The sequence below is a fragment of the Apus apus genome, chromosome 3 (genome assembly GCF_020740795.1).
Source record: "Apus apus isolate bApuApu2 chromosome 3, bApuApu2.pri.cur, whole genome shotgun sequence".
In the NCBI taxonomy this organism is placed as follows: domain Eukaryota; kingdom Metazoa; phylum Chordata; class Aves; order Apodiformes; family Apodidae; genus Apus; species Apus apus.
In genome coordinates this window covers 98026913-98168062 of record NC_067284.1, presented here as the reverse complement: position 1 = coordinate 98168062, position 141150 = coordinate 98026913, and the positions used below count along the sequence as shown (strand labels likewise).

Below are 141150 nucleotides of genomic sequence, written 5' to 3'. Positions count from 1 at the left end.
TCTCAGCCTTTCCTCATAGAAGAGATGCTTCAGTCCCTTCATCTTGGTGCCCCTTCATTGGACTCTCTACAGTATGTCCATGTCTCTCTTATACTGGACAGCCCAGATTTGGACATAGCACCACAGGTGTGGCCCCTCACCGTTGCTGAGTAAGAGGGAAAGGAGCAGCCCTCTCATTGTGCTGGCAACACTTCATCTAGTGCAGCTGAGTTTCCACTGTATGTTAGCCAAGATCATTGAAAACAGTAATGTGTGGTTTCTCAATCAAATAGTCAAAAAGTATCATTTGTTTGGGTTTTTTTCCTTCTTGAGCTTTATCCATTGTTGCTGATGGACTTCTGACCATTGGAGTGTATGTATGCAGAATAAATGTAGCAGAACGTGAGATACCTGGTTTTGTTGCAAAAGCCACATCCTTAATACTATGAATTTATCATGTGCTCTAGTAAGTTGCCTTGACTTCTTGATACTTATATCTGCAAGTACTGCTTACTGGAAACTTTTGTATAATGTATGGTAAGTAGGAGTCTTTCTCTGGGAAGTTAGTGCTTTATTGGCCTTGGCAGAGGTTTGTTGGTTCGTTTTGTGTCAGGTTTTTGTTTGTTTGTTTCCTATTGGATTACCAAATGGAAAAGCTCCAATATCTGGGTTGCAGAATTAATTGTAGATACTGGATGCATGCACTCATTCTCCACCTCTCTACCTCCCAGGACTTTTTAATGCAGTGACTTCATGTATTAGGAACAAGCAGTCTAACACATTGACCAAAAATTTGGCCATATCTCTGTGGTTTTGAAACATGAGATTAATACAGCTGAAAGGCTTAAGAGAGTAGTCTCTATTCTGTCTAGTATGTATAAGCTGGAGCCTTTTTCCTTCCTATGCTGCTAACACTGATTACCAAAAAGCAAATACATCAAGACAACTTAAAAGAACAAGCATATAGAGAGCTGTAAGTTTAAGCACTTGATAAGGTGCATTAAACACTAGACCACTTTTTCCTTTGCCTATGTAGCTCTCTAACATAAGTAACTCTACCTTTTTTCAAATGTCTGCATCTGTATAAAGACCTGATCTGATACTGCTACATAGAGGCAGCTCTTAAGATATTGGCTGCAAGATTCTGCTTTGATAGAAGTTTTATCAACTGTTGTTGGGTGTTACAGTTATGTAGTCATCATTCACTCTAGAAATCTTGATTCAAAGTGAAAAGGAGTTCTTATTGACCCATTTTTTCCCTTTTCCTGAGAGAAAGAAGGGAGAATAAGGGAATGTCTATGGGAGACACATGTTTATAAATCATGTTGAGTTCAAGGAGAAATAAGTTCCCTCTCTTCATTTAGGGAGAGGGCAGGATGTCTGAAGAACTTGGGAAAGGTTTTACATCCATAGCCACCTGCAGCTCAAGTATTTCAACAGAGGACCACTGCCCTATAGCCCTCCTCTGATCAAGATTATTCTTAACCAGGATGGCCAACCCTATCAGAAAGCACCTCACCTCTTCAAGCACTTTCTGGTAGCTGCTTTACCTATGCATATGTCACACTAAAGCTTCTCTCCTCCAAACAGTGGAGCCTCTTACTATGTGCAGTGGTTGTATGTGGCTTTGAGAGATGACTACTAAGCAAGGGTTTTTCTTGGCTTAGGTACATACAATTATATATATATATTTTTAACCAAACAAGGAAGTGTGTAGCTCCTATTTCCTTTTCTTCATGTTTTTATTACAAAATGTTAATAATACTAGAAAGGTCTTTCCAAGGGAACTGATGTCTATCCATGGAAGGGTCAAGCTCTGATCTGGAGATTGGCACAGCATTGTGTAGAGAGCACCTGTGCTGTTGCCACTGGATGACAATGCAACTGGTTGAATAAGCTGCTGCAGATGTGTAGCAACAGCTAATAAAGTCCTTTATTTTGTTTCCAAGAAACAGTGAAGTCCCTCATTGCTTGAACAGTAAATGAAGGGGAAACAGAAGTACCAGTGTGGGAAGAGAAATAAATGGGTGTTGCAAGGAACTGGTAGAAAGCAGATAATTTTAGATCAGGTTTTACACTGTTCTATGAAAAGTGCTCAGATGGTTTGCTTCCCTATAGGACCTCTCTTCCCTAGCAAAGAATAGAGATTAAAAACCCAGTCTTCTCTATGTCTGTGCACATTATGCAATATTAACTAGCTGATGTTTAGCAAATAATAATGTGGCACAGCTCATTTGCCACTGTTGTTACTACTTGGGAAAAATAATAGAATCACAGAATAGTTTGGGTTGGATGGGACCTTAAAGATCATCTAGTTCCAGCCCCCCTGCTTGGGCAGGGACACCTCCCACTACTAGATCAGGTTGCTCAGAGCCCCATCCAACCTGGCTTTGAACAATTCCAGGGAGGGGACATCCACAACTCCTCTGGGCAACCTTCTTCCAGTCTCTCACCATGCTCACTGTGAGGAATTTCTTCCTAATATCTATTCTAAATCTACTCTCTTTGAGTTTGAAACCATTCCCCCTTATCCTATTGCTACATGCTCTTGTAAAAAGCCCCTCCCCAGCTTTCTTGTAGGCCGCCTTCTGGCACTGGAAAGCTGCTATAAGGTCTCCACAGAGCCTTCTCTTCTCCAACCTGAACAACCGTGAATCTCAGCCTGTCTTCATAGGAGAGGTGCTCTAGCCCTCTGGTCATTTCCATGGCCCTCCTCTGGACTCTCTCCAAGAGCTCTGTGTCCTTCCTGTCTTGGGGACTCCTGAACCGGACACAATACTCGAGGTGGGGTCTCGTTTCACTCGTAACACTTCTTTTGATGCAGCCCAGGATGCAGTTGCCTTTCTGATTGCTGGCTAATGCTGCCGTTGGTTTGAAAGAATGGCTTAAAGTGAAGAACTGTAGTGGTGCATGTCATGATATTCCAGAATATGGTTATTTTACTTTACAGTACTGTTAGAATTTCTAGTGTATGAATAAGTGCTTAAAAATAAGCTTTTTCAGGTTACTCCTTTTGCATTTTAATCTCATTTGGGGAAGGTGAAATCTGTCCTGTGTTTGTGGAATAATTTCTCATACCCACCACTTCTGTTCTTCCTCTTTGTACTGTATTAATTGAAAAACAAGGGTAAATATCTGAAAATCTGAACTCCCAAAGGATAATGCACTTTCTTTGTCTAAGGGATTAAATTTGAAATATATTTGTCACCTAAGTTCTTATGATGTGTAGTGAATATAAAGGGTGCTCTCTAGTTTAGTGAGGAAAAAAAGAATTACAGACCTAGGAATAAATCACAGGTAATATTTTTGTGGCTTAACCTCAGAAAAATGTAGGTAACAAGTCAGAAAATGCTATTATGCAAAGACTTGGCTTGTCTCTTGGTATTGAAGGTACATGTAGCTGTTATAACAAAAACTATGCCTAGGTTGACTTCCCTAATGAGTACAACATATGTCTCCAGATATCCTGCAGCAGCACAGCATTCTGCAGTGCTCTGAATACTCTGTCGTGGTGGCAAAACAACATGGTTAATTGGAAAAGATTACAACACACAAAAATTTAAAGTATTATTTGGTACTTTTGCATATATCTGTAGTGAGGTTCCAGGAATGTGCATTTCAGAAATTTTTAGCAGGCTTCTCTTCCAGTTTGTATTTGCAAGCCAATACCTTGGGTGTTCCCTTACATAACCATTGCAAGAAAATATTATTCTAGATGGCAATTTGCAAGAGACATGATATAAAAATGAATACTAGTGACTTACAGAGACATAGTTCAGGGCAATTCAAGTAATGTGTTTCCTCTAATATTATGGATAATTAAATGAATTAGTGTTTGAATCCTGGACGACCAACAGAGGTGGACAGAGTACTGTGAACTGATTATTAGTACTGTATACTAATAATGATGTGATAATCTTTTCTTTCCCGTAAGCAGGACTTGTTTTAAAAACAGCATACTCCATAAGCTGGGTGCTTGTTTAATAGAAAAAGGAGAAAAAATTATCTAAAACTTAGCAAAACCAGGAAACAGATGGTGAAGATGAGCTTTATAGTTGGAGAGTATAAAGGATTTTCTTTTTACAAAAGCATATTCATTTCCAAATCTTATTACACTGCCATCAGGCAATCTTCACAAAGTGCTCTATCCTTGCAGCTACCTCCTGAATAGACCTTGGATCTTGATGGTAAATTCAGTTCAGACTTTTTCTGCAAGTTTTCTTTCCTCATGATCTTTTCTGCATTCCTTAGTCAATTTTTGGATACTCTTATGCGTGATCAGGACAGCAAGACTCTTGTGTGCATGCATTCCCAGAACTGCCTTTGCTATCAGGATTGGTCCCTTGGGGAAGGGTGGGTACTGGCTTATGCTTGTGGTTTCTGAACTTAGGTAAGTCATTAGGTAAGGAATTGGTGGGATAGTTTTAAGCTGAAAGAGGGTAGATTTACACTAGATATTAGGAAGAAATTCTTTAGTGTGAGGGTGGTGAGACACTGGCACAGATTGCCCAGGAAAGTTGTGGAAGCCCCATCCCTGGAAGTGTTCAAGGCCAGGCTGGGTGAGGTCTGAGCAACCTGATGTAGTGGGAGATGTCCCTGCCCATGCAGAGGGGTTCACAACTAGATGATTGTTAAGGTCTCTTCCAACTCAAACAGATTCTATGATTCTGTGATTCTTCTCTTGGCTTCCACTCTTTTGCCCTGGTGCACCATCTCGGATCATGACTGAGAAATGCTTGTGCCCAATTGGTAAGAAGCATTGGGTCCTTTGGACTAAAATCTTTTTCCTTCTGTACAGCTGTGGCTTCTTTCCTCTTTGTAGTTTGTGTTTTCCTTTGCACGTGCTGTGCTTATGGAACACATGCTCTTTGTGGCCATCAAATAGAAAAGCTTTTGTCATCCTGCAGACTGTAAGGTTTTATAGTGGATAAGAGGTCTCAAGAAAGCTATGGATTCAAACTAAAATGTAGAAAGACTCAGTCTGGAGAATGAAGAAGGTGGGGCCAGGCTAAGTTGAATGTATGGGTCTGTGCTGCGTTGAACACACTTTCAGCAGTGCAGCAGTAACTCTGCAGAGAAAACAACCCACACAAGTGCTCCAGGCCCATTTGTTTTTACTGCTACTGTGCTGCTGGAATATGAAACTAGGGCCATCACTCAAAGTAGTTATATATAGTTCTAGGCACAGCACTTGAGCTGTAAGATGCATGACAAAAGCAGTCAAGAGCTGCTGTCAATATATAATTTCACCAAATTCCACTGCCTACACTGCTGCTTTATCAGCTTAGAATAGTAACCCCTTTTTATCCTGTTGCCTACACAATGCAAACCCAGCTCTCTGGCAAGTGTGTAATCATCAGTTTTGCCTTTCTTTGTGATAGTCAATAGCTGCTGATGAGATTGTATCCTTCCCACAGGGCCTCACCCAGGGATCCAAAAGGTCCGTGAGTTTGGGTTTCTCTGGACACAATCCAAAAATGGAAAGTCAAATTTAAAAACAGTATTGTTGGGCCAATATCACTTGGAGTTGGGATTTTTTTTTTTTTTTAATACATACTGAATATGTAGCAGGCAGGAGTTGTCTGTTGCACATACTTTCCTAATAAGAAGAAAAATGACGATTACATATTTGGTGGAGGAAAAAAAATCCCAGACCTTTGGGTGTCCTCCAGTTCCTGCCACTGGGAGAAATGTGTTTATTTTAGCATAACACAGAATATATGTAAATGTTTCTCTTTAAACCTCCCTGTGTGGTCACCTCAGTTGTTCAGGATGATACAAGCCACTGACTTTCCCCCTTAAGTGGTTATTCAGTTAACCCTAGTATGGAGTATATTTCTGAGGGAGAGAGCAAAGGTATCTTTTCTTAGGTAATTACAGTATTTTTAAATTGTTACAGAGATCTAGAATTAACTATAAAACAGATGCTGGACAGTGCTGATTTGCAGGGAAAATCCTTGGGGTCACTTCATGATTGTGATTTCTGTTTCTTCCATGGACTCTGTTGAGGAGGAAGGAGACCCTGCACCTTCCATGGGTGAGCAAGGAGCTCCTGAAAAAAGTCACATGGAAGAAAGAAGTTCACGGTTTGTGGAACGAAGGGACTTGTCACTTGGGAGAACTACAGTAACGTTTTCAGGGTATGTAGGAAGGCAACAGGGAAGGCCAAAGCCCTCTTAGAACTAAACCTGGCCAAGGAAATAAAAGAGAACAAAGAGGACTTCTTTAATACATGAATGGTAAAAGGAAAAATAGGGAAAATGTGGGACCACTGCTGAATGAGGTGGGAGCCCTAGTAACAGAGGATGCAGAGAAGGCAGTTACTGAATACCTTCTTTGCTTCAGTCTTTACTCTGAAGACCAGCCCTTGAGAATCCCAGACCCTGTAAGAGGGAAAGCCCAGAGGATGACTCTCCACTGGTCAATGAGGATTTGGTTAGAGATCAGTTAGATAAACTGAATATACACAAACCCATGAGTCCTTATGGGATGCACCCACGAGTTCTTGAGAGAGTTGTTGTTGCTCTGCCACTCTTCATAATTTTTGAAAGATCTTGGAAAACAGGAGAGGTGACTGAGGACTGGAGAAAAGCCAATGTTACTCCAGTCTTCAAAAAGGGCAAGAAGGATGATCCAGGAAACTACAGACTAGTCAGCCTCACCTCCATTCCTGGAAGAATGATGGAGCAGCTCATTCTGGAGGTCATCTATAAGCACATGGAAGAAACAAAGGTTATCAGGAGTGGCCAGCATGGATTCACAAAGAGGAAATAATGTTTGACTAATCTGATAGCCTTCTATGATGGTGTGACTGAATGCGTAAAGGCAAGGAGAGCAGTGGATGTAGTCTACCTTGACCTCAGCAAGGCTTTTGATGCCATCTCCCATAGCATCCTCTTGAGCAAGCTCAAGAAGTGTGGGTTAGAAGAGTGGACAGTGAGATGGATTGAGAACTGGCTAAACGATAGAGCCCAGAGGGTTGTGATCAATGATTCAGGGTCCAACTGGAGAGCTGTAACTAGTGGAGCTCCCCAGGGGTCAGTACTGGGTCCCTTCCTGTTCAACATCTTCATCAGTGACCTGGATGAGGGGGCAGAGTGTATCCGCAGCAAGTTTGATGATTATATGAAACTGGGAGAATTGGCTGATTCACCTGAAGGCTGTACAGCCATTCAGCAAGATTTGGACAGACTGGAGAGCTGGGCAAAGAGGAACCTAATGAGGTTTAACAAGAATAAGCGTAGAGTCTTGCACCTGACAAGGAATAATAACATGTACCAGAACAGATCAGGAGCTGACCTGCTAAGAAGCAGCTCTTTGGAGTCCTGGTGGGCAACAAGTTATCTATGGAGCAGCAATATGCTCTTGTGGCCAAGAAGGCCAATCGTATCCTGGGGTTCATTAAGAAGCATGTGTCTAGCAGGTCGAGGGAGGTTCTCCTCCCCCTTTATTCTGCTGTCATGAGACCATATCTCGAGTATTGTGTACAGTTCAAGAGGGATAGGGACTTACTTGAGAGAGTCCAACAGAGGGGAACAAGGATGATTAAGGGACTGGAACACCTGTCTTATGAGGAAAGGCTGAGAGACTTGAGGCTGTTTAGTCTAGGGAAGAGAAGACTGAGAAGGGATCATATTAATGTATACAAATATTTGAAAGGTGGATGTCAGGAAGGAGGGGCCAGTCTCTCTTCAGTTGTGCCCTGTGATAGGAAAAGGGGCAATGGATGTAAACTAGAACACAGGAAGTTCCATCTCAACATGAGAAAAAACTTCTTTACTGTGAGGGTGACAGAGCACTGGAACAGGCTGCCCAGAGAGATTGCGGAATCTCCTTCTCTGGAGACTTTCAAGACCTGTCCAGATGCGTTTCTGTGTGACCTGCCCTAGGTGGTCCTGCTCTGGCAGATGGGTTGGATTCGATGGTTTCCAAAGGTCCCTTTCAATCCCTAACATTCTATGATTCTATGAGGATGAGTGTTCACCATGCATGGTGGCAGTTTGGCAGCAGCCAAAGAATCAGAAGACAACCAGGTCCCATTTACAGTGCCACTTTCAGCAGAATAACTGATCTCCAAAATGAATTATTTCCCTTTCCCTACTTCCTTCTTCCTCTCTGACCTTCTGTTCCCTACATCAAGGCCAATGGACTTTCCAGGAATTTCTTGCATAAACAAACAGATATAAAGCTTTTAATATTTATAGCATAATCTAGTTTGTTTTGTTGTCCGAGATAGTTTTGGCCAGAGCTTTCCAGTAAAAATAGCGCTGCCGGCAAGACAGTATTTCCAAGCTCTTTATTCACATAAGAATTCCTCTCTGCTTAGTAAGCTGTCAGCTTGGCCTTGATTTCAAGCTGCTTAGACCACCCCAAGCAGTCCTTGGCCCTTTAGCTCCGAGAACATCAGTTTTTTATCACTGGTGAGTTAGAGAGGTCTGCTTTTTCTCCTTCCTCTGAGTTTTATAACTCTGTATTTGCAGGCCCTGTTGGAGACAAGGGTGCAGACCTAGTTCACAGGCCTCCTCTTCTTTCCTGCCCCTCTTCTGCTGTCAGTGCTTTTACTTGACAGGCAGAAGGGAGGAGAAGGCTGAAACAGCAGTTCCTCTCTCATCTTCTTTCTCCTCCTGCCCAGGAGCTAAGTAGTGTGCCTCTGGTTCAGCTCTCAAAAAATGCATTTAGAAAGTTTTTGGTTGCAGAAGAGATAGTAATTGTTCAGGTATTTTTTAGAAGGAATAATGACAGGAAGCACAAACATTTAGGAATTTAGGATCAAGTGCAGCTAATTGTTTCCCAGTCGGAAGTTTTGCCTCGGATGCTGCCGATGTGGCCTGGCATTAACCCTTGACACAGCAGTCAGCTGGTGAGCTCTTCGGCCCTCTCTCCTGCTGTCGTGCAGGGACAGCTCTGAGGCTTTCTTTTTTATTTTCTAGTATGGGCTGAGTTTTTACTAGTAGCATCTGCACTGACAGCTTCCTGCTGCCCTGTAGTCAAGTAGAGATTTTTTTCCTTCTGCTTTTTAATGAGCTAGGAAACAGGTGAGACTTGCTGCAGGGAGTGAGGAGAGAGGCTGGCATGATGTGCTGGGTCATACACCTGTCCACATTGGTGGTGCCATATCCTGTGGTGAATAACCTGCATTTGGTTTTTGTGACAGTGGGCTCAATGAGCTGTAGGTCAGAACTAGGTTATGAGTATGCTTATATAGTAAATGAATCTGGGACAGGAAAATTAAAAACCAGATTGAAAGGCTAATATGATAAGATACATGAGTTGTTGTTCTTCAACTTGAAAAGTTTGTTTTCCAGTTTGGAGGGATGATGCATCTCCCAGAATCATGTTAATGCACAAGTAATGTGAGGGAGCAATTATTAAAAAAATATTTTAAAAAATAGTAATAAATAAATCTGGCAGCATAGGAGCTCCCTGCATGGTATAAGCATGATTCACCTAGTACTGCACAGAAAGGCCTTTATTAAAGTGGGCAAATAACCAGGGGTTGCCTAGGACAGACTGCAAAGCAAGGCACTGAGGCAGACACCCAGTTGTGCTCAAGTGAGCCCAGCCACAAGGAATGCATTTGACTTGCTACTGGTTGGAGTTTGCTGTTGTGCTTGGGATGGGTATGGTCTGTGTGTGGAGAGTGAGGCCTCTAGCAGGATGTGGAAGATGCTCAGGTTTCAGTATTGTGACTCATTTTCCCAGTGGCTGACCAAAGAGGAGGAGTGTGATGGGAAGCCGTGATGAGAAGTACTCCTGTTGCTATCAAAAAATGGCAGGGAATGGAAAAACGATCACCAGAAATTTGAAGTTCAGAAAACTTGAGCCACCTCCGGTAACTAAAGCAAATAGCATCTCCCATAGCTCGCTCCAGCAAATGTGGATTTTTAATCTAGTTTTGAATGAGGTATTTAACGTGTTTTAAAAATGCAGAATGTATTTGGGCACCCTCTGGTGACACACAGTGTTTGCTACTCACATAGCTGGATGCCATTGGAGATATCTTGGAGAGGGTGGGGGGGGTCTGACAGCGTTGACTTGGGTCAGGAGTTACGAGGTGAGAGTTGCATCAGCCTAGTTTGAGACAAGCTGTTTGGGTTGCACATACAATAACATGCCTACACATTAAATTAAGTGAAAGTCAATGATAAAAATCCAAAAGCCATTAGTGGAAGAAGAAATGCTGCCAAAGCAAGGGTCTCTGGTTGCTTTCTGATACTCACCTAGCTTGTACCCCTATGACAAAATCCTGTACAGTCCCTTAATGGAAGGGGGCACATTAGGTGACCCTCAAGCATTCCTTCTGTTGATAAAAGCACCAGGCCAACAATTCTGTTATTTTTAGGTCTTGACTAACTTCCAGTGATAACCAGTCCATTCAATTGGTTGCTGCCTTCTCCTTGTACTTGGGTGAGGCATCTTGTGGTAGCATGGATGCTGCATGTGCTCTTGGGCAACAGTTGTGTTCCTCTAGATGGCTTCAGTTTGGCTGCCCTTGCTGAGCACTTTGGGCAGGTTCTGCATTGTCACACTTGTGCACCTCCAGAAGGCAGTGTTGTGTTCAGCGTGCTTGAGCTGCTTTTGTTGTTTAAGATAAATAAACAGTTCTCCTGCTAAGTACACTGAGCTTGTCTGGCAAGAGGTTCTGTGGTTCTGTCCAAGTCTGATTCTTCTAATTTTGTGTCAGATTTGTCTGATTTACTAGAGTTGTCCTTGATTGGTGGCTGCAGAGGTGAAATGAAAATAGGATCTTGTTGATGAAGAGGATTCAAGTGAACATTTGAACAAATTAAAAAACATCAAGGAAATTGGAGAAGTAAAACCAGGCACTGTTCCTTCGTCTTTCAGCAGTGCTAAACCAAAAATACACCAAGTACATGTGTATGTGTTTTGCATACGTGTATGTGTTTTGCATTTGTGTGTTTTTTTTGCTCTCAGCCTACTGTGGAAACTTTTAATATTACTTTCCTTGAAGTTTCTAGGCAGTGAGAGTATCTTGAACTTTCAAAAAGAACCTGACACAATTTTGTGGGACGTTTACCATCAAGATGCTGCTTACTGTGTTTTTTTATCTGGGAGAGTGGACTGCTTGCGACATCTGGCTTTTCTGTTCCTTTCCAGCCCTCCCACTCTACAACCAATGCACATCACATCAGGTGGCTTTCAAAATGATGAGCTCATCACTAGATCCTCTTTTCACTGCTTTGGTTGATGCAACTTGGGAGAAAATATAAAATGGATTTTTGAAAGCTAGAGATACTGCAGGATGTGAGCACAGGTAGATGTACTTATTAATAGGTTAGACGGAGCTATTGCAAGGTAGTGGATACACTGCTTCATTTTTATATAAAAGTTATTCTTCAAATAGAAATTGTGTTAATATGTACTTAGACTATTAATTATGCAATTGATTCAGAAAAACACGTGCAGCTTCAGTAAAGTTCATGTGGAAAAGCTGATTTGTCCAAGACTTCTGAATGATGCACACTGTTCAGTGGTCGTTTTCTTCAGCAGGCAGCTGGTGGTCTCTCTGTACTTAGGGGGAAGGAGGGGAGAAAAGGAAGATAGGAAGAAGTCACTGTAGGGGGGGAGCCCTCTTTGTTCATATGTGCAAACTTTACAATTCCTGAGAGATCTCTAGGTTTGTGGTAAGCTAAAACTGTGTTCAGAGGATTGAAGAAGTGTGATATATTTTACAATAAGGTTATAAAGTGTTTTATATTTTAAATAATAATGCTTTATACATGTTTCAAGCTTGATTTGCTTAATGTAAGCTATATTTCAAGGAGACCTTCATGTGGAGGACATAGGGCTTGTGCTAGAGCTGGGAATGCTTTGGGTGGTCTCTGTCTCGTCTCAAAATTAGGAGGTCAACTGGGAGATTTGATGCTTCTCCATCCAGAAAATGGTAATTCAACTTACCTCTTGTGCTGTCTATGTTGTAAGCTTAATACTTAATTTATGTGTTTACCGATGTAAGCTCAATGGTAGGGGAGGGCTGTTTAATGCTGGAGAAACTTCTAGCTAAGGACTGAGACATACAAGCTTTAGGGTTGGGAGGGGAGTAATTTTGCAGACATCCTCCACACACTCCCTACAACTATAACATCTTTAGTTTTCCACATATAGCATATCGAGTTTTCTCTGGGATGTTTTGTTTGCATTGACTTTGGCAAACAGGTTAACTGGTTTTTATGTTCTATTCCTTTATTACCATCTGCTTATCTATTTAGATTGGTTTTTTTGTAGCAAGTCGTATCTTCAAGTTGCCACTTCCTGAGCACACAGAGTTGGTGATTTAAGTAGCTCTTAGACACTTTCATGCTAAATAGTGATAATACAGTTAAAAAGGTCTAAAGAGCAGCAGCAAGAGCCTGGGTTTGGAATGGAAAAAGCAACACAGAGGATCTTTGCTCAGAGATCATCTTGTTGGCTGAATTTTTCTTTCTTTTTTTTTTTTTTTTTTTTTTCCTTTCCCCAAGCTGAAGAAGAACACAACCACCAGGCATTCAGGTCTTTTTTTTTTTTTTAGTCCATACCAACCACTGTGACTATGTCAGTATGAATAATAACCTACCTGAGAAATCATGGTAAAATTCTTGTCTCTATAACCAACACAGAACAGAATAAAGGTTCAGGGATCTCATTTTAGGCAGATTTCTTCAAGAGTATCTCATTGACTGTGCTAGGGGAGCACTTCCTCTCCTTTTAGTGAATCATTTTCAGACTGGCATTGTAGTCAAATAACCTGGAGTACTCACCGCAGCAAGTATTTCTAATGAGGGGGGAACAGCACCCTTAGGAATATTTGCTTAGAAAACACTGGTCTTGAGGAAATATTAAATAAAATTATATTGCGTAGTCTTAAGAAAAGGTTGACTGAATTGCTGTCATAAGAACAAGCATGTTAAAGATTTATGTGAAAAATTTAGAGGACAAGAGACAGCAGGCTTAAATTACAGCATGAAACTTGAAGTTGGTGTAACAATGTAAAGACAAGGAGAATTAAGCACTGATTTAGGCTACTGAAGGAAACTGGAACCTTTATTACTTGATGTCTGTAAGAACGAGTTAGGCAGCCTGTCAGAAATAGCCCAAGTATAATTGATCCTGCTGGGAGGGACATATTTAATGATCTCTTGATGTCTCTTTCCAACCTTATGAATCTCCAGAGATGTGAGTAAGTCCTATATAATTGCACCCTGGTAGAGTTCATGAAGTAGTTTCAGGTTGTTCTGGATAAAAGCCACCAAATGTACTTCAGATGTCTATAACCATAGTGAAGTTTTGAGGTTTAAAGGAGCCTGAGGCAATTGAGTGACTGTGTGAGAAGATTCAATTCAGTGGAAAAAAAAAACAGTCAGTACAGTGGAAATCAATACTTATGCAAATTTGCACTTGTCTAAAATAAAATAATAATTTTCAGCAAATACTATTTTCACTCCTTCAGTCAAGGCAACTGCAGAACATTGGAAAAACATAGTAATTTAATTTGAGGAGCTGTGGTTTTTTGCCTCCTCAACTAAAAGAAAGTATTAGAGATGGATCTAACACTTTTGAGTCTTCAAGAGAGAGCATCTTGGTAGCTCTAAAAGGTATTTTAATCTTTGAAAACCAAAACAACAGATCTACAAAATCTACTCTTTTATATTGCTTCCCTTGATGCATTAGAGTTGAAAGACTTTTTTTTTCTTCCCCCCAAAATCCTGTTGTAATCCTTAATTTTTACAACAGAATATAACTTGCAGGCAGGGCAGCTCAGTGCTTATGGAAACAACTTGTTAGTGTATACAAGACTTTTGTTAAAAAAAACCTGTAAAGCAAAGAAAGTATCCACCCTCATCTGCGTGCAACCAACGGGTGGCCCAGGGATAAGAGCTCTGTGGGGAGACACAGTGATGGCATTATACTGAGAAACTGATTTCTCTCACAGCACAAGTCAACAATGGCCAGTCTCCAGAAAGCAGCACAGGATGCCTTGAATATTTTGACACACAAGTCTGTAGAAAGCTCCAAAGAGGAGGAAGTGAAAGAATGGTGGCAAGTTTCTTGCAAACAAGTTTAGAGATGTGGAACTTCATTTGCACATGAGTCAGCACAGCTCTCTTCAGCAAAAAGCATGGTGAGAAAGGGGATAGGCTGTGTCTTTTCTACTACTCAAAGGACTGAGCCATCTGATTTTCCATGTCATCACTGAGCATGGTCTGGTCTGCTGTCTTATCTCTTCTATGGGCTTATCCATTCTTCCCATAGGTAACACATAAGCTTCTTCAGGCCTGTCACAATACCCCGACTGGGATTCAATGCACATGTGAAAGGCAGTAGTTATTTTAGGAAGCATTAGCTGAGGCTGTGCATAAGATTCCAAGATAGATTCTTGGGAAGTCTTTCAGATGATCCATTTATATGCAGTTAAAGTGCTTTGAAGATGTGAAATGCCATGTTACTGATAAATACTGATTAGTCATGCAAACAAATGGAAATATTTTAATTAGGGTAATTTCAACATGACTCGTACTATAGGGAGAGCCTATATAAACATTCTAAACAGGTAATTTATTAGTGGGAACAACTTATGATAAAGGGAGTTGTGTTTTAATTTTTGGGTAAGGGGGGGAATAGTATGCATAGCGAATGGCAATGCAAGAGAATATTAATCTGATAAATTACAAAACAATAACTAATAATCTCCATTTTTCAAAGTATGCAGAAAGCTACAAATGAGGTGTTTGTGTCTTTTCATCTTTGTTCAAGTCAGTCTACAACTTGGAGCAGGATAGGGATGCTCAGATGTGTACTACCTGAAATGTGGCAATTTTGCCAGCTGGTCACCTTGTGAGCCTACCTACATGTCCTGTAGTGCTATGGTAGTTCTGTTTTAGCACTTGCCACCACTTTTCTGCCAGGACTCTTCTTTCTTTCAACCTTGTGGTGTTACATAGGAGGTATGGGTCAAATGTTGCAAGCTCATTTTATATCTATTTCACAGTCACTTTTGCGTGTGTGTACAAATATATGCAATGTGACTAGGAATGGAGGGTCAGGATCAAGGTATTGTGTCATGCTATAAATGATCAGGAAGACTTTGAAGAGTTAGAGCCAGATCTTTCATGTTCTTGCATGTGGTTGCACCTTAGGCTTTTGCTTCCCTTGAAAAGCAGGATCAAGTACCTCTGTGATGGGGAATGGAGAAGGATATCAGACTAATTTTATTGATATGTGTGTATTTATCACCTCTGACAGTGTATCTGGGTGATGTAAGTGATGAGTGCTAGATGGACTATGGAGAACATATTAGTGGAATTATGCCTTGTTTTAATTGTTTTAGTGCCAGGATTTGTTTATAGTGAAGTGTGCCAAAATTCAATTAACCTCCAATTAAAAATCAGGAGAAGCAAAAGTTAACCTCATGGTAAACAGTGTGTAATGCCTCAATTTACCATCTCACAGTGAGTCACAATGCTCACAGTCTGTTTAATTTATGAATAAAATGCAAAGGCTTAATCTAAAGTGAATTTTCCAGTCTGACTTCCTAGGTTCAGTGGAATTTGCCAGAGCTTTAAATAAGTGCATTTACGTGTTTATAGGCATACGTATATATAAGCATGTATTTTTGAATCCTGTCTGAATTTAAACTACTTACCTATGATATTTTTTGGGGATGAAATTGCAGGAGTTGTCAGCTCAGTGTTTCAGGGTCACTTTTACCTTTGCTACAACCCTCTCCAAAGAGCTTAGACTTACAAACTATAGTTAAGGCACACAACAGCTAGTTGCCACATTGCCTTGTCCCCACAGCAAGTCCTCTTACCTAAAAAGGGGATAAAACCAGGCTCAGGTGAAAACTTGAATGATGCAGCTCATGTGTAACCTGCAACTTTATGCCTGTAGGAGAGGCATATTTCTGTCACCTTTTTTTTCTTTAAACTGAGAACGTACAGCAATAAATTTTCAGTCATTGAGGTTGTGATGCCTACTGAGTTGGTATTTAAGAGTTCTTTTATGGCTTTCTACACAAAGTTCAGTGTAAAACATCTTGTTAATTTCTATTCTCTTCCTAGTGTAAGGTTGCATTCCAAGTGCAGCTATGTCTGTCTCTGCCTTCTAAAGAGGTCAAATTGACATTCAGAGTTGTGCTTTGAAAAAACTGCTGTGACTTCATGACCTTTCTAAAACTGGTATTCTCTTCCTTTTAAATAGGAACTTTCACTTGAGGAATTGATGACAGATTCTCCTCTCAATCCTTCACACTTGGATCCTGGCTTCGTTCCAGGTTGTAGAAACGACATTTGTAATTGCCTTATTTACAAGGCCGAGTTTCTCCCTCCTTGTTTGCTTAACTTAACAGATTGTAGACTATCAGGCGCCACTTAACCTTTCTCAAAAAAAGTTGTATTTTGGTTCTTTTTGTCATAAAGTTCTGTTTATTGCATTGAGAAACCCTCATAAGAATGAATAGAAAATGTGGATTATTCTGGATTAAATTTGTAATACCAGAAACTATGTCAAATTGTGGGTTTACCAGAATGGGAGAAACTAGATTAAAGTTGTGGTCAGTTTTATTAGTAGAGAACTTGACTTAAAATTCCTGTTTTTATTTTTCCCATGAATTTGCAGATTTGGATAAAATTTGGACAAAATAATGGTCTGAATTTCCATTCCAAGCTTAAAACAGGACTCAAAAGTGGTAGATATTTCAGGGAACAAAACCCTTGCCCCAGATGGCTTCTGGCTTGGGACTTAATTTTTATCTTGAATATCTGCCTCTTTGCTACTAGGGGTTTGAGGCACAGCTGGGAGGGAAACACAGCCAGCACAGGGACACCTGTAGGGAAGACCTGTGTGCCTTCAGGGCATGCTCTAGCCTTTCTATCCCAAACATGCCACCATATGCCCTCTGCCTCCTCACTGCCCAAAACAGCTCCTCATCAGTACCTTCCTCTTCCCAATGACCCTACCAGCAGGTCCTGGGCCCAGCATTTTCTTTAGGAAGTCATAGATGATGTGTGAGAGAGGATGGAGTCTAGAGTTAGAGAACAACAGGTTATAAGAGAGCTCCCAGGTGAGCTGGTACTCCTCCCAGTGTCTGTGGTTTTCCACTGGACTCCTCCCACTGTAGGAAAGGGCTGCCAGGTCCAGCCCATGAGGGTGGAGGAATGGTGCCTACACTTTGTCATGGTAGAGACTGAACCATGGCTGGAGGAGCCAGGGTGTCTGATTATCTTGTTGTGCCAGGAGCACTGGGTGTTGCTGAAGATCCCTGGGGAAGATTGTAGATTAGAGCAACGAGGAAGATACTGCACCAAAGCATGTCTGATGTCTGCAGAGTCCATCCAGACATCACTGTCATTGTGTGAGGTGAAAGCAAGCACAGTGGTAACACCGCTGAACATCACGCCTCCTCACTCCTCTGAGATTGGCACCAAATGACTTCCCAGCATCGGTGCTCTGACACATGTGTGCCTGTGGTGCTGGTTAGAACATCTATGTCTGAGCAAGGTCTTTCTCTTGGATACAGAACTCTATAGCTTGCCTGCTGGAGCCTTCTCACCCTGCCCCCTTCACAAAGCATATGAGGATGTTAGAGGTACAGCTGGAGAGGTTTCATGCTTTTCTGGAAACTGCAGCATCTTGAGCTGGTAACCCTGGCAGATTCTAGATAAATCCTTGGTGCTTTTCACCAAGATGAGAACTTTTATGTGAGTGTGCAGACCGTGACTGCCAAAATGCGTATTCCTTATACATCATATTGTCATATAACTTTCAACAGATTTATTTCAAAAGGATCCATGCAAAAGGCTAGCTCTCATCTGGAATTTCTGACAATGTTTTTTTGCTGTATTATTTGTTGTTTTTCCAAATACCACTGTGTGAGCAGATGGCGCTTGCAGTCTGACTGGTTGGGCAGGCAGGCTTTCCTCTGTATGACTCTGCTGTAGGAAAACACAACGATATTCAGCTAGTTGGGCTACTGAGGAGTTGCAGTGGTGACTAGCAGTGCTTGGATTTTCTGGTCTACTCAGCCCTCTCTTTTCTTGTATCAAATAGGTAGCAAAAGGATTCTGAATTGTAGAAATTGACTTGTCTGTAACAGCTCGTGACAAGCAGCCTGATGTACAATCCTTTGGAAACTGCTTCCATGGTTTTCTGTTTATTATTTGTGGCATTTGACTGCCTGGCTGAGCCATGTGGGCCTCTCTCTAACAAACTTTTTCAGTGGGAAAAAGATGATTTCTTGTCCTCTGTGGATGAATACGGGTATTCATACAAAGCACAGGCCATCCAGTCATGCACATAAATAAAAATCCATTTAAGGTAATGATGATGAAAAAGGAACATACATAAGTTGAAGAAATCATAGTCTGTAAATCTACATAATAGTGAGGTCTGTAAAATCTGTTTTATTTAGGCCCTGGTCCTGTAAGCATTTATCAGAATGTGAATACATTTATGTAGCACTGTTGACTTTTAGAGGACTGCTGAGTTTACAAGAAAAATCCAAAGAAGAAGGAATACCCAGAGTAATTTTGTTACATCTCATTTATTTTAATGTGTTAGTGCCTTCAGGCCGTGGTCATATGTATTTGTATTTCATAGGCAGGGGAAGGCCTTCCAGAGGTGAATAGCTTTTAACTGGTAAGTTGCAAGTTGTAAGTTCATGTACAGAGGCTGCTGCAGCGAGGCTGCTGCAGCCTGTCTGCTGTCCTGTGTCTTGGCAGTAGGAAAAGGAAGGTCACAGTAGAGAAAGTAACATTTAACTCTTACGTTACAAAGTCTTGTAACAGTGAATACTTTCAAAACTGTGAGGCAATCAAGAACTAGCTGTGATTCTTTGTATTTCCTATTTGTAGTCAACAGGGTGACTGACTTTTGGTAGTGCACGTCACTTATCGCAAGACTTGGATATGAAACTGCTTACAAAGAAATACCTTCATGTTTGACATCAGGAAAAAAACCTTAGAATTACTTATTTAGTCTCATGCACAGACTAAAACAATTGAAGAAAAAGGGCTTTGGGGCTAAATGACTTTTTAAAACCGCTCATGTAGACAAGATTGAATTTATTAGAATATTTTTTTAAAAAAATATTTAAAACATGTATATGATGGTAATGAATGTTGACAGTGACTTATAATTATTCTCCTTTTTCATGTATTGAAGACCTGTCAGCTGTGTTCTCTCAGTAAATACAGCAGTAGATTGATGCTCATTCCTGCACCACTGTTGCTGTTGAACTGACTGACATGTGAAAGTCCAGATGTCTCTTTAGGTGACAGTCTCATGCTTTGTCATGTACCTGTGTATTATCAGAATACACATTTGAATATATTCCATGCCAGTGAAAATAACATACAGCTAAGTCATAGTGGAAACCTGGATGCAATGAATAACAAGAGAAGAATTTGAGGACCAAGTCTCATCTTCAGATTTTCCATATATAGAAAACACCTCAAGGGTAAGCACATACTGTTTTGTAGAAATACATTTAAAATGTGTTTTGTAGGCACATATTTTCAATATGTTGTCATGATCAGAAACACATGTAGACTGAAAAATTATGTGAAGCATGCAGAGCCCTTGCCCATGCAAGTAAGTAAAAGCTGTACATGGTGTATACATGTGTAAATATTTAGCTGGAGGAACAGCCACATGAGGACTACTTCAGAACAATTCCCGAGTCAGGAAGCCACAAATTATAGGTCTGAAATTTACCACACTGCCGTGTCTACATAAATAAAACCAACTGGAAAGATAGGAGGGAGGAAAAATGTATTTACAAATAGCATAAGATTAGAGAAGAGGAAAAATGCTAAACCCTTTTCTTGGCTCTAATCAGATGGCAGTAGGATTATTACAGGCAGGAGCTAGCAGACTTCAGCCAAACAACCTCCCAGCTCTGAGTCTGAGTTTTCATTTTTATTTACGTGTATGCATGCAATCAGGGCTTTGCACATAATCATTATTTTGACAGAGGCAAAGAGGAGGTATGGCTGGATTTGTTCTTTCCCTCTCCAGGAACATTGCCATCATTTTACTCCCTCTTTATCTTTGCCAGGTCTTTGGGATGGGATGATGTAATCTTCTTTATCTACCTAGTATCTCTCATGATGAGGCCTTGATCTGGACCAAGGGTGTTGGCTGTTTCATGAATGTTGAATGGGGAAGCAGCCATAGGAAACCTGAATTTCTATTGCAGACAACACTTCAGTTAGAGTAAATACAACTGATACTTGTAAAACCACTGAGGCAACTGCTAATTGTCCCAAGGCATCGGTACGTCAGTCCTCATCCAGTCCTCCCACCTTTAATCTACGCCTCTCTCAGAGCTTCTCTCCCCACTTAGTTGTCACACTTGCAACTCAGGTGCAGCTGGGGTGCTGGAGGCTTGGAAAAAGTAGCTGCCCGGAACAATCGGTCATTTGTCAGATCCTGGTGTTCCTGGAGCTGGAGGAAGGACAGCAGGTAAAATACAATCCTTTGAAGAGCAGAAAAAGGGGATATCACTAGGTCTGAAGAGAGAAAGCAAAGCAACCATGTATGTTTGTCTGGAGTTGCCTTTTCCTTTTGTCTCTCTGGAAAGAATCGCTGAGCAGAGTTGCAATTGTCTCTGATGTGAAGCATCTCCACGTGGTAGAGAAAGTCCAGCGCTCATCTTGGCTCCTGGTTGGGTCTGGGAAGTCTGTAGCACAACTGCAAGAATGTAGCAAGGATTGCTGCTCTTCTTCATGCAGACTTCTTGGGGCTTTGTCCATGTACTCTGCTTTGTCAGCTTGGAGGATGTAAGTGAAGAGGAGAAGGGAAAGCATTGTGTAAGTTGGTGAAACTCCCTTATTATCTAGCAATGTCTGAAAACTTTAAAGGAGTGTGGGGTGCAGCGTATATGTGGGGGTGGCAAGAAAGTATTTTCTTGGAACAGTCTGTTATGAAACTAGAATTGAACACACAGGTTCAGCTCAATCACCTGCCTCCTCTGGAAAGGAGATACAGGAGTTTTTCTTTAAATGCCTGGAAGCTAAAGGCTTGGTGTAGGGAACAGTCTTGCTCCAGAAGCAGGTTTTGTAGGTTTAGAAAATTTAGTTCTATCCTTAAGCTCTGCTGTCAGACATCATAAGCAGATGGTGCATATAACCCCTAAGGAAAATTACTGTCAAGAATGTATTGGCCTTGACACTGTTATGTGGCAGCTCCTGGAAACTGGAATGCAGATAGCACCTGGACAGGGGTGACTCTGCGAGAGGGTACCTCCTGTTCTCACACCAAGAGCTGACTTCTGTGTCACTGTATCTATGGCATTGTCATCAGCTTTATTAACTTAAAATCATGCAAGTTTGGTCAGCAATTAATGGTCTTTGCACCTTTTTAGTTCCTCTGGTTGAAAGGTTAAGGCTATTGTTGAGGTAGATTGATCTCATTTGGTATCTAATAACATACACTTGCTTTGGGTGGTACCTGGGGGCTGCAGTCCCCACAGTGGAGCAGCCAAAGTTCCCTGTAGTATTTATTGGATTTATATGTGCTCTTCACAATGGTTCCATCAGTGGGAGAGAACAGCTGTTGCTTTCCTTGAGTGGTTTGGAGAACTGAGACAGAGGTAAGCCAAGTTTACTCAGCACTGCAAAGCATATGTGGGAATTGAAACCCCTTGAATTGTAAACTAGTGCTCTTTTACAGCTGGACTGTCTTCCCTACAGGCAATCTCTTAACTATTCAGTGTCTGTGGATCATTCAATAGTACATGCTAGTGGTGCCTACCAGTTACTTAGTCCTTGGAATGACCTCTGCTTGATGGGGTTCCTGTGGCTGCAGGGAATTCATTGGGTATGTCTCTGTCCAGAAAGACTTCTATTTTTTCTATTAAGGTTTTTAAATCATCAGTTTGATCTGTTTGGAGTGATTCCACTATGGTACAGAAAAGTTGTGTAAAGAAAAACTCCAGGTTTGTAGTTTGCAATGTTTCCACTGTCTGCTTCACTGGGCCACATACAGAGTGTGATCTCCTTAGGGACAATATATGCATACTGTTGTCACCTTCTGCAGCAGAAGGCTGAGTAGGCAGTTGCAGGATGAGGAGTCTCTGCTGGGTCATAATAATTGAAACAAAGCTGTTAACTTCTACAGATCTTGGTAGGGTCTCTGACTTACTTGTGGCACTTCTTTCAAAATACCTTCCTACATATTTCTCCAAAGTTTTTAGCTGCCTTTAATATTCTTTTTGGATTTTCCTGCATGTAACAGGGCAGGATTGGGAAAGGACATTTAAGTATTTAGTATGGGTGCCATTCATGGGATTAAAAATTTGGTATGACTAGTGTATAACTGTAATATCTAACATTTTATGCAACTGGATGCTGTTCCAGCATAACCAGCTTCTGCCATCCTTTGATTAGATGGAGCTGTTGGAGTCATGCAGAGAAACAAGATGTCTTTTTAGATTCCTTCTCTCAGAGCGTAAGAGGTCCAAGGGAGCCTCCCCCTTAAACCTGAGCTCTCTAAAGGGTAAGCCCTGCATACAAGCTGCGTCTCTGCTTCCCTCTCTTCTGCAGCAGGTCACTCCACCAGCTGTCACATGCTGCTCTTTAAGCTGGTGCTTCCAGCTGTAATACAGTGGCTGGACCAGGAAGTTTGTTGCTGATGCAAATCTTCCATGGTCCAACGAATAGTTAACAGTTAAATACTCTGCTTGGTGGAGGCCGGGTCATATGCTGGTTCAAATTTTTTATGTGGGGTGAGGCTATAGAGAAATCTTGAGCTGCTGCAGTTGTTTCTGGCAGACGGCCTAAGGGATGGGATAGAAAGGTTTTTGTAAATACACTGCTGTACAGATGCATACTTAATGTGTGCATGCATATGCAGTATTAACCAAAGAGAGGCGAGCAGCTGTTCTACTTATGGCCGGGCTTTGTGCTGTTTCCCAAGAGAACCTGGCCCCTGCCCCTTCCAGCCAGGTGTCACCATGTCCTGCCCTCTCCTGCCATGTGTCACAAGCCCCAGAGCAGGCAGCACCAGGACCTTGTGCTGCCTGCTGCAGCCTCCCTGGCTCTCTGTGGCTGTGCTGGAGCTGCAGGGGGAGCAGCGCCCCAAGCCCTGGCTTTGGAGTGCAGTTGTTTTCATTATTATTATTATTATTATTATTATTATTATTATTATTATTATTATTATTATTATTATTATTATTATTATTATTATTATTATTATTATTACTATTATTATTATTATTATTATTATTTACTATTATTATTATTATTTAGTATAGAAGCTCAGAATTTCTGAGAAAGCTGACATCAGCACTACATCTATAGAGATTTTCCTTCTGAGGGCAGACAAGAGTCCTCAAAAATAAAGATTGTTTAGTAGGAAGCTTTTAATGAGAAGAAATAAACACCCTGGATAAAATTTTAATTCCAGATATCTGTAACAAAAAATAAGGTGGTCAGAGGGAATGCCAAGGAAAGCGTTACATCTCTTATTTCCATTAGGTTAAATAAGTGCAACTCCATTACTGTTGACACCATAAGTTACTCCTTCCTGAAAAGATTAACAAGACCTGTAGGTGGGCCTGCGCAATGCACAGCAGCCTGGTATAAAATGTAAGAACCACTTTTCAGTGGGAACCATAGTGACTTTAAATTCAGCCTCAGTCAAGAAACAAAATAAGGTAACTTCAAAAAGTGGGCCTAAATGATACAAGGATGTGTTGAGAGAAAAATAAGAGAAGCAGCTAGAAAGATAAACAGTTTGAAATGGCATTAAGACTATTTGAATGTGCCATTACCAGAAAATATGAGTTTATGACAGGTTTATCACCTGTCAAGAATGGTTTAAAAAGTACCAATGATAAAATGAAAAAAAAACAAAACCAAAAAACATATATAATCAGGGAATTACAAGAGTCTATCAGAAATAAAGACTTCTTCAAATTAAATGGAAGTTGCATCCAACAGAGTAAAATGGAAAAGACCGTAAGTTCTGGTAAACAGTTGTTAGTCTTTTTGTTTTATTTGCTAAAGTCATAAAAATGGGGACACACTTAAATCCTTCCAGATCATTAGAAACAGAAAGGAGGCAAAGATTTTGATAGTAAAAAAAGTGGGAAAAGATGAGGAGACTATAATGAACAGTGTTAAATGAGCCCTTTTACTAAATGTTTCTAGAGGAGAGCCTTTTTGTGTGAAAGATCTAAGGAACTGTCTCAAACTGAAATACTACAAGGATATCTTTAAAAAACCGTAAGTAATAAAGGCTGATCATCAGCCTTTGGTAACTGGAGGCATTGATGCAGAATTTAAAAGCAACTGGGAAAAGGTGATGCTAAATTATATACTATGGTATGTAATTAGTTTGGCTGAATTAGTTACAAGGTACCAAAGGAACAGTAAATGGCAAAATAATAACCGGATGAATTCACAAGTATCAAGTGAGAGTAAGCCTAACTTTGGGGTTTTTTGGGGTAAAGCTGAGGTTATTCACAAACCCAGTTTTTTTCAATTAATTAGCAAACCCAAATTGAAGACACATGCAGTGATAGAGGATGTGTTGCTGTAGGTGGGTTAATTCAGATCAAGAGTACACTTTTGAAGCAGATTTTCTGATTATCCCCACTTATCTTGCTGTGGTTCACACAATAGCCTGGTGGGAGGGGGAGGGGATCAAGAGCATTGTTGTCTATGGTTTAATTGCTGATCCTAAGTCAAACAGTGACACTCATATTGTAAGAAATCACTTGCAATACTTGCACGTGTGTTGGATCCTTGGCACCACATATTTTGTTCTACAAATCCATTTTTGTTGGCCTATTGCATTTACTTGGCCACGTACGTGTCAGTGCAGTGGACCTGGATTTCCAGAAATCTTTAGCAGGGCTGCTGTCAAAGGCTTGTGACAGCTAGGCAACTACAGGTCTTTTGTGGGTTAACAGCTAATTAAAAGATAGGAAGTGAAGGTCAGAACCAATGTACAGGAAAGGAGAACTAGGATTTCAGTATATTGGAGCTTCTCAGCTTGAAAAAGAGGATTTAGAGGTGATGTGATAAAGATCTTGCAGAGAATTTTTTATGACTGGCACTGAGATGGTTGTAGGGCAGCAATGAATACTCATTTTTTCACAGGAAAATCAATATGTACCTGTTATTCTAAAAAAAACTTGGAAAGCCCAAATCAAACAAACCCAACAAACCTAACAGTAAATTCAGGCAAAAAAAAGAAGTACTTTTTCACATAACACGTAATTAAATTGTGGGAGTTGGTGAGGACTTTGTTTTGCTGAATGTACAGATGGTTTCAAAATACAAGGAGAAAAGTTTATGGAAGGAAGCTGTTGCATACATCCAAGTTACAAAAATCTTCGTTCAGACTCTGGAATGGTAAAGGTCCCTGTGAAGGCCTCACTTGACATTGTGTCCGGTGTCCTGATTTTGGTATCTGCTTTTGGCCATTGTCAGAGACAGGGTCTGGGACTACCTTGACTCTGAGCCAGTCTAGAACATTAACTGAACTTCCATTTTTATTTCCTTTTCAAGACTGCCATGTATGTAATTCAGAAAAAAATCTGAGATCAATATTCTTCAGCTTGTTATCAAAGATACAGGTACTTCACGTCTGCATCCCTGTGACGAATAGCCATGGGAAAAGAAAAAAGGCCTCCTCTGTCTGTAAAGAAGTAGATAAAACAGTATGAGACCAGCTAAGGGCCAGGGCTTGCTGTGAGCAGCACTATTATGTTGACAAAAATCAGAACACTGTTTATGGTGTATTGGTGTGTGATTGGCTAAATCCTGGGAACCCAAGGTCTGTGTGTGTGCCAAGGAGCAGGTGTGAGTGCTGTTTACAGTCTGTGTACTCTGATTGCTTATTCTCAGTTCCCACTGTAAAAGTTTATAAGGGAGCATTTTCTCATAGTAAACTATTCCATTGCTTCTCACCCTGGAGTCCATGTCTTAACTGCCACACATCCCCTTGGGACACTCATATCACCCATACTTCTTTTTATGTAGTAGCCTTGGGCCAAGCACTCTAGAAAGTGTCAGAGATGAAATCTTCGTGAGTTTGTTCTTGAATAACATTGTATTGCCTTGTGATGGCCAAGGAAGCTTGTTCTAATTCTGGAGATTCTGCTGGTGCTGTGAAGACTCACACAGGGCCTTTTAGCCTTCTGCCCCACCTGTAACCTCACTTGCAGTGTCCTGCTGTACTATCTAGCTGTGGGAAGTGTCTTGCTCATACTGTGTCAGTGTTGGTAGTAATGTTGCACTGGGTATTTGGGCCAAAATTCAGTGGTAGCAGGGAGGTGGCTGGTGCGGCACAGGGGCAGGCAGAGGTGCTTTGTTAAGGACTAAGACAAGAACACTCATAGGGTACCTTATTAGTTTAACTGTGGGAAGCATCAGGGATGTCACAGATGTGGTTACAACTGTGGTAGCAGATTGTTCCACAGGAAGGGGATGACGCTGAGCAAAACCTGTAGAGGTCCTTAGAGACCTGAAATTGGAAGACTGGGTGGGTGTCCTGACAAGCAGAAGCTACCCGGGGAGCTGCAGAGAGTTTCTCACAAGATACAGTGCTCTTCTAAGTTTCAAAGATCCTTTGAACTCTTCAGAAAAGAACTGGTGCATGCTTTTGGAGAGAGCAGGAATCTGAACCACTGGCTTACAAAATTACATCTTCTCTCTTGCCTTTCCACTTCCCTTTTTTCACTCTTTCCATAATCATTCACCTTTGTTCCCCTTCCAATCCTTTTTGAATAGAAAATGAATTCCTATATAACAGGAACTGTTAGAACTAAAAATATAGTACGTGAGCTTGAAGTGTTTGTTGAAGTCCTGTTATGCCCAAAGCCTTGTATGATGAGTTGTTTGTATCTTGGTAGCTCTTTATAGTGGTGGAACTACTCTGTAGGAGTAGCAGCACTGTGGAGGAGCTCTCAGCCCTGCTCTTGAAGTGTCAGGGGATGGCATGTGGCAATACCACTGAGTCATGCTGGCTGTGGGGTGGTGAGCAGTAGAAGGGTTCTGTCTGCTTCATTTACAATAGCTTGAACTTTGCTGCTTTCAGGGGAGCTTACCTAGAGACCAGTCAGCTCCAGCATAAAAGAAAACAAATTACTGCTAGTTGGTGATGAGCCTGAAAGTTAGATTTGACAATACCAAGGATATCACTGTCTTTTTAATCAAGGAATATTTGGAAGGCTTTTCTGAGAGCTGGTTGATCTCTTATGACAAAGCAGAAACCAGTGGGATATCCTCAGTGTGTCTGCACGGGAAGTTTTCAATAAAGAATTGCTGTCATTAGCAATGTAAAACTGTTGATAGAAGTGTCTCACAAGTTCTTACAGTTTTGTTTGGTTTGTACTGAAGAATCTAGTACAATCTAGTCCTAAAGTTTTCACGTTCCTCTTCTATGCAATGGGCTTAAGTGAGCTGTCTTCTGTAAGATGTTTGTAGATCTCCAGCCCTCACAGAGGTGAAGTGTCTTGCTGAGGCATATGTGAACCTAGAAGAAAAATTACTTGATAAAAAAGGAACAGCAAGTCTCAGTGACATTTCTTGAAGCCTAGTGCTTAAGTACTAGCATAGCTAGCATAGGAGCCTATTCAAATTTCTCTCTCAAAGAGAGATTTTAATCATTAGACCACAACAACTCAAATGTTTACTGAGCTGTATCACAAAAGGCTTTTATTTTCTTCTCTCACCTTGTTATGACTGACTGTTGAAGATAAAAAAAAAGGCAAATAATCTGGGAGAATGGAGGAAGGGAAAAAAACATAGCTGGGCAGCAAGAGTGACTGGTGAGCATCCTTTACCCTCCTCATCCTGGTAGTACTGTTGTTGTGCTGAGGATGAACACTATGGGGGAGGAAGAAAGAAAGAGGAAGTAGCAATCATGAAGGCTTTGCAACCTCAGCAGAAAATGTTGATGAGAAAAGACAAACAAGCAGCCAAGGCTGGTGCGCTTCCTGGTGAACGTATTGGTATTGCTACATGATCCCCTTTGCTTCTTGGAGGGGTGAGGGCTCAGCAGTCAGCTTCCCTCAGCACAAAGGAAATAAACTGGGAGGGAATTTGATTTAGGGAAACTAAATTAATCCAAATGAATACAGATTATGTGTATATGCCTAATGATAGTATCATTTAAAAAGCCATGACTTGATGAATAGATGGTGGAAACAAAAGGATCACAGTTTTTCGACCTTTTCTTACCAATGTTTCAAATAATGGCCTTTTGCAAGTTAAAGATTTTTTAAGACAGTGATTAAGCTCTGCATTTCAGGTGGCTGTATCATGACAGTATTTGAATTAAATGTAGAACACATGACCATAAAGTATGATTGAGCCACTTTCAGCTTACGAAGTGATGGAAATTTATTGATGAATTATTGAACTTGATGACACAAGTCAATGGCTGCACTGGTGTTTTTGCCTACTTATCTTACAGCTGGAATGGGACATCCCTTTTTTGTGTTCTTAACAAGTAAGCAGGTGGGCTACCCTTAGCAAGCTTAGAGCAGGACTCTAGAGTTGTTTGAAAAAAAACTTTTGAGATGTGCGAAAAACTTTTTTTTTTTTTTTCCCGGAAGACTTTCAAACACTTTTAAATATTTCCATTTTGAACCAATATACTAGTGGGGTTTTTTCCTTTTTAGCTTTTTTTCCTTTTTTAGTTTTTTTTTTTTTTCCATTTTAGCTTTTTTTCTTTTTAGCCTTTTTTTTTTTCTTTTTAGCTCTTTTTTTACTTTTTGACATCTGCTTTGGCAAAATGACCTCGTGTTTGGGATAGCATAAAAAAAACATACTTTAAAAATAAGCTGGATCACTTGTCAGAACAGCTGAAATGTATGAATGAAATAGAACAATGTGTTGACTTAGTGAGAAAAGAAAACTCCTGGCAAGATCATGGAGCAGATCCTGCTGAAGATTTTGCTAAGGCTCATGGAAAACAAGGGTATGACTGGTGATAGCCAACACAGCTTCACCAAGGGCAAATCCTGCCTGATTAATGTGGTGGCCTTCTACAATGGAGTCACAGCATTGGTGGGCAAAAGAAGAGCAAGTAATGTCATCTACCTGGACCTGTGCAAAGCCTTCAACACTGTTCTACATGACATCCTGGTATCAAAACTGGAACGATACAGATTCAATGGATGGACCACTCATTGGGGAAGAAACTAGCTGGATGGTTGCACTCCAAGAGTGGTGATCAACGGCTTGATGTCCAGATGGAGACCAGTGATGAGTGGTGTTTCCCCAGGGTCAGTACTCAGACTGGTCCTATTTAACATCTCTGTCGGTGACATGGACAGTGGCATTGAGGGCAACCTCTGCAAGTTTGCTGATGACTGAGGTCTGATGCAAACTGCATGAAGTCCAACCAGGCCAAGTATATGGTTCTGCACCTGGTTCAGGGCAATCCCAAGCACAAATGCAGTTTGGGTACAGAATGGTTTGAAAACAGTTCAGATGAGAAGAACTTGAGGGTGATGGGGGACAATGAGCCATCAACGTGTGCTTGCAGCCCAGAAAACCAACCTTGTCCCAGGCTGCATCAAAGGAAGCGTGGCCAGCAGGTCAAGGAAGGTGATTCTGTCTCTTTACTCAGCTCTTGTGGGACCCCACCTGGGGTACTGTGACTGGTTCTGGAGCACCCAACATAAGAAGTACATGGAGTTCCTGGGGAAAGTCCAGAAGAGGGCCATGAAGATGTTCCAAGACCTGGAGCACTTCTCCTATGAAGACAGGCTGAGAGAGTTGGTGTTGTTCAGCCTGGAGAAGAGAAGGCTTCCTGGAGACCTCATAGCAGCCTTCCAGTACCTAAAGGGGCCTACAGGAAAGCTGGGGAGGGACTTTTTACAAGGGTTTGTATTGATAGTATGAGGGATAATAGTTTTAAGCTGAAATAGGGTAGATTTACACTAGATATTAGGAAGAAATTCTTTAGTGTGAGGGTGGTGAGACACTGGCACAGGTTGCCCAGGGAAGCTGTGGAAGCCCCATCCCTGGAAGTGTTCAAGGCCAGGTTGGATGCAGCTCTGAGCAACCTGATGTAGTGGGAGGTGTCTCTGCCTAAGCATGAGGGCCAAAGCTAGATGAACTTTAAGGTCCCTTCCAACTCAAATCATTCTGTGTTTGTATGTTTCTATGATATTTTTGAAGGTGTGGAATGTCAGATTATTATTTTGTGGCTGGATTTTAGCATAGATTTTTTGCAAATGTGAGCAAGTACACAGGTTCTGCTAAACTTGACTTTGTATTTATACATATCCCACTTTTTAAAAATATATGCATCTTTCTGCTTTTGGGAAGACCTTTTAATATCTTTGCTACAGGTTTTTGGATGGCTAGTCAGAGGTAGTTTTGGATCTAACAGGTAATAACAGACTTATTGCACCACCCAGTCTGGAGAGGAGTGCAGGATGTCTCAGTCCAACCTCCTGCTCACAGCAGGCTCAGCTGTGACCTTAGACCATCTTGCTCAGGGCTTTATCCTGTCAAGTCTTGAAAACCTTCCAAGGACAGAGATTGCACAACCACTCTGGGCCACTGGTTCCAGTGTCCTGATGGGGAAAGAGGTTTTCTTTATATCTAGTTAGAACTCTGCTTGTTGTGTCTCATCCTTTTGCCGTGATCCACTTGGAAGAGCTGATCTCCATCACCTTGCTGACCCCCTTCATAAATGGTAGAGAGCTGCTGTTAGATGGCCCCTGAAGCTGTCCCTTCTCCAAGGTGGAAATGTTTTAGTCCCTCAGCTTCTCCTTGCAGCATGAGTGCTCTAGCTTCAGTCATGATGCTGTTCCCTGCTGAGATTGTTTCCAGTCTGTAACCATCCCTCCTATAAAGGAGGGGTTCTGAACTGCATACAGGATTTGGATGTGGTTCAGACCAAGCAAAATGGGATAATTGTGTCCCTTGATCACCAGGCTATGCTCAAATCAATATATGCCAGGATGCTGCTGGCCTTCTTGCAAGCCCACCACACTCCCAGTATATCTGGAACACTCACTTTCTGTCACAGGATTAGTGATGAAATTGTCCACGTGTCTATTTACAGTGGGAATGTGTTGTGGGCTCCCTGGCAGATTCATGCATTTTGAACGCATACAGCCACAGCAAGCAGCAGTGGGCTTAATATGACTGGAAATGCTGCTGGTTTGATTTTTCTTCAGAGATGAAAGGAAAATAGTGACATAAAGTTGTGCAAGAAATATCTTTGAAGTAAAGAGTAGGATATAGAGCTCTGTATACATGTTAAACTCCTTGATTAGTGTAGTGCTGCAATAAAACTAGTGTCTAATATTAAACTTTGGCAACTATTTGTTTTCTGATAATGCTAATTCTGATTAGATAGCTAATATACTGCTGTCCGGCTAAACATTTAATCTCAGGAACTCCAAATGTTTAGAGGTATCAATTAGCAGCTTTTTGTAGCATTCCTCTATTACCATGTACCTCCTTTAGAAGTGTAGAGGTTAAGCTATGGAAGTGGTCAGTTCAAAGCCAAGTGTGAATTACAGCTGTAACCTCCAAACCTCATTCCCTGCCCAAAGGCTGCCAGGCTGATGTTGTGTCTCAGCACCTTATTCTCAAAGTCTCACACTGGGATTTAGCCAAGTGGTAGAGGTAAAAGCACGGCTGATTTCCTCTCCTTTGATTTTGCAAATAATGGTCCTGTGAGGTTGGCTTCATGTGAGAGGCAGAGAAATACAAAACTGAAGTGATGCATATAAAACCCCACTGGTCTCTCAACATTGGAGTGTTCAAGGGCTGGTTACTGCTTTCAGTTTCAAGCTCAATTCATTCTGTGAAACAACTTAAAATAGAAAAGAAACCTCACACAGGAAGCTGGAACATCTTTACTGCTTAGAAGGAAAATTTTATGGTAGTGGGAGTTTGTAACTTTCAATCATAAATGCTAAGTGCCAGTGGTAACTGGTTTGCATGTAACAGATGGGCACGGCAAATGTGAATCATACTGGTTGACAGAGACTCATCTCATCCCACTTGTGGTCTCTGCAGCCTGTGGCAGAAGTCATGCAACCAATAGGGTTTCTATGTAAGTTGCATATGTAAGCTGCTTTCAGTGGCTTTCCCATACCTTTTGGTACATTCATTGGTTACTCTGTTAGCTGAACAGGGAAAGAAAGGCTCAAATGGTACCTTACTTTCTTGTCTGGCAAGGAACGTACACAGAAAATTTTTGAATAAAAAAGGTGCAGTGTCTAATGGGATTCCATTGCAAATAAGCTGCCAAATTAGTCATTTTTTTACTGATGCCCATGGTGACTGCTGCTCAGTGAGAATATAGAAGCTATGTCATGAATTTTCAACCAGACAGATGTATATTCCCCTGCACAATACCCAAATCCAATGGATTTGAAATCTGATGTAGGAGCACAATGGAAAAGTAATTTAACCTGCCTGCTTTCACCAAGCTTTACTCTTCGCATCTCTCTGAGCTGCCTTCATGTTCCTGGTACATACAATTTTGGTTATTCTGCTTCCTCAATCTTTTTCATTCCTCTTAGGAGCTTGCTAGATAAATTGGAATTGTGAATTCCTTTTTTTTTTTTTTTTTCCCCCACCTCAAGTTTTCTTGTTTCATTGTAGCTGTGTTGGCAAGCTGTCAAGGACTTCTGAAGTCTCTTCAGAAATCTCTCTTCTGCTCCAGCCTCCTCTGCTTCCCTGGATAGAAGCCTAGTGATTTCTACAGCATATATTTGCACAATTTTATGCATTTTTTTTTAACTCTTTGTATCACTTATCCTATTGAAATTTTTATCCCTGTGATGTGCAGCACCTACCTCAAAAGTTAGTGAAGGTCTCTTACTCTTTTCACTGTTGTGGCCTTAAGAAGCTAGTAAAGCTCAGATAATAATTTTCTTATGCTGTGAAATCTACCATGTATATTTCAACCTAATTTTCCTGGAAATTACCTCATTTACTGCTCTCTTTGCACAGTGAATCACTATTTGCTCAGCTTCACAGAGTAATATATTCAATTCTGCACCAACTTCCAGACTTAGTTCACTGCAGCAGCGAGTTCCAAATACTGTGCTTAAGCTCACTTCCTTCTGTCCATTTTGTTTACCATCTTCAGTTGTTTGTTCCTTCCCCTTTAGCTTTATATAGCTGAGAAAGAGTTGTGTTTTCCCTATATTATTCATAATTTTAAATATTTATGTTGAATCCCTTATCAGTTATGCCACATTACAAAGCATTGTTTTCATTAAAATCCATCTTCCTACAAGAGCTTTCTTTTCCTGGCAATTCTTGATCATTCTTTTCACTCTTTCCTATTTAGTCTTACAGAATTCTTTATATTGTTTGTTGATTGGTTATTTTACATAATATTCTGCAAAAGCCATTGATTTAAACCAAAACGTACTTAAAGCCATTATATTATTCCCTTCCTCATTTGTCTGAACATTTTGTTTTTTTTCTGACTGCAGCTGAACATTAAGCAGAAGCTGCCATTGAACATGTTTTATACCTCCACTTTTAAGTTTGTTTGCATCAGCAGACCTATTAAGGTAATCAGTTGAGTATTTTGCACCTCAAATGTTATTAATGGAAACTTAACAACAAAGGTGCGTATACATAGCTTTTCCTTACAGTGTATCTTCAAATGATACATTGGAGAGAATTTTTTACAGATGTCACCTTAGCTATAGGTTGGCAAAGTGGAAAGCTACTCTGCTGGTCAGGGGGTGGGGAGGAAGAGAAAACAATATGAAGTAAGTTTATTAGTATATTCTGAAGGACATATGAGCATATGGGTGCTTCCCAACAATGATGCAAAGTACCACATGCATGCAGTACAAATACCAGTCACTGAAGAGTGATGCATTGAGTTGCATAGTCAACAGGTTAACAAGTTAATTTTAAAAGAAAAAAAAAGGGCATCCTTATGGAAATCTTTCTTCAGATTCATCTGTTTGAGGATGATCTTTGTCTTGGATAGAAGCAGCTGAGGATGTGACAGTTCTACCCCACCTTAAAGTACCAACTTTGAGGTGTATGGGCTATAAGTACATTGCAATGGTATATCCCCCTGCCACAAAAGATGAATTTTCATAGCAAAATACCTTCTGGGTGCATTGAGATACTTAAAACAATGTATGTAGCTCAGTATGAACAAGGCTTTCAAGTCACTTGCCATAGGCTGATGTGAGTCATCTGTTTTCTGTGTCCTTATGCTTCTGCCAAGACTACTAGAAAGCCTTGTAATTATAACAATTGGCATTCGTGGCATTAGCAAGGCTCAAATTAAACTTCTTCTGGGTGTCCTACAGGTGGCACTGTAATTTCAGTATCATGAATAGTAAAACATTCAGATCTATGGATGTCTCCTTTACCTGCCTTTGAACCTTGCAATTTCCCTGTCACAAGGGGGAGAGGTCTGAGGAGACAGAGCAGATCCCTAGACAGCAGCAAGCCTCCTCTGTCCTGCTGTGAAGAAGCTGGTCTGTAATATTCCAGAGAGTCAAACGGGAAACATTTTCTCCCAAGTAAGCAACGATCTACCTTATTTTTAGCAATGTTTATCACTTTGAAGAAGGATGAGATTTGACAGAGCACATGCTCTGTCTTTTCAGGGCTAATGTGATATGTGAAATAAGCAGAGAGGTGTGAAGCAAGAAATAGAAATTATTTAGGTATTTGTGCTAGAGTTAGATTTTTATTTGTTCTTGAAGTCCACATAGCTGTGGCTGAAACTGTTGGATACACAAACCAGGAAAGTACCCAAATCTACAAGTTCCTGATTTTTATTTCTTGTTCTTCTCTAAGCCTATTGAAAATGTAAATTATAAAAGTGTCTGTCTCATTTTTAATGGGGCTATTAGTTCTGGCTTGCCATTGCATCTTGTAGTAATAGAAGAAAAAATGAGAAATAAAGATTGTTGATTTGAAACTACTAGACGCATGTGCTCTTCTGCTGACCTTGCTGTTAGCCCTGTCCTTGCCTGGATGGTGTTTCCTGGGACACACCTTGCAAGTGACCCAGAAAAAACAAACCCATAGCTTGTCATGTCCCATACTTCCTTTTGTCCTGAGGGCTTCCCAGCCTCAGCATGGCTGGGGTCAGGGTTGCCCTCAGCTCTCCCACACCTCGGGGTTGGAGTTGGACCCTGGAAGACTTCTGGGAAACTGAGGCTGAAGGGGTGCTGTGGGGAATGAGTTAGCAACAGGGACTATGCCGAGGCTTGGATAGTGAGATTTGTTACAGGGCACCTAGAATATTCATCTTATTTCTCCAAGGATGCACTCCAAGCCTTTTCTCAGAAGTATTTGATAACATAACTTTTAAACTAATTTCCATTTGTGAAATAAAAAAAAAATAAAGAACTACCTATCTGGGAAAATTTGTTCTGTCCCCTACCCCATTTCCACCTACCTTGGTCCTAGAATTAATAGTTCTGGCAGGCATGGCTTTTAGCACTTGTTTTGATGCCTGGTTTATGGTTTGCATGGTAATGACTTGTAAAAGAGTCATCAGTTTCCTCTTGGGCAATTTCAGCATTGCAACTAATTTCTGCAAGAGTTTCCTCTCTGCTTTGTAAGATGAGGGAGTTGACAGGACAAGTGTGGCTCTTCATCAGAATTCCTTGCTGGTAAGAATTGTGGCTTCTTTCTTTCCCCTTAAGTGACAAATGTTAGTTGTGTCTGTCTAATAACATAGATTATTTTTTTTTATAAATGTTTTTAGTTGGTGAGAAATTACTGTTATTTGGTACAATTAAGGAAATGCACGCTGGCCTGTAGTTAACCTTTTTTAAAGGGCTGTATAAAAAAAATTTATTATTCTTTTTTCCCCCTTCCCTATTTTGCTTAAAAATGCAAATGGATTATGTAAAAATAACAAAAACATTAGAAATAATGGGGTTTGTGGAGTGAGGACAAGTGGCAGTATGTATGTGAATGATTCCTATTTTGTGCAAGTTTCATTCAGTTACGATGTGTGAAATGACAGGGTGACAGTTTAGTCATGACTGTTTCGTGTAAATCAGATATTTGTGAAGATTTTTGTGTGATATGGAAATGGAAGGAATTAATTTATTGATCTTAGATTCATAGAGAAAAATGTAAAGAGTATTTAAGCTACAATATGCGGGTAGAATGTAATGTGTTGTGGTGACAACACTGAGTAGATTGATTTGGTTTTAATGTGAAAAAAATTTTAGAACTCATTAATTTTAGTATTTTCCTCATAGACAAGAGAAGGTGTGATTCAAGACATAGCAAAACTACTGTGTGAATAGGCTTACCCATACCATGAACAAAAGGACAGCTGGAAATAAAATCTGCTGTCCTTTGCGCTGAAGCAGAAAACTCAAAGCTATGATGGCATCTCTGGCCTCAAGTTTTCCTCAGCAAAATGTGCCTCTGGAGAAAGCTGAGATTAACAGCTTGTTTAATCATTCAGTTACCCAGTTGCTTCCCACAGGTCCTTTTTTTTGGATTGCAGGGTAATACATATATTTATTGGGGTCAATTATAATAATTGGAGTTCTTGGAAGGTTTACTATCCCTGCTCATGAACCGTAGTTCAGTTCAGCAGGATTTCCCTGGTTACCAGTTATGCCAGCGTTTAACAGTCTGTCACAATTTGTAAAAGAGAGAGAGACAGTTGGGTACCTTCTCATGAAATGGCATTTCTGTACCTTCCCCCATGGTGAAATTTTTACACTTGCTAGAGGTAAAGAGTGCATCTCCAGGAAGGAGAGAGTCTCACCATGCCCCTCTCTTGGCATTTACACTGATGACAGAGCTGCACATGACTTAATCAGTCTGGTGGTGTGGGGGAGGCTGCATGTGTCAGGTCAGGGGTGCTGAAGCTCTCTGCTTTCAAAGGCTGCAACACTTCGGGTTTGCCCAGTGAGCTGCCTCATCACTGTCCCTGAGAGAGAGGTCTGCTCCCTGAAGCAGAGAGAGTGGGTCCTCTCACACTGTGTTCCAACACCTGCTTTTCATTGAAAAGGCATACTGGTTTTGTAGGTGGGCAAGGGGAAAAGGCACATTAAAATGTATACAGTCCACAAAAGCATGGTTCATGACAGCATCTGTACCAGAGCCAGGAGGAAACAGAGTGATGGAAAGCTCCGTTTCACTCTATAAATGACAACAGCTGCTAATGTTCACGTGAACTTTTTGTGCAAGCTGCTCGGTAGTTGACTCCATGCATACTGGGAGACTGATTTCTTGCAGGGCTGTCCAGTGGCCAGAGAGCAGCATTTGCATCTCACTTTTTTTTTTTGCGTTTGTTTCCCTGAGTGGGTGCAGCAGCTGAATGCTGCATGCTCAGCACAGCATGCTCTCCACCAGCCTCTGTGCAGTCCCTGCAAGGTGACTGAGGAAGGCATTGAGCCACTGTGGGCTACACAAGTTGTTAAGATGTTCTCTTTTGTCTTTGTTAATTCTAGACATTTCCTCTTGTCCCTCAAACTCATCCCTTCCACACTGCCACATGAGCTAATGAAATTAATAGTGACTTGCTTCTGTGTAACTAGAATGAATATTGGCTTGGATAAAGGCACAGTGGTAGGTTGCTGGACAGACAACAGTATTGTGCACTTGCTTGATTAATTGGTATGGATGTGTAGCATGCTGCTAATCATCTTATTATGTGGAGGTCCTAGCAGATTCTCAGTTGTTGGATCTTGAGGTAGAAGCAGTAACCCAGAGAGAGGGCTATGTTACCAAATGACATATTGAATAGATTATCTGTTTTGTGCATGAAACTGTCTTTAAGGGATCACTCGACCACCTGCTAAACCACCTAGTACTATTTATGGACCAATGTAGCTAATATGATTTATGAGCCTGGAGAAAGTGTCCTGCCTGATACATCACTAATTGCTAATGAAATCATGCTGAAAGTAGTTGCACAATCTCTAAACATGGAGATGGGCACTGAGGTAATGTTGCATGTGAAACTATACCTATTATGCCTTTTTGCATCTCATTTCCCTTCTCAGCTGAAGCAGAGCCACATTTTGGTCTCTTAAGGATTTTTCTGAAAGCAATACATGCAGTTAAAGGCATAGCTCATCAAAGTGCTTACGTGTGCACTGTTTACGCCTTAGTGACACACATTTCTAAAAATATGTCCCTTCTGCAGTCTCCTCTACCCTCTAATTGTTCACTTCTCTCTCCCATCATCAAGTTACAGGCTGGCTGCCCTCCACTGTCTGCTCCTTTTGCTTTTGCTGTGGGGCATCTCTGGCATAAGTGCTGTGAACAGACTGAGTTCTTCTGCCACACTTAGTGTGTCTGTCCTTTCGCTCTAACCTCTGGCTCTGGCTCAGCTGAGTCATGCTTCCTCTGTGCATACACTTTCAGCTGTCCCCATGTTCTTGCCTCCTTTCTCTCCAAACAGGTCTTGCCGACTGCTTCCAAGGGTGGGAGGGGAAAATCAACATAATAACATGGCCTTGTCTCGCCTACTACCTCTTCCGCAGATATGGCTTCCTCATGTGGATACAACTCATCTTTCTTTAACTTCCTTACTTTGCTTTTCCTCAGAACCTTCTTTAGTGTTTCACCCTATTTTCAGCAAGTTTGCTTTTTATTTCTTCTATTAAATATAATCAACCAACAAAACCCTGTGTTCTCTGCTGTCATTATTTCCTGGTACTTACTTTTGATTTTATCTGAAAATCTCTTCTTACAACCTTACCATCTGTTATCCTGTCTGCTTTTCTGAAGCAGACATACAAATTGCCTTTTAGAACGTCCTGGCATACCCCAAATAATGTTTATGGTAAACTAAAAGATCCTCTCCTCTGATCCTCTGCACCTTATGCCCAAATAATGCTATTCATAGAATCAGAGAATACCAGGTTGGAAGGGACCTCAAGGAATTTATTCACATTCATCAGCATAGCTTCTCCTCCTATGAAGGGCAGAACTACTCCTATAGCAGAGTTGGGGTTTTTTGGGTGTTGTGGTTTGTTTTTTTGGTGGTTTTTTTGGGTTTTTTACCAAATGTAGAGTTCGGCCTGTCTCTCTGATATGTCATGTCTCAGCCTTTAGTTGGATCCAGCATGGTCAACTTTCACCTTTCCTAAATCATCCTTGCTCATTGTGAACATTGACATTACGGTTTCAGTGCCTTCTTCAATTCTCTAGGTCCTAATTTCCAAGTTATGTTGAAATCTCGCACACACTTTCAAATGTATTCACTCTCCATGTACAGAAATAAACTGTCATGCAAGTTGTCATTATCTCACGTCACATTAACTGAAATCTCCTCTGGCTTTGATAAAAATAATTTCACCACCTCATACCAATTGAGAAACTCACTGCAAGGATAATTTTCTCACTCTCCTTTGCTGAATCTCCTAGACTATTTATTTACACTTCTGGGCACCATCAAACTGCTGAGCCTTAACTCTTACTTTGAACTCCCTGGAATCCCTCCCTCCTTGGGATCCCTCTCAGTTTTGCAAACATTTGAAAATATTTTATCTAATTTTTTTTCAAAGCCACTTGCTACGACACTAACAACCCTTGACAATATCTGTCCTCAGGCAAGTTGAAACCCAACATATGATCCTGATGACTCTTCTCTTGCTGTTATCTTGAATTCCCACCTGATTCCTGTCTGCATCCTCCTGTTGTATTCCGTCTTGAAGTGGAAGCTGCTAGGAGCAGAGTTGCCTTCTCTTTCCTTCTGTGTTCCTACAGCACCTGACACACGGTAGATTATAATGAAAAAAAAATCCATACCGTAATCCCTATTCCTAATCCTTCAGAAAAGCTACTTTAACAATATTTTGGGTGGTAATGCTGTAGGTAACTTTACATTGTGTAGCTGCTTTATTATCCTCATTCATTCTTGCAAGGTCTCAGGAGAACTCATGCTCTTATTCTTCTGTGCATCCAAGACTATCAGCTTCTTCCAGGAACGGCTTCTGAGTACAAGAAAATACCGTACTAGCTGAGTCATATTAATTGTCCTTATTTTATCTTGATCTAAGCAAATGCAACTGCTAAGCAATTCAGTTTAGTTTAAATCTCTTCTGTAGTTAGTATGTCTCAGCCAACACACAGTGTCTGAGCTTTCTGTAGCTCCCTAGTGCAGTCTTTATACAACTTCTGTGGATCTCATGAAGTGCAAGAATAATGGAAATTATCTCAGTAAGATTTTCTCAGAAAGCAACAATGTGCAGATATTTGTAGTATATAGGGAGCAGAACTTCCTACATTTGTTGTTGAACATCTCTTCATTTAAGAACAAAATAGAAAATTAGGAGGGAAGGGAAGGGGGGTGGAGTGGGGAAACAAATTACTGATGATGATGATGTACTAGCAATTTAGGGCACTGGAGGGATTCTTTCGAGGAGTCATTTTTGTCTTGTGTGTCTGGAGCCATGTGGGTTGCACCCAAGTACGCTGCCAGTGCATTTAAAGCACATTTCCTCCTGCTGAGATTAAGATTGAAGCTGTACTCTAAAGTGTCGTTGAGTACACAGAATCACAGAATGTTAGGGGTTGGAAGGGACCTTGAAAGATCATCTGGTCCAACCCCCCTGCCAGAGCAGGATCACCTAGAGCACATCACACAGGAATGTGTCCACGTGGGTTTTGAGTATCTCCAGGGAAGGAGACTCCACAACCTCCCTGTGAAGCCTGTTCCAGGGCTCTGTCACTCTCATAGTAAAGAAGTTTTCTTTGATGTTTACATGGAACCTCCTATGTTCCAGTTTGCACCCATTGCCCCTTGTCCTATCACTAGACATCACTGAAAAAGTACATGTCATTGCAGCGGTAAGCAAAATCCTCCTGCAGTTTTCTGTCCTCTGGTTCTGTTGTCTGTGCCTCGCATAAACTGCATTTCCAATGAAGAAGCATTGTGGAGATACAGTCCTAGAAACACTGTGAATCACAGCAACTTACCCCAGGAGAGGGGTTGGCTTCTTGCAACCACAGAAGAGACATCTTGATATTATATCAGTTAATTGCTGAGTCTGGACTCAGCAGGAGGACTTTCTCTAGTTCCTCCACTTTGATTTCTGATGAGATACACTTTCAGGTCATAGCTGCATTCTAGCCTGTCTCCTGATGGAAATCTTTGGACAGCTTTAGAGGCAGCTACTTGGCATGCTTAACTATTTTGCTCCTACTTTGGGGACATAATATTGCTTTCTACTATATCACATTATATTATATTTGGGACCTATATTGCTGTTCGCAGATGTGCAAGGACATCAGGTGCTCAGTTAAAGTTCCTATCTTTTCTCCATTGCTGCTTCCCCCTTCTTTCACTTTTAATGAAGTGACATAGTAGGAACATATTGGTTGCATATACAACACATTATGAAATATGCTGAAAACTTGACTGACATCCAGTCTGAACAGCTGCTCAACCTTCTGACCTAACTTACAAAGCCCTGTGGTGTTTCGGCTTTCGCTACTTTGAATTCAAACTTTCAGCATTCTTTTAATCTTAATATTTGTGGTCAGCTCACCACCTTCTACTAAAATTTGGGGCTTAAACTCTGGAGTGGTAGATACTAAAAAAGGCCAACAAAACAAACAACCCAGAAGGGTTTTGAAAGTAAGTCTTCTGGAGTAATTTGATTTTCTTCTTTGGAGTAGCATGGATTTTTTCTTCCTCGTTGATTTCAACAAATCACAGATTGGGGGTCAAAATTCTGTCGGCTTCATGAAAAGTGGGTTTTTGTGTCAGCCCTCTTCTTTGTGTGCATTTTGTTATTGCTCAGATGTATATACATTATGACATTAAAATTTATGGACTGTAATAGAATTTGAAACAAATATTTTAAAATCAGGGTATAATGAGCCCTAAGTACCGCTTGATTCCACTTAATTTTTTGTCAGCCTGTGCTGTGGTATAGGTTTCAGCCAAAAGGAAAGATTAATTAAAAAAAATAAATAATACTGGAAGACAATACAACTGAAAAATACAATTTTTGTCTAATTAATCTGTTGTTAGGCTATTTATCTAATTTGTGCTTTTAGGTAATAACAATTCACTTATTTTTTTCATGGTAAGGAAGCAATGCTTTTCCTTCAAAGCTGTATACTTTTCAACAAAGTTTTTTATATTTTCTCCTTTTGAAATCTCTAGGATTTGGGGGAAGAGAAAATTTTTCTTTTTTTAAATGAAAACAGTTTTCTCTGAGATACTCTGTGGAAGAGAAGTGCAAAGTAGAACTAATTTTTAGCTTGAAGATGAGAAATATTTTGGGGTCATTATTATAGTGCTAACTTCTCAGTGTAATAAAGTTGACATTAGTTGATGGGTTATAAGATTCTCCTGTTGGAACGTTAAAGTCACTGAAGTGTAATGCTTATCTTGTTCACATTTAGACTTTCATCAAGGTATTTTGTCATCACTGAGAAGAGTGGAAATTACAGTAATAGCTCTTGCCCAGGGAGATGAAGTGCTTACTGGTATCAAGTAGGACTTTTGTATTCAGATGTTCCCCTCAGAGCTCTGCATGCTCACTGAGGTGTTTCTGGTCATGCCCATGTGTCTGAAAAGCACCATCAGCCATCATGAGGTAGAAATTCAGTTATGACCTGCCAGTGATGTATCTAGAGGAGCTGTACCCGAAACTTTCAATATTTTTAGATTATCCATTTTTTTCATGACTTGAACAAGACAGTAACATTACAACCTTGTTATGCTTGACAATGCATGCAAAAAAGATGTTATATTTGGTCAGAAGACAGAAGAAGCTAACTAGTTACCAACAGAAACAAGGTGTGTTGTGGCACTTGCTTGAGTAAAGCCTGAGTGATCTGCTAGGAAGACACTATTCCTCCTTGGGGTCAGAAAAAGTGTTGAAAGTTGTGTCATCAAGTGAGTTGATTTAAACTGAGACAATTTAAATTATGGGTGTTTCAAATCCTTACGTTAGCCTCAGACTCTTTAAGTGCTATAATTTATAGCTCTACTGGAATAGGAAATACGAAGTGTGGGGTTGTTTTTCTCTAAGCATTTACTGCTTGATAATTATTTGTACTATCATGTAGATTTTATTGCCAAATTTTTTGTTGCCAAAATGGCTCATGGCATGAGAGAGAAAACTGAAGTAACAATTAAAAAAAATTATTTAAAGAGGATAATAAAAATAGGAGTAACTATTTAGGCTGCAGTTACTTTGAACTATACATTGCCATTAAATAGTTGATAATACTAATTTTATTTTGTCTTTATTAATATTATTTATCATTGGAAAGTCTAAAAATTATGTTGCTTACTTGCTTTTATGTGAAACTTGGAAGACATTTGTTTAAGAAGTAAAAAAATTGAGGTGGTCTATATTGGAATACACTTGTATAAATGCAAAAGGACATAAACAGCTGGGGAATGGTTCACAAATAAAACTAAGAAGAGAGAGAATACCTCCTTAGAACAAAAAAGAGAGACACAGAGACTTAACTTTGTATGAAGAGTTAAGAGCGCCATAATATGGTGGAATTTAGGGGCAAAAGTTTGGTGAAGCATGGTTTATGCCATGGAAAATATCCAGATCTTCTGAGAAGACCTGGAAACTGTTCCTGTGAAAGAAAAAGTTGGTTTTAGTTTTACGGAAATGGCTTAATCATATTACCTTCTCCTTTAGAAAAATGCTCACTCCTTTCCTTTCAGATTTTATTACAATGAGGGCAACCCAGGAGAAAAAGAGTAAGGAAAAGTGTTCATTTCTGTAGGATTCAAGAAGCAAGTGTCTTACATAGTCAGATTTGCATTTGCAGGAGTAAAAAACAGTCATCTTCAATGATTTAATTCTGTGTGCAGATGTTCTGGCAATGGCTATAGTGTTTAAGAATCAAGAAAGTAAATCCTGAATTCCTAGAGGTGCTGTCAGCTGCAGAAAAATATTGCAGAAATCTTTTGCAACTAGAAATAGTTGTGATTTTAAATTTTTTTTCCTAAGTTTTACTTCAAGTTTCAGGGTCAAGTAGCTTGTTATGTTGCCCATCTTGGACAAGACCTCCTTTTCACACTGGTGGGAAGCATCTTCTAACAGATTTTTCTTACTACACTCTTGTGTCTCTGGCTCATAGCAATCATAAAGTAAAGATGGTTGAGTTGGTAGCAAATTAAACAGATAATGAGAATTAATGTGATTAAAGTAAAACCAAATCTACTGCTGCAATAGCCTAGAAGCAGGGAAGCCACTGATGATTAAACTGGATTCCAAAGGCAAAGTGTTTCTAAGAGCACCTTATCAGCTATTGGAGCTTTTATCCTAGGAGTGATTTTTTTTGCCTCTTAGCAGTTCATATATGGTCTAACTCAGATGTATTGAGAACAGCACTGGACAAACTTGCCCAGCTTGCTGGTTTACCTGTCATGGGCCTCGGAGAACATCATGTTATATACTAGCATGTGGACCTGGATGTTGAATTGAGGAATGCGTGCCAGTTAAATTTCTCTGGAAAAGCTTTAATGTGAGTAGTCCCCTTTCCCCCATTCTCTTCTTCCTGAGAAAATGCCTTTGACCTATGGGGAAAAGAAGGCCACATGTAAATCTCTTTGGCTGACCAGACTGCATTGTAATGCAGGAGCAGTTTCACCCTCCTCTCGTGTTGCCATTGCTATACCTCACCCCACTGAGATTGCTCTGTTGCAGACATGATGTTTGAGTGCACTGTATGTACTTTGTGAAGATGAAGGAAGGTAAGCTCTTTAATGCTCCTGATCTTCTGTGGCTGGCTGGCTTTTCGTATAGTGCTGTCCATATAATGAATATTACTTGGGTGAAAGAGGAGAGGATTCACATCTAACCTTCAGAGGGTGCAAACAGGAGCTTTTTTTTTTTTGTAGCCTTTTTTCCTCAAATACAGAAGCCAGAACTGTGCTACTGTTATTCTGTTGTATTGCATTGCAGTTGTGGCCCATTGTAATGGGACTGATTGTCTATACTGGATCTTTTTTCAGGGTGCCAGCTCAGGAAATATTGCTCAGGTAACTGTCTTTTTTTTGGGCATATGAGAAAACTCCGTCCCCAGTGCTCTGGAGAGCTGCTGTAAACACAGGAAGGATTGGCTGGCTTCTGCTTAAGCCTTGGTGTTCCACTGCCTTAAATAAAATTATTGCTGCCCACAAGATGTCTCTAGCAATGTGTGGGTGGGGGTTGAGCCCCTCCAGGCAGTCCAGCAGTGCTGTGGGTTTGTGTGTAGGCCCTTCCATGCCTGGGGGCCTCCTGCTGCCCAGGTGGATTTTTCATCCCAGTGACCACTGGAGGAGGGAAATAGTAAAAATTGCCCAAAAGGAAAATGCCACTGTGTGTGCTGAGGGAAGGGCCTCTAAGCCAAACTGTCCTTGAAAGAGTGTGGGGCAGAGCTTGCAGCTGACATGTAGTGGGCAGTCTCTCCATGTCATCTCTATCCAGACAAAAATTTCTTTATTTACTCCTATTTTAGGAAATCTGGTTTATTTTGATGACAATACCTTTTCCCTTTCTTTTTTTCCTCTGAACCTTCTCCTCCATATTCACAAAATGTTTTGCAGTGGCTTATTGCCATGATTATATTTTTTCAATTTTTACCTTCCACTGGATGCAGCAAATGTTTGACAGAACTGCCTTCCAGTGAGGATGCCTCAGGTTCCTGTCACTGTGGTGATCCATGCTTACAATTAGTGTAGTGATCCTGTGCCTTTGTGCTGGGCACACGTTTGTCTCATTCTCTTTAGGTGCTGGACCTTGCAGTGCTTCCTTGAAACTGTGTTTGCTGAGCAGCTGATATGAAAGAATAGAGGAGGAGAAGGGACTTGCTGCAAGAGAAACCCCTTAGGTTGTTGTGTCAGGAGGGGTTATAGGCTTTGGACTTTTTTTCCTGCCTCCTCTCTGGGCTAGCAAAGACCTGTGCAAATTTGGAAGAGAGCAGAACACCAGGGAGGTGCTTCTTTAGACTTGGGGTGTTTCCTTGCCCATTAAGTGTACTAATTCTTCATTCATTTCTGCAGCCAACTTGACTTTGGCCTGCTTTTATTGTCTGCTGCAGGAAAAGAGCCAGCCAGGAGGCAGCAGTAATTTCAGTATTGCACTTAGTGTTTCTGCAAACTCTGCCTCGGCCTTCAAAAATAACAGTACTGGGAATTAGCTCCACATTTTAAGGAGTCTGGATGCAAACTCACAACAACATCACAAAAAAGGCAAGCATGCTTCACTAAGCACACAGTTCTGATTTCTCTTTTTTGTCTGTGAGGTCACAGAGGCAGCTGGAGCATCTCTCTTCTGTTGAACCTCTTCTTTCTGTCCAGTCCCTCTCCTCCTGAAGGCAGTGTGAGCTTGGGCTCCTGCAACTGCTTGCTCAGAGCTGTCAGTGCCTGTAACCTGCTGCTCTTTGGCCTCCTGGCTGGACTGACAGGACCTGGCCATGATCCAAGCAGGGCAATGTCTCCATACCCTTTCTGTCTGCAAGACAAGAGCAATGATGTTTGTTCCAGTTTTTCCTGGCCCTCTCTCAAACAGAATCAGAAGCTGTCTTTTTTAATTGCTTGCAGGCAACTGAGTAATTTCAAATGCATGTAAAAATAAGGTTATAACCAATGGTATTATAATGTGGCAAATGCAGTTTCTTGCTGCTAGGCCTGCAATAAGAAACACTTCAGCTTTTCAAAAGGTAATTTTTATTTAACAAGCCTAAATTCATCGACTGTGGTCAAAGCTGAAGGTATATTCTGACAGTTAGGACTTATGATTATACTTCAATGGACTGGTTGTTTCCAATGCTAATGTTGAAATCTGTAGTTTCAGCTGTAGTTGAAAACACAAAGTCACGGAGGCTGCGGTGAGTGGGACACAACTCAGCTGGGATGGGACAGTCCATGAGCTTTTGTGAAAAGTATCTTCATGTCAGTCATTGTCCCATGGCAAAGCACCAGCTTAATATCCAACTTTCCTGATGAGTCAGTAAATGACAGAAAACCTGCAGATCAGGAAACTCCTTGTACAAATAAGTTAGTTGATTTAGATAGCTAATTAACCAGATAAGTAACCAACTAGATGAGATTAACTGATAGTTAATTCTAAGATTCTGTCAGATTACATTGATCTCTAGACCCAAAGGACAATTAAAAGCTTACAGTCACTGTGATAATTTTCCCCTTGTGTTGTTGCAAGAACCCCAGTTAAAGGTAATGTGATAATTTAGGCCTGTTACGTAAGGCTGTCTCCTTGACATAGGACAGTGCTTCAAGCACTGATATAATTTGGACCGATGCTATTCCTAATGCCTGGTAAGTGAGATATGTGATTAAGTAATCATTGATTTTTTAAGGGAAATTTGGTAGCACTATCTTTACTTTCATATCGCCTGTCAATTCATTGCCCATTGAAGTGCAGATTGATGCAGCCAGTCAAATAAAGAGAAAGCAAGCAGAAAGGTTAGAGCTGATGACTGGTGTGAGAAATGCAAACAGAAGGAAGGCAAAAATCTTATTTTCTAGGTGTCTTACAGCCTAACTTGATGCTTGGTAAAGCAGAATTTTTTTTTGAGTGGTCTGTGTCGATGCCATCTGAACAAGAACTGAGCTATGCACATTTTGGGTGCTTCTGCAACACAAATAGTTTGAGTCATGTTGCATATCTCAAATATTTTGCTCAGAAGCAGGAAGGCATATGCCCACTCTGGATGTCATCTGAGGCATTTCTGGAAGGCATGTCTGGCAGGCTTATACCAGTAATGTTGCAGATCAACACGCTCACTCAAGCTTGCAACTGGTAAGAGACAGCATCAGGCTTCATGGATTTTGACTTCCACTAGAGGAATATTACTAATGAATTAAGATTGCTTTTTGCAATTATAATAATTGGAACCTGGTGGGTTTTTTTCCTCTTTTTCCACCCTTAACATTGCCTTTGATCTTTAACAGAGATATTTCTATTTATTTCAGAAGAGATGATGTAGTCAAATGGAAATGATTGCAAGATATTTCTGATAAGTCACTTGCTGTGTTTCCACATGTGTTGCATCAGCTATTACTCATGTTCCTACTTGTTTATTACTCTTCTTGAAAGAGTAAGAGTGAAGTGGGATTAATAAAGCTATGCAAATTGGTATTTATAGTTCAGTTGAATCAAAAATTTTAAATTCTCAACAACTTGGTTTAGAAATCTTTTATCTGAAACCACTTCTGACATATTGTGTTCAATTCAGACCGAAATACAATTAGTTGTTTCAGGCACCCCTAAGAAAGCCAAAGAAATGTAGGTATTGTTTGCAAAGTAATAACTTAAATCCAACCCCTTTGCTGATTCAGTAGATCCTTTATGTTTTGTCCTCCAGGAGATGAGAGGTTCAAGTTTTTCTCCTTTATAAAGCTGTTTGAAGTGGAGGAGGTTTCACTGTGCCTAGTTTTATTTTCTCTCTTTTGTTTGTTTCACTTTGCAGTTTCTGTGAGTTGAGCATCCATTGCAGCAGACTGCGAACTTAGTGCATGTTTTCTATGTGGGTGCCTTAATCTGTAAGCTGGAGGGTTTCCCTCTCCTTCTGTTCCTAAATCAGTCTTGTTGTGAATGGAGAGGCATAAGAAGATGGCCAGAATCTCACATCCTCACCTTGGTGCTTGGGGTACACTTTTGGGGGTGAGACCCCACTTCAAATTCAATGTCCACCAAAATCAGGACAAGGATACACACATGGCTGTCTCCAGGCTGTAACATTCGCCCCCTGAGTGCTATGAAACTACGTGGTCTGGGCAGAGTCTTCTCCTACTGCAGCTGTTCCAGTTAGGAATCAGGACACCCTCCTGGTGGTATGAACTCAAGTGTAGTCCACTACCACCTCTTGGTGGCTTGCCAAGCTCCCAAGCTCAGATGTAGTTTTCGTGGTCTGGAAAGCTCTTCTGCCATCAAAAGCCCCAGCTCTGAGAGCACTACTGGGCTTGCCATAGTGTGACCACCTACTACTGCACAGAGGACACCTGAGGGGCACTGCTCAGCAGGGGATGCTAACTGCAGCCTTTGGGGGGGTAATATTGGGAGGATGAAGAGCTGGTGTTTCCAGAAACAAGCCCCTGAAGACTCCTCCTGTGGACTGTCCAGCAGGGTGTGTCTAGACTAGCTCTGCTTGAGCGACTGTATTTATCTAGCTCCTTCTCCTAATTCACCTGTCTGTTTAGAAAGGATAGATGGTTCTTCCACAGTGCACCTGTGGAAAATTTGAAAGGAAGCACTTATTTTACTGTAGTACAGAGATAAACAAATTATGCCATTCTGAAATGTTGGTTTTGCAACAGTTGAGTACACTTGAGCAGACATAAAAATCCTAGTGCTATTTTACAGTGTAACTAATTTCACTCAGGTTGGGTTTACTTAGGAGAAATACACTCAGGTTATGTGTAAGAGAGTTATTTCCACACTGAACATGTGGAGGTTTTATACCTTTCATTACACAGGGAATAATAAATTATATTCTTAACTAGAATGAGACAGAAATCAAGGCTGCTTTTGAAAACTGGATGCTGGCTCAAAGACTGCTTATCCAGTTTCTGGAAGCTAAACAAAAGTTTGAGTAAACGTCATTGAGAAGGTTGTGCTGAAATCCATCTCAACGTGTTTGGCACAAAGCACACAGGCGGAAACGCTTCCTTGCCAGTTAACTAACACTTCTCCCCTTGCTCCTGGTACTGAGGCTGCTTCAAATCCGTGCAGTTTGTAAAATTATGCCCCACCCTCCCCAAATCCAAAGCACATATGAAATGAAGAAATGACAGGAAAAAGGCCATATGTCACAATAATTACTATAATTTGTTCTGCTATTCCCTGGCTTTCTGGCTCAGTGTTTGAGGCTCAATGTTAATTTGCTTGTATAACTAAAGGTGTTTCCTCTGGTTGTTTATGCTAGCTATGATTTCTAAACATCCTTGAAATTATTTGCCATAACACCTCTCCTCAATACTACTTCAGTTTGAGCCACTTATAGAAAGTGCTTATTTCTGTTTTTGAATAGAAACAGTTGGGAGCCAGTCAAATGAGCATTTGTTTGCCGTTCTATTTTTGGTGTGATGTTACTGGAAGCTAGTAGGTGGGGTTTTCTTTTCTGTTTTAAGATTTTATTTTCAAACTAAAACAAATATTATGTATGGGGATTGTCACATATCTTAAATTACTCATTTTAGTAACAGGAAAAAATTCTTGTTGGAAATTCTTCTGAAGTGTGGCTCTATTTCTGGAAATCCTTTCTTGCTCACTTCAACAAAATTTTGTATCCTCTCCCATTTCACAAAGTGATTCTTTCATGAGCAGAGGAGTGAGTTTTGTAGGAATTTTGCTGGCACTAAAAAGTTGGTATGTTTTCCTTTCTCTTGTGCACTGCACAAATGATTTTGTTATCTGTCCGTTCTACCAGCCGAAGGAAAATGGATGTGTATATCAAACGAAATCACCTGAACTGTCACTTAAATGGATAACTGTTAGCTTTATGTTTATTTGAAAAAAACAACTTGTGTCTACTGTTAGGTTCCACAGTTTTTGCTCTCCAGTATGGAAAGTTGCAGTTCCTCATAAGATGGGTAGTCCAGTCTGAGAACTCATCTTGTTCAGGAGAGCCAGCAGATTACCTTATTAGATCTCCCAGAAAACACTAAGGATTACTCATCTGAAGCAGAAATGGAAATCTTGTAGATTTCTTTTAAAGTAAAACCCCAAATACATTTTAAACTAACAAAAAACCCAAACCACCTCTAGTCTTACTTATTTATTCTCTATGCATTTCCTAAAAAAACCCAACAACTCCCCCAAAAAACCAGCAAAATAACCCCAAAACCAAAAACTCCACCAAAAAACCCCAAAAAACCCACCCAGCCCCAAACCCCATCCCAAAAAAATCAACCTCCCAACCATATCCATGAGTTTTATTGTGTTTATTTCACCAAAAAAACCCAAAAAAACTTAGATAGCTTTGAGTTAGTACCCATCACAGTTTAACTGCTTAATCAGTTCACATAACACAGCATTATCTTTGGAAAAGATCCTTTTTTTATTTTTCCTTTTTTTTTGAGAAAGTGGCCTGAGTGGGGAGGGTAAAGTTGGCAGGTAAAAGTATATTAACATTTTTTTTTACTCTACTGACAAAACTTATGTTAAATCAAAATATAATACAGAATTTCAGTAAACAAAACTTTTTCTTCTTGCAGCTTTCCCACTAAGCTTTGAAACCATTCATGGAAGCTGATGGCAATGCTCTTGTAAGTATAACTGAAGTTATGCCAGAGTTAATGATCAGCTGAAGAATTAATATGTTTGGGTAGTGTCTTTGTAATCATAGAAGACTGTGGGCAACATCATCACCTGGGCCACAAGCTGCCTTAATTCTACTCTAAGGATGAAATAAAGTCTATTGTATGGGCCTGATATCAGGGGTGTCCTCATTTCTAAGTCCTACTCCTCAATGGATGAGAAAACAGCAACTCAGGATACATGAGGTTAGCAAAGGATTTTCTTAACCACACATCTGTTTAGAAGCTTAAGGAAAGTACAGCTGGCAAGGATAAGGTAAGAGGATCCACAAGGGTGCTGGACTGAGAAAGGTCCAGCAGCTTCTACTGATTGTGATTGGCTGTCCTCAGGCCAGAATGCCTGGAGCTTTGGTGCAACTCCCTCTCATTAGGGATGGTCAAGCACCCTTTATCTGGTGTTTGGGAGGGACCTAAGGGCCAAGCCCAGAGGGCAGCCAGCAGACCCAGCAGTTTGTGTAGTGGGGTGTGAAGAGGGAGCAAAGTAACGGGGCCCCAGTTGAAACTGTGCTGCTGCTGGTAAAAGGCCAGTTTCTCCAATAGATGTAGGAGCAGCTGAGCCTGTTAAAGCAGAGGCTTTCACAGAGATTGAACTTCAGATGGCAGATGCAGCACTTCAAGTCCCAGACTCTAGGAAGTGCCAGGGATCTCTCTCTGAGGCCTGAAGAGAAGGCCCTCTGCCCTGCAGGAGGTGTACTATGTTGGAGGAGCTGTACTGGCAAGTGAAGGAGACTTGGGAGGAAGTGAATGGGCTGTGCATCATCAGAGAAAATGAAACAGGGACAGATAAGATCTTCCTTGGGATACAACAGCTTGAAGAGCTTCAGTCCCTACCTGCAGTGGAGAAGCTGGCAGTGTTTACCCCTGCTTTCAAAGTAAGCAAAACCTTTGCAGAAGGGAAAGGACAAAAGTCTGACTTTGGTACCAAGAGGAAGGCTCATGCCCCATTTAAGAACTTACGTCTGCAACGTAGGTTGACTGTCCTGAAAATTGAAGATGAGCCAGATGTGCCTACTAGCAAAAGAGCTAGTAAGGTACTACTTAGTAGTACACTAAGCTAGTACACTCAACTATAAACCATGCAAGACTACCAGGAAGAAATATTGAGTCATTGCAATGGGTGACTCCCTGCTTCAGGGGACAGAGCACCAATCTGTAGGTCTGATGGCAGAGATGGTTTCCTGCCAGGCAGGGGTCACTGGGCACTGGGACAGATTGCCCAGAGAGGCTGTGGAGTCTCCATCCTTGGAGATATTCAAAATCTTCCTGGATGACCAGTTGTAGGTAAGATGGCTTGAGTGAGGGATGTTGGACTACATGGCATCTAGAAGTCCCTTCCAAGCTCAACTATACTGTGATTCTGTGGAAAGATAGGATCTCTAAACTGATAGAAATTTCTCATGTCTCTCATACATTTTTCCCCATCGATGAAGCCTGCCTGGCACAGAAGTGGCTGTGAACAATGCTCAGCTTCACAGCTCCCTTTGCAACTGGCTTGTAGGTGTATTAGCCAAGTGGAGGAGTAATGGGTAGCAAGCTTGAAGCCTGCATTGACCTCCAGAATCACTGTCCCATCCTGTTCAGCTCTCAGGTCTCAGTAAAACGATGAGTAAACCAAAATGTATTTAAAAAAGATTTAAAACTACCCTGTATTGCCAGCCTCACACAAAAATGAAGACCCTTCTAAACTTGTAAGTGTAATGTTTTGCATTTATTTTGGAGCTTTCTGAGGATTATTGCTCTTGGATTTTCCCTGGTAACAACAAAAGCTAGAAACAGATGTGGGTTTTGGGTGTTTGTTTTTCAGCTGAAGTTATGATAATGAAATAAATAATTTATCATGAGGAAACTGAGCTTTATAGATAAACATCCACCATTGTGAGAAGCATATTAAAATAGTGACATTTTTTACATTTCATATAGTTACAATGACTATGTCTAATAGTTACAGTACAGTCACATCTGAAACTACTGTTACACCCCTAGTTGGTACTATTGGTTTTACTAGTAATAACTCTGCCTTCCACAGGTTTTTTTGTTCTGCACTGGTGTTAGTCTCCTATTAGGATTAAAACTGAAAAGTCTCTATTAATTAGTGTTCACCCAGGTTCACTGAAATGAGACTCTTGGCTCTCATAAGCCAGATTTCAGAGGGGAAAACTCTAATTTACTTCTTGAGGAAAAGTTTGCCACTGGACACATGTTAATATGTTGTATTTTTGTGGAAAACTGAATTCAGATCATACTGGCAGGGCATTTTATAACTTTTGTCGTAGATTCATTTGAATATGGATTTTCTATTGGTTTAAGATGAAAACTGTTTATTTAATAAAATATATATCTACCTTCAAACATTGGTGCTTTGGAGAAAGAGGTTGCATTTGTTCATAAATCAACCAAATTTGGAAGGCGATCTTGTGAATAGAGTCACAGAATCACAGAATGTTTGGTCACAGAATGAGGTCCCCCTGGAGCCTTCTCTTCTTCAGGCTGAACAACCCCAACTTCCTCAGCCTGTCCTCATAAGAGAGCTGCTCCAGCCCTCAGACCATCCTCGTGGCCCTTCTCTGGTCATGTTCCAACAGGTCCACATCTTACTTGTGCTGGGGTCTCCAGAGCTGGATGCAGTATTCCAGGTGAGGTCTCACCTGGGCAGAGCAGAGGGGCAGAATCACCTCTCTCAATCTGCTGGCCACACTTCTTTTGATACCTCCCAGGATGGAGTTGGCCTTCTGGGCTGCAACTGCACATTGGTTGCTCATGTCCAGCTTTTGATCCACTAGTACCCCCAGGTCCTTTTCCACAGGGCTGCTCTCAAGTGTGACCTCCCCCAGCCTGTATTCATATCTTGGGTTACCTCAGCCCAGGCGCAGGACCCTGCACTTGCCCTTGTTGAATCTCATGAGGTTCACCTGGGCCCATTTCTCTAGCTTGTCCAGGTCCCTCTGGATGGTATCCCATGCCTCTGGCATATCAACCTCACCGCCCAGCTTTATGTCATCAGCAGACTTGTTGAGGGGGCTCTCAATGCCACTGTCAATATCGTTAATGAAGATATTAAACAACACTGGATCAGATTTTGTTGCTGCAGTCTGGGATTAGAGGTTTCTCTTGTTCAGAGCAAAACAAGCTTTATTATTTTTTTTTTCTTTTAAATGATGCTGAGTTTTGAACAACCCTAAAAACATTTAAAATCTCTGAACTCCAGGTGGAGGATTTTTTGTTGAAAATTTGTTTCAGCTTTCAGGAATCATAGAATCATAGAATCCTAGGGGTTGGAAGGGGCCTCGAAAGATCATCTAGTCCAACCCCCCTGCCAGAGCAGGGTCACCTAGAGTACATCACACAGGAAGGCATCCAGGCGGGTTTTGAATGTCTCCAGTGAAGAAGACTCCACAACCTCTCTGGGCAGCCTGTTCCAGTGCTCTGTCACTCTCACAGTAAAAAAATTTTTTCTGATATTGACCTTAAACCTCCTATGCTCCAATTTGTATCCATTACTCCTTGTCCTATCACTTGTCATCACGGAAAAAAGCTTAACTCCATCTTCTTGACACTCAGTCTTTACGTATTTCTAAACATTGATGAGGTCCCCCCTCAGTCTCCTTTTCTCCAAACTAAAGAGACTCAGCTTTTCCTCATAAGGGAGATGTTCATCAACTTTGTGGCTCTGTGCTGGACTCTTTCAAGCAGTTCCCTGTCCTTCTTGAACTGAGGGGCCCAGAACTGGACACAATATTCCAGATGCGGCCTCACCAATGCAGAATAGAGGGGGAGGAGAACCTCTCTTGACCTACTAACCACACCCTTTCTAATGCACCCCAGGATGCCATTGGCCTTCTTGGCCACAAGGGCACATTGCTGGCTCATGGTCATCCTCCTGTCCACCAGGACCCCCAGGTCCCTTTCTCCTACACTGCTCTCCAGCAGGTCAGCCCCCAACCTGTACTGGTACATGGCATTTTTCTTTTTTGCATTCTTCTAAATGCAAAACTCTACACTTGCCCTTGTTGAACTTCATCAGGTTTTTCCCCGCCCAAGCCTCCAGCCTGTCTAGGTCTCTCTGAATGGCAGCACAGCCTTCTGGTGTGTCAGCCACTCCTCCCAGCTTGGTGTCATCAGCAAAGTTGCTGAGGGTACATTCTGTACCCTCATCCAGGTCGTTGATGAAGATGTTGAACAACACCGGTCCCAGTACCGACCCCTGAGGGACTCCACTGGTCACACACCTCCAACTAGATTCTGCCCCATTGACTACAACTCTCTGACTTCTTCCTTTCAACCAGTTCTTGATGCACCTCACTGCCTGATCATCAATCCCGTACTTGATCAACTTATCTACAAGGATGCTGTGGGAGACAGTGTCAAATGCTTTACTGAAATCAAGATAGGCCACATCTACCACTCTACCATCATCTATCCACCTAGTAATTTCCTCATAGAAGGCTACGAGGTTGGTCAAACATGACTTACCCTCGGTAAAACCATGTTGACTGCACTTGATGACCCCCATGTCCTTGATATGTCTAGAGATAGTGCCAAGGACAAGTTGTTCCATCACCTTTCCAGGGATGGAGGTGAGGCTGACCGGTCTATAGTTACCCGGGTCCTCCTTCTTGTAGACTGGACTGACATTTGCTTTCCTCCAGTCCTCAGGCACCTCTCCTGTTACCCATGACTTACCGAAGATGACTGAGAGTGGCCTAGCAATGACCTCCGCCAGCTCCCTCAGCACCCTTGGATGCATTTCATCTGGACCCATCGATTTATGGATGTCCAGATTACTCAACTGATCCCTAACCCAATCCTCATCTACCTGGGCAAACTCCTCCTTTATCTGGACTTCTTCTGTGGCTATATGAAACTGGGGCTCATGGGGAAAGCCTGCAGGAGTAAAGACAGAGGCAAAGAAGGCATTCAGCACCTCTGCCTCCTTTAAATCATCTGTCACCAGGGCACCCGCCTCATTCAGCAGTGGGCCTATATTGCCTCTGGTATTAGTTTTGTTGGCTATGTATTTGAAAAAGCCCTTTCTATTGTCCTTAACCCGACTTGCAAGGTTAAGTTCCAAGGAGGCCTTAGCTTTCCTAGTTGCCTCCCTACATTCTCTGACAACATTCCAATATTCCTCCCAAATGACCAGCCCCTCCTTCCATGATCTATAGACTTTCCTTTTCCACTTGAGTTTGCCCAGTAGTTCCTTTTTTAACCACGCTGAGAGAGAAAACCAGAAATATATCTTTATTCAGGAAATCACACTCAGCAATTATTTTATTACAGTTTTATCTCTGATTTTATCCAGGCAAATAAAAAGCAGTCCTGGCTTGAGAAACTGCCCTTCCTGCCCCCCATTAATTTCTCAACTCCTCCTACAAAATATGAAGAGATAGGGATCCATCATCCCTGTCAGCTCGCAGCAGGGTACCATCATTGATGCTAATAATAAATGCACATTTATAAATTCTTTTTGCTACTCTGAGGTCTTAGTAGCTCTTACTTAATTTCCTCAGTCTGTATATAAAGCAGGTCCTGATAGATGATTTACATAGTATGGATATTAACCCTTTTTTGGCAGATGAGCCATGCAGCATGTTATTTTGCTTCAGATCATCAATAAGGTTAATGGAAAGATCTGCTTCTTCCTCTGTTGTTTACAGAGAGCCACATCCTGTCTCAGTATTGCTCTTGTACATCTTTATGTTGGCTATAGATGAAATGACCTTACTGTAGTCTTATGGCAGAGATGTGACATTTCCCCACTACATAGTTTTTGTGCAAGGAGAGCTGATTCATGTTTGTTTCCCTAATGTCACTTTGGGTTGCAAAGTAATTGGTGTGACTGTGCAACCCATTGATTCACTGAGGCCGTATGTTAGTTCCACGTGTCCTAAATAGGGCATTACTTTCTTTGGAATGAAGACATGAAGGGCAGCCCACATCGGATGGGGAATTAGCAGAGCCTCCAATAGGACCAATGTGTTTTCTCCTTGTTTTTCTTTGTCTGTTGTCATGGAGAATAGTGTGTGTGAGAGAGAGGCAGTGGTAGAATTTAAAAAAAAAAAAAAAGAAAAAAAAAAGAAGAAGAAGAATATGTGATGATTAAGAAGGAGTCTGGGATTATTCATTCCTGTTAAAGCCTCCCACAGGTGTGGTGTTCAGGTCATCTCAAATAGGCACCAGATAAGCATAAGACTGCAATGTGCAGTTCTGCACTCTGCTACTTGCTGCAAAGATCACTGGTCAGAGAATGTTCTAGCTCTTGTAAATTCAGCTGTGTTCTCTTCTGTTACTGTTTCCGGATAGTATTGTTTTACTGACCCTTAATTCACCTGTGAGAAGAACCATCAAATCCTTCAAGAATACTATGAAATGGAGTTTTGATTTCCTGAAAAGCAGGCTGGCTGGGCAGAGGGGCTGCATTAGGCATGTTCATAACATAGCTCTGCAGCGGATCAGGTAGCTATCGGCTTTGCATAGCAACGTTGTGGCCAAGCATATTAAATCATATATCACCTTACCCAGCATTTATCATCCCAAGGCTTCAAAACCTTCCTAAAAATAGAAAAAGGTGAATACTTTTATTCCTGTGCTAGAGATGGAAAGGTTGAGGTTAAGAGAATTCAAGTGCTTTGTCCACAAACACACGACCAACCTGTCTGTCTGGCAACAATTTACTCCAAAAGCCAGACCTTACATTTCTAATGACCTCTTCTTTAGTCTGTGGTCTTCTGTTCTAGTTTCATTGTCTATGTGTTTACGTGGGATGAAATATACAGACTGCAAATGAGTAAATAGAAATCAATTGTGTTATTTTTGCAGTGATTAAAACTCCCATGTATGACATGGAATGCTTTTGGCTTGTTTATGGTTTAGATAATCTGCCAGGTTTATTTTTTTTTTAAGAAATATAATGAAACTCCTAAGTAGGGGGAAACACAGTATCTGCACTAAATAAAAGGAGTGGAAGATCAATTTTTTTTTTCTTTTTCAGAATTTCTTATAATGAGCTAAACAACAATCAGCCACCTGGCATATATTTTTAATCTTCCCATGTTTGTGGATCCCCCTCATGGAGTGTAATAAAACATTAAAATGCTGAAGTTCTAACTTACATTTTTTAACTAAACACAGAATATAATTCAGGCAAACGTAGCAAAGGAGAAGCTGCCTGTGGGTGTGAAACAGGAAGCACTAGTAGATAGACACACATATAATAGTTACGTTTGCTCTTGCTCAACTAGATACACATCAATTGTAATTAACACATTTTATGCTTCAGCTACTAACGTCCCTTCAGCAGCGAGTGAGTTATGTGTTTCCATCCTGCATATACCACCAGCATCACCACCACGTCCTTCTCTAGCTTCCCCCTCCCCTTTCTACACAAATGTTGCAACACAATCTGAAATTTCCTCTTTTCTTTCCTTCCTGCATTTCTTACAGGTTCCCTTGCGTCAGAAGACAAAAAAGAAAAGTCAAGGTAATGAGAGATTGCTTTTTCTTTTCTCTTCTGGGTTCCTCTTTTGTTATTTTCTTCGTATGTCTTATTCTTGAGAGGGTGAGGATTTTATACTGCTACTCAGCTGGTGGAAGGCTGCTTTTTAACTCCACTGATTCTTGCACCGTTTCTGAGAAAAATGACAACAGGCTGTTCCTTTGGACTAAATCCTTGTGGTATGTTAATTGAATCAAAGCTGGAAATCAGCGAGGTAGAATCAGCTGCCTGCACATACACACACTAGTTGTTTTCATGTACTTGGCATAATAGTTTTCTCTAGCTGACTTAAATAGATGTATTCTTTTCAGTACAGCTGTGGGAAGGGAAATATATGCATGCTTCTCTTAAAAGGATCAAAGGATACATTTTTAATTTGCAAAAACTCATGTATGGTTAACTTAGCATTAATTAGTGTCTGCATTATCTATAGCTTACTATTTTGTTTCTGCACATCAGAATGCCTTTCAAATGAATCTGTATTATTATCACAGCCATTATAAAACTGAATGACTTCTAACTATATTTTAAGATATGCTTGAGTGACTTGCTGAGATTGCTAAGTAAGGTTGAGATCTTTAATTGGCAGCAACATCTTTCCTGGCAATGCACTTTTAAACAAGCAGAACCCTGTATTTTTAATGGCACAGGGTTCTTTATAATGAGCCGACGGAGGATATCGTGTAAAGAGCTGGGGCAAGCCGATTGCCAAGGATGGCTCTACAAAAAGAAGGAAAAAGGAGCTTTCATTGGCAACAAATGGAAAAAGTTCTGGTGTGTGCTGAAGGAGTCATCTCTCTATTGGTACAGCAGTCAGCTGGTGAGTACAGCGTCCATCCAGCTCTGGGTGCCGGGCAAGCAGCGTCTGCTGGGTCAGGGAGAAGGGGAGCTGGGGTCACAGTTTAAATGCACCTTGGAGACATACAAACGACTGGGTTAATTTATCAGCCCTGACATTTCTTGTAATCTGGCAACAGGCAGAAAATGATGTATTTTTTAGTTCAGCAAGTACTTGTGAAATGTTAACTTGCTGTCTGTTCTGCCCTTTAAAGAGCTGCTCTTCTCAGGCTCTGGTGGCATTTGAATTTGGGAAAGGTTTTCCTAAGTTGGGCAGTTTGCAGACACTTGCTATCAAGTCTTGAAACAGGAATGCTTCTTCACTTACTAATTAGTTTAATTTTCATAAGTCACTTTCCTGATTCTCTCTCCATGCCCTTCCACACTGAGATTAATCTGCTTATTCATATGCTTTTTTATTTGGTGTCTACCTGTCCTACCCCTTGTCGTCTGTCCATGTCCCCCTCCCCTTTTTTTTTTTCTTTCTTTTTTCCCAGTTTGCAATAGTATGGTTGCAGGTATGAACACTGTCAGTGATGTTTTTAGTTCTGGTCTTGCTGATGTCTCATCCAGAGTGCTGTAATTAAAGGTTCTCACATTCTGCTGATTTTTAACTTCCTGCTCTGATGAGTCGATGTTAAAGTCAAATCTGCAGGAGGACACAGAGATTTGAATTCAAGGTTCAACTTTCTGTTCAGATGACAATCATTCCTCAGGATAGCTGGTATAGATAGCATTTATCTTCCTGCTGATCTATCCCAAATAGCCTACTCCACTTACAGTACAAGTGGGAAATAATCTGAGACAAAGAACAGCAGTCCCTGAACTCCTTCAACCAACTGAAGAACTAGGAATTAAAAACCAAAAAGGAGGACGGGGGGCAGATATAGTGAGAAATCAGAACTAACCCTTTTAATGAAAGTTTATGACTGAGTACAAAGTAGCAGTGAGTCCCACGGAATGTCTGGTTTCATTCCTGGTTGTTTGCCACAGCTAGGCTTGATTGGGCAGCGAGGGTGTCTTGCCCATCCTAGGAAGATTCAGACATAAATAACCTCTTCACTTTTCTCTGCATTACTTTAAAAAATCTCCTATCACATTCAAATGATGGACTGGCAGAGCCCAAAATTGGGGTGTCCAAAGGATTAGGGGATGCTAGTAACAACGTAAGTTTGAACTGAGTAGCTTCTGTGTGGAATTGTGGGCAGGCGTCAGGTTTCTTAAATGCAAATGGGCTGCTCTGGAAATCAGCAAAGGATGAAAGATTAAAGAAAGCCTTATTAATTCTTAGAACATTTTAAGAATTTGAATGCAATCTGGACTGTTTCCGCTTGTCTATTTCTATTGCCATAATCCCCATTAAAAATCTTGCTGTTTCATTCAAGTTAAAAATAAAACAGTTTAAACCCTAAAAAACACCCAAAATCCTAAACAAAACTTTACTTATGTAAAGAATGTTTCAGATTCTCCATTCAGTTTGAGGGAACAGTGGTCTTTTTGTTGTGTTTTTTTTGTTTGTTTGGGTTTTTTGGGGGGGGGTCAGTTGTTTCATTTTGTTGTTTTTTAACAGAAGTGTTAAATGGCATGGAAGCTTTTTTTGGTTTTTCTGGGTTATTTTTGAGGGGATGGGGGTTGGGGATGAAATAAAACTCTTCTGGCCATGGGCAGCTGCTTTTTGTGGTGTTGTGGTAGTCTGATCTAGCTTTCTTTCAAGACCAGGTCAAATACATCCAAGAGAGAAAGAAAGAAAAGAAACAGGAAAAGTGTGTGTGTGGGGGGGAAAGGCTTTGTTTTTCCACTGCTTGCAATACTTCTGCTGGAAAGACATGGCCTGGCAGATATACTTATCAGTGGCATTAATTCCCTGCAAATCCTTATTATTGACTATTCTAAATCACTTCCTGCATTTCTACTTCTGACTAAGCAGTGTTAAGAAAGGTGAGCTAGCTGGCTGACGTGAATTTGGGGGGAATAAAAATAGGCAAGATTAGGCAAATGTTGCATTCCAGGAGGAGCAGAGCTGCAGGTGAGAGAAGCAAAGTCATCCACTCCCTTTACTTGTTGTGTGGCTAAATTCCCCTCTCAGGATACAGAGAAGCCATGGTCATTCTGATCCCAGTGTATACTACACATATTTCGCCATCTGGGTGAACTTGTGCTTTTGGTTCATGCCTGTTCTCCTGCTGTCACTGGCTGCCCCAAAATAAACAAGGCTGAAGAATGGGTGGCTACCTCATTCCTGTTTATGTCATGTATCCTGAAGACCTCATATGGCTTCAAAATATTGTTTGCTTATGTCAGCCCTGACTTCTCATCTATCACAGTTCTTGCAAGCACATGAGCTGGTAGCACCTCTTTGCTTTCAACTTCTGCTGACTTCTGCACACTAGTTTGTTTTAAAAACCCAAGGTTTCTTTGTATAACTTAAAGTGCAATCTGTGCATAACTACAGATTTAGGCAACATTTGAAAAACAGTGGTAACTAAGGGGTGTGGGAAGGATGGGAAATGTCCTTTACCAAGATCTGCTTGCTTGAATCAGGGAGACGAGAGCCATGCTGAAAGTCAGGTGTGAGATGATTTAAGCCTGTTGTGTTTTTACAGATTTTTTCACATCTAGATTGATGAAACAGAAATAGCAATGACATATTCATCCACTTGGTAGATTTTTCTTTTTACTTCTGTATCTAGCCTGGCTTTAATACCGCCTGCAGTTCCACCTCCTTCAGTGGAGTTAATCCTTGGTCTCAGTGGGCCATCCCAGTTGACACTTAAAACTTCATCATTGTGTTGAAAGAGGAGTCTTGCTCCTCACATGTCTGAGGCTTCCTGTGACTGGTCTTCTTCAAGGCTGAAGTGAAAGGTGGCGGTGGAGGAGCAGGGCTGAGGTTGAAGAAACTGGGGCATATTGGCTGCCTCTAGCTCTGCCTGGCCAGTTTCATTCTTGTGAAAAACAAATGTGTTTTGTTCGGGCTGTGGGGAAACTGCAGTAAACCAGATATTGGCAACTGTAGCATAGCAACAGGGTGCTGGACCTAGCCTTGCTGTCTAATGGAGATGGAGAAAATAAGGAGTGGGTGGAATTTGTACAGGAAAAAGCACTGTCCTGGATTTGGATAGGTAACCTTATCTGGTACCATGTTCTCATTGAAGTCCATTTTTGGATGCCTCTGAAGGCATCTGGATGTTTCTGTTGCTCTGACTTCATACGCCTTCAAGCCACTCTAGTTCCAGGTCTTGCACACAAGGTAAAGTGAGGAAGGAGATACAGGACACTTGTAGTGACATTTGTAGATGGCAGCTTCTTCAATTTGACATAAAATATGTTGTGAAAGCCACAGCTCAAAAGACAAAAACAATAAAATGTTGAGAAGGGCCAGTAACAGGAGATCAGACTCAAGCTTCTCCTTCACTGAAAGCAAATCAGAGCACACAGGTAAATCCAAATTAGCTTTCGACCAGCCACCTGGGGTACTGGGAGTGGTGAAGTTAGTGCTTTGGTGGTCTCAGCAGGTTTTCATAGACACCCTTGAAACCTCTTCCTACATACACTTGCTTTTTCTATGGAACACAGATATCAGATGAGGCAGGAAAGCTTTTGCTTGCAACATGAACACACCCCCATCCTGGAGAAGGGAAGCTTTTTGGACTAGGAAATGCATGGGGGTTGGTTTTGCAACGGAAACACAGAAAATGTCAGAAAGTGAATGTGAGAAATTAGACTTTCTGGGTGCATTTAGGAACACCAGACTCTTTGGACAACTAGTCTTCATTATTGTTTTGTTCCCTCTTTCAAGTACTTCTCTCCGTGGGCAGCTGCCTGGAAGACAAGTGTTTAAAGAGGACAGTACCAGCCTTATTGGCAGTTTTAGTTCTCATACTGAAACCCTGGAGGGAATCGGTTGTCCTGCATATGAAGACGAGGGAGATCATCACATATAATCCCAGGCTCCTGGCTCCTTGTATTTGTTGAGATTATGCTGGATGGTGTTGGCTGGAAAGGGACAGAGGACTAAACTCCTCTGTTTTCTAGGCCTTTAGTGTAGCTTGGCTGGTTTTCCAAGTAGAGTTGAAATACAGTTTTGAAGTATGTGTTAATGATGGTTGTCATGGGGATTCAGCTGAAAAAGAAATATAAATATAAAATCAAAGGGTTGCAGGCTGTGATCTACTATCACTATTTATCTTTGGGTTTTTTTTCCCCATTCACTGCATTTAAATTGGTCCTCACTCCAACAGCTTTGGCAGAAGCTGTATAATTGCAGTATTTTAAACCAGAAATCTTTCACCTTTGAGTTATAATCGCTGCTTGCATGAATGATAAAAAGTCATTGATGCTGGTTGATTGTGCCAAGGGCTTCAGGGACCTCTGGTCCAATATGTTGCATGCATTTTTCACAGTTCTATAGGTTGCCTTATTGGTGTACTTAGCAAAGGGAAAACAGACTAAAAACCCTTAAGGACTGAGCTGCTCCTGGGTGCAGTACTAAAACACTGTGATGCTGTCAGGAGTACCCTGAATCGCAGATGGGAATTGTTACACAATAACTAGATATTTTCCCTTTATAGCACTACTTTACTACTAATTTACACTTACCAGTTTTAAAACAGAGAAATATTTTAGTCTGGCTTATAGGATCCTGATAATTCAGTAGCACAATAAAAAAATCTGAACAATCAGTGTTTGTATACGATAAAACTGAACTGAAGGCAGAGACATTGACTTACATAATGGCATTGTATCGACTTTAACTCCTTATGAGTGTCTGGGCAGCACCCTAAGCAATTTATAGGATACAGTCGAGACCAATGGCAACTGGATCAGCAGGTGAAAGTGGCTGAGTTGTGATTACATTCAAAATATGTAAAGGCGAAATCCTCCCCAAACCCTAGTCACCCACCTGATGGTTTATCTAGTTCAGGCCATGGATTTATTGATGTGTGGGTGAAAAGGTACCCGGGTATATTCCATTTTACAGAGTCTTTTTTTTTTTTTAATATTCTTTTCCTATTTTTTTATTAAACTGGACATATTGATTGATGCTGAAGAGAAATAATCGGTAATATTTGCATTTCTCATCCATCATTTACTCATCCTTACTTATTTGCTTATCCCTGTATACTTAGTGTATTATGGATCTGAGATGGAAATACCAGCTCAAAGTGTAATTGATTGAAATATATATAAAACCCCCAAAGTTTTGAAAAACCTTGTTACTTTTTTACTTTAATTAGCTATTAATTTGTCTCAGTGATTTTAATCTCACTAAATTTCAACCTATGGAATGGAAAAAAAGCTCCCCAAGCCAGGCTCTAGACAAGTTTGAAAGTTATAAATATAATCAGAAAAAGTTAAAATCCACAACTGCAAATAAGCACATTTCTGTACAAGTGAGGCTGTGTGGCAAAATCAATTTTATTTTCTTTTTCAGCCCAGATGCTAATAAACATCAGTAGTTCTATACTGGGAGAAAATTAAAATACAAAGCAAACGAAAAACCATTCAATCACTTTTTGTTTGTTTGTTTGTTTTTCTGTTTGTTTCTCCCCCCCCCCTTCCCGGAGCAGGTAAAACAATTTACCGGTGAAGATGCAAAAGATGAATCTTTCACATGAATATTTAATACATGTAAGCTGCAGGAATGAGGGTTATGGTGTGATTTATTGTATATTGTGCAGGGGAGCCACCCACTGAAAAAATCCATTCTGTATCCATATTTCAATTCTCAGAGATTCATACTTCCAAGCATTAAAGCTCAAAGACCTGTTTTGATGAACATCTTTTTATGTGTCTTCGTATTCATGCATAATGTGACTTGAGATGCTGTCAGTCATATTCATTTATCTTCTGTCTTTGTAATTGTGTATATTTTACCTGCCTTAACTATATGTATTCAGAATTTTAACGTGCCCAGGGATAATGGCTGGGAGAAGCAAAAAAGTGTATTTTCGAAAGCACAGTTTTTTCTGACATTACAGACTACAGACTTTTGCCTATATCATTGCTCCTTTTAGGAGGAGTCTGACCAAGTGAATGTAGATAGCTGTACTAAAGAAAGATGCTTCAGCTGCAGGCAGTAAGAGCAGGGATTTGAGACTAACTGGTAGCCTCAGTTTTGCTGGAGCCACTCGCAGACACAGAGTCCAGCTGACCCAGAACAGAGATGCCAACACTCAGTAAACCCTCTCCCATCCAGAAAGGGGTGACTGCATATAAACAGTGTCCTGTAAATGACTGCCTGGTTTTCACTACCTCCTATACCATGTCTGCAAATTTTTGGGAGGAGTGATAGCTGGGTGGCCCAAGCCATCTGCAGCTGGTTTACAGTGTTTAACAACAGAGCTCAGCTGTGTGGGATCATCCACTTGCACCTCCTGTCATGGGAGCAGCCTGTATTGCTTTTGCCTTGCTCACGTATATAGGTGACCGTAGGAAATGGTCCATGTTACAGTTTCCCAGGGGAGACTCCCCTCTGTTTCTACCTAGGATCATCTTGGGTCACTTGTGAATTTCTGGCACTATAACTATAGATGTATATTTTTCAAATTTTGTCATATGTGGTGTTGTTATATATGTGTAACATGCATGTGTGCTGTGTAATGGAACAAATGTTCCTTTGTGATCGTATGTAACATCCAAACCTGAATGGATGGTATAACTCCTATTCATTCTCTCTTTTGCCATGCATCTCTTTTGAGATGCTTCTCATTTTAGAGCTGAGGTTCATTTGTTTCATTTTCTGTGGTCTATGCAGGAGGCATGGCTGGTCTCTGTTGAAAGATGTTGTGTGATCACTGTTGACTGCAAAGGAGTTGGTTTCCTCCATCTTCCTGCTGCCTTTAGTCCTGGTTTGCTCCAAACCTAAATTTTGCTCTGCACAATCTCAGACTCTGGACTAGACTTAGGATTTACTCATGAATCTTAATTAAGGGTGCCCTATGCTTCACAGTGAGGAGGAGAGGGGAATCTACCTCAGCACTGTTGTAGGAGTTGAGAATCCTTCATCTTTCAAGCTCTTTGATATTTGGAAGACTACAACAAATCCTAATGCTTATGGTCTGCCATTTGCACAGATAGGAGTGGTGGCTTTATAGCATCCAGGGATTGCACAAAGAACACCTGGTATAGGAATATTTATTATTCCCAAATATCAGCCAAAACATTGGGTGTTAATCTGTCCCCATGGTGATGAGCATATATTTTCACTCTGTGAAAAGCTGTCAAAAACAAGCACTTGTATGTTAAATATTGTTGAGAATTGGAGTCTGGTAGTTTACCGATTGGTTAATATGGCAATTTTTAAATTCTTTTGGATTGCAGGCCGAAAAAGCAGAAGGCTTCATCAGACTTCCAGACTTCAGTGTGGACCGAGCAATTGAATGCAAAAAAAAGCAGTAAGTTTATCTCTTGCCTCCAGTTTTGCATGTTTTTTCAGCTTTGCAAAGAAATGAATTTCTGTTGTATCTGACAATGAAGTGGTGGGGAGCTCTCCTGTGTTGTATAAATAATGAGATATTAATTGAGCCACTGAAAGAAAACCATATTGCAAAAACAATTTTGAAAATTGTCTGCCAGGTGTGCTCTGCTAAAACTACAAATAAAAAAAAAAAAAGTAGATCACTATGCCAAATTCTTCTCCTCCCCCTTCTCTTTGTTCACTGTTTCAGTAAGTTGTTTTCTGTCTTAGATGTCTTCTCTTAGGTGGGGATGTCAACAGTGGGACTATTGTCTGAGTTGGGACTATTATTTAGGCTGCTGTATTGCAACTTCGTTTATTAGGGTATAAATTTCAAAATTTCTATATGCAGCACTGACTTCATCTGCTTCTGAGTACACTTCAAAGGTTTGTAGGGGTGTTGATGCTGTTCGAAGTTATAAAACTCAGCATAGTGTTTATTCTGTCCCTCCAAAGAAAGGTTTCATTCTTCTGTTCAGGTGTCATGCTGACATTATCTGTTGATATTCTTGAGTCTTTATGCTTGACTACTCCAAAGAAAGGGGACAGCTTTTTTGAATATGGGGAGGTCCATTTTGTTTTCTCAGAGGAAGACTGAGCCACATAGTACATGACCATAAGAAAATATTGCCCTTCGCTTCTGCAGCTGCTGGCTGTCAGTGACTGGAAGGGGAAAACATGTGCTCATCACTTACTTGGAATAGGGTAAGTTAGGAGAACTGTGAGGAGTGGCTGGAGTGCTGGGGCCCAGTCAAATAGTATGTGCTTCCATGGGACAGTATGTCACCTAAAACAGAACAAAAGAGGGAAGCCATAGAGTTTCAGGATCGGAGACTATGTTTTAGGAAAAAAACCCATCTGAAAAGTCTTACTAATGCCTATTCAACTAAAACATAGTGTGGGGCTGAAACCAGCAGGTTAACTATTGGCCTGTCCAAGGACTACTTCCATCTAGTTTTTTTCAAACTTGCTGCCAAGTTGCTTCTTTGGTGACTCCTAAAACTTGTATTGGAAAAGCAGTGAAGAGTCAGTCCTTATTCACCCACTGCAAACTGCTTGTGCTTTTATTGTATTATATCATATGGCTCTTCTGTAAACCATCAGTTTTCCATACTGTGGTACCTTAGCCCGGCCAATCACTCATGGAAACTGTACAATATCTTGAGTCACCGCAGGCTCTTTCTCTGAACCTTTTCCAGGTTTACTATGCTTTTCTGAGCTGGAGGAAGCAAAGCTGCAGACAGTATTTGAGATGCGGGCACACAACAGAATTATGTAATGGCATAATGGTCTTTGTTTTATCCTTCATTCCTACCTTTGTAGTTCCTGTAGTTTACACCTTCTGAATAACATGTGGTCTAGGAAATGAGCAAAAGTGGATGAGAGTTTTAAGGAAAGAGCTACATGGATAAGCTGATCTGGATTAATGTAGTGGAGTGAATAAATATTTTAAATAATTAATTTTTTAAAAAAAATTTCTTATGTAAACTAGTTTCTTTTATATCTCTTCTATTTTTCTTTTCTTCAAGTGCTATTAAGATCAGCCACCCACAGATCAAGACATTTTATTTTGCAGCAGAAAATGTTCTGGAAATGAACACGTAAGTAGGGATGACTGGCCATTTTTCATCCTGTCTCACGCCTCAGAATACTCTTTGAAAGTTCATTCTCCCACTGTCAAGCAATCTTTGACAAAGTTATTCAGGGAATTATTCAGTCTGTTTTTTTGTCCTGATCACTGTATAGAAAGAAAACACTGCTATTTTTTCACTAATGATAGTTGAAATCAGAGGCTGCAGTAGCAGCTTCATTTTGATACTAATCTTCCTGACATTTGCTGGTATAATTTCCTTTCCATTAGACAGGCACAAAGATTTGATAGCAAATTTATCACCTTGGGAGAAGTGAGAGAAGAAAGGAAGGAAAAGAAAAGTCTTAATATAGTTTTGTCCCAGAAGTAATCTAAGACTAGAATTATAACAGTCTGCTTTTAGAGTAGCAAGAGAGTTAAAAGGGAGGGTTAAAAAGATAAAAACGGCTGCTTCTTTAAAGTATTTACTTCATCCCCAAAATATATTACAGTTAAATGTTCCTCATGACAGATCAAAAATTTTCTTCCCACAAATGTCCATAAGAACAATTAATTTGTGCAGATTTTAGTGCAAGAAGTAAAAATGCATATGAAACTCCCATTTTAGAAACCACTGAGCTGTCAGAAATAGATATTAGTTGCTTTGATCCAGTTTTGGCTGATTTAGATACATCTCATATCTTGACTTTTTTACTTCACGTTGCAGTCTGTTCATAATGCTGTTGCCTTAAATGGCCAAATACCAGATAAAAAGCAGAACAATTTAAATGTGGAGAGAGCTCTTGTAAGAGTCAGGTCAGGATTTTAATCATGGCTCTGCTGGTGATCTTTGTGAGATCCTTCATAGGGCATTGACCATTCTTTCCCTCTATAAACAGGATACCTCATACCACAATGGAAAAGGATTGAGGTTGAGAGAATCTGTGTGACCTTCCAAAAGGGCTACACATACAGAAATGTATCCATACTGTAAATACTACAGTAGTGTACCCACATAGATATATACGTGTATAAATCTGTACTCAATAGATGTATACAAGTAAATATAGACAGAATGAATGCGTTTCTTTTGCAACTTTGAGCAGCACAGAGCCTACTGGTGGGCAGATTACTATCGATTCTTGTATTGCTGTGTTTCCTGCTGGATCTCCTGAACAGAGGGAGAAATTCTCAAGGCAGATGAGCTGAGGATGCCTGAGAATAAGGGACTGCTGGACAGGAATATTTCTGTAGAGATAGTAACCCTGGTTGAGAGAGAAAAGAGGGAAGGATGTAGGGAGAAGGAAAAGGAACACAAGAGCTAATGGAGGATATTTGTGAGTGGTAACAGCGAGTTTAGAGCCCAGCTGGAAATTCTCAGTGTCTTAATGACACTTTTGAAATGTTTAGTCTCATGTGAGTGAGTGATTGAAATCTATGCAGGTGTCCCAGCTCTTATGTCCCCAGAATGATTTTCTTCAAACTCCACTCCTCAAGTAACTCTCGTTTTGTCTTGAAAGTCGGCAGCCTAGCATTAGAGCAGCTTGCACTATACTGCACTAATTCCTTACTGTTGTAACTGATTATGTTTTCCTTGACAAAGTATAAAATACAGGCATTTAATACATAAAGTACACGCATACTCACGCATATGTCAAAACAGACTAAAAGACATCTGCTCTCTTGGCTGCAGTCCTGCAAATACACATCAGTGGTTCCACTGAACTCACTGGGGCATTCATGTATGTCGAGTTATTGGTGTGCATAAATGCTTGACAGATCATGACCTTTTAAAACTCTTCATGCATATATATCTATTAAATCAACAGCGGATTTATTAATACAGTCACTTGCTTCATTAATTTAGCATGTATTTAATGTCATGGACAAATGAACACATGCTGACTAGCTGTGTGCGTTTATCTGGCCAGTTGCATACAGTTACTTCTAGTCTAGCCTCGTGGTTAATGAAGACCTATATTAGCTGTTAGATGACAGTCAATAACAGAAGTTACTTTATTTTCTTGAACTGTTATGTGGCTCTGTTGTTCGTACTGCAGTCTAAAAATCCAGTTGACACTAATCTCACTAGCAAATTTCTCTTTGCTCCAGTAGAATCAAGACACTGTTTTTTCAGAGGTATGAATTGTAATTCCTGCCCTTCCTACATTCCCTGATTAGGTCTTGAGTTTTAACCTGAAATGCCTGAACTTTTTCAGTTGTTAGTTTTAGTAAAACCTGGGTAGATCTGAATGACCCACAGGCAAACACAATATGCAAAAAGTGTATCTAGGGATTGTTTCTAACGCTAGAAAAATGCAACTGCCTAGGAAGAGAAATGGGAAAAAAACCTGTTAGTAGCTTAAAACAACACAGGAAGTGCCACTTACTAAAACCAGAAGTACACAGGGAGTTGAAGAAAGCTATATGTAATTGTTAGAGTCTGCTCTTTAATTATTTAGATTCTTAGACAATGCTGTGACAGCTTTGGCCAGGGCAGCTGACATAACCTCCTATGGCTCCTGTGCCTTTTGCTTCATCTCAGGTGAAAGTTGGCACCTAAGGAGCAGGACTAAGCCACTGACATTGTGTTATAACACACTTTAGCTTCCACAAATGCAACTCCTTGGTCATCATTAGTGCTTTTTTCAGTATCATGGAAAGATGATGTCGCAGACAACTAGTCTTCCTCAGCACAGTGCATATTGGTATTCAGGTACCTAGCGCCTTTCTAGAAGATGATCTAAGAAATAGAAAGAAACTGACATTTAGTTTTTAGGTTAATGAAGACACCTGTGGTGATGTAGAACACATCTATAAGGGGCAAAACTCTGTCCAAACAGCATGCAAGTATCCCTAATTCTGTATTCCCTTTGTTTCAAACACAGGTGGCTAAGCAAGCTGGGTATGGCTGTAGTCCCTCAAGCATCCAACGGGAAGAATGAGGAAGGTACACTTCTAACAATGGCTTCAGTGTGTAACTACATGTTCTTCACAGTTTTTGCTCGGCCAAATTTTCTCAGCTCTTTTCTGTCTTTTACATTTTCAAATTGGGTTTGTCAAATGACTGAACTCAAAGAAACCACACTGACACAGCACAGAGTAATGACAGAAAAAAGACACAATGGTGAGAACCAGTGCCACTGAGAGACACTCAATGTTATTGTGAGAGGTGTGTAGCTACTTCTTGGCAGTTTGCTGGCTTGCTAAGCCTATCAGGTGTGAAGAGGAAGAGCTGAGCTACTCTGAGTTTTGAGCTGGTAAGGTATATCACAGGACTTGTGCTATGGCCTGGGAGCTTGCTAGCTTGGGAACATCTTGTGCAATGTAGAGCTAGTGTTTCCTTCATTCCTGGGAGTTTCAACAACAGCAATGTTGGGGGCAGGGCATGATAGTGGTGGAGTACCAAAGCCTCCAATTTCCTTCAGAGTCATGTCCAAGAGCTCATTGCAGAATGAGTAATTGAGAAATTCCCTAGCAATGTGTTTATTGTGTTAACTTGCACACTGACCCAATAGAACTCTTTGGTGTGAGGATACATGCACTCACATCAGAAATCTGGGCAGAAGACAAAGCGAGTTACCTGTTGTAGCACTTGGAAAAGCTTCTGGTGAGGACAGGTGATGGGAGCTGGTTTAGAATGAGAAGGGCTGTGGGTAGTACTGTGTTAGCAAACCAGGAATAGATTCTGAGGAATATGCATCTTCTGGGCTTTTGACTCTCCATTTTTAGAGTATTGGTACCAAGGAATGCTCAGTTTATGAAGGAGCTGTTATTACAAGAAAGACACTGGTATCTGTAGTAGTATGGACGCTTGGGTGATGCAGCCTGTTTTGTCTAAGCACTGAAATGCTCTTCCCTGCATCCCTTCTATTGTTTCCCAGAATAAAGTTGTGGTTTATGTCCAGGCTTTGTACATGTAATTTCATTATTGATTAATCTGATCTAGCTCTGTTTATTACTCTGGCTTTATTTATACTTTGTCATTAAAAGCAGCTTTGGGCCTGGTAAATATATATACCACTGATTTCTGGAGACTCAGCAGATCTCATAAATGTATTTGTTTTCAGTTCATGATTCCTCTTTATTTCTTGTCAGGAAATGTCTTAATTCCCATATCCCCAAATTCCTCCAAATTGTCTGTGCCTGCTTTTAACTCAATTTTGTATCGAAACAGTCTGAAATAACTAGGATAAGGGGCCATATTCAGTATTAGGCTGGGTAGCAAGAACTGCATGGTAACTGTACTTGGGGAGTCAATGTCTAAATATATTGTCCTCGCTTTAACAAAGGAGGAGTTTGATGGAAGATGAGGATAGTCAAAATTATATATATGAAAAAAAAAATATTATTTAAAGCCTCAAAAATACTGGTTGTGATGGCTGAGTTGAGAATTAGAAAACAATTCAAAATGACTCAGTCCAATAATGATAATTAAAAAAAAAAAAAAAGACACAAAATAATCCACTCAATAACCGCTTCAGCAGGTAATCTAGTTACCCTGCAATAAGCATAACATAGCCAAGATTTATCCAGCTTTTAAAGTTGGTGGTCTATTTCTCTGTCAGAAAAAGGCACTCTGATTCTGGTACCAAATACCGCCTCATCTTTGCACGCATGTTTTGTTACGTGTGCTCCAGCAGCTGCCTCGAGTGTGGATTCAGCACCCCACCAACCTGCCTGGGTGGATGTGCATTGTTGTGTTTCAGAAAAACACAGTCATTACCCACAGTCACGTCTCTTCCTGCTGACCTGGTTCTCCCCTCTGTATCACACACCATAATTCTTCAGGAGGGTCTTGGCTCTTGTTCTGGCAGTTTTTGTGTGTTCACATACTTTCTAGGCATTTTAACAAACCCTTCCAGCCCCATTTGCCTATTTAGAGTATCAGAAACAGCTGTTGATTCTTCTGTTTTCAGATCTTCTGTGTGCCTAAAAGGGGAGCTGTAGAAACAATAAGCTCTTTACTAAGAGTTATTAAAGAAGATGTTAAGAGAGTCTTAGAATTTGATATAGGCCTTATTGTAACTAGCCTCAGTCCATCATGCTAAAATGTGCCAGCATATATTTCCAGTAGACAGAATAGCAGCAATGCAATTAAATTGCTCTGCAAAGAATACATGGATAAAAAGTAATTAATCTCTTTAAATTTTGCTTGCTAACATTTTAGAAACTTCTCTCTCATGCATAGAAATCTCTGTTCCTCTTGCACTGTGCTTATTAGAACCCCCAAATGACATACACAAAAATAAAGTGTGTGGGTATTAATTTAGTTAAAAGATTAAATACTCACAGGTGCTTTCCCAGAGACTGTGCTAACACACTGCTTTCTAGTGGTGTGGACCCATGAAGTCCAGCTGTTAAAAAGTACTCCCAGAACATAAACAACTCTCACCCACTTGGGGAGCGAGCTGGAGGGTTGCTTCCACCAGACACCCAGCTGCCCAGGGATACAGCCAGTGAAGGGAGAGGCAGTTCCAGCTCCTGTGGAGACCACAAAGTTGGCTTCCACTCTTGTGGCACTCAGCACCCACTCATGTTGTCATCACTGAGATCTGACTATGTCTTTGCTATCTTCATATCCCCACTTCAGTTGGGTGGGCATGAGCACTGTCACCCTTTCCATGTGGTGCAGGGCAGGATGTGAGCACTTGTTCCTACAGAGGTTGGATGTGAAAAACAAATAAAAAATGCCAATGCGAGTTACTGTGTGGTGACAGAAGACTCCCATGAGACCACTCTACGGTCTCCAAAGCACCATGCAACTGATCTGTTTTCTCCAAAATTGCAGCCAAAACACCTTTCTTTGAAAGGCTGCAAAGGGAGGGAAAAAAACCCTCCCCAAATTGATTCGTGAAGCTATCTTGGGCAGTGCCACCTACTGTTTCCTGCCACAGCAATTTAGCAATTTTTTTGTTTAAGGAAAAAGTTTGCTATGAATAGTGTAGCATTACCACAAGCAGGTTAATTTTCACTGTAGGAGACACTGACTTGTTAGAACACTGTCCCCAGCCCAGAACATTCTACTTGGTCAGCTTTGGTTACCACAGTGCTGTGAGGAATAAATCAGTTTTGGTCTAACACTTTGGTTTTGCTTATTTTCCATGTCTGCCTCAGAATGCTACAGTGAAAGTGAACACGATGATCCAGAAATAACAGACACACCTCCTCCCCCTTACATGGTCCAACTGCCACCTCCTCTTTCGGTAAGTGTTTCAGTAATTAGCTTGTTTCTAGTTGCTTTCTTGAGGAGGTGACTCTTTGAGGAATGATATAAAACAGTGGCTAGAAATGTTCACCTGGTATGCCTGTGAAGTGTGGATGCACTGACCAGCCCTGCCTCTTGGCAGAGGCCGCAGTTATTGCAGCTTGCATCGCTGGGAGCTTCGCGCTGCAAAGAACAGCTCCCTCAGATGGAGCTTTATTTATCTTGCTAGAAAAGGGAATGTGTCACTTTACCTCACACACATGCCGTCTTTTCTTTACTAGGTTTTTAACACTGCAATAATCTAGTTTTTAATACTGTTCTTCTTTTGTTTCCTTTTTTTTTCTTTCTTTTCTTCTTCTTTTTTTTTCGTCGCAAACCATCTTTCTTTTTTTCACCCCAGTAGTATCATCCAACACATTTGGTTGTTTGTTTGGGTTTTTTTTGAGTCAGCCGTTTTTGAGACTGCTGAATTTGAAGCTGCTTTTGCGGCAGTGAACAGAAATGAAGGGAAAGAGGCCCATTCTTACAGTGATAAAATCAGTTATTTACCTCTACCTCTGAAAAATAGAATATAAACCAGAAAATAAACATTCTCCTAAAATCTATGCTATTTTTCTCAGTTGCTGTAGTTTATTTGTCCAGAATGTTCCTTCCTGCCTCACTTAATTTCATAAATTAGAATAAGCACTGTGCACCCTCATGTGTCTAATCAAATTGACTCGCCGTGCTACTAGCCACTTATCGTCTTATTAATCTTACTTCTATATTGTTGCTTTTCCCAGTGATCTCATCTCCCCTAACATGTGTTTCAAGGTACAAGGTTTACTTATTTCTGTGTTTAGAAATCTCACTTGGGATCATGATAGAGCTGAAATTAGGAATCTTGAGTTCAAATTGCTCCTTTCCTCAGCCGAAAGTTAACATGGAGGGGTACACAGCAATAGACTTACTACTAAATGATCTCAGTACATCTCCTGAAAGGGAAATGCCTGCTGCCTCATTGGTGTGGTACCGGTTCCTCTATGGCACACTGAAATGAAACCCAGTAGCTGGGGTGGGCATGGAGGCAGTGAGGCAGGAATAAATTTGAAATATATAGATGAGCTGGAGAAGATTGCGTGGTCACAGGCAATAATAAAAGGTGCTGTCATGCACAGGGTTGCCCCTCTGGCAGTCTTTAATTAGCTCACATAAAGCTGGGAGCATATGACACACTGTCACCCACTTGCCCACTTCTGCTTCAGTCAGATAATCCGAAGTCTTCGCTTCCTCTCCTGAAGATGTTCTGTAAATGTTAATCACTGTTAAACAACCCACCTGGCACTTGGGGGGTGCATGGTGTTCACTGTAGAACGTGATTCTTTATTGCCTGTATTAACTGGGGGTTAGATGCGCCTGAAGGGCTACAAATATCAGAGAAAATAGGAACCTTGGCAATATTTCTTCAAGAGTTATTCTGGGCAGAGGGATGATAATGAAGTATCTTGAATTTTACACCTCAATGGCTTGCCTTTCAGAGGCTCTAAATGTCTTTTCCTTATGCTCATCTTTGAGTGAATGCCTGCATTTTTCCAGATGATGTATTTTAAGCGGGTGCTGTTTTTTTTAGTTTTCTGTTTCTCTGCCTTCCTGCTGTTTGTCAGCCTGTTGCTGCAGAGATGATCTCTGGTTGTCTCCATTCTATATGCTCCTTTTGAGTGCTGGTGTCCATGTTTTAGCAGGGGACATGTGCTGAGGGGTCCTGCCTCCTCAGCCTTTCCCTTAAAGGTTGTCTTCTCTCCAGCCTCCACCTCTTTCAGCTGATTTCCCTTCTCACCCCTAGCATAAAATACCTCTGCCATTGACAAAAGTTAGAGTCTCCTGAGCAAAGCTGTCATCTTTACACCCTAGAAGTGACTACGGAAATAACCTACAGCTGCCATGTGTCTGCCCTATGCTCAGCTTGCTTGTTTGGTGTGTAGGGACCAGTTAGGTACCAACAGAGCTGTGTCTGACTGCAAGTCATCTGTCTTTAAGTAACCAATTTGATGTTCCCTCCCCTTCTGGACAAGTACTGGAGCAAGAAAGCCACTGGAAAGATTGGGAAATCACAGCTTGTACTGAGAAATCACTTTTAGGAGTGGAGCTCTTGGTTGTCTCAGGAAGGCTGGCCAAATGTTGCTTGCTGCCTGTCAACTCACTGTGGAGTTTTTGAACGAAGCAATGAGGTGCCAAACATGATGGATTTGAGTTGATAGTCTGTGGACACACTGCCTTTGGAAGGCCTGCTTGAATCTTTTCAGACTGCAACTGGCAGAGACACTCATCCCGGAAACCCAGCACAGCACAAGGAATGCCACTGGCATTGTCTGGGGTTAATTTATTTTTATTGTTTTAATGTTTTTTTGAAGTTGTACTTCTTCCTGAGTGTTAAAGTGATTTTGCAAAATGGGAATTAGGAGCTAGGTACATTTTGGAAAATCAAACCAATGCTGTCTTCAACAGAAAAGTCTTCAGACTTCTTGGGCAACTCTACACTGAAAACTTGGCCTGGAAACTAAAAGCAACCCAGGTGCATGTTCTGTTACATATTAGAGCAGTAAACATTTTGCTGTGTTTCTAGCATAAAGTCTTCACTTGCTGTTTTGTTCTCTGCTGACCCAAACTATTTTGACCCTTGAAAAAGAAAAGAAGTAGTGAACATGAGCTTTCTATGTTTATGCATGCTTTTGAGTAGTGTGGAAAAAAAAGCAAGTGAAGAACAAGTAAATTTCAACATCTGTAGGACAAAATTTAAACTGACCATCTACATTAATTTCTACACATGTGAATGGATTTATAGTTAAAAAAACCAGCAGCTATGTTGAGACAATAGATGGCAGAAGTTCCAAAAGACCAGCTGAGGTGTTTCATGGTGATTCTTTTTCTCAAAAAAATGCCCAGAGACTCATTGATCTCTGGTGAAATCCTTATGATCTGCTGGCTCAAGCATTTGGTTTTTAAAATGTCCCCAAATGGACATTTATTATTATATGAGTGATTGCAAAACTTATAAAGCAGCCACACAAGTAAAGTAAACATTTATCATGCCAAATAAAAAAAACCCAAGCCACCACATGCATATAGAGAATGAAAGAAAACATTCTGGTAGCTTTTTTTATTCTCACCCACTTTTTTTTTTTTTTTTTAATGCACAATGAAAATGAAAACAAAAATCTGTTCCACTCAATGAGGTGCAGTTTTCATTTCAATGGCACTTTCTTTTGCATGGAGGTATGCCAGAAAAATAGAGGTGAGATGTAACATCTTCCTTTCCTGTCTCTGAACAATCAAAATGAGATCATCCACTCCACATGAGCAAGAGCTTTTATTGTTTGGTTGTTCTGCTTGGCTGTACAAATGCTTGAACAATTTATCTTTGTGATGAGAGCTCTTAGATGAAATGCTTCAGGTCACCTGTGATCCCAAGGGTATTTTTATCACTTGTACATCAAGTTTATGACAATATATCCTTGTCCTATGCTTTAGGGTGCTTTTGTGAAGATTTATTTTTTAAAAACAAGAATGCAACTGAAACAAAATGGTATACTTCTCATAACAGGAATATAAATTAAGTCTACTTGCACAGTGTTTTGGACAGTCTTGAAGGAGTGGCATTGAAAATTTACAAAAGTGAAGAAATGTTCTGAATTGATTAGTAGCTATGTGATACAGCTAGTTCAGAAGGACAGAAAGGCAAATCTACCTTGCTTTTTTAAGGTAAAAATGAAGTATGTACATTACAGCAACATTGAATTGCAGAAGGTTATATATCAATAAAAAAAAATGTCACTCTTAGTTTGGCTTATATGAATATATCTAATTTCTAGTTTACCAGGCTAGTAATAAGTATTCCAGGCTAGTCCCTTTATTGTGTTTGCAGCTTGTCTGGGTATCCCTAGCAACACCTTCTTAGCAATTTTCAGTACTTCCACTAGATATCTTCTGTTTTAATCCTTATACAGAGCTTTTCTACATATGTATTGAGACTATAAACGTGCCAGAATTGTGATCCACCAAGTCTGATATTCTGATTCTGGCACTGGCCAGTAGTAGATGATTTGCAGAAGGAGTAAATTTCTGCAGCTATCAGACACAAGAAATCTGCCTTTCACATAATGATGATCTCATCAAGATTTCTAAAAGCTTCACCATAAGCCTTTGTCTCCCCTTGTCTTCCATTACTTTATTAATGTCAATCATCTCTGGAGTATTTGTATGTTTATTTGTGTGATTGTGTGTATATATTATTTGTGTATTTGACTCCATTGGTTCATCTTTTCAGTGTTTTTTTGGTGGCTAAGAAGCAGACTAGTACTAGTTCTTCTTGTGTGAATTGCTTTTGTTGACCAGATAATTGCACAACTCAGTGTAAATGCCTGCTGCAGTCAAAGACCTAGGCATCTATAACTTTGTTCTTTCTCTCAACCTTTCTTTCCAGTGAATTGTGCATCTGTCATACCCTTTTCCATTCAACTGTTAGCTCCTAAAGACGACTGTTAGATGTCACTGAAACCTTTCTGGTTGTATGTGCTCTCATGGAGGCAGGGTGAAAAGTGCAGTCTGGAGGGCCCTCGAATGTCTTAATGATTTGTAATGTCTTGCTAGTGAAGTTTAGGTCCCTTTCCAGATTCATGTGCTAAAGGAGGAATCTTAGAGGTGAACAAGCAACAGAAATCTTGTCCTCTGCTCCATGACTGTCTGTTTCATCTTTCCACCGTTAACTTGCCATCATATTACTCATCAACCTTCTTGCCTTGATGAATTATTAGTTCCTGTAAAATGGCTTTGTATGCTGAGAAGGTCAAGGTACCTCAGTGCTTGGGCCCATTTCTGTCTATCTGTGGTTATGGCATTGGTGGATTTATTTAATGTTGCAAGACAACTTCATCTTCAATAGCTAATTCAGAGTTTCTTGTCTGCTCTCTTGATTGGACCAATAAAGTGAAGACAAAGTAGAAAATGAATGTGAGTGTGGGACCTAACATGGAAGGCTACATTAAACACAGTATTTTTCCTTATTTTTTGTTTCTAGGCATTGTCAGGTTCTTAACTGTTCTACTTCTGGCTTCCTCGTGGCTTAATTTCTGAAGTTACTGCTCTGTAAGAGATTGGCTGCCATACTTCAAGCTTGTTTCGATTACATCAACTTCAGCTGCATATTTATAGCATGTAGAACTTACTGATTAATTTGGAATTTTTTTTTTTCTCTCCACCACCTCCCCTGCTCCCCTGGCTCCTCCCCCATTTTTTCCTGGAAAGCAGGATCAGCAGAAGTCTTCTTTCACCTCGACTGTGTCAAGTGAAGCATCTTGTTCTCTCTCCTCTCCTGAAAGCACTTTCAACTCCCATGAGTCGTCTTCTTCCTTGATGTCTAAAGGGGCTTATTCCGAGAGGCAGTCCTGGCTTGACCTAGTTAACAGCTCTGCCACAGAAGAGGGTGATCAGCCTTTAACTTTCTGCGTACAGATTCACTCTGATGAGCCACCAGAAGTAGACTGTGGAGAAGCGGCAGAAAGCCAGGATGTCCGGCTTTCCAAACCGAGTGGTGGATCCCAAAACTCTTTTTTAGTTCCAGATACACATTGTCTAGCTGTGCCAGATGCATCAGGACAGAGATCACTGGCCAAAGGTGAGCTAATGTGAAAAGAGATTTTTGTCTGCAGACCCATACATGTGGGAATTCAGGGGTTTTCCTCAGCTTCATTTCCCCTTCCTTCCTTTATGCTGTTCACTGAAGAGTTTTCCAGTGGCACATCATTTGTCACAACCATTTGCTTATTGTGCATCAAATATATAACCTAGTATTTAATTGGTAAGTATCTTCACAGCTTTTCTCAAATTTTACTTATATGTTTAGATCATAGCCTCTGTATAGAGCTCTATGTATAGATCATAGACACATTTTATTATCTTGCTTTATTTCAATACAGCTGTCTTTCATTAGTTAGAATTTTATCAAGATTTTAAGAAAGTGTGTCACAGAACTGACCCCCTAAGCAAAATGGCATATGTAGGAAGTGGTGAACATGGGGTTAGGTCAATCTAACTTTAAAAATAAAAACAGTTGCATTTATTTCCAATACATATTCCCCATTAGTTTCATTGAGCTTCATTGTAACCAAGAGGAAACAACTTCAGTCCTGAATCAGAAAGTCCATTATGACTGGATTTTGTTTAAGCAATGGGTGTCTGCATAGGTATCCTCCTACCAAAATGTACTGCTAAATTTAAAAGGTGGCACAGTTCCAGAATTTGGTAATTGTAATAATGTAAGGATGATAAGTACTTTTATGGATGGTCATAGAATTAGCATGACATTCATAAACACTTAAAGCCGAGTTTGATAAACTCAGTAATACTTACCTATAAAAATGAGATTAAAATGTAAATAAAGGCACATTTTGGTATATCCTACCACTTGCCATGTGGTTAAAGTTTCTAAAAGTAATCCCCCCCCTTCAAATGGCCACTGGAAAAAAAATAAATTAAAAAATTGCAAGGAAATTAGTTAAGGTATGCCAATTTGAGAATGAGGTGGAAAAAAATTATTAATGTAAAAAAAAAATTCAGTTCCAAACAAAAGTTATCAAAAAGGATGAAATTTTGATTCTGTTGCTTTTTCCACCAGAATTTTCCCCTTCAGCTGGTTGCTAAGGGTGTGTACAAATACTGTGAGATGAATTTGAAATGTGGGTTAAAAAATATCTGCACAACCTCATGGTTTACAATAACTAGTAAGAACACCATTGTTATCTCATGTGAAACAAGAATGTGTATCTCAATGATATGCTAGTACAGTCCATATAATTTGCTTTGTAATGCTTCTACATAGTGCATTTCTGACAGCTCATCATGTTTCAGAGTAATGGGACTATCTCCACAAGGAGACATGTCCATCTTGCATTGGCATCTGTCCTGAAAGCACATGTGCCCTGTGAGTAAGCTGACCCTGCTGTTACCAGAATATTGATGCAATTATTGAACCTGCTTCCCACAGAGCTTTCATGTGTGTCTATTCTTTCTCCTCCTTGTGAGGACAGAAAAAAAACTGTCACATGTTTTTTTGTACACATGTGGCTCAGTAAAAGCTCATGAGGCTGTAGCTGGTAGCAGCCTAGAGCTGAGGTGAAAGTTTCAAGAACTGAAGAGCATTTGTGTTGGCAAAATCAAAAACTGAGGCCAGTGTGAGAAAAACTGATACATAACAGGACATAAGAGTAGCTGTGGCTTTGTGGGAAGAGCTTATCATAAAAATACTGAAGAAACCTCAGTGAGTGAGTTAGAAAATGGAATAAAAGTTTCTCAGAGATAAATGGATGAATCTCTGTAAAAGAAACAACAGATCCAACTAAATGACCATGGATTATTTTTCCAATGAAAATGATTTAAATAAATCTGCTAAGTGACTGTGTCTGTTGCATGGTGATGTACAATATGATATTCTTATGACCTTTCCAGCCACTCTTAATAGTGTTATGACCATTCTCAGTCTTAATTCTCAGCAATGATTACTGGGGAGAGGTTACATACCAGAGAGTAGAGCAAAGGTACCAAAAAAAGAGAGTTTAACATTCTTCTCTTAATGGAGTTCAGCATTAAGCTTCCACGTACTTTGTGGAAATATTTTTTATTTCCATGTTGCAGCTTGCTACATGCACACTGACAAAGGATTCAAAGTTGCCTGTGACACAAAGAAAGAGGAAGGTAAACAAGAAGCAGTTAGAATACAAACAACTGTCTGATTACATGGCCTTGCCCCATCCTGGATGGTGAGACAAGCTCTGCAGCCAAACTTCATCCTTTACAATTCTTCTGGAAACCACTGGAGCAAAAAGTATCTGACTATGACCCATTACAATAATCATCAAAAAGTATTATAGCAAAAGCAAGCCACAGAAATGGAGACATTACTTTAAGAGAACAGGAACGTGGTTTTGTATTTATTTAGGGATCTTCTACAATAGCAACAACATCCTTTTCCCTTGCATTTTCTGAGAGTTTTATGATCATGTGAAGTTACTGTGTCTTGGCAAGCAATCCTTTTGGCAGCACTTCTGGTTTATTTATTTTACCTTAGCTTACAGTAGGTGGTAGAAGATCTGCTGTGTGCCAATATTTTTAAAAACCTGGAAAGGTTTTCAAATACCATTTGAATTTCATCTGGGTTCCTTTTGTGGGAAGGAGTTGGTTAAATAGGAGCTGGATACAGTCAATTCCTTCTTTTCTCAAAACTCACATCCTCTTCCTCTCTGGAGTCTGCCTGTGCCAGTAATCGCCAGAGCAGATCCTCTGGTGTGCACCGACCCCTTTGTTCCTTCTGCAAAAGTTACAGAAAATGGCTAGAACATGGCTGAGACTGGCCAAGAAATATGCCTATGGTGAGAACAACTGTGCAGAGAAACAACTGCCTTTGAATGGTTTTTTTGCTTCCCATCAAAAAGGCATTAGGAATCACAGTGAAAACTATGGTGTTATGGTTTTATGAACTCTCTGAAAAAAAGGGTACTTATTGTGTTGTTTCCAATTCAGTCACAGTTTGTTTAAAATGCCATCCCTCACTGCTGAGTCCACTGCACTATTATAGTCGAGAGCATCCAACTGCTGGTGGTTACATATTTTTTCTGTTATTTTCTCCCACTCTCTCCTACCTTTAGTTCTGCATTTGCCAGTGAGGAGTCAATCTAAACTATGCCCTCCTGATTAAAATATTTCTTCTCTTTCCTATTCTGTAGTTCTGTGGAAAATGTGATTTTCCCAAGGTGTCATCATATTCCCAGTGAAAAGTTTACCACTGCTATGGAGAGTGGACGGGTGTGGGGTGGTGTGTGTAGGTAGGTAAGGGCAAAAAGCAGTTTATGATTTTTTTTTTTCTCTCCTCTCCCCGTTCTGATGCCCCATTGGCATGAAAAGTTTTGGCAGAATTAGAAATTAAAGTTTTGGCACAGCTTCAAGAACCTCATAAAAGTAACAAAGACAGGAGGAAGATTTTTTTTTTTTTCCCTGAGATTAATACACAGATGGAGAGCTGTGAGATCTCAGTCAGTAAATGGGAGAATAAGTATTTACATTTCAGTTCAGATTTAGTAAGATATGCTCTGTTGGAGGTGGTTTATAATGCAAAATGCTCTTTTTGCCAAATTTTACCAATTTCTGTATCTTTACTGCTGGGAAACAATCAGCTTGATTTTTCACAGCTGCTTTTTTAAAAGTTGTGGATAGTTTCACATTTGCAGGATAACTTCAGGCAGGGTCCTGTACTGCTGCTGCAAGGTCTCAGTGCCTTAATGTCTCCCACCTGTGGCAGGTTGGCCGATAGGACAGTGGAAGCCGAAAATTGAGAAGGTGAAGAGCTGGCATGTTGAACCTCTGGCAGCTTGCTCTTGTCTGTGATATCTCCTGTTAGTTAGAAGGAAATTCCAGATAAGTGGCATCAAGCCACAAATTTGTATTTTACTTCCCCTTAAACGTAATTTGTCAGAAGTTCTCGCCTAAATTTTACTTTATTTTCCTCACCCCAACTTCTAGAAGGTCTCTTTTTGTTAAATGTTAAAATATTTCAGGGCAGAACTTCCCTTTTTGTCAGGTTCTTTGTCAGCACTGGTTCTTTTCCACTTTCCCCACTGTGGAGTGGGGAAAAGTTAAAAAGAGCTTCACAATACTACAAAAATTTTTCAGAAGTGCTATGATGCTTTAGCAGGCTGTGAGCAAAGGTCATGGTGAGGGATCCCAGGAAGACATCCTTCCAATGGCAATTCAACAGAATTGTTTATAGTTAATACTGCAAAGGGAAGGGAAAAGTGCACAATGCACATTCCCCTGTGTGCATGTACACAATATGTAATATCCTTCCACTGTTGCTGTTTGTTCTTTGCCACTAATCCTTCAGTGGGTCCTGAGAGAAAAATGGATGTATTTTATTTTTAAATAGGATGAGATAAAGGAACGCTGTAGTAGCATTTCAGTTTCCTATCTTGCATGCCTGAGGTTGAAAGTCCTTAGCTTGAAGAGTACTGGTGGAAGAGATAAGTTGCAGTATTATATTTTGAAGTTATTTTGAATGTTAGCTGTGTGACCAGGATGGAAAAACTCACTCCAGAGCAGCGTAATGTGGGGTCCAGCCTGTCCATGTAATTAAGAATTGTTGCCAGCAGAATATATCCATCAGCAGCCTTCCAGTATCTGAAGGGGGCCTACAGGAAAGCTGGAGAGGGGTTTTTCACCAGAGAAGGGTAGTGACAGGACAAAGGGTAATGGTTTTAAACTGAAAGAACGTAGATTTAGGTTGAATATTAAGAAGAAATTATTTACCATGGGGGTAGTAGGGCATTGGAATAGGTTGCCTAGGGAGGCTGTGGATACCCCCTCTCTGGAGGTGTTCAAGGCCAGGTTGGATAAGGCTTTGTGCAGCCTAGTCTAGTGTGACGTGTCCTTGCTCATAGCAGGGAGGTTGGAACCTGGTGAGCTTTAAGGTCCTTTCTAACCTCAACCATTCTACAATTAGAAACATTTGGAGGTTAACAAAGCTCAGAGTATGGGGGGTACATTTATCTCTGGGAGGCTGACACAATCTGTTAATTTTTACACCAGGGTCTGAACTTCTGTACTTTGTGTTTTTTGCATAATTTTTTACTTTGTGATGGAACGGAAACATTTTGTATCAATTCAGTAATATGGTCTAGACAGGCCAGGTTTCATAGGAGGAATCCAAATGACTGCAGCCTAAAAATACAGAATTGCTGAATGCCTGTTCTTCTGTTAAAGACTTGCTCATCTGCAGGTCAGTGCTCTGACTCCAAGTGCAAGGGAATTAAACAATACCAAGTTCTAGGAAAATGCATTGGGAATGTTTGAATCTGGAGAAGAAGTCCAGTCTGTGCTTAAACCTTGAGTCACATTGCTTTATCTCTGTAGTCCAACCTGAACTGGATGTTTTGTGGGGAAAAAAAGAAAGCAAACTATAGGTAGTCCTTTCTTAATTTACTTTCATGGCATTAAAAGGCTTGTGAAATACCATAATGCACCATTGTTTAAGTGCAGAGAAATATGTTTTCTTATCACAGGTAATTTTATTGATCTTATTAATTGATTGCTAGATATAACACTTCTCCCCTTTCTTCATTACTGCTCCCCCTTTCAGATTTACAGCATCAATCTAATGTGTTCAGTGGCAGCTTCAAGCCTGTAACACTTGAATATTTTATGTCTGAGCTTGGCTCAGGGGAACTCAAGACATTGAAGGTAGAGGTCCAGACAGGTATCAGACAATCTGGCCTTAATTTATAGAGGTTTATTGTCAGACATACTCTTTGTCAATAGCAACTGTATCTGCTTCTGTACAAAAGCACAGTATTAAAAGAATGTTTGGTTATTTCTTAACTGTTGTGGAGGAAGTTCACTGCTTATCAGTGTAAACAAAGATGGAGGAAAAAAAAGTACTATATGATTTGTATCTGGCTCTACACAGCCTGTAGTTTTCACTCACCCGTGTTTTCCAACCACCTCCTGAAATCCCCTTAAGTGGCTTCCCTGTCACTCCCTTTATCCACCCAATCTGAAGAATCTAACACATTCCTTTCCCTCTGAAATTACCTGATTAATCCCTTTGGGGGGTGGGAGTGGTGGAAGGATGAAAAATAGAGAGGAGTTTAAGGTTGAAATCTGGAAAATACACAGGAGCTGAGCACACATTGCTGATCGTGTGCATTGTCTAGAAGCCTTTTGCCAGTTTTTTTCTGACATCAGCTCCCTCTTTTTCTCTGCACTGAGCACTTCTGCTCCTCTTACCTTCACCCACAAATGCGTGAAAGACATCACAGTACTTAGCATGGAGGAAGAATGGTCAGTGAGGGTGTTTTCTTATGATTGCTGTTTTGTAACCCTTTTGATGACACTGAGGAGCATCGTGAGTTAGCCTCAAAAGATTCCTGAAATGAGGACTTCAAGTCCCCCAATGGCTTGACTATTTTTTAAAGTTGCTGGACAAGACCAATGCTGGGTTTTTTGTTTTGTTTGTTTGTTTGTTTGTTTTCTTATGTATTCCTGTCTGGATATCTGATAAAGGTCTATTTATCTCTCAAAGTAATACTGTGCATGGCCCTGATGAGTGATGGCTGCAGCAGAACTGAGCCAGTCCTGAGCAGGAGCTGGCTAATGGAACAAACAGCTGCTTCATCCCAAGAAAGTAGGCAGGAAGCTAGTTATAATTACGAGCCTCCTGGCATAAGCTGACAGTTTTCAGGAAATACTACTGCTGTGTATTATGCCTTACACTTGCATTTTTTTTCTATTTCCTGCAGCTTGTTAAATATACAACAGTTCTCCTTTTCCTCCCCCAGCACCGTACCAATGTTGGAAGCTATATTTAGCTCTTGTCAAGTTACAGTAGGCTTTTTATAATCACAAAGTAGTGAAAAAAAAGCCTGAAACACAGCGAAGGCAAATATTTGTAGCATATCATAAACCTTTTTTTGTAACCTAAATATTTAGACAGAACAGGGGTACAGGAGAATGCTGTGCTTTTAAAAACATGGAAAAGATAAGGAGCAGCATCCTAAGTGTGCTGACATGTTGGAGAAGTCTTTTTGTTGCTCCATGAGTGAGCAAAAGAACTTCTTCCTTATGTTCAGAAAATGTTTGCTGACTGAAGCTGATTTAGAAAAGTCAATGTTTAACTTGAAATTAAAAGAAAAAATGCCCAGCTAGTTCAAGTGGCACATGGAGGACCATAGCTGAGAAGAACCACCAGCACCATTCCCAGTGAAATAAGATTATCCCAGCGAATCCTGAGGGACTCATTAGCGCTATGAAAACACCAATAACATTAAGATTTTCCTTTGGCAAACACTGAAGTAGAAAAGCTTGCAGTGTGGACTGAGGGACAAGAAGTGAGTTGGATAGCCTGTTGCTGAAAATGGCTTTCTGCCAAAACACCCCTCTATATGCATGGTATATTTTCAGTTTCTGACTGTTCATTTTTAAGTTGGTTTACTCTGAAAAATTTTGCCTTCGCTTCAATTTTTACCCTATTTTATGCTATTTTATTCTCAGCTGATTTCTAGCTTTTCCTTTCATGTCCTCTCTGTCATGGAAGATGGTGCTGCAGCTTGGGAGCCATCAGAATAATTAAGGTGGAGATAATCAAGGCTTTTTTTTTTTTAAATTTGAATATAATATTACTGACAGTTGTTCAAAGACTGTGAGCATTATAGCAGCCCTCTGTCAGTAAAAATACATGCTTGTATCTGTTTGGATCATGGCCTGATTCTTAAAAACATTTGAGTTTGCTAGTATACCTTTCTCATGTTTAATTACCCTATAAATTACCTTAAAAATTGCGCTTGGTTTTAACTCTAAAGCTGTTACTTTTTGACCTGGTTAAGTGCCTTTCTGATGGCTGAAGTTCATATTTCTGATCTCTGGTGCTATATTCATGTTCTCATACCCAATTTATTCTTTTCTTTGCAGATCAGGAAAAATGTGATGATGATGAGATGGAGCGACTCTACAAATCATTAGAACAAGCAAGCCTGTCTCCCATTGGTGATCGTCGGCTGTCAACGAAGAAGGAGCTCAGGAAGTCATTCATCAAACGCAGCAAAAACCCCTCCATTAATGAGAAACTCCACAAAATTCGAATGCTGAACAGCACGTTAAAGGTGAGGTCACAATGTAAGCCAAGGAAAAGCCTGAGAGAAAGAAACAGTCTGGCTGAAAAAAGAAGCAAGCCTAGACTTCAGTCAAACTCTAATTACATTTTTACTTAAATCCTCAGAGAATTTGGTTAAGTTTTTGAAAATGTTTTCCACTTCATTCTGAATACTGACCTGTGTTTTGTTGTTAAATTTGAACTGAAAACGGATCCAATAGTTCAGGAGGGACCCTGCTTGCAGAGGTTCCAGCTCATTTGGAAAATTTAATATAGAAAGCTTCTCTTAGCTGGAAAACTTGCAAGCTCAGCTGAATGCATTAAACAGGGGAGCCTTAAGAAAGGAAGAGCAGACAAATTAGGCTGATGATAAAGGACATGAAAATGACCCTGAGCCAAGAAAAGTTTTCCTTGTGTGATTTTTGGAGGATGTACAGGATGTGCCAAAGCTATTGTAAAGACCTCCTGTAACTAAAATATTTTTAATAACAAAAGCATCCTGCTTTTATGTTGGAACCATATAACGAACTGAAGGGGGGTGGAGGGGTTCAGGGGATATTGCATTAAAGGGCCAGTAAATCCGTCTGAAAAATCAGGATTTATGAGTCTGTTTACTCACCAGCATCAGGTGTCATGGGATTTCAAAGGCTTCTTCTGGATGGTACTGAGGGAAACAGAAAGCTTAACCATAACATTCAAATTGAAAGGAGAAGAAAGAATAAATGCAAATCTAGGATTTCACTTGTTCCTTTTTGAACGCATTAGAAGCAGAAATTGAGTATCTTGTTTGAAGTCCATGTATTCGGCTTCAGGCATTTTACACTGGAGAAATGCATGAAAAAGTTCTATCAGTACTATCATTGCTTTGATTATTTGTTGCAACGGGAGGCTTGACTTTGGCACTCCCCAGCCTGTGTTAAACTTCCTGAAGATACAGTTGAAAAGACAAGTGGGAATATAGTCATTGTCTCTGCTGTAGGGCTTCCAGGCTCCACATGAGACCTGATGAAGTCTGTTCTTGGTATCAAAGAGTCTTCAGTGACATGGTACTGACTACAGCAGTATTCATCTGCATCAGCAATAAACTGAGCCCAACAGAGAGTTAGTTTAAAAAGTACGCCTATTTTATGCAACAGGAAACTAAATATAGAGACAAACTGCAAAGGTTTCCACAGTAGGAGCCTCCCTAATACATCTATGAACCAGTTAGTACAAACTTTATCTTGTGGGACAATCAACTTCTTTAGCATGGAGCTGAATGGAAACCTAGAAACCTTGCTACCAGACATGAGCAAGGACAGCTTTGCATTGATTGAACACGGGAGTCTTATCGAAGTTGTGATTAGCAGTGTTCATAACTTTAGGCTTAACACTGGTATTTAATATGGAAAAATAATTTTTGGAGTGCTCATAATGTATAAAATGTGGTGTTTTTTTTTTTCTTTCTTCAAACTAAGAACTTGAAGTATTGACAAGACAAATACAGCACAGACATTTTCTCACAGACACAAACAATTTCTATACACAGAAGTGTTTAGCTGATTCTGTCTGAAAGGCAAATGCCTGCAGTGGGAAAGTGCCATATTCATTGCATCAGTGGGATTATGTGTTTTTAAAGTAAATTTTCTTAACAAATAACAAGAGACATGAGATAATTGAAAATTATCTATTAGAAATCTAAAAATCAGGAAAGTTTTGTACCTGTTCCATATTTACTCTGCTTTAATTAAAACCCCATTAGTTTGAAATAAGTGATTTATGCAAGATTCACTGCAATTTTGATTTTGGACTTTTGACTTCACATCTTTAACAACAGATTAATGTTGCTGCCACAATCTATCATTAACAAAACATGCTTTGGATAGTTTGGAAGAGAGGGAAACTGTGCAAATGCATCACAGGCTTAATGAATGTGGGAAATAGATTTAGTGCTACAGGAAAATTCCATGGCATAGCTTTTTGCCAACAATTTTGTCCACTGGAAATAATATTCTCACCCTTTTGCCTCCCTATCTCCTCTCCTTCTCTTAGGTTAACTGTGCATATCTCTGCATCGATGCCAGAAACCCTCTTACAAGAGCTGACTCTAGGTCTTTAGGGTGTAGTTGATAATTCATTAGAGTAGTAGTGGGATATGGATGTGTGGGCAGCCTCTTGCTGCCTTCAGGAAGTGTCATGGATGTGTGGGAGTTTTTTCAAGGTGTTTTTAAGGCAGCCACCAGCACAGTGTCCTCAGGTGTGTTGAAACCAGTGGCAGCAGAAGATGGCAAGAACTATCCCATTGCTGTCACATACAGACTGGGGGGATGGAGCCAGGCAAAAGCAGTAAAGGTTTGTTCCTGCAGCATGATGCCTTCATTAATTGTAACTGCTAACTGAGGCTTCTCTATCTTGTGATCCACTCCATGGATAGGCAATAAGGGCTGGAAAAGCAAAGTGGTTTGTTGTGTTAGAAAATGTGAGAACATAAATTAATATTTATACCTGAAAGGTGGGTGCAAGGAGAATGGAGCCAGGCTCTTTTCAGTGGTTCCCAGTCACAGGACCAGAGGCAATGGGCACAAACTGAAACATCAGGAAACACTTTTTCACTGTGATGGTGACTGAGCTCTAGGACAAGGTGCCCCAAAAGCCTGTGGGTTCTCTCTCCTTGGAGATATTAAAAGCTCTCTGGACATGGTCCTAGGCGGCCTGCTGTAGGTGATCCTAGGCTTGAGGAAGGGGGTTGGACCAGGTGATGTCTGGAATTCCCTTCCCATCTCAACCATTCTGTGATTCTGTAACATAAAGAGTTTCAGTCTCCCTATATCAGTGGCTGTTAATATTTTCCAATCCAAATAGGACTTCTGCAGTATATGGTCTGAGCTGCTCTTGTCTAAAAATCTAAACTAGATTAATTGGTAGTAGCTGGTGGCAGATGTATTCACAGCAACATGTGCTCTAGTTCCACATAAAATTTACTGCCAAGTGCATGGATTATAGCTAAAATTATTTTCTGTCTAGCTCTCAAACACATTTATAGTGTAGTCAGGGAATAAGTATTTTTTGAGAATGTTGGAATTGGTGTGAATTACAGAAATAATTGATGTTGTGTCCAGTTTCATGCAAGTACTAACTCGTTGTAATACAGTATAACAGCATCTAATTTTCACATTAGTCCTCTCACAAAGTTTTAAGAATCCTGTAAAACGAAAAATCTACATGAAATCATAATCTGGCCTTCAACTGGGGTAAATTTCTGCTGTGGGCTTAACTTTGATGAGCTGTGTTCTAAAAATGGGAATAAGTTGTCAGGAGGATGGATAATTGAGCACATCCTTGTGACAGGGTCCTCTAATGTTTCCAGAGTGTTTTGTTAGACAACAAGCTTGACAGTTTCTGTGGGAAATAACCATTTGTTCTCTTTCTAGTGTAAGGAGCATGACCTGGCCACAATTAACCAGTTGCTAGAGGACCCAAAGTTGACGGCAATGAAGTATAGAGAATGGAGGAATACAAACATCATGCTAGTCCAAGATATCTATCAGCAGCAGGAGGTCCAGGACATGTCCACAGAGAACATTGAGGAGCAAGTGCTGACTCCACAGCCTATCACTGAAAGTGCCATCTGAGGCCATGGTTTGATGGTTCATGACAAGATTATTCCTCAAGAGTCTTCACATACAGGCATTTTAAACTGCTGCATTTTTAGGTTTGTTTTATCCAATTGTTCTTCAAAAGGAAAACAACCACTTCTGCAAAACTTTAATTCCTCCTGCAAAACTTATTTCAAGTCAAAAGGGCAAATCCGCTAAACTAAAACAGCATGCCTGAACCTGGACTGCATACCTGAGAAGACTTTTTGATGAAGTAGCAAAGAAATGTTTTCGTATCTTAGGAGAAGTAAATTAAATATATCCAACTCCTGGAAGCCACAGAACTGTATAATATGAACTGCATAATGTGAGATCCTTGGGGTTGTTTTAACCACGTAACTTACTGTTAAAGGAAGCTATAACAATGCCAGTAGGGCATAGTCTACTCTCTACCTTTTTATCCTGTAAGGTAACCTGATGTATGCATTTTCATCTCTACATTAATTCACTTTCACCACTCTAACAGTTTAAACTGAGACAAATATGATAGTAATTATGCATGAGTTTATGCTACAGACAGCTGTCAGGCATCCACTTTGTGCTTTGCCTGATGTTTTATGAATTTCAAATTTATTTATGGACTAGAAAAAGGTATTGTCTTTCTACACGAAGAAGAGAAGGTCTCTCAATGTTTGCTAACATGTAATTTACTCTTCAGTGAGGCAGCTAATGCTTCAACAAGTTTCAACTTTTATTATAGACTTGGCAGAATTCCTTGGAAGATTGTTTTCTTCTTTCTAATTTTTGACAATTGTGAATACAGAAGGTACAAGTTCATCGCAGATTCCTACTTAGGATGATGATCAAGTTCACATGACAGAAGCTAAATAATTAAATTTCTTATGTGGACCTGAAGGTGTAAAAATATAGCTACAAATTTTTTTTTTTTTTGTAAATTCATGTCATTTTATGGCTTATATGAATGTGACCATGTACTGTATATCTGTTTTATTTATATATTTATATATGCTGATTTTCATAATGTAGATAGGCACACATTGACCAGACCCATCCAGATGAGAGTGCTTATAGGTTGACTTGAAATGCTTCTTTGTTTTTTTGTTCCATTATGAATCACAGTAATAACTCTACAACCGAGACTACTCTGGGGTATCTGCTATAACATTTTTTTCTCTCTTTCCAGCTTTGATTTTTAGATTAAGAAAATCTGTAATCTTTAGATTAAGAAAAACTGTTTCTAGAAACAGTTGCTACAGTTTATAAAAAATGTAGAAATTTTCTAGGTAGTTTCTAGAAAGTTTAAGGATTTCCCTATGGTAAAAAAAAAAAAAAAAGTATTTTAAGAGGTTTAGCTGCAGTATTATAACTTCTTAGCTTCATTGTCCTCAGTATAGGTTTGGGGTTTTAGCCTTTCCATCTTCTCTATGTGTACAAGTATAAGGAACTTTGCAGAGTGCTGAATTTTGAAAAGCAAGAATTAGCCCACTGTTCTCAAATTAATGCCACTTAAGAACTGTGGCAATCTGCACTTCTGTTGGCTATTTTGTAAAGATATTTTTTGTCATTAGTTTTCAATATGGTTTATCTTTTAAAACAAAATACACTATACAGATTCCATATTTACCTGTCTTTATATGTCCTCTGTTTCATCGTAGCTTGATTGAGAAAACCAAAGTTAATAGTGTTAGTGGCAACACGTGAAATCTTTTCCACCTGTGTAGTGATATCTGACTGTTACTGCATTTTCAACACTCAGCGACTTTCCTTTTAAAACAGAGATGTCATTACATCCCAATGCATCAAAAAATGGCTGTTAGGGCTGGGTTGAGTGTGAGAACTGAGAAGCAGATGGTAAATTACAAGAAACAGGAAGCAAAAGGAAGAATGTAGGTCCTTTGAGACAGGCTTTAATGGAAGAGAGTCAGGGAAAATGGGGGCTGATTGAACGCAGAAGAAGGGCTATGCCTGGGATAGCATCACTGTCTCCAGTATGAAAGGGATTTAGGAGTGTGAGAGTAAGGGCTGATATTGGTCAGGACTTAGTAATTGGGGCTAGTCTGCTGCTGGGGAACAAATATTAGCTGGAAGTGAGTGCCAATAACTAAATGGGGAAGCAGACATAAATCCTAAGTTGGTTAAAAAGCTATGGTTCTCAGGAAATTGACATATGAGTGGTGATTTCATCACTTCAGTAATTCTAACTAGAAGTTGATAGAAAGTAAGTAAGCTCAATACCTGTTGCAATTTTATTTAGAGTCATCACTTCCTAAAAATTGAGCCCATTTTAAGATTTCATTATCTTTTACTGCTCCTAGAAGACTGTCTGGACAGCGGACACCTGTGAGTGTCCCACTCCTGAGTGCAGTTCTTCAAAGCAGATGCAGGTGTGAGAGGGATAGCCCTTGAATGTGTGTCAAGTAACTACCACACACACAGACAAAGCTAGGAGTGTAGGGATTAACCTGCTTGATTAATCTCAATTTTGACTCATTGGAGCTAAATAATTGGTAAATAATAGAGATCAAATTGAACTCACATTTTAAATTTTCTCTTGTGGGTGCAAACTATTCAATTTCTTATGAAACAAAGCATGCAAACACCATTTTTCTTAAAAAAAAAATTCACTTAGTTCTTATTAACAAGCATGTGCTGAAGTGGCCTCTCGAGCTGAGACAGACTAGTCAGTGCCTTGCACTTTTGAGCAAAGTTCTAATCAGCACCATTTGCTGAAGCAGATTTGCACTATATGAAGGAAAGCACTATGTGGCCTGCACATGTTGTGTTGGCTCTTTTCACACTGTGCTTGTATAAGCATACACAAAACAGGTTTCACAGATACAGAAACAGACAAATGTCTTCAAACTGCCCAAACTCTACTACTGGTTTTGGTAAGATTATGTAGTGTAAATAGCTTTTGAATTACACTTTCAGATATTGACTAGATGCTTATTGTTGAACTACTGAGTTTTTGAAAATGTGCTGAGGATGGGCTGTGTGGCACTCTTTGAAAAACAGAGAAAATTATTGAATGGGGTTACTAAAATGCAGTTGTTATTTTAACAAAATTATCTGTGTTCAAGAAAACAAATGCATGAGTTTTATGCTAGTGCAATGTTTAGAGTCTATCTGCATTTTCTTCAGTTACTATTTAGACCAGAAACAAATGGAAAGTTTGGAAAATGTGAAGTGAAAATTGTACTAAAACAGAATTCATTTGCTGGCACGGCTAATTAATGTGACAATTTTAATCTGGTGCTGGGTTCATCATTTCATGTTGATATTGCAGCAACGTGAAAGCCACAAGAGGAGAAAGAAGAGTGAACAAGCTAACTAAAACTGGTGGATACAGCAGGGTGTCACCTCAGCAGCAAAAACTTGAACAACTCTGTGTGCCACTCCATGATACTTGGGGTAAACGGTATCTGCTGGTCTGCATTTGGAAGGCCTGCACTACCGACTCACAGTGGAGGGAAACCATGCATCCCAAGTGAATGTCTAAAAGTCTTAAACCATCTGCCTCATGGGACTTGTTTTATGTACTTTTTCAGGACAAAATGTGTGCGCATAGATGTGCACACATGCACATTTATTCCTTTGTCCATAAAGCTTGTTGCTATTGGCACAGCTGTTGGTCCAGCTACGCAGATTCTGGAGTAACTAATGACAATATCTGATTTCAGCTGTTCCTGCACCCTGTCTCTAGTGGCTTTTCTGGAAACTGAATCTCTTGATTTTGTTGGTATACATCTCACAAGCTACAAGAATGAGCTGGGATCACATTTCCTTTCCAAAGATGGGAGAAGTTTCATGTGGGGACAGTGACTCGTTTCTGCATCTAGTTCTGACTATTTACTCAGCACTGGGTTTCACCTGAAACAGGAATAAACAGGAATAAATAATGTGCTACAAGATTATTTTTTTCCCCAGATAATTTTCTTTTTGCAGTAAACCTTAATATTGAGAGAAAAACCTGTGTTGAGACAGAAAGGTGGTATTTGATCTAAAACTGTGTAGAATTTCAGAATTTAAAGTAGGAAAAAATATGGGCATGCTGCATATATTGTGTAAGCCTATAAGCTTACATGTATATTGAAGATATAATATGAACATTTGTATTTTTTAAGTCTTAAAGTAGTAAGAGTCCATGTATGCATACCTCCATGTATTGCAGTTGAAGTTTGATTTTGGGGCTTTGTTGTTTTGATTTTGTCGAGGGTACAAAAGCTGCAAATTGCAGTGGGGGCCTGGACTTTACTTCATGTATATGAGACATATTTTTTTACAGGAAGCCAAAGTGGTTTTCCTGTAGTAGTAGAGCCAAAGTGGTATTTCCTGTTCTGTGTGGGGTATTTCAAAGCAGCAGATATTTTAAGATGTCAGTCAGCATTTCCCTGATGGCTTGAAGATTTATCCCAGTCTGCTCCAAACTGCCACGTTCCTGCATTTCTAAGAACCATTTTCATTATTACCTAAAACGAAAAATGACTTGAAAAACAGAACAGAAAAGCTCTGTACTGAATGAGGCTGAAAGTCTTCTATCTATGCATAAGTTAATGGGAGCTCAGCATGCCAAAAGCTGGGCATTTCAAAACTGAAAAAAGATTCCTATGTGTTGAGGAGAATACTAAATTCCTTGAAATTTGCTATGGGAGAAGTTCCAAGACCTGTCTAGTTTGGAAAAATGAATATTCTTCTAATTTATTTCCTCCTGATAAAAATCCAAAGGTAGTGGCTTGTAGTGTGGCAGAAAGCTAAAAATGAAATATGCATGTAATTCACTGATAGTTCACCAACCTTGATGTACTACCTTGAAATGACTGACTTTACATGACTCAGCCTTTAACACAGAAAATCCATTTATTTGGGAAACGATTGTAGCTCCCACAGTGTCTGAGGCTTATGTACCCTATCTGGCCCACATGAGGTCTATGTTAAGGACATAGGTGTATGGCATTTCTATAGGGAAAATAACTTACAGCCTCCAACTATAGCTTAGGTACAATGTTTCCCAGATGCCTTAGGACCTACCCGAATTATTCTGATTCTTGAAGTTGCTTATGGAAGTTTTATCTTTCCCCACCTGAAAATAAAGAGAAGAGGATATGGAAATATCTCCCACTCTTAAGGGAAGAGAAAATAGCACTAATCTAGCAAAGGTTCAGATAAGTCATTTATTTAAGAATTTTTAGCAAATTAACCCGCCTAAAGAAGGGTCATATATGCATACAAACAGCAGCACTCTTGTCCAAGACTTTCAGTGCCAAGAATTCAAGAACTGGCCAAAAGGAGAATTGGGGGTGCCTGTTCTGTTAAACTCTGTGTAGGCAGGGAAAGCCATGCATGGAGGAGTGTTTGCAAGGTTATAAGGATATCTGTTAAGCAGGGACAGGGCCTGCAGCACCTTGAAATATGGAATCCCAATTTGGTGCTTTATCTGTTAAGTCTATTTTTCTTCCCCCCTCCCTCCCTTCACTGGTTTGAAACTTGCAGCACAGTGTTTGCACTCAGCACTGCCTTTTTACAGCTTGTTGCCCACACGTGTGACTTGATTTTAATGGAATGGTACACACATCTTGCAGAATGAAAGCCTTATGTTTGCACTTGTCAATTAAACACTGAAATGAGAATATTTTTCTCAGCTTTTTTTTTTTTTTTTTCTCCCACTGTGGATTTTTCAGTTTAGTGATATGTAATAAGATAAGGATTTTCTGGTTCTTAAAACAAGTAAATTCCCATTGGAAGAGGTAGCGAACAGTTTGACTGAGGAATGCTTTGAGGTATGTAATTTTTGAAACTGCTGTTAGTTAATTCTCTTTAATTGGTTGCTTTATTCATGCTTAAGGAAGGATGGTCTCTTCTTAGAGGTGTGTGACATTGCTGGAGCTTTTTTAAACTCACAGGGCAGCCTGTTTCAATTAAAAGAGAACTGGGATCTCTGTCAAAAGAGTTTCAGTTTAGCCAAATAGGCCAGACAGCAGCACCATGAAGGTGTGTTTCCTAAGAAATAGATGAACTTGTCTAAGGCCTCAGCTGCCCTGAAGAATGTATGTTCCTGTCCTCTTCTGTTCCCCCAGTCTCCTACATGCTCCCACTCCTTGCCTTGAGCTAATCCACTTGCCATTTGGCACTTCTGCCAGCTCAGCAGCAGGAGTCAGTCAGCAAGGAACAGGCCCAGAGGCTGGATAGTCCTTTACTGTGATGGTGTACAAAATTGGCTTATGGCTCAGTGCCTGCCAGAGCCCTCACAAGGGAGGCAGCTGAATTGTGTAGGCAGAAGCAGAAGGAAGGAGAGCTGCATCAGAGAGAGGGACTTCTTCCTTTCAGGAGCAGAGCATTAACTTGACTCAGCTTCCCACAAAGCTATAGCTCCGCTTTCACCAAGTGATTGTTTCCCCTTTTCCCTCCTGCAACACATGGTTGTGAAGACAACCTGAGGGAGCGGTTTTCACAAGGGGTTTACTGTGATCTCAGCCTATGTTCTTGCTTTCCATATCTCTTGCATAGCCATGTATTTTGTTTCTGGGCCTGAAAGCCAAACTCTACAAAAAACAATGCTACATTTCCTTTTACTATTCTTCCTGGCATGCTTGCTGGAGGGGTGCTGGTGCAGGCATGAGAGAGGCAGTGGTGGGGTCTGGAGCACCACACATGCACCCATTTAGCTACGAAACAGCAACTTGCTGGCCTGGCCTGTCTCCTGTCTTCCTCTGGCTTTTGATTTATTCCCTCCCGTGACAGTACAAAATATAACTGTTCCAAAGTTTTACAAGAGCAGAAATTAGTTGTTCATCATGATTTGGACATGTGTCTTTTGGCTGCTTAAAAAAACCCCACAACTACTGGGCTTCCAGAGAGTCCCTGTGAGCTTGTCAACATGTTCACTGGCAACAAAGGGCAAAATTTCCATTCCTGGCATTTGACTCTATTTCATCATTTCACATTTTTTGAAAGGCTCAGTCATCATTCTTCTGACATTATCACAGGTTGTTTATTTTTGCTGGGGAAAAAACAAACAAACAAACAACAAACCTATCTACTGCTAGCTGTCAGGGGGGTGAAAGTTCCTGTATTATCATCTGGTGCTCAAAAAATGGCCTGTCTGTTCCTAGGGGATATTTGAAATTATCTGACAGACGCCTTGGTAGTACATGGGATATTGTTCATGGTGACAAGCTGCTCTGCTGTTTTCATGGGGAAACGTATCTTTCCTCTTTCCACCGCTGCGCAGAGCAGTGTCAGGCTCGGGCAGCAGCACGAGTTCTTGTACTGCCGGTGGGAACACACAGCTCCTGGCAAACGGGGCTCAGCGCGTTTCTTCGGAAAAAAGTGATCCCGTAGCACAGCCTGCTGGCTGCTAGCGGGGCAGCAAGCACGGGAGAAAATCCCCGATTTGTATGGAAGAGGGGAACTAACAGTGTTACCGCTCAACCTACATCTGAGCAGGTTTTACAGTGAGGTGACACCGTTTGCTGCAGGCAGGAAAATGGAGATGCTGTCTGGGACACCTGCTCTCTCCAGGCTTGAAGCTGAAACAAGAAACTGAAACCAAGTGGTGTGTGAGGATAAAGATTCTCTAGAAGGGAAAACAAGTTAGCTCCTGAGGGGCCAATGTGAGCACTAGGACAGAAGACGTAGTAAATCTGGGAAACAAAAGGGATAATTATTGCCTGTGGGGAAAAAGAGGGGTATGAGATCAGTGGAAACCTACAACCTGCCATACACCTGGTTTCTCAGAGGGGGTGATTTTAGTATCTGATTAGTTACCATCTATGAATCTCAACCAGTAACTTGCTTAAGCTATTTTTGCAGACCACCCTAAAAGAAGAGGGTTGAGAGGCTAGAAGTTGTTTTGTGGAAAATGCCCTCATGCTGCTGTTCAGGATTGTGGCATGTTTCTGTCCCTCATGAAATGGCCGTGCAAGTCTGGCAAAACCCAAAATCCACTGTCATGGTATGGCCCAGGAAGACAGCTGAATATGCAGCAGCAGCTCCCATGTCCTCAGCCCTTGCAATGGCAGCTATGTCCTAGTAACCTACTGGTCTAGCTGTGCCCTTCTTCTGTCACTGAAGTAAAAGGTACGTTTCTAAGCGGCCTTTTCTTAAAGCTTATTTTTATTGCAGACAGTAAATGCAGTTTACCTTGGCTAGCACTGAAGTTCTAAATAACAGCACACGTGAAGATGATTCTGGTTGTTATGTCCTTTCCTGTATAATTTGAAAATTTCACTCTACAAACAGCAGGAGGAGTCCCAAATAAGATTTTATACTGCTGTAAAACACATCACCTTTCTATCTTGGTGTGATGCTTCATAATAACCATAATTTGTTTTCTGTGAAACAATTTTTGCTGCTCATCTTGCTGATGACAAGTTTAGGCAATTCAGGTGCCTGTATCTTGTGTGGTATTTCTGAATTGTGCTTTCTAACACATAAAATAGGATAAATTATGATGCTGATGCTGGTTGGAAGAAGCAGGTGAGAGCCTCAGGTCTAAGGCAGGAATCAAAGCTCAACTCTTTGGAGACAGTGACACAAATGATGTGTAAGTCTTGAAAAGGGGATGCAGGGACCTTTTCGTAAGGATTCAGGTACTGAAGAAACCCCCTGGAAATCAATTTAAAAGTGCCAGCTGCAGCAGTCAAAATACTCCTTTGCTAGCCTCAGGTGAGTGCCTGCCCTGTGTGGGTTTCTGATAGCCGCAGTCCCTTGGCTGTGTCCCAGTTCTTGCTACTTAGAATTCACTGTTCAATATAGAGTCAGTGTTTTGGTAAATTAACATGAAAAAAGACTAGCTATGATTTTCCAAAGACCATCAAGAATTTTTACAGTGACTTACTTCTGAGTAATTTTATTATTTTTTTTTAGAACTATGGTTTTAAAGATTATGCTGAGCTCTCTTAAAAGTGTTTTTTCTACAAACAAACTGAAAAGCTCCTTTCAATTTTTGCTTTGTATCAAACATTTATCTGCATCATTCAGGATCAAATTGATTAATCTTATGACAGAACTGATAACTGACTGAAAAAATGCATAATATAGTCGATACTGAAATCTCCAAACCAGCTGACAAGATTAACCCTTTACCTTCCACTGGATTCTTGTTTCTAAGTTGACCATCTGCTGTTTCTCTTGAACATTTAAATTTTTTTTCCTGATTAGTATTTATATGTACTGCATTCTAGAAAATAGTATGAAGGCAAAATCACTTCTGTTTTCATATATTTTGGCTGAATTTTTACCAAGCATGGAATAATATTCTTCTCCTCCCTCCTTAAGTCCCCGCAAGATTTCTAACAACTAGTTTTTCTTTTGAATGTTTTGAAGAAGCAATATATTTGTGAATTGGGTGCAATTTAGTTCGGCATAATCCAAATTCTCTCTCCTTGCTTAACAACTCTGTGGATATCCATATTGAACCTCTTTTACTGAATTTTTGCTTACTTTAGTCAATAATGCAGAGATGATACAGGCTGTTAAAATTAGATTACTTTTTGGTATTCCTTCATTGGAAGATTTCCTTGTATCTGATATTCCTGAGAACCAGAAAATAAACAAACAGGGAATGGGAGGGTTCAAGACATGCATGGTTCACATGTAAATGATACATTAATTACTTGGGTGTTTCTGCACATCTCTTTTCTGTCACAGCCTCTTCTGTAAATATCTGTTTTATTTTTCTCTTGTAATGCTTTTACTATGCATCATCAGAAGAAAGCATTCTTCCCAGTTCCCTGCATGTTGAGTCAGAGTGATAAATGCAACCTGCTGGATCCAAATATGTTAGGGGTCTGATGACTGGAACAGTCAAACACTCTTGCTCTGAAATATTTACAAATCGAGATTGCTTAAGTGTATCATAATGCAATTAGAGAAAAGCAGAGAATAATTGTGTTATAACACTAACACAAAAGTTATTATGCAATGTTTAAGAGATTTTTTTGTTATTTCAAGAGAGGATCAGACCAAATCTAAGCATCAACTTATGATGGATTAGGATTTAATGCATTTATATTAATTCTTGGTAATGGAGAAGATGGATACCATCACTAGATGAACTCTGAACAGTAGGCCTCCCTCTGGTGTTGCTAATAGCTATAATCTCCCTCTGTGCTGATGGTCTCTGGCTCAATGCAGTTCATTACAGAGCAACACAAGGCTAATTTTTTTAAAAAACTATCTGATAAAGCATTTATGCTGCATTTTTATATTGCCATCATTATCTCTGTCATTTGGAATTTGAATATGGGATAGGTTTTTGTGGTTTTTTTTTTTGTAAGAAAGCTTTTCTTCTCTCTTAAGAAAGCCATGCATTAGAGATGGCAGAGAAACTTCATATTAATGGTATAAAAATAGGAAAGGTAGCAGCAGAATTACAAATTTTGCAGACACACCACCTGTGTTTCTGTCTGTTGGTTATGTTGAAATAGACTATTAGAAACACAGAATCATTTAGATTGGAAAAGACCTTTAAGATCATTGAGTCCAACTGTTAATCCAGCACTGCCAAGTCCACCACTAAATCATATCCCAAAGCACCACATCTACATGTCTTTTTACATACCTCCAGGGATGGTGACTCTACCACTTCCCTGGGCAGCCTGTTCCAATGCTTGACAATCCTTTCAGTAAGGAAATGTTTCCTAACATCCTATCTAATCCTTCCCTAGCACAACTTCAGGCCATTTCCTCTTGTCCTAGTGCTTGTTACTTGGGAGAAGAGATAGACCCCTACCTGGCTACAACCTCCTTTCAGGTAGTTGTAGAGAGTGATAAGGTCTCCCCTCAGCCTCCTTTTCTCCAGACTGAACAACTCCAGGTCCTCAGCTGCTTCTCATAAGACTTCCTTCACTAGCCAGAAGTTTTAAAATTGAATGTGGATAGGTAATAGCATTTTTTAAAACTGTATTTATTTTATAACTATTTAATTATCTCTAGTCAGCTTTTAGGAGACTGAAGAGTGTTCTTCAGTTTCATGTTCAAATTAATGTTTGCTCATTATTATTATTTTGGCTTTGGTGATTGAGCTTGGTAAGGGAGACTCATTTGAACCTTGTGTGTCTTAATACAGGCACATACAAAATTATGGTCCTGAAAACAAACAAACAAAAATATCTGAAATAAAGTAACTGTGACATATTTGCAGACAACAGTGAGCAATTAAATAAGTAGGGGCTCCTGGTATGATGCTGATAAAGTGAATACAGCCTGTGGAGAATGTAACCCCTGGATAACATGCTCCAACTCCCCTCTCCCTATCATGTATTTTTTTCAGGAATAAGAGGAGCTAGAATATGAATACATTTCTAAAATATCATGCATATATCTGAAACTTTGAGTACTGTTCTCATTTCCATACAAACACAGACACTGGTAAGAATAGGCTAGTTTGCAGTAAGTAATACACAATGCATGAAAATTTGGAAATCATGCCTTATAGGAAGAAAATTAAGAAGTGCAAAGTGTTTCATTTAATGTATTCAGAGAAGTAGAAAGATTTTGCAGGGGTCTTTTTTTTTTTTTTTTTCTAATGAGGCTGAATATCATCCCTGTTCAGATGAATTTCCCAGTCATAAATGCTCTGGACTGCCCTGGAGGAGCCTGCCTCTCTGCCTTGAGTTTACTCATGGGAAAATTGGGAGAATAAGTTCACTGGATCAAAGTTATCTCTCTAAGCATCATCTCATACAAACCAAATATCCAAGGAAGTGACTTCTAAACGCAGCGTGTCCTTAAACTCTCAGAAAAGGCATTGCAATAGGTAGGAAGTGAAGAAATTATTGATTCAGGTAGCTCCTCTGTGTAACGCATATATAGCAGATACATGTTTTGGACAGAGGTATCATGAGGATAGAATGGGATTTCTGTCCTTTAAACTCACTGAAGCAAGAATATCCTCCCTCCCTTTTTCTTAAAAACAAACAAGCAACAAACATTACATCATGCTGCGAGATTATTTGGACTTGGTAAAAGACCAGAAGAATGGTTTTGTAGAATGTCTGAACAGAACGTTATAGCATTTGATGTTGGCCGCCAAATCTCTGGACTGGTAAATTTCTGTGTAAGAGATGAGCAAAACACCATCTGAAGAAATCCTGAGAGTTTTGGGTTAAAAGTAATAATACAGGTCACTAGAAGCGGTAGATTTCAGGTAACCACAGCACGTCAGCAAATCTCTGGCAGGCGCTGAGCAACACATCAACAATATAATAAAATTTAGAAGTGAGTGAGAAAAAGAAAACAAACTGTAGGAGTAAATTTATTATGCAAGAAAATTCAGTGAAATCAGGATTAAATGTCACATGGACTGTTTAACTGCTATTTCCCCTTTCCATTTCTCAACCTCTTTCCCTTTAAAGTTACTGACTCTGCTTTGTTACTGCTGTATTACATCCTGCCTGGTGTAAGCTCAGCAGACCCACTGCTGCTTCTTCCCCAACACAGCCACAATTTTCTGTTCACTGTGTAATGCTTTTCTTTCTGGTTCTATTCTCTTTATAGAAATTATTTTTCCTTTTAAATGCATGGTTTCTATTAATGTATTTGTTGCCTGTTGCTGGGCTTCTTGCAGAGATATCAATGAGAGTGTAAAGAAAAACATCACTTTTTTCCTCTAAGTTTTATGATTAAAAGAACACTGAGATAAAATATAATCTAAAACTATTATGAAGCAAGAAATACTGTGAGCTTTCAATAATTTTACAGGTTTGAACATACCTTTCTTCAAGCTCAAGGCATTTTGTTGAGTTGCAGCCAATATCAGCACATCAATCTGTGAATCTGTAGATATGTGCAAATTAATGTCTATTCCCCAGAAAAGGCTGTTGGATTAGAAGTGATTAGCTGGAGTAACACACAATAAATATCTGTCTTTCATCTTTAGCCATACTGCTTTTATATTCCTCACTCACTTAGGAATTTAGATTATGAATCACTCCAAAACTTTTCACTGCATTGTCCAATAAAGGAAAAAATGTATTCTGTTTCTTCAGCTAATGCTAAAGGTGAATTTGGTGCAGAGGAATTAATTTGATGCTACATTAAAAACTGGGTACAGGTTTGTGTAGTTATTGTGTGGATCTTTACTGTAAATTTTAACATAGAGAGTAGGAGTATGAAATTATTTCAAAGATCCTCATCCAAAGAAAACACTGTCCTGCCCTTAATCTGATTCATCATTTTCCTGTGGGACTTTGGAAGGCTGCAGATGGCTCTGCGTCCCAGTGGTCAGCTATGTACTGCTGAAGAGCTGCAGTGTCTGTGCAACTTCCCTTGGATTATAAACAGAATTTATCACTGCTGCTTATCCAGGTTAAGCGATAAGCAGGGAAAATGTAAGCTCACATAGTGGGGTTTTGTCTCTTCAGAAGCAACAAAAGCATTGAAAGATAAGACTGGAGAAACTGAAGTGCCAGTGCTACTCAAAATGGCACCATGGTTCAGGCCATGCTCCACAGTTCAGGCCCAGAGGGCTGATCCACTGTGGCTGCCTACTACACACAAATATGTCTTTGGGGACAAAACCTAATGTGGTTTCTCTAAGTTTACCTTCCTATCTCTTCTTGACACCATGACATTGTTTACTATGTCTCGATGCTCACTTACTTTCTGGCCAGGTGGTGTCTATGAAACAAATGGAACTTGGTAATTGATGCAGTTTAGCATAATCTTTTTTTCTCTCTGTGGGATCCTCTTGCCTTGTGTCATTAGACTAGTTCCTGATGTCACCTGATGTGCTCCTTGAGGCCAACAGTTCTTCTACAGGGGCTTATGCAGGCTGGGAACAGCTGAGAGCAGTGTGTTCAGCAGCTTCTGGCTTGCTTCGTCTCACTCCTATTAGAAATGTGTGTGCAGAATGGACACAAAGAAGGGCCCTTAATATAAAGCATTTATTTGCGTTCTTTTAATATCCAGAACTTCAGTAGGGCCCTGTGTGCTGTACCGTGCAATCACAGAATCATAGAAATGGTGTTTTGAAGGGATCTCTGGATATAGTAAGTTAATTCTCTGGTATTTGTGATATTTCCCCAAAGATGCAGTGTGGTACTGACAGTAATCATAGATCAGTTAGTGTTTTTTGCTACTCCTGTTATATGTTGCTGATACAAAAAAAAAATATTCAGACCTAGAGTAAACATAGCATGCCAAACTGGAAGGCTGCCAAGGGTCCAATAAATAGCTAGGAAAGAAAAGACCTGAGGGAAAATGAAAATAATTGTCAATCCTTCACATAAGAGTTCATTACAGAGGAACATTGGAGAGTTTCTGTGTTGCAACCTCTACAGACAAGAAGCCTGAAGAGGCATCTCAGAATGAAGTGTCAGGTGAAGTGGCTTAGAATAAATCAGGTTTTCCAAAGAATCAATTCAGGGCCAGATGTTATTAACTTCAGGGTTCTCAAACAACTCAGATAGAAAATTGCTGAGCTACTAACTGTGATGTATTACACACTTTAAAACTGACTTTAGAACTAAAATAATACATGGCAGTTGGGAACCTCATTTTTTTTTTTTTTAATAAGAGGCTGAGGAAAGGGACCTACTGACAGGTAATTCTGATTTTTCAGTAAGCCAGGAGAGTGAAAGAGCAGAATGGATAGACAGGTGGTGAGTGTTCCAGAATGAACTGACCCAGCATTTCAGAGGTCACTGAGGGAGCTGATGAGCATGTGGATAAAAGTGATCCAGCTGAGAGACAGTGTGTATCAGTTCTGAAAAACCTGTTGGAGGTTGTACCTCACTAAAAGCTTTTAACAAAACCAAAGTATAATGATATTAAACATTTATGTCCTGAAAGGGTTGTCAGGCACTGGGACAGGCTGCCCAGGGAAGAAGTCAAGTCACAATCCCTGGAGGTACTTAAAAGATGTGTAGGTGTGGTGCTTAGGAACATGGTTTAGTGGTGGACTTGGCAGTGCTGGGTTAGTGGTTGAACTCGATGATCTTAAAGGTCTTTTCCAATCAAAACAAATTCTATGATTCTATGATAAAGGAAAAAAAAATAATTCATTAACTAATAACTGAATGAAAGGCAAGAAACGAACAGTGGAAATAACTAGTAAGTGGAAAGGAGGTTGGTGATGTCCCAGAAAGTTGCTGTTCCATTTTGTCATTCATTTCTTGTAAGAGAGGCATGCAGTGAAGTATCAATGTTTATAAAAACATGATTATTCAAAATAGTCAGGGCTAGGCCAAATGTGACAAAGCTCATGGTGTTGGGTGACTGGGAGATCAAATGACTGATGACTTGCAAAGTTGATATATACAAATAATTTGTGCATGCAGAGAAAAAAACATCCCAACGACATACGTACAACATTGGGCAGCAAATGAGCTGTTACTGATCAGGCAAAAGATCTTAAGACTCATCATGGGCAATCCCCCTGAAAATATCAATGCAGCGCTCAAGAGTGTTCAAAATGCAAATGAGCATGCCAGGGAAGAAACACATGACAAGTTATACAATAAAATCTATAAAATCATAACCACCATGAAGAAGAGAATTAAAATAGTCATGACTATTCGTTACTGAATAGTCATACTCTTATCCCCTTGCTCAAATGTTGTACTGAATGGCCATTATTCATTTTTTTGTTCCCCAGATACAAGAAATAGCTATGTCCAAATAAAATATCTGGCAGAACTTTTTAAAGCAAGAATATTTTAGCACAACTCACCACAGGACTCCTTGCTAGAGGATATTTTAGATAACAACCTCTATCAATTTATAGGTTGAGGAATTTGTCCAGTCACTCCAAAAAGAAAAATTCACCAAAGCCTTTTAAAAGTTGTGAGTACTTCTACAAGAACAGAGAAAATGTGCCTGGCAACATTGTCAGGACACCAAGACCCACTGGGACAAACCAGCTTGCATTTAAGCCAGTAAATTCTTTCAGCCTCCGAATTTGTACAGAAGCATGCAGGTCAGCAGGGAGCCAGGCAGTAACACTACGCTCTGCCCTGCCACCGGGATTAGCAGTACATGTGCCCAGGCTGTTTAATAGGAAAGAGCCTGTGAAGCCTCTGTCTGCCAGGAGCTGGAATTAGGGTTTCCCTCTGCTCACTCTGACTTTCTGTTGCTGGAGACAGGCTCCTGTGCTGGCTGGCTCCTGGAACAGAGCTCCTATGGTGAGTTCTTAGCACAAGAGGGATGTGTATGGTTTGGATCAAAACCAAATTCAGCCCATATGCATTTAAAATGTCTTTAAAAATAATGAACTCTTGGGATTTCAGCTTTTTTTTTTTTAAAAAAAAAGTAGACCATATTATTTACAGCCAGCAGATAATTGATCTGAGAATCTTCAAGGCAGTTGTGTTCACATCGGTTGATTGCATGGCATTTTTTAAAGCTAAGTTATTCATATATAGTATAACATGATAATCAATGTGTATTTGAATACAGTATATTGCAAACATACAAGGAACACAAACATGTTTATTAAAGGTTGACAGTGGAGATGCAGAAGGTTTGCCATATGGTACTTACTGCAAAGCACTACCAAGGAACATTCAAGCTTTCTGGAAAAAAATGACATGTTTAACTTGTTTTTGCTAATGCTCTGCTAATAAAATTAGCTTTCTCATATCCTTAGACCATCAAGGCTACAACAACATTACTACTGCTAAAATATTTACAGTCAGGTTGGTCAGTTAGACTGTGGAAACTAAAAATACCTTCAGTCTGTTTGTTGGCAAGTCATAGAATTTTCCTGTGAGCTTCATTCCACTGTAATTACAGAAGAAATAATGGTTTCAATTCATTATGTAAATTCTGTGGAAGCTCATGAACTTTTGACTGCTCATGAAAGTATGCTTTTAAGTTTCATTAAACGTACTTCATTAAACATCAGTTAGCACCTCAAATAGTCATTCAATGCATTTAAGTTCTGTGAGATCGTTGTACATGAGCATGGCAGACTAGTAAGGACCTCTCACGGTAATGACATTGTATGATATCAATCTGTTTGCATTTCTGGTGTATTCTCTGTTCTTTTTTGTCATCTAAATAATACTACAGTGTAGTGCAAAACAATATGACAAATTCTTGAGTGCCGATCTTATAATGTTTAAAAATTAGATGCAAAACCTCTTAGAATGGTCACAACTCTGTTTTAAACTTTAATGATGACTATAAGGAGAACGTGCTAAACTAATACAAAATTAAATATTAAAATCCCTATGACAGTACAGTGGAGTTTTCAACACAAAAAATGTAAGGCACTTCTGCTTTATCTAGTTTCATATTCTGATGACATATAGGACTACATAGTTAGCTGCAAGACAGTAATGAAACTCAAATACTACTTTTATTTACAACTTGCAAGTATTTGGCCTTCAATCTTTATTACATAGTCCACAGCAGAAGCAAACAATTTCACATTAAAAGCATATTGTTCCATAGATTGTAACAATTAAAATTAGAAATACAGCGTAGCTGCAGAAATAAAAAGAAAAAAAACCCCACAACCTTGTTCCATACAGTTTTATTTTAGAATACACTTAAATGCATCAAAGTACATTTTCCCCTGGTTAACTTACTGATGATTTATTTACAAAGCAAGTAACAAAGAATGGCTAGAAAATACCATTGCACCACAAATTATCTACATGGATGTTTCTATTTTTCATACTAGAAAAGAGCTAAGGTGGCATTTATTTCAGTACAATGTTTCTTTCATAAATCTGTGTTTCAGCAGCTAATACAAAATGGAGAAGCAGACTGTATTATGTTAGAAAACCAAACGTATTAAGAGTTTGGTTAAGAAAAAATAGATGTCTAGCAAAATGTAGGGTTTTTTTCTTTAAAAAAAAAAAAGGTCTAATGCATTAACTGCTCCAAGCACTTCACACAGAGACTGTTGATAACTTACAAGTTCAAAATGGTGCTGATAGGGCAGCTGAAATTTGACAAACTACTTGAAAGAGAAGTCATCATCAGCCTGTGCTAGCCGTAATAGGCTTATGGCTAGATTTCTATTCACAAAGGAATTTATGTTAATAGAGTCTGTGCTGTTTTGGGGATCATTTGACAACTAATAGTAACATGGAATAGTTCCATTTACTCATCTATTTTAGAAGAAGCAATAGCTCATTGTTTTGATTTTAAAGTCTGTTTTTCCCATGAGAAAGAGAAGCAGAAGGTGAAGCTTGGAGTTTTGTTTTTTGTTAAATGAGCACTGAAAGGAGTATTTTCCCTTTGGAATTGTGGGGCATGCACTCCTTGTATGAGAAGAGTTCTTGAACTACAAATATGTTGTTCTGGATGATCTTGGGAGACCAGCACACAAAAATAACCTGCACGGTAAACACCTCTACAAATAAACTTTAAGAGTAAATCAAGTACGCAATAGTATTTCAACTTCATTTTGCGGTAGTTCCCATCATTAAAAACTCACATTCATTAGTCAAACTATAGTTGCCTAGCCTTTGAATTTTCATTTCCAACCTGTTTAACACCACTGTAACTTGTCAAGAGCATGTCAGATTGCTATAGGTACAGTAGCTTTGTTTGAGGCTAATGTATGTATTCCTGGTAAACATGACTCTTTTGAACACTGCAGCCTGGCAAGACCCCGTACCCCTTGGCTCTGCAGGCTGTTAAGTTTCATGCTTCTGTTACGCTTAATGTAGAAGTGCTGCAGAAGCAAATTTTGACAGACAGTGAAAGCAGGCACTTTCCTCTGTGGTATTTTTTTGAGGGAAAGCGTTATCGTACACATTCCCATCACATACTGCCCAGACACACCATGGCACTGGTGTGCAATTGCTTTGAGAGCTATGCGGCAGGAGAGCCTGTCACGGCAGTGGAGTAGTTTCAGCTTCTTGAAGTTCCAACTGAAAGGAAAGAAATTGCAAATGCAATGAACAATTACTTGGTTTCTTCCCACCCATGAGTGTGTGTTTGTTTGTATGTGTGGGTTGTTGTGTTTTTTTTTTTTATTAAGAGGAATTTACTTCTCATTTGCAGTTACTCTCCTGCTGTATAAAGCTAAACAGCTAGTCCAGAGAGTAAGGCAAGACTAGGCCTTTGCCATGAAACAACAAAGGCAAGGAAATTATCAAAGTCTTGTTTCCGACCTTCGAAGACAAAGAATCAGTAGTAGATCTGAAGTTTGAATTAGAATTAGAATATATTTCATACAAAGCTAGTTCTCTTTCTAGAGGGAAACGCTGTATGTGTTCCACAAATAGGGAAGGGTTTTGCTCCCTCCCTGTATTCTTTTTGTAGCAATTGCAGGGGAGTATTTTAGATGATACCTTCTGTGCTTGGGTGACTTTTGGACTAGTTAAAGTCTAGTTTAAATTCTGGACTAACATCAGCAAACAAACCCAGCATCTTCTCAGCGTAGTGTGTCCACAGTATCCTTGTTAAGGACAAGGACATGACATGACAGCACTAAAGATGTTTTTCATCAAGAAAATCTGCTCACTGCACAGCACATCCTGAAAGTCTGCAACCCTTTCTACTGCCCAGCAATTGTTGTCCTGCAGCACTAGAACCTGTTGAGAACAGGGTGGGAGACACTGCAGATAAAGGGTTTACAGAATGCAAAGTGAAGTCCCAGACAAAGCCTGGTTGAGACAAGAAGGGGAATGTGCTCCTGTAGAAGTAATGGCACATGGGTAAGGATTTTGGGCCAGGGAGAAGGAAATTGCATTTTCTGAGTCGATTGGTTTCCATGCACATTCAGCAGAGAGGAGGCTGCTAGGACTTCTGAAGATAAATTTCTCCAAGGCCAGAATATAACTCAAATGCTTGTTCAATGTAACATGCTATATTTAGAGTTTTTCTTTATTCTGTATTGGGAATATTTCTCCTCAGCTCCATTTGGCCAGAAACTGACCTGATGCTAAACATGTCTTTTGGAGAAATCTAGATCCAGAAATAATTTCGAATTATTAATTTATTTTTATGGATTAAATAAAATAGAAGCATTTGTTTTGTATTTTTTTTACCAATGAACTTTTCCTACTTTATTACGGGAAAAAAATTGAAATTTTTTGTTCCCTATTTATTCTAATTCACAGTTTAAGGAGTGCCACAAGCACAGGCAACCTTGGAAACCATCCTATGAGTTCTGGCCTGCATAGCATACTTTATTTGTGTTTCCTTTCATGAAATAGTGTGACAAACACATTTTGCTTCCTCTGCTACCTAGAAGATTCACAAAGGGCCTATGTCAGTGCAAATCAGTTACAAAAGAAAGCCCAGTTTTAAAGACCTATTGACTTTACACAAGCTTTTCATATATGCCATTATCTTGCCAGAAATTTGCTTTACAAGAAATCAATACTTTATAATTATTATTGAAATAAATTATTATTTACAAAGGAGATACGCTGATTTTCTAAAAAATAGTTAAATATTGAAACTAGCTTTCAGTTTTTCCTTGTTTCAACTTAAAAGTTGTTTTTCTTTTATCCAATATCCTTTCTATTTCTATATGTGGCTGCCAATCCAAGTAGTAAGGGCAAAGCTTTCAGGGCTGAGCACAAATACCAGGGCTACTGAACATATCTAAAGCTTCATTTTCAGCACATGAGGAAGACCTGCAGCTTCTATTTGGTAATTAAACACTTCAGTGGTTAAGGAGACAGCATCAGAAGCTAAAAATAAAGTAAAATAAAGTTCCTAGGATGACTAAATAGTCCTGAAAATGTGCCTATACATAATTTGCTTAGTTGCCTGGATACATTCAGGTGAGGCTGCTATAAAAACTTGCATGGGAAGCAAAAAACCTAAATGAAACAAATTAAAATGCTCACATTTCTACAGTGATTAATAATTGTTTTCCTAAGTATTTAGATTTTTTTTTTTTAAATTAACAGATAGATATTAAAAAAAATAAAAGCTATTTGGAAAACACAGTTTTCAGGGAGTATTAGCAAATTATTAAATTCAATTTATCCAATCAATTATCAGTGAATTTTACATTTTTTAAAACATTAGGACTTTTTTTTAATCTCAGAAATAAAGTAATGCAGAAAGTCTCTGTGCATCTGAAATAAAAGCTATTTCAAAACACTCATCAAGGCCTTTGTTATTGATCAGGTTTTTGCCAATGACATAAAAAAAACTCAGCCAAAATGTAGTATTTGGTCCTTTATTACCATTCCATATTGCTTTGCAAGCAGTTTTTCCAGGATTCCATCACTTCTACTCTCATTTTCACTTAATGCAAATACACATACAAGCTTGCATACAACCCCCTGAAAATTAAGTTGAACCAAGCCCTTAGGCTCACTTTGGAACAAATGTAGCCTCTACATTTTACCACAGCAGCTAGCTGAGTGTAACACAGGATACTTCCCTCACAGATGTGAAACATCTCAGCCTTACAACTGTTTCAGGGTTTGCATGCCTGATTTGCCTCTGTCTTTTCTCTCTCAGAACTATGTTGCTGCACTGAGCATGTACGATTTCTACAAATACTGACACCATCAGTGTCTTGGATCAGATGCTACTTTGTGCACTTTAAAGAAGCTGCTTTTCTGTAGAAGGTCTGAACTTGTTCTGCTCTTCCACTTTTTGTAAATGCTGATTAAAAAAACAATCAAACCCCTAATCTAGAACTTTTTGGTAATGCCAAAGAGCCAGAATAGGCCAAAGACCAGTATCTTAACTCAGAATAATAAGAATATTTGTGATATTTCCTGTTATTGTCTTTGCATTGATAGAAAACACAGTTGTTCCTCCTACTTGTGAATGCTCATTTTTAAGTATTTTAAGAGTGTAAGACCCTAAGCTGTTGATTGAGTGCTTGCAGTTCTCATTAACTTTAGCAGTAAAGAATTCTCACTTGGCAAAAAAGCAACTTGTAGAACATCTGTTTCTTCAAAAAGGATTTGCAATGCTAAATTCTTTGCAGTTAAGATTCATGTCAAATATTCTCCAAGGCATTGTCTTTACAAGAAAGAGCTTACTTAGTTCAATATAGATATACTAGTAAGATTTTTGTGCAGAACCCACTCACCTGTGAAAAGAATGCCCTGTCAGTAGAATTTACAAAAGCTCACTGTTTGAGCAAACAGTGAGCTGTTTAAGGTTTTAAATTTTTTTAAAAATTTCTTTTTCTCTTTTAGTTTACTTTTCTGAGAGCAAAACGTGCACTCACCTTAGGGCTTTCTCTGTCTAAACAACAACAATAATAATAATTAAAAAAAATAGATGTTACTCTGGTAAGTACTATCCCAGAGAACCTTTTAAGTGTGTTAGTCTTATAACCTTGTCTGTCACTCTGATAGCAGCAGACAAGAAAAATGTTGTCTCTTACAGAAATGTTTGATGGAGAAAAAAATAAATAGAGTGTATTATTTAGGTTTGAATATGGCTTTGTGTGAACATATTCTATAGGCGCTGTGGAGAGTGAAAAAGGCTGCACCCGACAGTTGGTGGGCTGTACTCTAGGGACTGCAGCAGTGAGAAGGCTCAGGTCCAGGGAGCACATCTGGCAGAAATAAACTAGTGACAGAGGTAGCAACAGCCACCAAAGCAAGGACTGCAGGGATGGTGGTGAGGGAAGTGGAACTGGGCCACTGAAAGGTATGGCCACTTCAAATTCTTCCAAATACCAGACCATGCAAAGAGACCTATCCACCCATCTATGAGAACATGAGCTTCCAAGTGTAGTCTTCTTTTCCCTGGCCCCTGCCCTGGGGAAAGCTAGTTGCTAGGAACCGCAGTAGTCAAAGCCAGGTAGTCAAAAGATTTCTTAAGCTCTGCATGCACCTTTTTTGTTCTGTGCATAATCTCTTTCCTTCAGTTTCCTTCCTTGCTACCTGACCTGAACTCTCACTCCTGATGTTTCCCTTTCTCCTCTGCGCTCTTTCTTTCACCTCCCTTTCCCTTCAGCATCTTCCTCTTCTCTTCTCTTTACATGTGCTTCATCTCAACTAATTTAACTACTATTCCTGGAATGTAAAAAAAAACCCAGACCAAGCAAAAGAGAACAGGGTGTGAGGGGAAAGCTGCTCAGAGATAGTTCAAATTACCTGCCATGGATTTTCCTCCTCATTGCCACTATAAAGCTCAGTTCCCTTGTTTGGTCTATCCCTGCCCCAACTGGCTCTCTTACACCTTGTTGGAGTAAGCTGAAAGATCTTTGTGGAAAGGATCATCATCTTTTCTGTGTTTGTTAAGCACCCAGGACTTTATTTCACTTAGCCTCTGGGCAGTACCACATCAATATTTGTTAAGGACAGAATTTTAGAAGGCTACAGCTTTTCTACAAATAATATGAAAAAAGTAGAATAAATATAGAAAATGTGTGCATACACACTACATTGTAAAAAGCTGGAATTTTACTATAGATACAATCCTGTTGTCAGATGCATGCAGAAAACTGACTCCACTGAGGGTTACAAACGTACTATTAACAGCTGAATCTGTCCATTAAATTTTTGCTACACCTAGTAAATACTACACATGTATACATACATACATATAAGTATGTGCCTATGCCAAGTTTGGCATTTCTGCTCTACCCCCAAAGTGTGCCTATGACTGAGCAGGTGCTAATTAATTTCACAGGCCACAGTTTATCACGTATGAATCAGATGCTGGTGAACTACACCACCAACTGCAGATGCTTAATAAAGTTTCCCCTTCTCCCTTCAGCCTGCTTCCTCCTTGATGCAATTACTATTTTGTCTGTTTGGAGATGGTGATGTTCTGATGTGGGCTCCTTGGCAGCAGCTGAGTGGCAAGAATGTGATTGCTTTCACAAGAAGCCGCAGACTTCTGCTCCCTGAGGAGACAGCTGGCTTGAGGCTGAACTGGCAGCAGTGAGAAACTGGTGAAGGAGCAATCTAAGTATATTGCTGAAAGGTGATATGGCAAGGAATGAACTAGGTTTGTGCCTTTTGTTCTTCTCTTTAATGATTTACAAAGACTCAAAATTTTCTTAGCACTTGTGATGCACAAGTTACTTTCAAGAGTGTTAAGATTTGCCTTCATGTTTTGCTTCATGTTCACTGAGGGATGGGGATTGGAAATTCTCAGGATTAGTCATGGGAACATGGATGTTTAACGTGTAAGAAAAGTGACTCTTTGCAAAGGAGCCTGAATAAAAAAAACTAAAACAATCTGTTTCTTGGTGTCTGCTGTGCCATAAAGTCTCTACCTCTCAAAGGCTTTCTCTACATGGAAAAGCTATACTCTCATCATACCTTAAATGGCAAAATGGGACGATACTCCTTAACATGTGCATGTATCTATCGATCGATTGATCGATCGATAGATATAAAAATCTCAGAACCTGACCCTAGCTAACACAAATAATTATCTGAATCAAGAACTGCATGTAGACAAGCCTTTGTCTACTTCTTGCATGTTTTCCAGGACAAATAAGGCCAGGTAGGCCTTCTTTGTATATCAGCCAAAAGTGTACTGTTTCTTCTTTTTTTATTCACTGTTGCAATGGAAGAAGAAGAGAGATACATACACTGTTCAACTCCTGTCTCCCTTAGCAGACAAGGGATATGAATAGACAAATCTGTGATTATTCAACCAGCTCTAAAGCAGTCACCTGTTGTTAGCACCTGCAAATGAACACTTTTGTGTACTGTGTATATGCATACACGTTGGACCCAGTCATGCGAGGTACCTTTGAAAGACCTCAAGCCTCTGGGCATCAACTACAGGAGAGAACAGCTAGCACCATGCAGGACTGGGGTCTCTGTGTATGCATAACCAGGTTTAGAAGGTTTAGATTTCAAATAGCTATAAATCAGTATAAACTGTCACTTCAGAATACATGTCATCTCCAAGCGGGAGGCCTGGATCCAGAGATGACATCTCCACTGCTAGTCATACCTGATGGTTAGTCCTGTCCACAGTGTTGGCAGTGGAAGCATGGTCACGAGTGTTTTGTCGGACTCGGGTGGAGTTTTGCTGCTCAATGGTTGAGGAAGTGGGGATGCAGAACTCTCTGAAACACCTTTTGAAATTCTCATCTAGAAATGCATAAAGGACTGGATTAAGGCAGCTATTTGTATACCCTAGAGCAATACAGAAGTGCCAGGAGACAGTCTGGAAGGTAGTTTCTGGGATGTTGACCAGGGCCTTAATGATGACATAGATGTGGATGGGAGTCCAGCAGACGATGAACACTGCCACCACTACAAGAACCATCCTTGTAATTCTCCGCAGGTTCCTGTCCTTCTCTTTGGAGCCAGATAACATGCGAACGCTCTTTAGGCGTAAGATCATCAGCCCATAGCACACTGTAATGATCAGGACTGGCATGATGAAGGCAAAAATGAACACACAGATTTTCAGGAGGTTCTCCCAGTACCACGCAGGGTGGGAAAATGTAAGTGTGCAGTCAATAGAGCCTGGAGAAAAAAGAATACAGCAGAGGAGAACAAGCAGGTCAGTTTTCAGTTTACTTTTCTTTAAACCTTTTTTTTTTGTTAAGAATCATAGACAAATGCATGCAGATTTATTAAGTAAAAAGCTAAAATGAAGCAGTGATGTGTCATCAACAAAAATATTGATAGGACACAGCTGCAAAACATGTATGGTGTGAGTTAGAAAAACAAAATTGCCGTAATGTGTTCTCTTTTGCATTTTATTGCTTGGAATTGCATGTATATTGGACAAGAAAAAGCTGAATTGTCATAAATGCTTATGCATTTTCACTTTCAGTATAAAACCTGGTGAAAAGAAAGATGGTTTAACCACCATATCTGCTGAGAGTTTGGGGATTTCAGGACAATGGTGAAGAGAACGACATGACACTTGGTAACTGTGCACAACAGAGGATCTGTATTTGTGTTGAGATGCTGCCACTTCATGGAAGGTCTTTGAGTACCAGCAATCCAGAATGTGCTCTCTATCATGTCCTGCCACACTAGGTGCAACATTCTTATGACTGCCAACTGCAGTGGGAATATCCTGCCCAGGTAAAGCACAGGCTTCTGTGCTGTAGGAGACTGCAGAACATCCCACAGCAGAAGGCAGGAACAGAAGCTTTCCCAAACACTACAGTAACTGTGGGGTAGCGAGACTCGCACAGACCCACAGTGCTGCCTGTTATAAAAGACAGATAATGTGCAGTGCTGTGTCCAGTCAGCTACAGCCAGGTGTAAAACTGCTGAAGGGGTCCATTGGCACTCATACCTCCTTCATACAGGTTGGAGATCAGGAGTTAATTCAGCATCTCTAGAACAGAGTGAAACAATGCAGAAAGGAGTTTAAATACCGAAATACTCAATTTAGGAATGAAAGCCAGACTTACCATGCCTGTATTTAGTAGTTGCCATGAACATAACTGGCAGGCCGATGGCAGAAGAAAGAATCCAGTTGCAGATGTTGACAATTTTTGCATTTCTGGGGGTACGAAAATCAAGGGCCTTAACTGGGTGGCAAACAGCTATGTAGCGATCCACACTCATGGTGCAGAGTGTAAAGATACTAGTGAACATATTGTAGTAGTCTATGGATATAACGATCTTACAAAGGATGGTACCAAACGGCCATGTTCCCATCAAGTAATTCACACTCTGGAATGGCAGAGTACTTGTTGCTAGGGCATCTGCCAATGCAAGATTGAAAATATAGATATTGGTGGCAGTCTTCATTTTTGTGTACCTAGAAAAAAAAATCAGCAAAGCATGTGAATGACCACAATTGACAAGGTAAACAAAACTGAGTCCAGAGAACTCCTTATAAGAAACTTTTGTGAAATAATGTGCTAGATGCTGTCAAAGATAGTATTTTCTGGTTTTAACCAAATGACCTTGCTATAGTTTATTTACAATAATGTTTGCAGCTCAGTGGGCATTAGCTAAAGGATGTAAGAAAGTTAAGATTAATTTAACTTCTGCAGAGAGAAAAGGATACATATAGAAGAAACCATATTATAGATACTACAGAATTGAGAAGCTTGGAAAAAATTTATTTTTACATATTTGTACGGATAGAATTTCTCTACCTGCTGATGTCATGTTGAGTATCAGAACTGTGTCTGTAGAAACAAAACAAGCTCTAAAAAGTTTGGAGGGAGGTAAAAATACTTTTTGCTCAATTTTTCAGGAGAATCTTGCAGAGGAGAATGAAAACAGCAATATTTTTGTATTGACTTTACTATTGCCCAGGTGAAAATATTGCAGAAAGTCCTCTTTTTGCCATGTCTTTGTTGTTTATCAAAAATCAGTGTCTTTTCCATAGGCCTGACAACAGATCTAGGAGCAGCTGAGGTTGCATCCACAGAGCCAAGCTAGAGGTTTGATTGTGTTGTGAGCAGACACCTCCAGTTTGCTCCAGTCTAATTTGCTCAGGCAGCAGCAGCAGAGTGGGGGTGGCTCTCAATTCTGCACAGGTGAGGAAAAGGTGATGAGGATCCTGCACCCTGCTGCTGATTCATGCTCAGCCCTGAGGTGATTGCCCTGTCTTGAGGGCTGGACAAGAAACTTATGTATGCTGCTCAGTGCTGCTGCCATCATGCACAATTCTGGCACAGTTCTGTCCAGAGAGCACATCATCAGATGGTAATGATAATATTTTTTATCAGTAATTAAAGACATTCTTATGATTTAAAGGCAATGCTTGATACAGCAAAGCCAATCTATATATAAGTGACTCTCAGGTTAGCGTGCCAGAGAATGGGCTGAGAAAAGCTCTGAATAAGTGGAATAAAGTCTCTTCACTAGAACTGACATGGGCCTTATCCTACTTAAATACTACGCATTTTTCAATTTTGCTATCTTGCTCACATTTTCAGTTTAAGCTTTAAAGTACTTGGGCTTATTTCATTTAATGGTCTCTATAGGCTATTAATGAAGGATTTTGCTTGATGTACTGTGTAATCTTTATATTTCTAATAATGCTGTTCCTACAAAGAAAGGAAGCAGAGCTTCTGTGGTGATGAAAAATATTTACCTCCATAATTGTCTAATCAACAACAGCCTATTGAAATTCACAATGTTATTTTCAATGTATTCTATGGGATTTGGGCATTTCTCTGTACTGAATATTTCAAGATTGTATAAAGGGCTTATTTCTGAAAGGCACATTTTTTTAAATGTGTATTTCTCCAAATAAGTAGATCATCAGTGTCCCCAGGATTTTATTTTTTTTTTGTTATGAAAAAATAAATACTGAAGCAATTGATTAAAAGTAATTTTAACAGCATGGAAAATAACAGTCCTTCAAAATGTAACTCTTCAATGCCTTGATCTTAGCTGTTACTATATGTTTTGCTAAGGTATCAATTTACTTATTTGATCAAGCAGCCCAAACATTTTCCTCGTACAGACATAGATGTGTATGTGATGAAATTTCTATACTTCAGAGGGACTGGATTTTATATGTAATCAAAGTCACATGACACTGTATGTCTTATAATACCAAAAATATTGTGATAATAAATGAAATCTTTTAACAGACACTGTTTTCACACTTCCATTCAAAGCCACTAGAGAATGTGAAAATTAACAGATGTGTAAAGAGTCTTAAATGCAAGCTCCTGAAAATCCAAATGCTGGTATTTAGATTACATTGAAATTTCAGCATCTAAACCACTAAATATATTAAATTTTGCATAACAATAAGCAAGGTTGCAAATGAAAACAAAAGTTGGCTTTGGGCAACATTACTTTTATTTTTACAGCTCTGCAATGAAAGACTAATAGAGCATTGTTATGATTCAGTTTTTTCTGACTATTTAGTTTGTTGCTTCTCTTGATAAGTATTCAAATTAATTATGCTTATTATAATATTGACACCCACTAGTATGTCCTTTCTATCTCCTCAGTGCAGGTTTTACTTCATAAAATATCTGTGTTTATGAAGCATTTTTTTGTTGGTAGATTATCAGATTTACAACAGTAAGAATATACTTATGTCTGCCTAATTCTGTAGGGCAAACTCAGCCTAGCTTTTCTCTCCAATTCAGCAAAGCTTTATAATATACTTGAAGTTTGAAGAGCTGAGCTGTAGATGTCCACTCAACTGGAATTTGCTTGGAATAAAAAAGCAATACAGAAAATCATGAGAATCCTACTCAGATTGTAGGTTCCTAACACTCCAGCATAAATACAATCTTGAAATTACCTCTTCAACTGGCAGGCCGTATAAATATTCACCAAATTATTGCAGAGAGACTCCTGGCACCATTGCACAAAGTGGAAGAACATCTTGAGCAGGAGCCGTGAGTACCCTCCCTTTCACCTCACAGCTATGCAAAGGGAGAAATGTGAGCACGCTTGTGCCTCTCTTCCTGCTTCTGGTTTGCACGCTTCAATTCTTTAGCCTCCATTATTTTGCAAACTGCTCCTATCTGAATAGCAACAGTGAGGAGAAAAGCAGAAACAGCCTTCTGCACTTAGGAAATGAGCTGCCCAATGATAGATTGGCAATAACTTCTTTCAGCAACACAAAGGCATGCAATCGTTTGTCCACAGAATGCTAATTTGGAGACTAAGACTGCTTCAACTGCGTTTAAGTTCAGTGCAAAATATATGAAAAACTTGGCTTAATTACAGGAGATTAATCGCAGAAAGCAGCAGTTCATTAAAATAGCCTGGCTGCTGAAAGAAACAACAGCCAGCAATTAAGTCTTACATACAGACAACCCGACATAGGAGATTAGGTTAGTGTTTCAAATTCATGCTTTTCTTGCATAAGTGAGTTGTTAAACAAATGAACAATCATTATGTACATAGATTAGCTGAGGTCTCCTTGAGTGGGAAGATTAAAAGATGTGGTGCCTAGTTGAACCAATTTAAATGAACATTTATTTCCATGGCTTTTCTGGTGTATCTTGTGTATGCAACTCAAAAAGAGTAGCAAAGAGAGATTTTTTTTTTAACTTGTTTTCCTGAGATATCAGGTACTTTCAATATTTGTTGGGCCCTTGAAGCTTTGACATCAGTCATGTCATACTCAGGACAGTCTGGAAAAACCCTCGAAAATGTCTTCTCTCTGCCAATCCACTTAGTATGACACTGAAATTATGTCACTCAGCTAGGCCTTTGAGCCAAAGGGTCTCAAATGATGAACTTAATTGTCAGCCATTCTATTGTCATGTCCATTTTCTTTCTTTAGATGGTAGCAGGATTCTACAGGAGGAAAGACCCATTCTGTACCTCAGACACAGTTCTGACATGTGCTGGGGCAGATTGTTACCTATTAAATCTTTGAAGTAATTTATAGTCTGGATAAGCCAAACTTACCTGTCTGGGAGCATATGATTTAATCAGCTTGAAGATTTATTCTTTGATTTTTCTATTAATGGGTACTTCAGAATACCTATGCCTTAAGCCAATACATTTAAGCTCTGGTTAAGAGTACCATAAATTTGTATACAACCCTTACACATTATAGGTGGTCAGGCCACCCAGATTAGAGGTGCCATACTGTGGCTAGCAACCTACTTGTCCTTTTGATTTATGTTTTTCTGAAAAGATCATATATAAGGATGTAATTTAAAAATACTAAGCCCTCAGGGAACACAAGCAAATGACAAACCAAAAAAAAACAACCCTCCAGCAGGCAATATTATAGCAGAACATGGTCACAGTTACAATGAATTTGTGCAGTTCAAAGCACATTCACTTACTTCCTACACTGATCCTGACTTTGGGGGTAAAAGCTGAATAAGGGAAGGGAGAAAGATTTCACTGTCTTTAAGAAAGACAGAGGCAGCGGCTGTTCCCTCCTGTTAAAACCTTGCGTCCTGACTCCCAGCACAGCACGACCTGGACACTGCTGTGACTGGTCATGGTGGTTTAATTAGAGAGATGCAAAAACTATCATCAAGCATTGCTTCAGGTGTCAAGGCAGGACACAGTAAAAGAGTCTTCTAGACCTAAAATCACAAGGCCTAGTTATTTGACATACTTGGTTGGGTATACAGCAAGGCCTTCACACACATCATTTTCTGAAGGAGTTTGAATGTGTGAGCTGAACACGGATCTGAACACAGGGCAAGTAAGTGCCGGACTGGACTTGCTTCAGCTGCTACCTCTTTTCTCCCCAATCCTTTGTTTTTCCACTGCCAAGCTCCTTTTTAACTTTTTTCTCCTCCATAGCACAAATGAAATTAAGCCAGAATTTCACCAAAGCTCATTTCCCTTGGGTTATCTTGCCAGCATATTTGAGTTCCCTTGTCCTTTCCTTGCATCAGGGCAGCATCAAGGCATGTGAATATCCATCAGTACTTGCCCACGGGACCTAGGCAGGAGAAGCAGGCAGAGCACAGCACTTTTTGTGGAGTAACACAAGCTCAAGGGCATTTCTCCTATACTCAGAATCAATTGGTGACTTCTCTCACTCTTCAGCTTTGGGAGAGGGAAAGCTAAACAAAAGCCTTTTAGGCAGTCAACTTCCTTCAGACTCTGTTGCCAGTCTTTTTGGGAATCATGAGGCACTGAGAGAGCTGGGAGGGTATCTGACTCATCCTGTTTCAATTAATTACAACACTGTGTTGGGCTCTAGGCTAAAATTCACATTGCTCTTTTTATGGCTCTTCCTGCTTTTTTGCTACCAAAGGCATCATATAGAGGCCCTCTTTCTGAAATTTAGCGTGGAACAGTGAATTTAGTCTGTGCTCAGAAAAAACAAAAAAAGCTTATTTCTTTGGGAAAAACAGCTGTTTTGGCAAGGAAGGCTGATAACACAAAAACTCCACGGTAGTCACAACAGGTAATTATTTTATTATTTCTCTCTTATTATTTTCACACCTTTTAAAATTACATGTATATGCAAAATATCTTGGCAGAAATCCCTAGAAAATAAAGCTGATGCTCTTTTTCCAAAACGGGGAGGGGAACCTGCCCAGAACAGGTTTTTATAGATATATGCCTATCAATTTGCCACACAAACATTTAAGATGTTGCAATATCTTGTAACTCCTATTACCCTAATTTAATTTTATTTTCCCAGACACCATAAAAATCTATTAAAAAAAAAAAAAGAAAGACAGTAATATATATGCTCCAATGCCCAAACAGACATCTGCTGGTACACTTCCTTCTCTCCCAGCCTAGTTAAATGAGGGGAAAATTATCTGCCAATTATTCCAGGACTTAATCTGGGCTGTTTGTTAAACCACCTTTAGCTGAGTCTCTGTTTGCCTGGTGCTGACACATATATGGGTCTCCACAAAGGCTGCTGTTTTCACAATTACTGTGTAACACATCTCTGAAATAAATCAGTGGTGCTAAAAAGGCTAACTCAAATATATTGCCATTATCCAGCAGCAGTGGGTGCTTATTGCTGAAGTGTTTGCTTTGCTAGGAAGGCATGGAAAGAAAACTGCGTCTTCAACTTAACCTTCTCTGCTCTGCCTTCAGGGAAGCAGCGAGAGTAAAATCACTGACTACATCTATGATAGCTGGGGTGACATTTTTCTAGGAGGGAAACAGCTTCTGGAAAACAGAGGTTTCAGCTATTTTCTCTGGTTTCCAGGCGCTGGTTCCCTCCTCCCAGTTTGTGGACTGATCACCTCAGATGTGGACTGTACATGAAACATCCCCTGCTCAGCAGCAGAGACACTGCCAGGGAAGCTTTTGAAGACAGCTTTACCGCTAGTAGATGTGAGATCCTCAAAGGTGTGATGTGGAACAGCAAGGGTAATACTCCTCTGGTTTGAGGGAGGTAGCATGGGGCTTGAGGCAACGCCAGAGACTGTACAGATCAAAGTAATGCTAAGTATACAAAGTATGGTCTCTTGCACACAAGATTGTGATCTTTTAGTGAAGCTGGAAAGGAGTGGCAGAGGTGAGACAAAGGGACTGGAAAGAGAATAAATGCAGAGGAAGACTTGCCTGTGATGGGGGGAAGGGCAGGGGAAAGCAGGCAATGGTGGAGGCAGGCGTGACTGAGAGGGAGCACTATTGTGTGTTTTGAGAAGACTGGGTCGCAAGTCCTGGGAATCATGAATCAAATCTCCACATCACAAGGGTAAGATTGCATCTGAAACTGGGGTTCTGAGGGAAGTATGAGAAAGATTTGGCCAACTGGTTTCTTGCATGATTTTTTTTTTATAGAGGCAGCACATCCCCAGGCCTGGAGGTTAGAACTGTGCAAAGGGAATGCCAGAAAACTGCTGCTCCCTGTTTCCCCCCTTAAGAACGAGACTTCTCTCAGCTGGGATTGCTCCATACAACACAATGAGGAAGAGATTATCCATTTTACACCAACATTTTTGCTTTGAACTTTTATGCCTGATCTAAGATCTTATAGCTGATAATTGAACACTTTGCAGCAAGAAGGTGAAAAAAAAAATAGCCTATTTAATGTCTTTCACAGTTATTTGATTAGCTATGGTCTGTCATCCCTACCTTTTTCATCATGTAAATGCAAAGTGAAAGATAAATAAAATTTAGAAGTGTTTACTTTAAACAGATGAATGAGAATCCTTCTTACCACAGCCACAGCTGGACTAAGCTGTGGACTCCTTGCTAGTGAATGCCAAGAAAAGCCAACTTCCAAAAGGGAGCTGGGGCTTTCAAAGATAATGATAACATCCTCATTTATAACACCATAAACCCAAACTTCATGGTATAAACCAAAGGAGGCACAGATGGTTATAAAAAGAACTTTGAGATCAGCCTAATGACAGCATTTCAGAAAATAGTTGCTTTCAGGTAGTTAAAAAATATGAGTGGATTTGTATTTTGAAGAGAACCATCAAACCTGTTTTCATTTGGAATCAGAATAAAGAGTTTTTTAAATATGTCTATTAATCAGGATCTCTACAACATCCATCTTAGAACAACTAAGCTTAAAAAAACCAATTTAGAATCTTTAAAAATGTTTCAGAATTCTGAAGTTGTACTTTGGAGAACATCTGTTTCAAAGAAGCTTTGTTTAGAAGTGGTAAGATCTGTGACCTTTTACTTCCAACTTTATTTTCTAGTCTGATGTTTTTGGGACTGCTGCATGTTAGAAATGTCCACCAAGAGCTGCTGAATAAATGCTGGTGCAAACTGAAGCTCAGTAAGTCTCCCTGCAGTCTAACAGACTGTTAGAAGGGTTCTCACATAGTGATGCCCCTATTCCTTCTACCCTTTAACTAAACACTAGCTGCCGGCTGTGGCTGGAAAAAAGGTTAGTGAATTAGACTATAATTTTGAGGCATGTTGGCTTACATCATGTTGTTTGAGATTTTTGTAAATGTGTCACCTTTTGATCTAGAAAAATTATAAAAGCTTATCAACAGTGTTCAGCAAGAGCTATGCCTGATAATTTGAAAAAATGCTGTAAGTTGAAATGAAATAAAGCAGTACTTTGGGATTATGTTAACTATCTTGTTGGTCATTAGCTTGCTAATAATTACATAATATAAAACATATGTGCTTGCAATATTTTCTGATTTTACTGAAGCCATGAAAAGTTGGTACAATTTAAATTATTTTTATAAGGAAACTTAAAAAACATAATCAGCAAGTGTTTAACGTTAATTTTCATGGGAGCCATTACCAAAATGCTACTTCAGGAAAAATACAGTGAGATCAAAACAGCTTTATCAAGAGAAATTGAGTGAGAGGGAAGGTTTTCTGCCCCAAAGCACCAAGTGGTAGCCACTAGCAGATCAGGGGGTCTGCCCTTCCGGAGCAGGGGTGCTGTTCTGTGGGTGAGAGCTACCTGGGATGGGGCCAGGCACAGGCTCTGAAGATGAGTGTGGGGCTACAGAGCTCTCATTCATCCTGCAGCCACCTCTGCTCCCTCAAGGAGATGTGGGTTATCCTCAGGCTGCAGGCTAGTGTATTTTCAGCCAAATTTTGACCATGTCCATATAAATTTATTAATTTATTTGACTTCTGTTATCTACTCTTAGCAATGGGGTGTAAACTTTTCTTTGCAGACAGTGAAACAGGCAGGACACACATTCATTTGAACACAACACCACCCAAATGCAGACGTTCATGCAGCTGTGTACAGAAAAGAAAAAAACAAATTTCATGCATTTCTGAGTTTCTAACTTTGCAGCTCTTTGCTGCTACAAGAGATGTTTCAGGCCTTCTTTCACACTGCACCCATAACTCCAAGTCACATTGCAAAGAACCCGTTTTTAAAAAAACTTGCTTCACTTCAACAACTTTCAAGCTTGTGATTATTACTGATTTATTTCTCTAAACAAACTCTCTTCGCTTCACACCCCTCTTTTCAAACTCCCCACTTTTGCCCTTCACATGAGTGACAGTACTTACTCCTCTAGAATTCTTTCTACAACTGAAATTTCGCCCTAAATTTCATTCTACTTAATAAAACAGTTTTCCTAAGGGTGAGTTGACCCGAAGTAACCAGAGCTTTCAGCACAGCAGTCTTTTCACAGTAGATGATGTTCCAGTCACAACTCTGCTCCAAAACACTATTAAGAGACTGTTTTGAAAAAAATCTTTTCATAGAGGATTTCCTTCCTTGGTGGTTTTTTTTTTAGGTTCTTTTATTTTGTTTGTTTGGGGTTTTTTAAGCAGAGTATTAATTTCCTCTAATGAAACAAAACCTTTTCTTCCTCCTGTGAAGGATCATGGAGAACCTGAGGCTCCTTTGTTTAAGTTATATGACAAAATTAATATAAAAACAATTAAGAAATCACTCTGGACTTGGGTGACTTTAGTGGCTGTTAGTGAAATTACAGTCCTCCCAGGCACTTGGCACCGTGGAGGACTGGGGCCTCGGAGAGCTATTCCTCTCCTCCAGACCAGCAATGTTGAAGATTTTAATCTATGATCTATTACAGCTTTCTAGCATATTGCCTTAATCACAGGGCATATTCTTCTTTCCACTCTAATGTGTGACTAATATCCCACTGACTTCATGAGAAAGCTGGAAAAACTATAGATTACTGTGTAAATTAATTCAATACCTCATGGTACTAATTGTACACTGTCTTGTTATACTCTGCAGCAGCTACAAGGAGCATTTGACGTTGACACAGCCATAACAACACTGTGTTCGTATTCGTAATTTACACTTATACAAGGTACATGAGGAAAACAGATGATAAAATCTATCTACAAATTTTTCAGATTACAGGAAATTCATGGCTGGCAGTAAAGTATGTCTGGTTTTGTAGTCACTCAGAAGGCATTTTTTTTTGTTCTTGACAAAGGAAACAGCTCAATTGTGGTAGCATGGGGTTCAGCCTCACATGCTACAGATACAACATGTAAGTATTAATTCAAGGGTTAAACTATTCAGCTGAACAGAAGCTATTTGGGAGAATTAGAACAGTGGATAAGAATACATTAATTATAAAGTAACATGTATACACATTGGAAACCCATGGACCTGCTTTGCATGAAAAGCCTGAGTTTAGTATTGATGACAATACACTTCTAACTAATTGGACACGTCCACTTTCCAACCTGTTTGCCCCAGCTGGGATTCCAGGGTAGCACTGTGGACTGACAGTGTCAGCTCTACATCAGGCAAGCACTTGCATGGCTCTGTCTACAAACCCATGGATCTGCTTCATGTGGAAAAGTCGGAAAAATAATGTTTATAAGAATAAGATAATAATTATGAAAAAAGTATTTTTAAAAAAGCTGAGCATGAGGTATTAGCATGCAGCACACTATGAAGTCACTGTTGCTTTCACTGGGTCTGGACTCTGAAAGGTGAGTAGGGACAGAGCTTCAAATATTTAATTACCTAACTCCCAACTTCTGGTATTTTCAAGACAAAGTAGGTACCAATATAACTTTAAAATCTTGTTTCTAATAGTCTCAGTTCTTCTTAAAATTAATATGAACTTCAGTGTTTTATTCTTCCTAAGCAGGCATGATGTGAAAGGTAGATAAAGAAAGGGAACTTTATATGATGCCAAATTCAATCCAGTGTAAGGTGTGCCTCCTATCTATAGCTGGATCCGAGGATACACGAATGTGAGTACCAATGCTCAACATTTCATATACACGTATTATGTGACTGGGATACTGTCATGTTAATATAGCTTACAACAGAAAATAAATCATAGCTACCTGTCCAGATACACTAAACCTATAGAGAAACCCAGAAAGAAAATTAATTTTTGTGTTGCTTAAACCACGGATCCTATTCAACCACGACCGTGTAAACTCTTTTTCATTCCAGACTGGTAAACAGATACATTATGTTATTTGGGAAGGTTCTCTCTCAGATCAAAAGCTCTTCTTGCATAGGAGAACTGGGTCCAGTCCTGCCTTTGCCATAGAATTCCTGGATGGTTTTGGAGAAACCATTCAATTTATTTGTGCTTTCCTCTGAAAAATGAAGACATGTTTTTTGCTTTCTCCTGTTGCTTCCGGCTTTTGTTTTTAAGATGTAATCTTAGGGAAAGATGCTCCCTTTAGATAGAAATCTAAATACAAGCTTCTCATTCTATTTGGCTTGGTGGTGCAAGTGTAATTCAATTAATTAACATAAGAAATATGAACCTAGTATGGGTTATGTTCAGTATAAATATATAACTCCAGGGATAACCTGTGGCATATTTCTCTGCCGACAGCTATCCTGGCTCTGTTACATTGTGCATCTGCTCTTTCTCCCAGAGGAATGCATTCAACATTGCTCAGCCAACTGCAGTCGTGCCTCTGCTCAGAAGCCTCTCTGCAGCTGTAGCTTCACATAGATAAAGCTTGAATGTTGAACTGATCAAAACCACAGGCCAGAAGAGAATCTTCTCAGCTCTATGTTTAAAATCCTGCATCTGAAGTATAGTGAAAGTCACCACGTTTCTGAATTCCTATAGTTTGGACCACTGATGTGTATTACTTGTGTTCCCATCAGGACTATGAGCTGCACAGGCTTTTTGCAATGACATCCCCAATATGTGCCAAAGGAATCATTGTCTGCTGTACCACAGTGTCCTACCTTGATGGCCACCCTCACCCCCAACTTTTTACAGCTAGCTCATCATGAAGCCACCCTAGTACCTCTGGCCTGCAAGTGATGTTGGGCACCAGCCTCTGCTCCTTTCTTCCAGTTCCCTGTGGACATGGAACCCATGCTCGATGGCTGTTACCCCAAAACCTTGGGAAACATAGTGTTCAAAGGGAAAAGGGCCTCTTTCCAGACCTGGGGAAACTGGAAGTGCTGGAGGTGCCCCGATAGGGAGGGAGCTTTCTCAGGGGGCACCCCCGCAGCATCGTCTGCTGGGCTCTGCCGGGCTTAAGCGGATGCCTAACTTGGAAACGACGAGCAGCCACGAAGGAAGAAGAGCTTGTTCAGCTCCGTCCCGTCGCGTCCCGCCGCCCCGCTCCCGGGAGGTGGCAGTGTTCCCCCATGGAAACCGCCCGCCACGCTCTCAGGCAGGCAAAGAAGCCCGCTTCATCTCGCTCTCACCTGCCTTCTTTCCATCTACGGGCCTGGCGATTTCTCGTGCATGAAAGAGATACTCGTGAGTGACCTGTCAAAACTCGGCTGGGCTTGAGGGCGAGAAAGTTTTGGAGTCCTGCACCACAGCCAGGAAGCCGGGATTACGGATAGCGGCCGCGATCCTGATGTATTTATACACGTGTATAAATATATACATATGTACACGTATATATACATACACACATATAAATATATATCAATATAAAGATATATATTAAGACTCGAGGCAGAGGATCTATAAACCCGATCAGAGAGAAGCGTTTAGCCGCGATACCATTTACATTTTGCTTGTGCTTTCGGGAGACGCGAGGGGAAATACGTGTGTGTGCCAAGTGTCCGTGTGCGACTCTGCACCCGCACACCCTCGCAGTCCCTTTATATCTCCCCTTCTCAGCGGGCAGAAAGATTCAGGCCTCGCTGGCCACAACAGCTCGCAGAGGTGCAGCAGCACAGAGGGGACCTAGAGCATCCCTGACCCAGCCCGGCCCGGCCTTACGGCCCCACCGCAAGTTTCTCTTCCCCGATCACGCGCTCCGGCGCCTTCTCCAAAGCTTCTTTCCCTTCTAACGCAGGGGCGCCCTTCGCGCTCTGCTGCTGGAGAGGGACCGCAGCAATCCCCGTCGGGAAGCCGGCCCGCAGCCCAGCTCCCGCGGAGGAGCGTCTGCCCCGACGGCAGCGGCCGAGGGCTGCGGAGCAGGGCAGGGCGGGGCGAGGCAGGGCGGGGCGGCACTCACCTGACGATGACATACATGACCAAGAAGTTGCCGAAGAGCCCCACGACGCAGACCACGGAGTAGAGTGCCATGATGGCGATGGCCGTGACCACGGAGGGGCCGCCGCCCGTGGGCGCGCAGGGTCCGCCGCCGCCCGCGCTGTCGTTGCCGCCGCCGCAGGGCTCGGAGCGGTTCCAGCCCGCCGATCCGTTGCCCCAGGCTCCCGGCGGCGCGGCCGCGCAGGGCGGCCAAGCGGGGCGGCAGGCGGAGGCGTTGGCGGCGAAGGGGACCTCCAGGGCGCCGGCGAGGAGCGGCGCGGAGCTGTTGCCCAGCAGGTAGGCGACAGCCATGGCATGCAGCGGCGGCTGCGCGGCTGCCGGCTCTCCGCGCCCGCGGGGTGATGCCCGGTGCGGTGCTGGCGCGGTACTGGCGCGGTATTGGTACGGCACTGGTACGCTGCGCTGCTGCCGGCGTGCGCGGTGCCAGGGAGGCGGCGGCTCCCGCCCGCCCCGACGGCGCGCCCCGCCGCTGGGTGCGGGCACATGTGTGAGGCGGGCGGGGCGGGCAGGGGAGGAGGGGCCTGCGGCGGGGGAGCGGCGGCGAGGCGGGGCTTTAGCCCGGCTCCCTCCCGGGCCGGCGGAGCCACCGGCGGGGCGCACCTGGTGCAAAGCGCGGCCTGCCTGCCCCGCTGAAAGGCCGTGGGCAGCGGGGGGCGCGCCCGCAGTTTTCCCTTTCCCTGCTGGTAGCACCTGAATACAAAACACTTTAAATATTCCCTTCCCGAGCGCCGCCGGCATGTGACAAACATCGTAGAGAAAGTACCGGGAGACATGGATTTACCAGGCTAAGGACCGGGGGCAGGTAGATCAGTGCGTGACTGATTAACGTAATGATTCAGGGATCTTAACAAAACGATGCCCTCTGTGACTGTAGAGCTTGGGGAAGAGGTAGCTGAGCCTAGTAATAACATGCGGTGAACTGAACGGCACCGTGCTGGGCAGGGTGACTGTGAACAGAACTGGACTTTGGAAATCACTCAGATCTCATGGATGATTAGGATTTTCAGAGGACTTCCAGAGCTCCAATGATGCTCTCCCCTAAGCATTCGTGTGATTGTTATCAGATGTGATAACACAGATAAGAAAGATAAAGCCTGGTCTTTGTACTGTACATGCATTGTACTGGGTACTTGACATGCACACTGCTTATTTGCATCAGCACATTTCCATGATCAGTTTGTTCCAGATGAGTGCAGAGTTAGAGTTAACAGGGTTACAGGACTGCCTGCTGGATGGCTAAGCATAAATTACAAGGACCTACCTCTATTACTGTCTCATCAATGAAATCAGAGGGGATCCTTGATAAGGCAGAAAAAATATCTCCTGGTGAGCAGGAAGGAAAGAGAGTGGCAGTGATTGTTCCTGCTGTCTTATCATGGACACACACTTGGTGTATCTGCTTGCCATGTGCAGAGCACCTCCTGCTACTTCAAGAGTGGTAATGGGAGAAGTAGAGAAGGAGCAGCAAGTTGTGCCCTGATGGAAAGACGGAAAAAAACCCAGGCATTCTAGTCTGAGAGGTTCCCATGTTTCTGTGGTGTGAGCAATGAGAGGCAGTGCTGATTATGGCAGGAAACAGTAGCAGATGTAGACCACACACTCTTCCATAGTATCTCTGATCATTAGCAGTGGGGAGGTGGAGGGAAAGGGGTGTCACTGGACTTTGAGAGGGGCACAGATCTAGGTGACTAATACTCCTTTATTTCAAGTAATGTACTGTTAAGTCTCATTAAGACATAGTGGAACAGAGAAAGAAAATAAACTGTTAATGGGCACTTCTTGTGGATAGTACACTTTACTTCATGGTCAGAGAGAGTATTTTCAGCATCCTTTATTGGATAGGAGAGAGCCATTTAGCATCATATTCAGAAAAAGAGCTTTAGAACAGGAGTTACATTGTTACTGGAAAAAGATTGTGGACAAGGGGAAACGAAAGCAAGAACTCAGAGATTTCACATGGTCAGAGTCACTGCCTCTTTATCCCTTTCTGACGTATGGCATGTTTAGACATACACAAGGCTTTAAAATTGGGTTGTTCTTAAAGTCTTTTATCTCTGGGTATGTGCATAGCATTCAGAAGCCTCTCTCAGCCTGCCCTTTGTTCCACCAAAGACATCAGAAGAGTTTAATGTAAGCCTGGACAAAATTCGTATTTATTTTGAATACTTTGGATACACCTGTGTCTGGCTGTGGAAGGGATGAGGAAGACAGGGAGCAAAATTCAGGGCTGCTAGGAGACTCACTCTGTATCTTATGTCATATGCAGAATTGTATCATTGTCACTGTTCAAAGGGCCTTTGGTGTATTAAAAATTAGTGTCTTAAAAAAGCCTTAAACACAGATGCCCAGGTAAATCTAGTGTTATATTCAAGTCTTTATGACTAAAGACAGAAGAATTATTATGCTCCATTACATCAAAGTTTTGGCAGGTGCAGATAACAAATCAGGCTGCAGAGAGGACTGGCAAAAAGCCCTGGGAGTTGAGCCTATTTAAGATATGCCTCATGAAGCAAACTTTCAAGGTAGGGGAATAATAGTTAAATGTACCCATTTGTGAAGTTATTACAAGTGTTGTCTCTCAAGGACATAGGCAATATGAAGTAAATCTTCACAATAATGCTTTCAGATGGTAAAGAACTTTTAAAGTATAATAATGCTTAAGTATAATAAGTAATTTCAAATAATAAAGGATTGTGTGGTCAAGATTCTCCTGAAAATGTGTTTGTGAAGTTGCAGATTGGCAATTCCTTCTTGTGGGTAGTAGTGTAGTGCATGTGGAAAAGAGTCACTCAGGTCACCTGTGTCTCCTTGCTAAGTTGTGACAGTGACTCTGCATATAAAGGTATTTTCTGGCGTGGCAAATACTAAATCCATTAGTTGAAAATAAGTACTTTAGGTTCCAGCTTCAGTGTTTGTATGACAAGTCTGAAAAGCATCATGGTTTGGAGATACAGACTTGGACTTCCTAATCTGGCAAGGCTACTAGGCAGGTTCATTAGTGTTTGTTAATGACTGTATTAGCTGAACTATCCTTGAAGAAATTAATAATTTTACATTTGCTGAGTTGGAGATACATATTGAATGAGAAGAATGAAAGGTATTCTGAAAAACTGCCACTGTGCCAAATGACAAAAGGGTCTAGACGAAGTTAGCATGTGATATAATTAAACACTATAGTAAGGAGAACAGTAGTTCATACAATCTTATATTTTCTAGTTCTTTAATATATTGACTCTACAAATTTAATTCATGGTAATTGTTTAGGCTTTCCAAATCCAGTAGTTTAACAGAGGGGAGGCTGCTGCAGCTCAGTGCCCTCAGAGCCAACCAGTAGTGAGATTCCCAATAGTCAAACACCTGTGTAGAATCCATCCACAGACATGCACACACATGGCTGGTCACACACACCAGCACAGACACATACTAGTACTCACAGAAGCACAAATGGCACTAACAGCCTCATCCAGTTCCCCTTTCTGGTTGACCCATGGTGCTGAATGTCACACCTGGCCCATGGGGATAAGGCTCCCCTCTGGCAGCCTGGAGACAGTTTAGGGAAGGCTTTAATTTTTCTGATGGCATTATTTGGGTTCCTTCACCTGCCCTTCTGCTCCGGTGCTTCTTCCTTTGTGAACAGATAGGACATTGTTGGGCTGATGGCTCCTGTGGTAGTCCCCAGAGTAGACAAGGCAAAGCATTACTTAGGTTCCCCTACCTGCTCTTGACTTTTGGTGCTCCTTGCATATATGCAGACACATATCACATAACTTAAGAGTAATCTTTGGCAACCTCACTACTAAATCCTGATTTGTCTGATATGCCAGAAAGGCAGCATTAAATGTATACAAAGGGTGCAGCTGTTGGAGAAATACTGTCCACAGGGAGACTTGACTCCTCTGCCCAGTTGCCGATGGTAATGTAGGGGAAAATATTTATGTGGCAATACACTTGGCTTATGCTGAATAGAGGAAGTTCAAACAGGCAATTAAAAAAAATCATATACATTTAGGAAATTGTCACAATTTGCTAGTGAAATACTTGCTATGGGCCTCACATGTTCCACAAGGCATTTTGTATGAAACAGAAGGATCTGAGGAGCAATCATAAACTGGCCTGTAACAAATACCACTTCTAAACCACAGTTTAATGCCATTTTGGTAGCACCGAAAATGGAGCATTATGTGACACTAAGCAATTGACAGCCGTTATTTGTTTAATGAAATTAAATACTGCAATGTTGCAGAACAAAGAGATTAATTTGATTTATTAGAGTGGAAGAACACTGGTGAAATGGCTATGGTGTGCCATGGCGTTGCCTAGTATTTTGATTTCTCCATATGGTTTTATTTTGGGAAATAGATTCATTTCAGAATTAAAAGGAGAGGAAAATTGTTGATTATTGTTTGAGAATTTTCCATTGTGTGCTTTGATTCATTTTAGAATGAGTTTTAAACTACAGAATTTAAAATCTGACAAGGTCTACTTATTTTCAAATGAGGAAATAATCTCAGTTTTCTCCTTTTTGAAGTGTGAATTTATAATTCTTTCCATAAACCTAGCTCTGGGATCTTGTTGCCTGACATGCTTGTCAAACTTCACATTTCATTGCCTCTACCTCCTTAATTTTCTGTAACCTTTTCCTGGCCATCGTTTATGTGTCTTTATGTATTATGTATGTCCATCCTTCTTCGAATCCTTGCTTGTTTCTCATTTCCTCTGCAGCACTTGCAAGAAGTGATAAGAAAGTGGTACATTTGTTCTAGCACGGGGAAATCTATCCATGGTAACTCTACTAATATAATTGCCATCATTCATGTTCCCATATGAGTACTCTTAATTGGAAATAATGGGAAGCTTTAAATATACTGATAGTTTTATTCCTAATTATTCTTATCTATAAAAATCAAAGATGTCAAAGATAATGCCTGCCTTGGTCAACAGCAGCTGTCCAAGCACAGTTTGATCACCTTGAGTATTTATAGGGCCATTCTCACACACCACACACCTCATGGCACCAGTGGTTCAGACCTGAATGTATCATCATAGTGTGCCTGTTCACCTGGTTCTCTGTGTCTTCATCTATTCTATTCTTCAGCTGTCTTACAAAGGAGAAGATAGAGGTCTATTGCAAAGGAAAAAGCTAACCTGTCTCTCAGTACTCGTGCAAATGCCCAGGATGGTGCCAGTGTCCTAGATCACAGATCTAGGCTGAGGTGAGGAGGCCCTTCTGGAGATCATCTAGTCCAACAGCCCACTCAGGGCAGGGTCATCTACTGCAGGTTGCTCAAGGCTGTCCTATCAGGTTTTTAATAACTCCAAGGATAGAGACTCCGCAACCTCCCTGGGAAACCTCTTGCAGTATTCAGCCACATATGGGTAATAAAATTTTATCGTATGTTCAAATGGTAATTCCTGTGTTTCTGTTTGCACCCATTATTGGCTCCATTCTCTTTACACTGCCTCATCAGGTGCTTACACACATCGATGAGATCCTCCTGAACCTTCTCTTCTCCAGGCTGCACCATCCCAGCTCTCAGCTTTTCCTTGTATGTCAGATGCTCCAGTCCCTTAAAGCATCTTTGTTGCCCTTTGCTTGACTATCTCCAGTATGTTCACATCTCTCTTGTGCTGTGGAGCACAGAACTGGTCCCAGATGTGCCTCACCCATGCTGAGCAGCAGGGAAGCACCACCTCCCTCAACCTGCTGGCATCACAACCCTCTTGGTGTATCAGCTGCTCCTTCCAGTTTTGTATCATTGGCAAACTTTTTGAAAGTGCAGTCTGCCCCATTATACAGGCCATTAATGAAGATATTAACCAGCACTAGCCCCAGTATTGACTCCTGGAGTACAGTGCTAATGACTGACTAGTGTCTAGCTGGACTTTCTGTTGCTGGTCACAACCCTTTGAGACCAACCATTCAGCCAGTTTTCAGTCCACCTCTGTCTGTTGTGTGGTCTTCATTAGTTTGTGAGGGTGTTACGGGAAGCAGTGTTGAAAAGCTTGCTAGAGAGAAGATAAGAAAAAACCAATACTGTGCTCTCATCCATCAGGCTAGTCAGTTCACTGTGGAAAGCTATCAGGTTAATCAGGAGTTACCTTCCCTTTGTAACAATCTACCTGATCAACTTCTTGTCCTTGAGGTGTCTGGCAATAGTTTTCAGAAAGATTTGCTCCATCACCTTCCTAGGGACTGAGCTGAGGCTTACCTGCCTATCATTGCCCAGATCTTCCTTCTTGCCCTTCGTGAAGACATGCATGACTTTGCTTTCTTTGTGTCCTCCAGAATCTCCCTTGATCATCCTTGATCATCATGATCTTTCAAAGATAATAAAGAACGACCTCACAGTGACACCAGCCAGATCCCTCAGCACTCATGGGTGTATCCCATCAGGGCCCATGAACTTGTGCATGTCCAGTTTGTTTAAATGTTCCCTAACTTAATCCTCCTCTACCATGGGTAATTCTTCCTTGGTTCAGACTTTGTCAAGGGGCTCAGGCCTGGAATTACTGAAAGGCAGTTTTATTTGTAAAAACTGAGGGAAGAAGGTAATGAAGAATATCTTTGTCATATTGTTGTCTTTTGTCATCAGATCTTCCGTCCAATTGAGACAGTAGTTTGTCCACTAATCCTGACCCATAAACTCAGCTGTCTTGTAATCCACCCCTCTGTCTGCTCCTTACTGTCCCAGGCAGTCCTTCCTAAAGAGTCTGTAGCCATCCATTGCAGCTTTCCAGTCACGTGTGCTCTACTACCTTTACTCTGTGATCCCAATGAGATCAGAACCCTGCAACAGCAGGCAGACCTCTAATTCCCCATGTCCTCTCTATGCCAAGTGTGTTAGTGCACAGGCACTTTGGAGAGGCATCTAGTCATGGGGTTTTTCAGAAGAGGTGTTAAGTTTCCCCCACCATGTTGTTATGTAGATGCTTGCTTGTTTGCTTGCATACCCTTGGGGTGGGCCCCCTTCTGACCTATTTTCTTACTTATCTCCTAGTCACATAATCCTGCTCCCTTTGATTGTCACTCCAGTCCACCACTTCCTCACTCAGTTGTTGGCCATCCACTCCCTCCCCATCATTCCTGGTTCAAAGCTCTCCTCGCTGGCTGACCAACATGTGGGCCTTTGCCCCACTGCAGGTAGATCCCATTGCTTCCTAGCAGCTCTTGATCCTCAAAAGGTGTCCCATAGTTGCATCAGTATCACCCCTAGAAGCTATACAGTCAGTCGTGTGATACACTTCAGGTCTTCCCTGGCTGCTGTGGTGGGAACAAAATTGTAGAGAGCTAAGGAACGTATCATATGAGCTGTACCTTCCTGCTTTTTCTAAAATTTCATAGCTTAGAGAAAGAAAAACAGGATGTTAAATCTGAATAACTGTCTTTTCTAATGATAATCTCAATAATGGCATATGAATCTCATATTTCTGAAGTTTAGGTGGAACACATATGGCAGCTTGCTTTTGAGGCAAAATCGTGATCTCTGGCCCTCAGGAAAGCCAGCTGTAAGCTTCTGAGGCTGGAAAACTGAAAATATTTGCATCCTGGCTATTGGCAACATGGAGAGAGAGGAAGAGAGAATTTGACTTAGCTGATTAACTTCCCCTGGGGCAGGTCCCCTGTACTACTGAGCATATTTATCTTCATTGACACGTCCTTTAGTCAGATTTAGCCAGATTATCAGCCTTGTCTTTTGACATGTAATAGTGAAGATGTTCTTTTCATTAAAGGGAAGGGGTAGGATGGAAGTCCAAAAAGCACAAGCAGTAAGCAGCAGTAACTTCAGTTACAGTTATCCATACATCTTTTCATAGATAATTTTCAACGTCTCACTTCTCAATGACTCGGGGAATTATTCCTCCCTCTGCAGGCCAAGATCAGCATATTTTATTCCACTCTTAAATGTATACAACTTAAGAAAAAATATATACTGAGTTACTTTACAAAGCCCCCTAGTGAAAACAGCTTAACCACGAGAGCTGAAAACATGTTAAAGTAAAATCTGCAAGATCCTGCTGGTCATCAAAACATTTTTGGATGTTTTTTAGTTTGTTGTTTTTTTTTTTTTTTTTTTTTGTGGTGTGGGGTTTTTTGTTTGCTTGTTTTTATCTTTTTTTTTTTTTTTTAATGGCAGTAAATGTTGCCTCCTGTAGTTGCAAGAGCAATATTTCATTGAATTCCAAGAAGACAACTTAAAATTTACTGACTGGCAAGGCTCTGGCAAATTTTCATTTCCTTTTTGATAGTGACATCCTGGCATGAAAAAGGATTGCTGCTTCTTTGTGTTATGATGTTTGTACTTTATTGTCATTTTGCTGCTGTTTGCTCACAAGGGGTGAATGCACTGAGACAAGATGAAAGGGCTGAAAGAAGTGTGCAACTGAAGCTGAGGGATGACAGCACAGTGTCAGTGGCTTGCCTGAATCAAAGAGATGTATGCTTTTCCTTCTGGGGAGTTCATTTGCAGCTGAGATACATTTTAAGAGTTAGATTGAAATACTAGATGTTCAGCATCCTAATGGGTCATCCTGGTAATGTTTCCCAGAATGGGGTACGTTGGGTTTTATTCATTGGGAGTTTAATTTTCTGTGTTCTTCTGGAAAGACCTTCAAATGTCTTAAGTGAGCTTTGTTTAGGTTATCAAGTTCACTCTCTCTTGTCTTCAGTCCCTGTAGATATTACTTTCATTTCAAGACAGTTTACTTCAGAGTTGTAATTTGCCTTAAATGAACTAAAGTAACATCCTGTCATGGACAAAAATATCAAATGTCAAGAGGATGTAGTTCAGCCAGATGTCAGTATAATGTAGGTTCTGAGGCTCAAAATTACGAACCTGTCAGTTGTTCCTTAATCCTGGAGAAATCTAAGATCCATACTCTGTTAAAGTTGCTCAGAAATGTCTTGCTTAGATGAACTTCAATGAACTTCAATATCCACAAAAGGAGAGCAAGGATTATTTTGGTGAGGATATGTGCTTTTGGGAGATTTCTGGTCCAAAAGATTGTTTATGTATTTTACAGTAAGTGATAATAGATAAATTTATTTTTAGGGGGAGGAGGTCTTTCTCTGTGATCTAATTATTAGATTACAGATTTATGTGCTTTCTTTTATCTTCATCCACTGGATCTTGAATTTTCTCCTATTGATCAGACAAGTTCTATTGGAATAGCAGACTGTTTTAGAGAGGTTTTGAAAAGGTAAAGAAAGGATCTGAACCCATGTCTGTCATTATTCTGAATTACTTCCTGTTGTCTCAAATCAGTCCCTTTCAGCTTTATATTCAAAGAGAAAACTGTCATTTTCTTGGCAGGGGTTGGGAGGAAGATCAAGTAAGTGATGGGTGATACCTATTATTATCTCTCAGACACCTAGAAGGGCAGGATGTTGGACTCACCTTTGCCCTTGCTCACACGTTGGCTGACACAGAGGGTCACATCCTTGGCAGGCAGAGTTCAGTGGATGTTATACAGAAGTGCCTCACTCTGCTTGTTTTGTGCACAGGGGACCGAGAATCCTGGACTCTGTTCTCATTTTGACAGCTAGACCAGCTGGTGAGCTAAGGACACAGTGGTCAATACTGTGATAGTTTGAGTTTTATGTATGTGTCAGTCTTGCTTCTAAAGCAGTCTTTTGGAATTTGAGTAAGTCCTACAGACAGCATTTTAAATTTAAATCTTAATCAAGGAGTTATAATCTCTTTTTCTTACCATCACTGGGAAAGTCCAAAACATGTTTTGCAGGGTTTTGTGGGGAGATATTACTTGTGTTATTCATATAATTATTGATTTTTAAACACTACAGTGATACTTTGTACTCAGCTTCTAATATAAAAAGCCAGTGGCTATACCAGATGATCTTTAAATATTTGTTCACACACACCAGCTTTTAATTTTGATATCAACAGGAATATGCTTGCTGTTAAATATAAAAAAAAAAACCAACTTCCTACAAAAAGCTTCTGCCATTCAGAAAATATAAAGAAACAATAATGCTTCAGAGTGCTCCACTGGGGAACCATGTATATGATATGAAGTTGGTGGAAGATTTCCAAGGGCT

The 141150-nt window shown here is 40.3% G+C and overlaps 2 protein-coding genes across 2 annotated transcripts; one reads left to right on the top strand and one right to left on the bottom strand.

The window, feature by feature from the left end:
* The first annotated feature begins 35523 nt into the window (after positions 1–35523).
* IPCEF1 (interaction protein for cytohesin exchange factors 1) lies at positions 35524–97595 on the top strand. Its single transcript, XM_051615800.1, has 11 exons — positions 35524–35575; positions 51088–51138; positions 58630–58666; positions 59332–59501; positions 66839–66912; positions 68504–68575; positions 71433–71494; positions 74662–74750; positions 80036–80402; positions 88238–88428; positions 91829–97595. The coding sequence occupies exons 2-11, from the start codon at positions 51115–51117 to the stop codon at positions 92027–92029; spliced, it is 1287 nt and encodes a 428-aa protein (XP_051471760.1). The 5' UTR covers positions 35524–35575; positions 51088–51114; the 3' UTR covers positions 92030–97595.
* Positions 97596–109297: 11702 nt separating this feature from the next.
* Positions 109298–131421, bottom strand: OPRM1 (opioid receptor mu 1). Its single transcript, XM_051615338.1, has 4 exons — positions 131056–131421; positions 118251–118603; positions 116825–117345; positions 109298–110844 (listed from the first exon to the last, which is right to left on the bottom strand). The coding sequence occupies exons 1-4, from the start codon at positions 131382–131384 to the stop codon at positions 110806–110808; spliced, it is 1242 nt and encodes a 413-aa protein (XP_051471298.1). The 5' UTR covers positions 131385–131421; the 3' UTR covers positions 109298–110805.
* Between the last annotated feature and the right edge of the window lie 9729 nt (positions 131422–141150).

What these genes read in the sequence shown, in the direction of transcription:
- OPRM1 (XM_051615338.1), bottom strand. Translation starts at nt 131,384, where the DNA reads ATGGCTGTCGCCTACCTGCTGGGCAACAGCTCCGCGCCGCTCCTCGCC. An exon ending in GTCATGTATGTCATCGTCAG is followed by an intron (nt 118,604 to 131,055) that starts GTGAGTGCCGCC and finishes TTTTTTTTCTAG; the next exon opens with GTACACAAAAATGAAGACTG. An exon ending in AACTACTAAATACAGGCATG is followed by an intron (nt 117,346 to 118,250) that starts GTAAGTCTGGCT and finishes TTTTTTCTCCAG; the next exon opens with GCTCTATTGACTGCACACTT.
- IPCEF1 (XM_051615800.1), top strand. Translation starts at nt 51,115, where the DNA reads ATGGAAGCTGATGGCAATGCTCTT. An exon ending in ATTGAATGCAAAAAAAAGCA is followed by an intron (nt 66,913 to 68,503) that starts GTAAGTTTATCT and finishes CTTTTCTTCAAG; the next exon opens with TGCTATTAAGATCAGCCACC. An exon ending in AATGTTCTGGAAATGAACAC is followed by an intron (nt 68,576 to 71,432) that starts GTAAGTAGGGAT and finishes TTTCAAACACAG; the next exon opens with GTGGCTAAGCAAGCTGGGTA.